This window comes from Eucalyptus grandis, chromosome 7 (genome assembly GCF_016545825.1).
Source record: "Eucalyptus grandis isolate ANBG69807.140 chromosome 7, ASM1654582v1, whole genome shotgun sequence".
NCBI classification, from domain to species: Eukaryota; Viridiplantae; Streptophyta; class Magnoliopsida; order Myrtales; family Myrtaceae; genus Eucalyptus; species Eucalyptus grandis.
Window position 1 is genome coordinate 44139671 of NC_052618.1, and position 134724 is coordinate 44274394.

Below are 134724 nucleotides of genomic sequence, written 5' to 3' on the forward strand. Positions count from 1 at the left end.
TTCTAGTGTACTTATACTTCTTAAAATTCTCTGACAAAAAAAAAAAAAATACTCCTTAAAATTCTCATTTGCGTCCGATCTACTTGATGATTCTTTTATTCAAAATAGTAGATCTTGTAAGCATTTTATTCAAAATGACATGGTTTTGGTGAGCTGTAATTTTTAAAGGTATTTATTCTCCCACCACCTTTGACCATTAGTGTCAATTAGGTAATCAAGCTGTGATTTCGTTGATGATGCACAAGAATCGTGATCCAAAAAATTTCAAAGCAAATCTGCCCACGAAAATCACATAAAAAATTGAAAAATTACAGTACTAGCAAACTTTTTTCTAGAATATGGTAGAATGCTTGCTAATCATGTTTGATAGTGAATATGTATTGATTGTCCAAGGATTACTTACACAAAACACAAGAAAATAATTGATTTCCAACTAGGTTTGCCTAGTTTGAAAAGTAAAAAGGAAATTTCACAAATGATTTCGAAATTTTGGTCTAACGTGCACTGTCATTCTTAGACTTTTAATTGATTCATTCTTGAATTATTAAAAATGTGCTATATAGTCCCCACATTATATGAAATTAATGCCATTCTTTCATAATTACAAGCCAACGGAATCTATCGACGTGGCTTTCAATATGTTAATTTAATCGGTGCACAAAAAAAGAAGAAGAGTTAGATGTGAATTATCTAAGTAAGATATCATTTCAAAATCTGAATATAGTAGATGGATACATTCACACCCTAATTTCCTTTTCCCATTTCAAAAGTAGATGGATAAAAAGATGGACATGTTGACTTATCACAAATTCTCTCCATGTCTCTCTAAATACTTCATCTTTTTCAGCCTAGTAGGATCCTTTAAAAAATGCAGCTCTATTAAATTAAAAATATTATTATCCTAACATCTTTGAATGTCTCTATGTTGTGATCCAAATTTTCAGATAGTTTGCAGCTAAAAGGTAGTCTCTTATTCTTACCTTTACCATAGTCTCTAAAGGCTTGAAATTAAAATAAAAAATGTTATTATCCTAACATCTTTGAATGTCTCTATGTTTTGATCCAAATTTTTAGATAGTTTGCAACTAAAAGACAATCTCTTAAAGGCTTGAACAGAGAGGTTAATCTATTATGAGACAGCATACCTATTACAACTGACTTGATCTTATGTGATCTAAGCAAAAAAAAAAAAAAACATAAGAGTAATTCATATCATTAAATAATGTCTAATCTATCATTTAACTGAATGGGAGGACTATATTGAACATTTCTTAATAGTTTAGAGATTATATCAAACAAATAAAAAAATACGTAGGGGGCACTGCGCATGGGCAAAATGCTGAGGTAATCATCTCCGTTTGGCTACCGTCAACAAGATCCTCCAAAAATAAAGCCATTTATTGGGGACCAAAATAGAAAATCATCGAATTCCAAGGACTAGGATGAAATTTCCGAAGAAAAAAGTATTGGTTTTTTTCATTTTCCTCCCTCTCCTTCTATCTTCTTCTTCCAATTTTTGGCACTTCTCTCTTTCTCTCTGCTCAGAGCTCGCCCTAAACCGGAGCAAAAACCCCGACGGATCCATCGATCGATTCCGCCATCTCCGGCGAGAGAAGCATGAGGAAGGAGCCGTCCGCCGGCCGCCGCAGCCTCCTCGCGGCGATCGCCGCCCTCGCGATCGCCTCCCTCGCGATCGGCGCCAGATCCGACGCCTCCGACCACCGCTACAAGGACGGCGAGGTCGTCCCCCTATACGCCAACAAGGTCGGCCCTTTCCACAACCCTAGGTAAACTCCCGTGCCCCTTCCTCCCTCCCCCCGCCTCGCTTGTCGATCGATTCGGCTTTCGCTTTCGGTTTCGAGCTTCGCGTCGGATCTTCGTTTCGGATCTGTCGTTGTTGTGGTGGTGGTGGTGTTGGCGCGCTTCCTTCTGGCGCCGTCGGATGAGGCGCTGGACGCGGCCGTGTAGCTCGGTTTTTTTACTGCGATGTTTCGTTTCTTTCCGCCTAAGCCGATGCTGAGCTAATCTGCTCGTTTTGTTTAATTTGCAGCGAAACCTACCGCTTCTTTGATCTGCCGTTCTGCTCTCCAGGTGCGCTTCGCGTCTCCTCTTTATTCCCCGTGGAGGCGGTTTTAGGTTCTAGCTTGACCGAACACTGGTAGTAAGATGAATGTTTTATGAGTGATGCGATGCTGTCGTTGACGAATGAAGAAAGTGCTAATTTTCCTTTGTCTGATCCTCCCTTACCACTGCGCTGAATGAAGGTGGCGGTACCGAACGTGTTTTTCCTGTTTAATTCGTGCTGTGCAAGTTACTGCCGTGTGGAGTCACTTAGCTGTTACTTTTGATATAGCTTTGTTACTATGTGAGCTTTTTCGGATCCTCTTTTCTAAGGGGGTCATGTGGAAAAGGGAGTTTGTGCCGAAGAAAGCACTTCCACTAGAAATTCTGCGAAATGCATCTTCTGGAAATTAACACAAATGAATCATTCACGATGTTCATCTCAAACTTTTAGGCTTTAAGGGTGGTGCTTATAGTGAAATTCGTTATCACCCTTAAATATCAGAGGGTTTAACTATATGGATGCTTGGCAGTTCATTTTAGGAAGAAGGAAGTCAAGAAAATGCCCGAATCATAAAAATCTTATTGGTGAAAAAAAGGGGGATGTCACAAGTTCGGCTAATGAGAGGCTAGAAAATGGAAACTGTGATTGAACTGTCCTAATTTAAGGTCTCCGATCCATTAAAGCCACAACAACAAGATTACTGCCATTAGGCTTCATTCTATTGCGGCCAAATGCTGTGTTAGTCAAGTCCAAGGGTTATATGGTCTTATAGTGCGTTCCATCGCTATTTTGGATGGATATTTAAGACCTTGACATTCTGAAGTTAATGCAGTCTAAAAGTAAACTGCATTTGTGTAATAGAGAAGAAGGGAGTAGTTACCGTGTGCAAAATTGTGCGTGGCGAGAGTTTTTATGGTTTTGCTTCCTTTACCTCTTATTCGCTTTTTCCCTTTGGTGTTTCTTTTGGGGGGATGATTTTAGGGAAAAGAATCTGGCAGGAGGGAGGTGGGGGTGTTGGGGTTGGGGAGAGAGGCTTTTTCTCTCCCTAATATTGATCAGCTTAAGATATTTTTTTGTGAGAATAATTCACTTGTGCTAACATCGCTATTGGTTGTCAGATAATGTGAAAGACAAACCAGAAGCTCTTGGTGAGGTGCTCAATGGAGATCGGCTTGTCAGTGCTCCCTATAAACTTAACTTTAAGGAGGAGCATGACTCCAAAGTTCTTTGTTCAAAGAAGCTATCAAAGGAGGAAGTTGCCAGGTTCAGAGCTGCTGTGAAAAAGGACTACTACTTCCAGATGTACTATGATGACTTGCCAATATGGGGATTCATAGGGAAGGTTGATAAGGAAGGGAAAGGTGACCCGAGCGAGTATAAATACTTCCTCTACAAACATATACAATTCGATATTCTCTATAACAAGGATCGTGTGATTGAAATTAGCGCTAGGATGGACCCACATTCTGTGGTGGACCTCACAGAGGACAAGGATGTTGATGTGGAGTTTATGTACACTGTAAAATGGAAGGAAACAGAGACTCCCTTTGAGAAAAGAATGGATAAGTACTCACATTCTTCATCATTGCCACATCATTTGGAAATCCATTGGTTCTCAATTATCAATTCATGTGTAACGGTTCTCCTCTTGACTGGTTTCCTTGCAACAATTCTCATGCGAGTCCTCAAAAATGACTTTGTCAAGTAAGTTTTCCTTTTGACTACATTGTAAGGATTCATTTTGAGTTTGTTATTTTTATTTGTTTCAGGATCATTTCAATTTCACTTTGTTTCTTTTATGCAGGTATGCCCAGGATGAGGAAGCAGCTGATGACCAAGAGGAGACTGGATGGAAGTACATTCATGGTGATGTATTTCGTTATCCAAAGCACAAATCTTTATTTGCTGCAGCCCTTGGTTCTGGCACTCAGCTGTTTACACTGTAAGGACCTTTTTATATGTGGACTTGTGAATCATCGGTTTTTCTTTTATACAGAATTCTTTTAACTTCTATCCAATTCTCTTAATGCTCAGAACGGTGTTCATATTCATGCTTGCCCTGGTTGGTGTATTTTATCCTTATAACCGGGGGGCACTGTTCACCGCACTGGTGGTCATCTATGCACTCACCTCAGGGATTGCAGGATATACAGCTACCTCTTTCTATTGCCAGCTTGAGGGACCAAACTGGGTATGATAGCATTTTGCTTGTGTGATGTTAGCTTTTACGTCAAAAGTTTTCTTGTATGGGCTGATGATGTGGGCTGATCTTACTCCCAACTGGGCTTTGTAGGTGAGGAATCTGTTGCTGACAGGTTGCCTTTTCTGTGGTCCACTCTTCCTTACTTTCTGCTTCCTTAACACTGTTGCTATTGCCTACAATTCTACGGCAGCATTGCCTTTTGGTACTATTGTGGTCATATTCCTCATATGGACACTGGTCACAGCACCCTTGCTTGTATTGGGTGGCATTGCTGGCAAAAATAGCAAGGCTGAGTTTCAAGCTCCTTGTCGCACCACAAAGTATCCTAGGGAGATTCCCCCACTGCCTTGGTATCGGAGTACAGTTCCTCAAATGGCGATGGCAGGCTTCCTTCCTTTCAGTGCTATTTATATTGAGCTTTACTATATATTTGCCAGTGTCTGGGGTCACAGGATTTATACGATATACAGCATCCTGTTTATCGTATTCATTATCCTTCTGATTGTGACTGCTTTCATCACTGTTGCCCTGACGTACTTCCAGCTTGCTGCAGAAGATCATGAATGGTGGTGGAGGTATGATTCGTTTTGGGTCGCTTTGCTTTTGGCATTGCCATATTTTCCTGATTACTCATTGATTTTCTTATATTTGTTATTTTTATTGTTAAATGATTTGCTGACATCCTAAATGCTAATCTAGTGGTTTAGGGTCTGATATCGTCAGAGGTAGTGTTTTTCAAAGTCACGTATTGAAAGTTTGTTATGCTGCCTAAAAAGCAAAAAGTACAGTAAATTTATTGATTGACTATGCAAAGATGATATACATGGAGAATATGCTCAACTTGTTCTTATTTTCAGGTCATTCCTTTGCGGTGGATCAACTGGGCTGTTTATCTATGGATACTGCTTGTATTACTACTATGCCCGTTCGGACATGTCTGGTTTTATGCAAACTTCTTTCTTCTTTGGGTACATGGCCTGCATCTGCTATGGCTTCTTTCTTATGCTCGGGATGGTGGGATTCCGTGCATCTTTGCTCTTCGTTCGTCACATTTACAAGTCGATCAAGTGTGAATAGTGGATTGGCTAGTCCTAATTCCACTAATTTCTGCCATGGAGAGAGGTCGTTAGTTTCTCATACAAGGCGATAGGCATTCTGGATAGTCGATGAAGTGGGCTAAATGTAAAATCCATGTGCTGCCAGGGGAGTATCTTTGATTGCACATTTAGTTAGGCCTCAAGATGCTGCTGGCGGCACCAATCTTTTTGTTGATAATGTGTTGGTATGTGACTCGTGTCAACATTTATGTGCCGAGAAGGATTGGTTTTTATGTATGCCTCAACTTTCCTTACTGAAAACTTCTATATCTTCTTAAGTGTAAGCAGCCTTAGTGCGAAGCAGCCTTTTCTCTGCATGTTTGCTCTCATTTTTGTGGAGGTTGAAATTCCAAATGTTAGGCACGTTGTTTATTTTGGCGTAGTTCTTAGTCTCATTTATGGTTGGAAAAAGACCCATCTACTTTGAATCACGCATATGTTTAGGTTGCAGATCAAAGATACTGTAGGTATCCAAATGTCTCTAGGATGTTTCTAAGGATCCCTGAGGATGATTGTCAGCGGAAGCCATTCCTTCACCGCTGCATCCCCACGAACACAAACAAACCCTTGCCACGAACATGGAAGATGGTGACAACCCCTCTGACAGAACCTGCCAATGCCGCTGCTACTGCAGGGGTGACGGTTGCCGTGGCGAGGGTTGTGGCTCTCGCCAGGGTTTGTGGCGATGGCTCTCTCTCTTTCTGGGCGCCAGTGGTCGTGTGCATGTGTGTGTGTCCACCTAGGACCAACAACGTTGGCGGTCACAGCATGGTGGCAGCTACAGCTTTGTCTAGGATGGACGAGGGACGCCTAGACCTTCGTCGGTGGCTGAGTTACGCCGCCACAGTTTCCGTTCCCACTTCCGTGTGTGTGGGCATCTTTGAATGGGTTGTCCTTCCCCACCAATATATGACTCCACGTCACCCGAATAAGTCTAGTCAGTGCTGATGCAATTAGACGTAAGGTTCCACGTCATTGATTCCGTCGTTTTTTAGTAAACAAAAAGAATGGCTCGGATAAAGAAATACGTAGTTTGAGGACTCAACTGATTACATAAGAAAGTTAGGTATCCAATTAAGAAAAGTTAAGAGGCTATTGTTCATTTGGTCTTCAATATTTTCATGAGCTTTAAACCAAAAAAATAAAGGAACAAAAGCAGTCTCCGTCGATTAAAAAACATCTAAGGAATTTGGAAAAGTGAGAAGCAGAAAAAGGGTACGTGCATTTTCTTTTTATTTTCTTGGTATATTCAGTCAATGTTCATTAGGTCATGGATCCTCTTAGCTTTGGCCGGTAGGCTTGCCATCCAGTTTTCTTTTCTTGTTCTTGAATATATAATTCTTCTGTTTCCATACAATCATGTAATATTTTCCACATCTTTCCTTTAGTTTGAGTCTCAAAAAAGAAAAAAAAAAAAAAAGAAGTCCCTTGATGCTTGAAGATATTGGATAATATCCTACCTAATATCTTCAATTAATGATCTCAATTGATGCTTGTTCATCCTAGGCTAATTATCGCTGGTTGGAACACGTCCATTCAGCCTCATAATTAGCACCTCTCTCGAGCCCTCCTCAAGAAATAGTTGAATTGACGAGAATCCTCTGCCCTCAGTAGGTGTATGCTTTCATGTCTAAATCGTCCCAATCACCGACTGACGTAAAGCATGGTCTGTTTTGAAATTTTTTTACTGATTGTATCGGACGATCAATGCTATCGGATAGATCGATATGAGTGGACATAGTATTGGCTCGAATGCTTCTGAGTGTCCGTGGTATTCGAGTGAACGGGCATTGATTATATGTCATGATTGGTGTTATGGTCAGCCGTTGAGAATGAGACGTGAGAATAGAAGCAAAGCCTGTCCGAAAACTAAAAGCAGGGATGTAATGATTCGTCTTCCCTATATAGTCATGGAGGGTGGGGCATGTTGGAGATCCACCATGAGAGCTTCACGCTGAAAAATCATAAGCCTCTCCCCCACCCACCATTGCAGCTTCCGGTGGTTTTAGCTAATCCAATATTTTCCTAGAAAACAAAAAGACTAATTAATTACATTTTGCCATAATAAACAGGATCAGTTTGCTGTTTCGATTAATTTTTTTTCTTAAAGGGGCTTTCCAAAACCAAATTCAACTTGATCATCACAAAAACAACAAAACTAAATGAGTAGAGTTAGTTTTTCAATCTAACGCATTATGTTAATTATATTAATCCAAAATTAAGATCTTTCTCAGAAGATTTGAAGTTTCAAAACATGCTCTTTTCACACAGGGTGCGACTCCATCCATTGCAATCATTTAACAGGTCCATACAGTGAAAGTATTCGAACCATATTTTTCTCCCAACCAAGGTGACTACAACAGAAAGGGCAATGATCAAGTACTACCAGTCAATCAAAGGCATGCACGCCAGGAGGGGGAATCATCCTTTCATTTCATTCAAAAAAGGCTCTCAAATGCCATGATTTCGTGTGCCGAGAGAGAGAGAGAGAGAATGGGATTGAAGAGACAAAAGGGTTTTCTTTCTTTATGATCCATTTGCACACTGCAAAAAGATGACTCTTTCTCGAGGTCATAACCAATCATTTGGCACAAGATAGAATAATATCGTTAGGGTTAGTGTGAGATGGGGTGCTGGAAGACCCCCCCTTCCTTTGGCGTGCTCAAGAAGACATTTTGTCCATGCCTCTTCTCTATTGCTGGCTAGCTTAAAACCTAGCTAGCTGCCTCAAAAGTCACCCTCCTCCTCTTTCTTTTTCTTTATATAAAAAATTATAATAATTCCCGCAATCATCATGCTTGGGTGGTAGAATGCAAACTAGTGACTTATCTTATCCAGTTATCATGTGTAATTGCTGGTGAGTAAAATAAGGAGTATGATTACCATTTTCGGAGAAGTCTTACTTTCGGTCAAGAGAGAAAAACAATGAAAGATTTTTTTTTTTTTTAAATACTCATTGGAAGAGACTTTTTACCCATTAACCCTTTTATGAAGCTGTGGTGACAGACTAGCTAATCTAGGACTTCCGGCTTGCGGGTGTAATGACCAGGATTTTAGATAATAGTTATTGAGTTGTGGGTATAACAATTAATGTTTTGAATAATGTGGGCTATGGGAAGAATATGAGAATGGATTCCATATATTGGGTTTGAATGTCTCTGATTTAATGATCTTGATTAAGATTGCTGCTGAAATTGTTTTTGGGAATGTTGAATTAAAGTAGATTATTCAATGTTTATGGAAGTAAGATTTAAGATGAAAGTTAAGTTTTGCTAGAAAATAATAGGATGGGCTATTTTATAGATTTAAATTGCACTTGGATTGTTATATTGGAGATTTTTGGATATTTACTAATTGGATGGTTATATTGAAGATTTATTAGATGTTTATGGCACGAGGAAAGAAAAAAGATCATTTGTAATTTCTTTTGAATTTGAAGGATTGGTGTTTAAGAAGACAAATCTAATTAGACAGGAAATTGAATATCTGAAGATGTCGAGATTATTAATGGAAAGAAGGATGTTATTGGATGACTCTAGGAGTTTTAATTGTGGAGATAGAGCACTAGAAGTCTATTTGTCATGGAGTTAACATCACGAAAATTCTAAAGTAGTACAACCGTGATAAATTTACTCTAAATTAATTTTAAGGTCGTCAAAAACCATAAACTGGTACGTTTATGACAAATTTATCCCAAATCAATTTTTGGGTTACTAAAAAATCAAATCAATATACTTGTGACATATTTACTTTTAATTAGTTTCAGTCAATTTTTACCGTAAAATCGTTGAGTTGAATAGCATATGACAATAATTCAATTGACATGGTAAGTGCACATGGAGATCCATATCGATTTAGGGTAAATTGGTTATAGATGCATCAAGAGATTTTTGTTAGAGGTTTATTAGTTTGTAGTTTGTTGTGATATTAACCCTTTGTTCTATGTGTTTGCTTGGTTTTCAAGGAATTATGTAAATGGCTCTCTATCAAATCTATGTTTTCCATTATTTACAAGGTGATTTTTTTTTATTGGAGGAATTACTATTATTGAAAAAAAAATTATTTGAATTATTGTATTTTTGAATTTTTCCTCATGATTGAGCAATTTCATAATTACACACTATGAAAATTGAAATTGAAATTCATAAGTGTACACAGATTGACTTTTTTTTTTCTCTAGTTTAATAGCCGATATGATTTTTGGAGTTTAATCACAACCAATATGACTACTTGACTTCATCAGAGCTGATGTGATTTTCAGGAGTTAACCGTGTCCAATTCAATCCTTTTTCATTAGAACATAGGTTCAAATCTGTACTTGTTCAAAATTTAAATACAGTTCATAAGGTTGTTGAACCATTCAAATCAGTGTTCAATTCATTGGATTGATTAGTTGATCCATTATGTAATTTATTTATTTTTTAATTACATATCCTCACTTTCATAAGTCCGCTTTGTCGCTCTTCTGCCTAGGCAAAGAACCCGGTGGTCGCACTGGTAGATATTTGGGTTAGCTTGTCTTAGTCTTAGCAAGGGACTCATCACTTAAATCAGCAAATTCCGAAACCTTTCTTATCTTAAAAGAAGAAGGGTCCATGCAAGTATAGTAGGTTTACCAAGCAAGCCATAAATCCATCGGAGGCAAATGTATCTCCAAAAGAAAGCGTCCGTTCTATCTCAAATAAAAATGCACCAGTACATCTCCAAATGAAGAAAAATGCAAAGCCTTCTATTTCGTGTTCTCACTATGTATGAAACTTTTAAAGTCTCAAACATATTCCGAATTTCAAACCCTTAAAAGCAAAAAGTACATATCTATAGTTGAAAAAATAAATTCACCCTGTAAAATTCTTGATATGTTACAGAAATTTACTTAAATTGCAATGTAATGATAAACTTTGTCAAAAAGAGGGGCTTGCGTTGACCGACCGGGTGTCAAAAAAAATCCTTAGCCGGATCGAATTTCATCAAACTTTGACCGAAGTAGGGCCAAGACAATGATGAGAAGTGAAATAAGAGATGCATGCGCTAAAAGACTTTTGTGTATAGATAAATGTCCATTTAGTTTTCATAATTAGGCCTCGGTTAGAAATCACGCGGGTCTAATCTAGTAGATATCACTTTTGTATTACCCTGTTAATGTCATTGAAATTTGCAGATTAGCTAAGGACACAGTTCTGTTCTTTTTTGCCCATTTCTTTTTTCTAAGTTAGGAGATTATTTTGCCAAAAAGTGTCGGCAAAATACCTTTCAAATATGAATTGACAAAGGTGTTGAAAGAGTCCTTTATTAACTCTTGGACAGAAAAGATAAACAGCGAGAAAATTAAAGAAATTGAGACTGGAAATAATTGTTGCTAGTCATCTAAAGGTATTGAGATGTAAATAAAAGATGGAAGTAAATTTGAGCGATTGATGTTCTTTAGTCAGAACAAAGAAACCTACCCAAAATAGAATTGACCTTGGAACTTAGAATTGGACCAAATAGGGTCCCTTCCCATTTGGTTCCCAATAATCCTAGGAACCGGACCGGGTTCTAAGATTGGTCCCGAAACCAGTAATTCTTTTTTCCTTTTTCTCCTGTTTTTAGTTTCTTCTAAACCTACATATTGAACTCCATAAATTTAGTGTAGCCTTTTGCTTGCATTTGCTGATGTTGCTTCCACCATCTATTGGAGCAATTGTACCTACAAAATGTTCCAATGAATTCAAATGGCTTTACCTTCCATTTTGTTCTTCTCCGCATCAAAATAATTTGCATTTCATTTCTTGGACATAGTGTGTCCAAGTTGAAGATCATTCATCGTGCGAATTGGCTTTCAAAGGAGACGTTTTTTGTCCTCTTCCATTTCAATTTCAAGGTCTAGATCCAAACCCTAATTTACCTTCCAAGTCTCGAGACTTGAAATAGACGGTCTGTTTCCCAACTATTACAAAATGGACTACAAAGTCGACCTAACCCGATACGTGATACCTTAAAAGAAAAATCCACAAACTAGATATCGCGAGATGGAATGTTACACCAATTGCAAGGCAAGACTATTTAGTGTTAGCATCCATAAACAATGTTCTAAACCCACTAAGGACTACGAACCCACTAAGCTCTAATTAGACCCACCTTAGTCAAGAAAAATCCTCAAGTGGGGATAAAATATCCAAAAGATAAACACAGCAAAAGCTCTGAAGGGTAAAAATGATAAAAAAAAAAAAAAATGGAAAAAGCAGCCTAGTCCATTTAAGGTCACAAAGAATCATTAAAGAAACAGGGGCCCAGGAATGTCATGATGACATTTATCATAAGATTGTGGGGGCCTTTCTGTTTTCCTCTCTCTATATTTCTCAGAAAAAGAATAAAAAATTGCTATGCGCACTTCAACTAAATCCAGACGAAGCACTTTAATTCTAGTGGGCAAAAAATCAAAAGCAACGCGGTAGTCGAAGTGAATCGTCCAATTCCCCCCAAAAATATTTCAAGACATTATTGGCCCACGGAATTTGGACGAGATCTTCCACTGTAATCTTGCCTTTGAAAATCTCCTCCATGCTTATCATGTTCTTTATACTATTCTTTTCTCGGAGAATCAGATACGACACGAGCCACTATTTCATGTGCAACCAATCGACGACGACAATTCTTAGATCCCTCGAAACTTAACGGTTTATATGTAGCTGATTCACATTAGACAGGGATTGATATTTGCGAATGCGCTACAATGGAGGTGCTCTGCACTCTTTATGTTGCCAAATTTTGTTACGTGCAGTATCATAATCTCCATAAAATGTCTTGTTATTCATGAAAAGCGGATAGTTATGCTAAATGGTATATTTTACACATTCTTTAAAAATGTAAGTTAGATAGAGATAAATCTTTTGCACAAGCATTGGCTATCTCATTTTACATAAATGATATTAAAAATTGTAATCATTTCCACACGTGTTATGATGTAAACAGCTGTAAAATGGTAGAAATTTTTTTTCCAACTATCAATTACACATTATAATCTACTCGTTTAGAAAAGATGTGCAGTACTTACATCAAATCTAGTGACTTACATATTTGCTATCGAATGTTCAGTAAAACAGCACAATTTGGACATGAAAATGGTTTTATCTTGCAGTGGCCTTTGCCCATTCACGTGTGAATGGTCCTAATAAAGCATACCCAGAACTGGCCAAACGAAACAAAAGGGAAGGAAAAGGAAAAAAGGAAAGCCTCTCCAAAATCCAAGTACTTCTTTTGAAAGGCAAAAAGCACAGATTCTCAGCTAGAACTTGTCTCTTTTGACTCAAAGTCAACTCAAATCTTTTTTACTAAATTCTCTCTCTCTCTCTCCCCCCCTCCCTCTCCCTGTCCCTCCGCCAGAGCATCTGCATTTGATTGCTCCGATCCCCAAATCCGTTCTTTTTCTTATTCCTTGGCACGTCTTGTTATTCTTTATTCACATGAAACATTTAAAGGGAAAGGCGGTTCTTTTCCTAAAGCTCCCCCCCTCTTGCCCTGCACTGGCAAAACTTCCTCTCTCTCTCTCTCTCTCTCTCTCTCTCTCTGTGAGCATTCATTCAACTTTTGTGCTACACATATTCAGTGAATTAATGTGAATGCTCAGTCCGCTGCTAAAAGTCCATTCCCTCGATGGAGAGGAGCAACCCCGTTCAGCCACTACACCCTCTGTCCACTCTTCTCTTCATCATAAGCATCCTCCTATCAGCTTCAGTGGCTGTGCAGGCGGCCTCGTCGAGCAAGACCGATGCTGAAGCGCTCATTGCGTTTAAGAACATGATCCAGAAGGACCCGAATGGAGCCTTATCGAGTTGGCAGCTGAACAAGGACCCGTGCACATGGTACGGCGTCACATGCTCTTCTAGTCCTCCTGGAAGACCGACTCAGCTCGATCTCAGTGGGAGCAACCTCGTTGGCTCTGTCTCTTTGGAACCTTTTCGGTCTATGGACACGTTGTCTGTCCTGAAATTGTCGTCAAACTCCTTCATAGTCAACTCAACTTCATTGCTGCAACTTCCATATGGCCTCAGCCAGCTTGACCTATCCTTGGCAGCTATCATAGGCTCTGTCCCTGAGGGGCTCTTCTCTGTGTGTCCCAACCTCGTGGATGTGAACCTCGCTTTCAACAACATGACAGGTTCATTGCCTGAGAATTTCTTCTTCGGTGCTGATAAGCTTCGGAATCTCGATCTCTCGTATAATAATCTATCTGGGTCAGCCTCAAATTTGAGGATTGAGAGGCATTCATGTAGCTCTTTGCTTCAGCTTGATCTGTCTGGAAACCGTCTCACAAGTTCGATTCCCTCTTCCTTATCAAATTGCACTAATCTCCAAATTTTGAACTTGGGATCCAATCTGTTCACCGGCGAAATTCCGAAATCCTTTGGCCAACTTGGGAACTTGCAAAGGATGGATCTTTCTCACAACAACCTCACCGGCTGGATTCCTTTCGAGTTGGGGAGTGCTTGCAAGTCTCTCCTGGAGCTTACGCTTTCTTACAATAATATCTCTGGCCCAATCCCGGCCTCATTTTCGTCGTGCACATGGCTGCAGACTCTCGATTTGTCTAACAACATCATCTCAGGACCTTTTCCAGAGTCAATTCTTCAGAACCTGACGGCCCTGGAGAGCCTCCTGTTGAGTAAAAATGTCATCTCGGGACCGTTTCCCGTTACGATCTCATACTGCAAGAACCTAAGGGTGATCGATTTGAGCTCCAACAAGTTCTCTGGCAACATCCCGCCGGATTTATGTCCTGCAGCTGCATCACTTGAAGAGTTGAGAGTTCCAGATAATCTCATCAGTGGGAAAATCCCACCCGAACTTTCGAAATGTTCTCAGCTCAAGAAGATCGACTTCAGCCTGAACAATTTGGTCGGCCCAATTCCAGCAGAACTCGGTAGGCTTCAGAATTTGGAACAGCTCCTTGCTTGGTTTAATGGCCTCGATGGGACAATTCCACCGGAGCTTGGGAACTGCAAGAATCTGAAGAATCTGATCCTCAATAACAACCGCCTTACTGGCAGTATCCCTGTCGATTTATTCAAGTGCAGTAATTTGGAATGGGTATCGCTCACGAGCAACGAACTCACTGGCGAAATCCCCCGAGAGTTTGGCCTTTTGTCGAGGTTGGCTGTCCTGCAGCTTGGACACAACCGTTTCAGTGGCGAGATACCTTCTGAATTATCGAATTGTACCAGCATGGTTTGGTTAGACTTGAACAGCAACAAGCTCACTGGACAGATTCCGCCTAGGCTTGGCAGGCAGATCGGGGCCAAATCATTGAATGGAATTCTCTCAGGAAATACTATAGTCTTTGTAAGGAACGTTGGTAAGTGCAGCGGCATCGGCGGTTTGCTAGAATTCGCTGGGATAAGGCCCGAAAGGCTATTGCAGGTCCCAACATTGAAGACTTGTGATTTCACGAGAATGTATTCCGGTCCAATCCTCAGTTTCTTCACAAAGTACCAGACGCTGGAGTATCTAGACGTCTCTTACAACGAGCTGCACGGGAAACTTCCCGATGAAATGGGTGAAATGATAGCACTACAGGTCCTTGATATATCCCATAATCAGCTCTCGGGTGAGATTCCCTCGTCGCTGGGGAACCTCAAGAACCTAGGCGTGTTTGACGCCTCGCACAACAGATTGCAGGGTCAGATTCCCGATTCCTTCTCGAACTTGTCTTTCCTGGTGCAGATAGATCTTTCCAACAATGACTTGACGGGGCAGATTCCGCAGAGAGGGCAGCTTAGTACGCTTCCTGCAAGTCAGTATGCGAACAATCCAGGACTTTGTGGGGTTCCATTGCCTGAATGCAAGAACTACCAACCGGCGATCAATCCGAATTCGGATGATACCGGAGGAAGACAAAAGCATGAAGCCGTGGCGTGGGCTAACAACGTGGTCCTTGGGATATTAGTCTCCATTGCCTTCGCATGCATTTTGATCGTGTGGGCCGTGGTAATGCGCATAAGGCAAAGAGAGGCCGAGGGGATCAAGATGCTCAGCGCCCTGCAAGCATCGCATGCCGCCACGACCTGGAAAATCGAGAGGGAAAAAGACCCACTCAGCATCAATGTCGCCACATTCCAGAGGCAACTGAGGAAGCTCAAGTTCTCCCAACTGATAGAGGCCACCGACCACTTCTCTTCCTCGACCCTGATCGGCTCGGGTGGGTTCGGTGAAGTCTTCAAGGCGACACTCAAGGACGGGTCCCACGTCGCAATCAAGAAGCTCGTGAGGCTCAGCCACCAGGGTGACCGCGAGTTCATGGCTGAGATGGAGACTCTAGGGAAGATCAAGCACCGGAACCTCGTGCCACTGCTGGGCTATTGCAAGGTTGGCGAGGAGAGGCTCTTGGTCTACGAGTTTATGGAGTTCGGGAGCCTTGAGGAGGTGCTCCACGGGAGGACTCGAGATCATCAGGACCGGCAGAAACTAACTTGGGCTGAAAGGAAGAAGATCGCCAGGGGCGCGGCGAAGGGGCTCTGCTTTCTGCACCATAACTGCATTCCCCACATAATCCACCGTGACCTGAAGTCGAGTAACGTGCTATTGGACCGCGACATGGAGGCTCGGATCTCGGACTTTGGGATGGCAAGGCTCATAAGTGCGCTCGACACGCACCTAAGCGTCAGCACGCTGGCGGGCACGCCGGCTACGTGCCACCTGAGTACTACCAGAGCTTCCGGTGCACTGCCAAGGGGGATGTGTACTCACTCGGGGTTGTGCTCCTAGAGCTCCTGACGGGGAGGCGGCCCACAGACAAGGACGACTTCGGGGACACCAACCTGGTGGGGTGGGTAAGGATGAAGGTGAGGGAGGGGAAGCAGAACGAGGTGATCGACACCGAGCTGATGGCGGCCGCGAGGGGGAGCGGCGACGAGGCGGCGGAAGCGGACGAGGTGAAGGAGATGGTGAGGTACATGGAGATATCTTTGCAGTGCGTGGAGGAGTTCCCTTCCAGGAGGCTAACCATGTTGCAGGTTGTGGCCATGCTCAGAGAGCTCAGCCCCGGATCTGCTGCTGGAAGCAGCAGCAGCAGTTGATGTCAGCCACACTCATCTGAGCATGATAAACGTAAGATGAGGAGGAAGAAGAAGAACAGACAGAACAAAGAACTGGTGAATTTGTATTGATTTGATGGATTAGTGATCCTTGTATGTAGCTACTTGGAAAATTTTTGTCCTAGTTAACTTTTGGGTCAACAAAGGGTGCATAGTGTTCTTTTTTCTGTGTTCTTAGCCTGAAATTCCTAGTGTCCAGCCTAACTGTAAGTAAAAAAGTATTGCTCTCTCTCTATATGTTTTCTGCTATGAAAGCTCTGCTCTTCTCGTTGGCATAGAACAACGACAAATTCCAGGAGTTCGATTTTCTGTAAACTTGCTTTCTAGGGTCTTGTTGAATGGATCAGATGATAAATTAGCTTGATATCCTTAGCTTCAGCAATTTGAATATTGCACACTAATCGATTTGCTCACTGTTCCAGGATCTCCCAGATGAATTCTATTCTAAAAGCATCGTGAGGGTTCTTCGGAGTTATGTTTGCGCTGGTGGTGAGGACCAACGCGATTCGTTTGCACGACCTCGACCACGGCACAGACTAAAGCGCGCCATATAGAGCGAAAACTTGAGACGACACTACACAACATCGAATTGGCACTCAATGCTTCATAGCTCATCTTATTGGCTTGTTCAAAATGAAAATTATGGTGTCTTCAATTGATGTAAACATGAAATCACAAACACAAACACGGCACACTAACACCACCGATCAACCTATTAGTCACTTCTCAACGTAGCAAAGTTGATTGTTAAATTACTACGTAGCAGGCTGCTACCGCGGACAACGTTTTGCCTACACCACTAGATGAGAATTACAAATAGGGACAGCTCAATCCTAACTAATCTATTCGAGGCCATCCGTGTCTCTCTTGTCTCAAATTCAGTCCGATTCCCAACTTCTAGGATTTCCACCCGAGAGATGCGATAAGTCAACCGCCTGCAGTTGGAAGTAATCGCACACAATGACTTCTTTCCAATAGATCAAGATTACATAGTGATTTCATCAATGGTTAAAGTCAACGCACTCCCAACCAATTCGAACTGCTTTGGATTCCTGAGAATTTCGTGACAGTAGTTGTTGGGCCCTGCGTGAGAACGATGCTTGAGGTTCATTTGCCTCGGGGGAAAAAGCCCATGCACAAAGTCAATGAAGAGCCCCAATCTTGCCTGATTAAAAACCGATCCAAATTCGATTCGGCCCGAAAAGACATACGCTTTGTTACTGGAATTCAGCCAGATAGAGCTTTTTCTTCCCATTGTTTATGTGCTGAAGAAGGTCGATGTTCATGGAAAGTGCTTGATGTATTCCAAAACCAGACCCGACTTGGATCCATCCTTGAGATCGACTCGCGTTCGAGTTCATGTCAAGGTCAAGCTTTGATTCGAGAACACGCAAAGTACAACCCCATGACAACTAAGGTCAAGACCCTGATTGAGTTGCTGCCCAACTTCTGGCACAAATTGCTACGTGATTATCATTTCAATCATAGTATTAACTATATAGTAGTAGAATACTTCAATATAGTTAGAAATATATTATTAGCGCCAAATCATAGCATTAAAACTATATTATATTGTTGATAATATATGAAATTTAATTTCTCGATATTTATGGGGTATTACACTCACAATTGGCTAAAAAAGTGATTATTGTAATAAAATATCTACATTACAATATTCACAAGTTATTTGCTTAATTTTTAATTTTAATCATGAATATAATTAAAACACAAACTCAGGAATTAAGATCGACTGTTGATGAAACAGACATTTGTTAAATCTATCTAGTTCTAGTGATATGGGTACTTTGAGAAAATTATAATTGTTAATCCCTCTTCATTAGATATGCTAAATCATAAACCCGAACACATCACTTAAACTAAAGAGCATACTAGTCATTACACCTCTGTTATACTATTATATTATAATCTTATTTTATTACGGCAACCAAGGTTATTATATTTACAGTTCATCGCATCTTTGGGCCAAAAGTTTTACCCTCTTATCACGAGGATGCACGTGAAAGGATGCTAATTTTTTCCCCTAAAGTACGTAAATCCAAGCAATTCACAGCTTTTCAATTCCACTATGGACACCTACAAAGATTGATCACAATGCTTCATACAGATTCACCTCACCGGGCTTTAATGAGGCTTGAAGTAAAGTATCGAATCCACTTTCTTGTTTGGGCAGTCCGTGGCTTTTACTTTTGGGACGGCGAGATGGGCCTTTTCCCATGTCTTTTCCTTTCCACTCCCAGAATAGCTTTCAATTTTAAATCGTTTACAACCTAAACTTTTTAGCGCAATTGATGTTTGTCGTTTAGAGGATTGGGCATGCAACTAGAAGTGATTTTATATTAGAGGATGGGGCATGCAACTAGAAGTGATTTTATATGGTCTACAGCACTTTACGTTAGTAATAATAGGGCAATCTCATCTATTAATTATGCCCAGAAATGGTATTGTGCTGACTGATATTTCCCTTTTATGGAATTCAATTTTTGTGCGTTTCTTGGTTCCATTTAAGCCTAACACGGGTCGATGTGTTTATGCTTGTTTAATATATAAGAATCATAGATAGATAATCAAGCAAACAAGCGTATTTAAAAAAAAAAAAAGAAGAAGAAGGGAGACGGAACCAATCCGAGCCGTAGGATGACGAGACTTGGCCTAACTTCTAAATGCGAAAAAAACGCAAATGAGAATGCAAAACTATGCAGTGTGGATGTTTTTGTTCAAGGATTAAATTCTGACAATACCGACAGATTTCATCCCTTTCCAAAATGCTAAAGATGATTTTCAAGGTGAAATTTTTTGTGTCGATAAGAGGAAAAAGGGAGTTCATAACTTGTTTCTCAGATTTCAAGTGGCTATGGTTATAGATTATTCTACTCCTTCCCGTTGGGTTGGGATCCACAGGTGGTGGCCAAATTGCGTGACAAATTGTACGACATCATGACAAAAATGATATGTCATGGCATGTGGGGATCAAACCGTCCACATGGCCAATGGGCGCTTGGTTTTCTACGTAACGACAGCACCATTTTCATCTCTAGCGGGATGAAGGTTTAGTGAGGTCCCGTCAATTAATCGCTCGTCGGGCAAGATCGGCTCACTTCGTCATGCTAGCTAAGAGCCTTAACACCGAAGATTTGAGTCGTTTCTGGAGCGAGCAACAGAGAAACCAAACCCTCATCAGGTCGTAGGTGGGTGGCTTAAATCTTCGGATTTTTGTGCCGACGACGCTTCGATCGAAGTTTGTGGCCGAACGACACGAACCCTCGAATCTTTTGCTTTTAATGTCTCTGTAGCTTGTCGATTAAACCGACACCTCCTTTATCAACCCGCATAGTCGGGACAATGTTCACAGTGAAATACATCAGATACGTCCGTGCATTCCTCAGCTTGACCTCCCCAAAAGGACAAAGGAAAAGAGGGAAAAGCAGGGACTGCATCGAAAAGGTAAGTAAAACAAAGCTAAAAAAAGGTTAAAAAAGAGAGAAGGAAAAGAAAGGAGAGGAAAAAGGGAAAGCCAATGGCCGAGCGCACGTGGTCAGGAAATTAATCGGAAAGCCAGAAATAACACCAGTCGAAACTGATGTTGCACCGGAGCCATTTTTGGGTGCACCTTCCTGTGGGAGCCCTCGCCTTTTTCGCCTTTGTTTTGAACCGTGCGAGGAATGGTAAAAAAAGAAGAAGAGAAAACCGACACGAGGAGAGGAGAAAACGATGGAGCAGCGACCACAGCAAAAGAAACGAAAGACCACTCAATTAATTCACTGAAAAATGTTAAATGGGTCTTTGTTTGTTTGCTGTTGGAGCGATCTGCATGACCCTCTCCGTCTCATTAAATGCTAAAGGTTTTTACAATATTTTTCTTTTGGCTCAGCCCTCCTCTCTCTCTCTTTCTGCAACCTGTCGCTGCTGCTGCAGATAAAGTGAGAGAAGAGTAATGCAGATGTGTTCATATGTGTTTGTGCGTGACTGTGAAGAGAGAGAGAGGGATGGGACTGAGTTACGGAGGTTTGGGCTGGGGCTGAGAGGGACGAGAGAGGGGAAGGACTGTGGGCACAGCTATACAACTGTGGCACTGAAAAACATGGCGCGCCTGGCTTTATTTTTGCACTCGCCTCAGTCTCGGCGTTCAAATAAAAAGTGAACGACATCAAATGCAGGAAAACGACCATTCCGTGTCTCCTTTCCAGAGACTCTTTCTCTCTCTCTCTCTCTCTCTCTCTCACTGAATTTCATTTGGGGTTGAAAGATAGGTCACCAGTCCCACTTTGCTCTTGGATACTGATTGAATTTTTTACCCTCCAAGCATTAATTCCTGCGAAATATGGTCCCCTCACGTCCGAACTTAATCCCATGCCATTTTAAAGGGTAGGGAGTACATGCATTTCAACCTGTTTTGATGCGTTTGGGCAACGCATTCTGCATGAAAAATTTCAATGACTCGGCATTCTATGTTCCGTCCCAATTTCACGAAATGAGTATATGATATCCAAATGCTAGATAAAAATCTGTCACGTTATTCTTTCATTATTGATTATCAAAAGTAATGGATATTTTTTTTTTTGGGATGGAAGGTAATGTTTGATGTGTTCTTACTGGTAATGAAAAAACAATGGACATTAGTTGTCCTTTTCATTCCATCTTCTGTGAGCACATTTCTTAGACGAATAAGTTTTCCGGGGCCATCATTTTTAAAGCATTGATTGGGGATGCCCTTTCTTTCAGACACTCATAATTAAGGATATCATTGCGCAAAATTTAATGAGACACCAGCCTCAATACCATGTCCCCAGGAAGCGAATGCAGATATTCAGAGGCAGAAGAGATGAATGCGAAACTAAAATATGATGCACAAGATTACTTATAAGATCGATAAATTAGGTGACACGATAATTGGTGATCACGGTTCGAAGTTAATCCCAATATATTTGATATCCGAACCATAATTGAATTGTAGTCCATATTAGAAGAGTCCAAGTTGGACTATTGGCAACAGGATCATGGGTAATGCAAAGAGGGACATTGATTTCCCCCAAAACTTTCTTTAATTTATTGAAGTGGATGTCCAAGTTGACGTCTTAGAACAAAGCAAAGTTTTTCGCATACAAAAATTCCGCTATTGACTTTGGTCCAAGTACCCAGTGAGCGTACTTAGCATGTGAAAAACATTCGAGAGACACGAAGACCATTGGGGAGTTGTCATATAACAGAATTTAGAGTATGTGAAAATTCTTCTTCTTTTTTTTAAAAAAAAAAATTGATTTTTATAGGTTTGGATCTTGAAAATAGGATTGCAAAACACTTATGAATGAGTATAATTAAGCAAGTTAATCTAATCTTTGCCAATTATAGTGAAACCATCTCGTCAATATTTCCCTATGGAGTGGGCACACTGCCAAACTATGTAAATCCATTGTGCTCATATTTTTTTTTTTTTTTTTTTTTTTTGCAACACAAGACATTTCATTGGTTCATGAAATAAATTGGTATTAGAGCCTAAGGTTATTGTTGATTGATTGTTCTTGGAATGTTTCTAGCTAACAATTGTTGCTATAGCTTCTATGAAGATTGAGTTGGAGAAATTTAATGGCAGAAATAATTTTAATTTGTGGTGTATTAAAATTCAGGTGTATTTAGAGATGCGGGCTTTGGATTTAACATTGGCGTACGATGATAAGTTTCCCCAAATTAAAAAAGCGCAAGAAAATGTTGATATATTACAAAAGGCTAGGTAGTAAAATTACACCGAATCAAGGAGGTGGTGATTTTGTTGAAGTGGCCAATAAGATGAGTACAATTATAGTTTGGTCAATACTCGAAGCACTACATATGTGGAAATCACTCTTGAAGAAACTTTCCCTTATCCAATGTTTCTTCCATTCAAGATGGTGGAGGGAATGTCAACCCAAGATCACCTTAATGAGTTTAATGACTTGAAGAATGGGTATGAGAGAATGTCTTATCAATGACAAGCTATGATGTTGCTTTATTCCTTGCCCAGTTCTTAGGAGCACTTTCATGATTTTCTTATGAGAGGGGGTGAGAGACTATAATTGTGGAGATTCTAAAAAAAATGCTAAAAGAAGTTGCAGGACATGGTCATAGAAGTGGCGCCAAGGGTTTGATGGTTGAAAGTAAGAACTTAGAGATAGGTTTTAATAATAGACACACATCTAGAACAAAGTCTAAAGTGAGGAGAAAGCTATTAAAATGTTATAGCTGTCAAATTGAAAGGCACATCACAAGGAACTGCCCAAACACAAAGATGTTGGGAGTGCGTAGTAGAAGTCTAATACATTCACATAGGGAGATCGCCAAGAGAGAGCGTAAATATGATCCCATCTATATATTTAATTGGACTCACATTCACTCAAAAGCTTAATATAATGAGTTATGGTCCAACTATGATATATTAACTGCATTACAAGATATCAATTCTCCAACGTGAGATTTCTCTAACACAACCCACTCTAACGTGCATCCTAACAATCTTTTCCTCACGTGTGAGCTCAATTTTAGTTTCACTCCTCCTTAATTTAGGCATCATTCTGCATCAACTTCCTAAGGGCTCACAATGCTACACTAGGGTGCTGCAACCATGGGCTCCTATATCATTTGTTGGGAGTGTGCGGTAGAAGTCTGATGCCTATACCTAAGGAGATCGCTAAGAGAGAGCCCAAATCCGAGCTCATTGATTTATTTAGTTGTACCCACTTTCATTCAATGTGTTATGAGCCAACTATGATATTAACTGTTTTATACCACATCAATTCTTCAATGTAGGATTTCTTTAACACAAATCACTCACACATGCATTCTAACAAAAGAAAGCAGAAAGATCAGAGAACAATGTTGAACGAGCCAGTGGCTAGGAGTCCAAATAGGTTCTATGTGTATCTACCAGTTCAACTAGAGATGATAGGATCATTGATTTTGGATGCTCCTATTACATGACATGACATAGGGACTGGACTTTGGACTTCTATTCTATTAAGGGTAGTATAGTGTTTATGGGCAAAACATAGAGTGCAAGGTCATTGGCACTAGGTTAGTATAGATGGGATGCACTAAGGGATCATCAAAATATTGTGAGATTTCAACATGCTCTTGAGTTGAGGAAGAATCTAATTTTCTCTAGGCATGTAGGACTTTCAAGGTTGTCACTCATGATCAAGAAGGGAAAGCAAACATATGATCTCTACTACCTTTAGTGACCAATAGTTATAGGCTTAAATGTAGCAAGTTCATCCACTTTGTCAGAGCCAAATTAGATGAGCTTATAACACATGCCAGATGCCACTTGGGCTCATGTTTGAGAGAGCTATGAATATTCCAAAGTAGAATCTTTTGTGTGGACAAAAAATTGAGAAAATGGATTTTTTTGTGGACATTATGTGATGGACAAATAGTAAAAAGTGCAACTCAACAAGATGGTTCATAGGACTTCATCTATTCATATTTGTGAGCCTTCTTAATTGACAGGAAATGCTATATATATACTAGATTTACTAATGATTTTGGCTAGAAAGTCTGAGTTTTACATTCTAAAGCACAAGAATGAGGTTTTTGGTTGTTTTAAGAAGTTTAAGCTCTTGATAGCAAATTAAACAAGCAAGAAAATAGACTTAAAACAGAAAATAAGTTAGAGTTATGTTATTAAGGTTTTTTCTTTTTTGGTCGAAGTTCTTAAGAGTTTAATGAGTTTTATAGAGAATACAAAATTGACAGACATTGAATTGTATATAAAACAACATAGCAAAGTGGAGTTGCAGAATGGATGAACATAATTTTGCTTGAGAGAAGCCAATGTTTGCTTTTGAACACTAACTTGTCATGAGATTTATAGGCTGAGACTATGAACATGGAGCATCACTTGATTGATGTTGGAAAACATTCTTATGAGATTTTGTTGATCATCAAACTATTCTCATTACCAAGAGTTACAATGATGAAAGTAGATAGAGAAAAAAGCTATCGGTATCAATGATCTTACATATCACCAATGACGAGATACTACTCTCTTACTTTTATGAGAGTAGTTACTAGTAATGGTAGCTTAGAAAGACCAATCGAGATAGTAATCTCGGAAGTCCTTAAACTAATGATCATCGATCCTAATATCACGCACCGGTGATAGTGTGCAATAGATTGTGGTAGTGATGGATTGGGTCTAATGAAAGATAATAAAAGAAGAACATTGATGGCTCATTATATAGCTGCTAGAGTTTTGGATTCTATAGCTGAAAAACCAATCGAGGTAGTAGAAAATCAACTAACAATTTCGGAGACGAGACAACAATCAATAACCATTTTGGGTCATCCACTTTGGACAATGAAGCAACTACAAGAGCAATGCCGATGACTACCAAAGTCTCTCAAAAGGTTGGTTGTCTTTGAAAGTCTCCAAAGAAACTATTGAAATTATATATATATTGTGAAGAGAGTGATAAGACTGGATATACTTGAAATACTGATATTTTCATGAGCTAGAAATTGTAACTAATTTTGATTTGTGAACCTCACTATATTGATTTAGCACTATAATAGCTTATAGTGAAGTGTACAAGAGTAAGTGCAGTGTTCTTGTATGTCGATAGTGTGTCAAGTGAAAGAAACTATACTAATCAATTGTAACTTGCGTTACTGATTACTAGTGAAATCCAGCCATTGTTGAGGCTATTATTCTAAGAGTAGATGTAAGCTTAGCCAAAAGCCGAACCACTATATGTCATTGTGTGATATGTCTATTCTACTTTGTTTACTTATTAGTATCACACATATTGGTTTGTTCACAACATCATCTTAAGTGTTGATTGATTGATATTCTAGAAAAGTTTTACTACATTACCACTGGATCTATTCAACCCCCCCTTCTAGGTTGCAACATTAGTCCTAACAATTACTAGATCTCCAACATATGTTGTTGAGTTTGGATAAGGAAGTGTGGATTGGTCAACCTACTAACTATTGAAGCCTACGAATGTTTGGATGCCTTACATATGGTCATGTTATCGAGCGTGAAAACGTGTATACTTCTTGGTTATGCACAATAGGTGTAAGGTTGTAGGTTTTGGTGTTTAGATTCTAAACCACTCAAATTTATCACGAGCAAAGATGTGACTTTTAGTGAATTAGCGATGCCATAGAGTAGCAATGAGATTCGAGCACTACAAATGGACCATCATGCTAAGAGACAAGGGGAGCTTCAGGTTGAGGCTCATCAAATAACATGCACCAATGATGAGGATAAAAGTCCCGAGCCAATTGCGGTTGAGGAAATGATCCAAAGTAGAGAATAATATTGGTGGTGAATTAGAGCTCACAAAAACACCATACTTCATAGTGATAGGCAGAGGTATGTTTATGTCAATTGCGTTACTTCCAATAATGTTGCTTATGCCTTGTCTACTACAAGGGCAACTAAGGACTTATCGGGAGGCAATGTTAGGAGTGAAGGCTCAATAGTGGGTTGGTGCTATGAGAGAAAAGATGGGGTCTCTTCAGGGGAATCAACACATGGCACTTGGTGGTACCTCTAAAGGAGTAGAAGATAGTGAGGTGTAAGTGGGTCTTCATAAGTAAGCATGACAGTTTTGGTTTAAAGGTGATCGGTTACAAACCATGCTTGGTAGCGAAAGGGGTTCACGCAGCATAAAAGTATCAATTACAGTGCAGTATTCCCATCTACAATGAGATATAGCTTGATTAGGGTGCTATTGTGTTTGGTTGCGCATGACAACTTAGAGTTGGATTGGTTGGATATTAGGATAGCATTTCTATATGGCAAGTTAGAGGAGCAAATAGATATGCAATAGTTGGAGAGATTTGTTATCTTAGGCCACGAAGAAAACATATGTTTATATAACCTATATGGCCTTTAGCAATCTCCCAGGTAGTCCACACGGTATGATTTCTTTATGACTAGTTAGCTATATAGTAGGAGGCTAGAGGGTGGTGGATATATTTATTTGTTGTTGTATGTTAATGATATGTTAATTGCAGCTAATAACATATATGATCTAAATGAGCTAAAATGATAATTGGATGATTAGGTAGTGGAAAAGGTACTTTGTATAGAGATTTAGAGGGATAAGATTGCAAGGATAGTTTGGCTATCACCGAGAAACTACATTCAAGTGTTGAGGCAATTTTGTTTGCAAAATGCCAAATTGGTGAGTACCTACTAGCTGTGCACTTCAAACTTTTAGTTGACCTTGCACCATAGTCATGGGAATAGAGGTAATACATGTCACGTGTTCTCTATGCTAGTGTTGGTAAAATTATGTATGATATGGTTTGCACAAGGCAATATATTTTGCATATTGTTAATGTTGTGTGCAAGTATATGAGTAATCTTGGAAAGAAACACTAGGAAGCCGTGAGATGGGTTATGATGTTTTTAAGAGGGACAACAAACGTTGGTTTGACTTCTATGAAGATATAGGCGCAAAGGGGTATAACAAGTTATATAGATTCAGTTTTTGGTGGTGACTTAGATGAGATAAGATGAGGTCATTAATGAGTTATAAATTCAGTTTTGCTAGTTATGCCGTCAATCAAAAACAAAACCAAGGCAATCAAGGAAACAAAGGAAGTTTTTTTAGAATTGCGCAGTGATCTTAGGTTGCAATAGGAGAAGATTCTTGTTTACTGCGATGATCATAGTGCACTACATTTCAAAACAAAATCATATTTATCGCAAGTAGATAAAACACATATATTAAGTAACATTTTATACGTGATATTGTATCACAAGGAACCACATATATCAAGAAAGTGCACATGTGTAGATAATTCAGCAAACACGTTAGCGAAGCCTATCCCATTGACCAAGTTCTAGTATTGTTCAGACTTGGTCAGCATCTCCAATGGTTGAGGAATCCAAAGGGTCTTAGTCAAACCATGATCAATGAGGATGGAGTTAGGGTGTATTTGGTAACCGGCCAAATAGTGCTAATTTCTGTTATTTTATTCTCGGGAGTAGATTTGGAACAAAATCGCGTTTCGTAAAATTTTTGTTTCTGGGAACAGATTTGGAGTAAAAAAAAAAAAGTTGATTCTTGTTCCTGGAAACAATTCTAGAATCAAGTACCTATTTTCTCTTTTTCTTTTCTTTTCTCTTGTTCTTCTTCCCTTTTTCTTTTTCATATGCTGTCACCGCCACAGTTGCCGTCCGCCACCATCCACCGGCCACCACTGCCCTTAGACTCCTCCTCAAGGTAAAGTATGTTGATTATGGCTGGAAGCTAAAATCAATTGATTTGGATTTCAATCCATAATTTAATTGAAAGAAAACAAAGGCCATGCTAGGAAAGTCCCAATTGGGCTCTTATCAATTAGTAGTGGATGATGCAAATAGGGAAATTACTTTTCCCCAAGACTTATTTTTCTTATTGAAGTTGAGGTCCATGTCGATGTCCGAAGGACTCATAGTCTCTTGCAAATAAATATTCCTTTATTGAGTTTGGTCTTGGTTGCATAATGAGTGTGCTTAATATGCGTGAAAACTCGTGAGAGACATAGAGAGAATTAAGAGCCGTCGTCAAGGAGAGTTGAGACTGAGAAAACTCTTTTTTAAAAATGGATCCTTGTGGGTCCATGGTTAATTTTGAATCGGAAGAAACTTATATGGAAGTGTGATTGAGCGGCTATAATATTAAATTTGCCAATTATGTTGGAATCAACTGGTTGATCTCGATCTCTCCCCATGAAGTACATACACTGCTGAACCATGTCGCTTCGACTTTACTCGTAGCAATAAATATTTACAAAGCATTGAATATCGCCCACCGTATCAAAGTACGCACGATCAGTCCAGGCCAATTAGGACATCAAATTTGTACATTAGTCTGTATCTCGCATAACTCCAAGAAGAAAACCACCAAAAGCAACAAAGACACACTCCAACATTGGTCAGACACTGTTTCTGAGCAAATTAATTGAGGACGAACAATGAATTAGTTGGGGAAGAGGAAAGAGAAGGCACAAATAAGGAGGGACTTCTCAACCAGAGTAGAACTTAATAAAAACCATTCTAATTTAGAGCTCAAAGAAAAAAAAATATAAAATTATTGTTCAACCTATTCAACACAATAATTACTCTCCCTCTCCTTCCGTGGTAGCTGAAGACACGTAGCTTATGGCGAGAGAGGTCTCGTCGCATGCTGCCGCACCGACAGACGTTGTCTGGAACTGTCGTTTGCAGGCCGGGCAAGTGATCTGCATGATGGTGGAGCTGATCTTCTTGGTGGCTTGTTCTCTCAGCAGTTGAGCTCGTTCGAGCTCGGCCTGAGCTTGCAGTCTCATCTTCTTGGCGTTGGCCAGCTCGAGCTCCGCTATCTCGACCTGTCTCTTCGCCTGCTGCCTCGCCTCCTCGGCGAACGCCTTCTCGGCTACAGCCAGCTTTATTTGCTCGCTCGCAAACTCCCTCATGCTCGCGGCCTCCGACATCTCGGGTTCGCGCCCGTAATAATGATCCCACATTGTAGAAGATCTCTTGGTGAAGGCTAATTCGTCCCTGTTCACATCGGTGGACAATGTGCCGATCGAAAGCTTCAGGTTGTCCGCGAAATTTTCCTTCAAGTTCCGCGTCCCACACAGGCTCGACGACGGCAGTAGCTGAAGCTCAAGGTTGTGGTGGGTAGAAGGGGTTGAGGGATTGTACATGTCTGAGTTGAGGAAGAGGATCTCCGCTGGTTTTGGCATTCGGAACCCCGGAAAAGATGAGAGCGGAACGCCGAAATTGGCTTCGCTTGAAGGGCTAGTGCTCGAAGCAGTTTGGGACGAGCAGGCTGGCTGAGCCGCCTGCATCTCTGGTGGCTGAGCCCGGCGGACGGTGCACGAGTCTTGGTGTTCTATGAAACTCTCTACCCTGAAAGGACCACAACAGAAAGAAAGATCATAAGACTGTACCAAGATACGGCTTTGGCTTTGTTTGGATGTCTGTAGCGAGCCATGTCAAGAAACAACAATCAAGACCTGTTCATGCAGGGTTAACGAGAGACAAGCAAATAAAAAAATGGGCAGATGACTAGGTTTGCAACATTAATTAGAGGAATAAACAACAGAAACAAGACGGGAGCGTCTTTGTTAATGACTGATCTGGACTTGGGGATTTTGGCTTATTGGTTTTTTCAACCAAAAAAAAAAAAACAATTATAAAGAGCAGACTGTGTCGTCAAGACCAAAAAGAAATGCCATTGGGAAAAGTGATGTAATGCTCATTATGAGTCAAATGGCTGGCTAAGAATTGTTATAAAAATGAAACAGAAAAAGTAGGGACAAGAGGCTGGCCTGGCAAATGTACCTGGGAAATCATTCTTGGATTCGGAATAACTAATAATAAACTCTCGCTGTCTAAACAAAAAGAAAAGCAATGTACAATGATGATAAATTTCAGAAGCCAACCCAGCAAGTTCAAATATTTTTATAAGCTTGTAGGGAAGAAAAAACAAAACGAAACGAAGGGTTATCCAAATTGCTTCCAACATGCTCGCCTCCTCTTCATGAACATAACCCTAGGGTTTTATGACCCAAGACGAACCCCACAAATCATCATGCAAAATTGCTCGGAGCGCAGCCTTTTTTATCTTAAAGCTTAAGCTGTTACAAATCGTCGAAAAAGTACATTTCGTGTATTGATTACAAGCACAGCTCCTGAAGCCAGGAAACAAAACAAGAAGAACGACAAAAATTCAAATCAAGAATAAATCGGAGATCAATTATACCTGGAGAAGACGCGGCCGCAGTCGCAGGAATGTCCTCGCGTGCCGCAGGTTTTGAGGTGGGCCTTGTAGTCGGACTGCACGGCATAGCCCTTGGAGCACCGCTCGCAGACCCACTGCTTGTGGCTGCTGTGCTTCCGGCGGAAGTGCTTCTTGATCCCCACGAGGTCCCCGAGCGCGTGGCACGGATCATGGTGGAGGCAGCTCGGCTCGGGGCACACGTACACCCGCTTCCTCCGCGCCTGCTCCTGATCGGCCGCCCCGCGGTCCCGCTTCAGCAGCTTCCACGGCACCTTGTGCCGCCTCCGGTGCATCTGCAGGTTCTGATCCCTCTGGAACCCTTGATTGCAGATCTCGCACACGTACCTGCAAAAATCTTGATCCATCATACACAGGCGGCGGACACCCGGGTATACATAGATAACCCGCGAGCCTAAGCCAGCGGCGGGGGGATATAATCTAGCTTCCGAACCTGTCGGACTCGAGGAGGGTCTTCGGCGACAGCGAAACCACTTCTGCATCCGGATCTGTTGGAAAAAAGAAAAGGGGAAGTACTTGATTAGGTCCAGATCATTGCTCGAGCGGGTATTTTAATCTGATTTGGAATTGTGTCGTGAGAGAAAAAGAGAGAGCTTTGGTGGGTGAATCCGGGTCCATCTTTTTCTGCCGTTGCTTGTCTTCTCCTATTACCTGGAGTGCCTGCGGGCCTTCTCCGCCTTTTGCTGTTGGAGAAGGCATTGATCTCTGGGGGGTTGACGGCAGAACAAGCAGCGTTGGAAGGAGGAGAGTTGGGAGGAGGAGAGTTATGGAACATATGGGAGGGTCTCGGGCTAATATTTATGTTGTGTGTATCTGGATTGGTGCTGGTGTGAGAGAGAAAATCTTATGCCCACACACACACACACACCTGCACAGAGCTCTTGTGGTCGTGGTGGAGCTATGTTGAATAGTGGGTTCAACTCAGCTTTACTGAAACACAAAGCCTGATAATGGGCAGAGAGAGAGAGAGAGAGAGAGAGAGAGAGAGAGGGGGACGTGAAGGGAAAAGCTCTTTGCTTTCTGAAACCAGCTTTCTTTTGAGCCCTTTTCCTTTCTGTGAGAGCTTTCTTGGCTTTGTGGCCTTTTTTATTTTATTTTTCTCCTCTCCTCTCCTCTCCTCTCCTCCTTCCCTTTTCAATTGACCCCCACCCCCCACCCACAGTAGGTCAGCAGGAGAGGTTGAGCCAAACACTTGCTTATCAAGCTCCTGTTCAGATGAGAGAGAAGCTAGAGAGAGATAACTGCCTCTGACCCAATCACGTTGCTTCAAACTTCGAGCCACGCAAACCCAACACAAGCGTTTGGACAGAAACATGAAAACATCCCCCTCCCATACCATTAGAAACAAACAGTCACCGTTCATCATCATGGCGCTGTAATACGTTTTGCATGAATAAATGCAGGCCCGGGGCCTCCGCCGCACGTGAGCTCGCGCCCCCTCCTCACGTGACGTCTCCCTTCAACCCCCTTCCCTCCTTTGTTTTGTTATTTTCCACTTTTGTCTTTGTTCATCTCGTCCTTGATCTAATCGCTCTTAAAAAAGCAGAGGAAGGTCGGATAGGAAACTTAATGATGTTGTCTTTCGTTGACTGACGCTAAAGGAGCTGTTGGAGTTCGGCGATGCCACTGGCTAAACTTTTCATTAATGTTTGGGAAGCCGCTTTTCCAAAAGATGGATCAAAATATCAAAAGTCATTTTCATTTATGAAAAGTATCATAAATTGTTTCATTTTTTTCTTGTATTTTTACAAAGGTATCTGAATATTTCGGCTCAAATAATCTGTAAAGATGTGAATAAATAATTATTCTATCCTCATTTGTCTCGTGAAACTTTAGACTAGCATGATGCATATTGCTTCCAAGGTTACTCTAAGTTGAAGATGCCTTGACGAACACGGGAATTCTTAAGTCCTTTTTATGCTGAATAATTGTGGTAATATTGAGGCAGTGCACGACATGAAACGATAGGGAATGGGCCACTCTCCTTTCATTTGTGCCCTCTCCTTTCTCAATCGCTAGTCCCAAACCTCTTTTAATGCCACATGACGGTGTCGACATCACCACAAGTGATATTCTTGATTATGTGCTAGTTCATTGAAACAGGCATGCCAAAAACCAACTCTACCTAGATGTGCTATTCAATGTAGAGCAAATTCTCAAGCTGCACGTATTGCACTTTTCGATCTAAGATAGCCCCAAGAGAGTTGCTAGGCCTATGAATGAGTCCATTCTCGCATGTGGCCAATATTATAGCGACTATTCTCGTATGTGGCCAATATTACATAGCGACAAGTGTCACGGAAGAGTGGAAATACCCTTTAGACAATTCATTTGGAGCTTACACTTTGAATCGCATGGGAACAAAGATAGTAAAAGTGTGATAATTTTCGTATGACGCTTATTTCAATGCTAAAACTTTTCAAGCAATCAATTCAATACCAAATTGGAAGAAAAACAATTGTTTTGGTGCTTGCGGCGACAAATTCTGACCATTGGTCTTATGGAGCATTTTAAATTAAATTATAAATCTGAAGTAGCTTTTTTATACAAAAACAAATTTGAGGTCCAACATAGAAAATTCTTCATCCAACGTTGCAAAGCGAACAAAACGACATTAAAGTTGGGGGAAACTCTCTCTCAAAAGAAACAAATCTTCTCCATGTTGTTCGCAGCATTCAACTATGATGTAAGAAGAATCGATATATTGCCGTAAATAAAATGAAAGAAGCCGAAAAATCACGACTTTAGGATAGAAAACTGGAAGAAGAGCTTGGTTAGGCGTGGATCTGAGAAAGTCAAAAGAAATTGGAAGGTGAGTTTGGTCTGGTTACGGAAGAGGAGAAGAATTACGTGTGCGGGGGTTTCTTTGTGTTTCCACGAGTGATGACCAAAAGGGCAAAGAAAATAATTACGGTAAAATATAAAATAAAATAAAAAAATCTCCATGTTCTGCTTGCTGTGTACGCGTGCATGGAGAAGCCATAGAGCGAAAGAGAGAGAGAGAGAGAGAGAGAGAGAGAGCTGAAGGAGCAAAGCTCCGTTCTCTCAGGAAAGAGTAATCTCGTCCGCCTACATGATGCTCCAGTTCTCGTTCAGATAGCTTGTGACGACGAAACCAAAGAATGGCCGAAGAAGGAACCTGCTCTTCGGGCAAATACATCAATTTCCAAATAATACAAATATAATAACTCCTGTTCGACCTAATTCATATCCGACTTATATCCGACCTAATTCATATTGTTAAAAATACTTATTAAGAAAACATATGCCTACATTGAGATGAGAGTGCAGAGTGGCGTTCACAAAATCGAATGAGGGCAATAGAAAATGAAGAGAGCGAGTTGTAGAGGTAAATTGGATCTAACTAAATTATAAGGCCATTTAATATCCATATTATGTTGAGTTCTACCATTCTAAACTCATTTATGATGAATTTATTGAATATAAATAATATTATTAGCCCATCATACATGAGTTGAGAAATAGACTTATAATCCATTTTGATAGGTCTAGTGATTTTGTCTCAATTTAAAAATATTGGGGGTGGGGATTCTTCAAGATCATAATCAATTTTGCCCTGATTTTTTTTATTTAAGATTCATGATGACACTATGAGAGAGATAGAAAGAGATAGAGATATGATTCCATTTGCTGGTGAGTTGGAAAGAATGGATGGATTAATGGATTATTAAGACGTGGTTTCTGTGGCACGTGAAGGTGGCATCACCTGCCATCATCTTCCCCGGGTGTTTAGGATTCCAAATCTCGATAAATTATTATTATATTTGTTTAGGTCCCCATTTGCTCTTCTATAATGCTTGACTTTGGGATAAAGTCTAGCTATCTTCAACCTTTTTAAACATCGAAAAAATCAATCTTCTGGTATTCCACGTGGATAAAGAGACAACTGATACTCTTGCTTCTTCCAAGTCCTATCCACATGGTCTCAGCTTTAAAAATAGGAAGACTTTCGCTCCGTGGTCTTCCCATTTCTATAATCCCCAACCCTCAAATATCGAATATCGTTAGAAAGTCCTAACTTCAAAACTTGAACTATAGAATATAAAAACTCAATTGTCATGAGCGATGTGCAATTTTTTCAACACCCCTCTCACATGCAAGTCAGATCATAAATGTCACATAAAATTACTCTAACAAGACTTGATGCACACTCGAAATAGAACGAATCTAACTCTAATATCATATTATAGAGTCAAAACAAAAAACTTTAATCAATAAGTGTAGGAAATCACATAGAAATTTTATTATTAAGTAAAGTGGAGAAGTAGATATGGAGGATTTGAATCCCCATATTTTTAAGGGATATTAAAGTGAAGATAATTAGTTTCAAGTAGGAATTTGGAGTTTCACATTTTGTGAAAGAGCAAGATAAGATGTTTTCAACAAATATTGTCGGTGATTTCGGACCACAATGGAGCGAGGTACCGTTGTGCAAATAAGCCATGAAATGCCAATGAAGCTGCGTCATCCATGGAGCTTGATGATGCCTTGTGTCGAGTGGAGGCCCGACCAGAAGGACTCTTCAAAGCTAAGCCCCTACTGTTAAACGACAGGACTTCTCCTTGGGCATCTCCCCATACCGAATATTGAGAACTAGAGAAGTACATAATTACCCGTTCCGGGGCAATTTGCTAGACGAAAAGCCACTGACCAAGGCACGGACCATGATGTCATAAATGTGACATGACATGTGTGGCTTCGAGGCAAGTCCTTTCTAGGCTTTTATGAAAAAATTTCTTATAGAATGGGGCTGTTTTAGTCAATTTGACTAGCTGCATTAGATCCTAACCCTTTTACTCTCCTATTAATTAATGGAGACACTCCTTTCCGTTGAAAGTCTCAACTTAAAAAGTCATAGATGGGAGTTTCAGAAGTTGATGAAAGCATCTAAGATCTTTACGTTGACTTTAAGAAAATCAAATGTTTGAGCATTGCACATGGTGCAAATTTGTTGGTTTCTCTTAAATGGCATGAGGGTATAGGTACTTTGATTCATCTAAGGAGAAGTGGTGAAACAATTTCTCAAAGTTTGGTTTTGGTATGAACTCCCTTTGAACAGCTGTGAGAGATTGCTAAGTTGGTACTACACTACACTTATAGAGAGTGTGGATTACGAGTGTGAATTGATAACCCCCTAGAGGCCGTCACGGGGGCATGTCATGATATTTATGGGTGGATAGGAGGATGTGATCGGTGAAATTAGCCCGACTCTTCAAAAGGATATAGAAAACAAGAGTAGCCAAATTGGGGTACGAGTTTTACTGACCTTTGCCTCATCCAAACAAATCACCGAGCTATTGTCCAATCCTTTTTGTTCGTGTTTTCATGGAAAAATTATATCCTATATTACTCTACCATCCTATGTAATTGACAATTGAGGAAATTTATGATATTTATAATATAAATCGTGTTTTTCTTTGGGCAGGACACGTAAATACTTTGTTAGAATATGATTGACTCTACACTGCTTAGATAGTATGATAGTTAGGTTCGATACTTCCTCGTTGGAACGAAGCAGGTACTATCAGCTTGGGAGACGTGTCCAAATGGTGAATTTTATGATGAACCTCTCCATTATTCCATGGTGGGCAGAGCCAAATCAATGGCCCCTGCGGGTTGCACTCCTGCACTGGCAAGCTGGTGAGCTACATCTTGGCCGCTTCATCCGAGTAAACAACATCGACCATCATCTCCCAAAAGTAGGACCCAGAATCCCATGCAAAGACGCGACCCAATCTCTTGCACTCGCTTTTTGGGGCATTTTTAACATTAAACTTTGTCCGCTTGTCTGCTTGATTAGATCACTCGTTTGTTTCTTTCATTCCCCTCCTTTCATGGAACTTTCATTTTTTCTCGTTTTCCTGAAGGAATTTGTTTGTGGGGTTGAGCCAGAGAGAGAGAGAGGGAGGGGCTAGGTCGAACTGACAAAATTTGTTTGGTGGATACTGTCAGAGGTTTCTGAAAAGCAAAACGTGCACTGCCAATCGCCTCATAATGCAAGGTTTGAACGAAATAGGGAGCATCGAAAAAAATTGAAAAATTGGAGAGTGAAAGATATTATAGACAAGGACGAAATGATGAGAAAAGAAAAAAATTGGGAGGAATGGTCCAGAACGGTGCCAGAAATTAGAAGGATAATTGGGTGTTAGGACAGGTACAAGGGGAGGATTTGGGCAAATACGGTGTATTTTGGGCTTTGTCAGAGACAAATATGCCCCGATTGTAAGACCTGTCCAATGTACGAGCGTCTCAGCACCGAATACGGCCTGATGTCATAGAGCGAGTGGGCCTGGTGGAGGAGAGATGTGACTCTAGCTTTAGGACACTTTCTTTACCAAGGTTGCTACTAGTACTGGCAGTGCAGCTACAGTCATGGCGAATGCGATTAGACTATCCTTACATTAGAGGTGAGCATTCCACGGGACCAGGTCGGACCGGACTAGGTCGGGCCCAGGCCCAAATTGGGCAGGCGGAGCTTTCTCATGTGAGGATGTTGCCAAGCTCACTCATATTCCTTCTGGGCCAAGGTGGGCCGCCAGTCTGTCGATCACCTCGGTTCGCGTTGCATATCTGGGGCCATTCATGTTGATGGGTACATGGATGTTATTTCTCCAAACTTCAAGGGCATATCTTTCCTCTTTCTGGGGGAGCCGAAATGTGGTCTGCTAACCAATCAAATCACGAAAAGAAAATTTTCCTATTCCAAACTATGCGGCCCCTTTATGTTCTTCAATTATTAAACACCACTATTAAAACATGGTGATGAGCTTCTAAACATTAAAAAAAAAAAAAAAAATCCCATTGGGGCTTGGGGATTTAGACAACCAATTAGAAGGAATGGCATAATTATGTTGAGCTTTGGCAATCTAATTAGCCAAGCCTATCGTGAATAGTGAGTCACTTGAATGAAATTGAAGTGGGCCAAGCTTCTTCTACAGTCCTCAACCGTGGCTCAGACATTCCAAGGACTCTGATAAGCTCCCAAAACGTATTGACAAATATTAAATAATTAATCAATCATGCTTCTCATATCAAAAGTGAGTTTCCAAGCACGAAAGAGTTTCTATTAGGGTTCATGCTTCAATGCAAACTGCAAAGGATGCTCTCATTGATTTTGGAAACCCTGCAATGAGACAACCGGTTGAATCTCGGCAAGCACCTGTAATTGCCCCTTCCAAAGCTCGATTGAGTATCAATCCATCTTCTCCTATGGAGTGTCCTGGTTTCACCAATTTTCACCCAACTTCTCCTTTCTCGCCTTATTTGTTGTTGCTATCATTCATAGAGGATTTGTGTTATTTTGTAATTGATTTTGGAAATGCGTGAATATGAGTAATTGATCAGCCCCTTCTTCTGTGCGTCCTATTTCGTCGAGCGGTTGAACTAGAAAGTTCGAAAAGAAATGAAAGAGAATGCTTTGCTTTGGATGTTACTTGGCAAATTGCAAATGGACGTCCATGATGGCCGCTTAGAGTACATTGATTCTTATATGTGCTAATAAACGTCTAGTTAATGAGGAATATACTATTTGTTGTACACGTTAATACTTAATATATTTTTTTTTTATCCAAAGTGGTTCATGGATAATATCACTGTGGTTAAACCTACACTAAAAAAAAAAAAAAAAAAAAAAATAAACCAAGATTCAAATCAATTACAGAAGATATACTTCCGTTGGTGGGTGACATGAGCTTTCGTTCATCTCCAACATCATTGGCCAAGAAGAGGGCTCATGTGAGTACAATCTCATCTCTACTCTCCCTCTTTTTGGATAAATGAATTGGCCAGCCAAGTAACTTTCTCGTATACAGATATGAAGAGGTTTTTCCAAAAGTAAGAGAGACTCAACTTCTGGGCCCATTATTGCCTGGTAAAGCCCAATTCAGGATCTTCTTGCCACAAAAGGTTCTTTTTTTCTCGTCTTGCCTTGGCAAAATTTCACTATTGATCCCTGAGTTAGTAAAACTTTTATCTGATCCTTAAAATTTTAGTTTATCTAATCAAGTTCTTCAACTTACATAACTTTTTTAGTCTCTCTCCACAAGTCCAGTCAATTAGAGCAACGTGGAGTCGACAAGATCACGTGAAAAAATATTTTGGCACGAGGGACTATCGTCTAATGCGTGAGACTAAAATACTTGAAGATGAAGCCCATACCCAAGCTCTTAAATTATGAGATTTCTCAACACGAAGAGCACATTTGAGCTTTCCATCAGATTCTTGCTAGATCCAATTAACTTGATTTCAAGGCAGAAGTAATTGATCATGAAAGTTACACAAAGAACTCGATTTACTAAATTAATAGTTCAACGACTTGATCAGAATAATTGCGCGATGCTAAACAACTTTTATTACTAATTTACATCAAGGTGTCATCTCAAAGTTTAAGCATGTTCTAAAGATAAAGTACACAATTATTTAATCTCGTAAAATAAGTAAATTAGATGACTCAATTGTACAGATAAAAATTTGTAGGTAAACAGTGATTCAACAGGGATTTATATAGTCAAGTTCATGGAAAGAGGGTTGGGCTCTGTCATGTAATAATTCGCCTGTCACATGAGTGGGAAGCATAATGACCGCTTGAATAGTTTGGAACCAGGAGAGAGTTGCTGCCTGGATGCTCCACAAGCCGATAATTAGAGCATATGACGAAGAACAGAGGAGTGGTCTGCTTGATTGATTCTCAAACCAATTTAAGGTTCTGATTGTACGATATGAAAAAGATTTTCCTAACTTCAATAGTTAGTTATCGTTTATAAAAATGTTTTAATGAAACATACTTTTGCTATTAACAACATCATGCTTAAATATTTTTGTGGATTCCAAGAATTTTTTCGACTCCCTCATTAAGAGATATAAATGATCAAAATTAGAAAAATAATTTGTAAATCATTGACTTTCCGTGAAACAAAATAGCTTGAGAAGGCAAAGTTGATATAAATGCACATCTGTCTTCTTCCTATAGGTTCCCACCAGCTCCCTCCTCGGTTGGTCATTTGATAGTGTGATAAGGAAATAAGAAATGGATCGTGCAATTATTTTTGGGATTGGTGGGTACTTACATTGAAAGAGAAGCTTGCAAACTTTTCTCGGTTCTATTAGTTCCTTCTCTTGATTTGTCCAATCGAGTCCTCTTAATTCTTTTGATATGAAACCAAGTTATTTTGTGACCTATTATTACCATCACCTATAATTGTTCACATGGTATCATTAAATAGAACAAAACCTCCATATATGATGTTGATATGGTGCCTTAGTTAATACCAAAGAGAGTTTGATTATTTGGGATTGATCAAATAAGTGTTGGTAAGCCGTTCCAATAAGAGTCGGCAACCTTAAAATAGTTGTAACTTTGTCAGCAAAAAAATGAAGTTGATAAGTAACTCAAAAAAATTTGCATGCCACACGAAAAGTTGGCAACTTACCAAAAAAAAAAAAAAAGTAAATAGTTGAAATAATTGGTAATTCCAAAAAGACTTAATAAGCATTGCCAAGCGGCTCAACTAGACTATTTAACCTAAAAAATGGTTTTGTGACTTTATCCGAAATAAAATTGGTAATTTCATATGAGAGTGAAAAACTTCAACAAAATTGGTTAAGTTATTACAAGACTTAATAATCTGACATCGATTGAATAAATGTTGGTCCGCGACTCACATATAATCGCTAACTTAAAACTAATTGGTAACATCATCAGAGAAAAGTTGATAACTCATTCGAAGTAAGGTCGGTTATTTCTTTAAAGGTTGGTAACTTTAACACGCAAGTAAATTATGATGATATCAGTTGGTAATTTAATGGAATTGTTGATAATTTATATATAATGAAATAAAGATTGCTGATGTAATATAAGATATGTTAATTCATGGCTCCGTTCGTTTCAAGAGAACATTTTTGAGGAAAACATTTTTCTCATTGTCAACGTTTGAATCGCTTAGAAAAACGATTCAAGGTAAAATATTTTTCTAGTCAACGGAAAATATTTTTCTGCTTAAATTCGAGGAAAATAATTTCCTCTTTAGAAGACTAGAAATCATTTTTCAAAATATGATTAAATATCTATGCTTAGACTAAAAACTTTGAGCTTGAGCTCGGAAGTCCCAACACTCATTTCGGAATCTCTAGCGTCTAGGATCAAGTCCTTGGCATCCGAGTGCCATTCCATTGAGGTTGGGCCCAAGGCTCCAATGCTTGGGTACATAGAGACAAGACTCTAGTCCATTAAGGCTGAACTCGAGACCCCAATGCCTATGCCTAAATCCCTTGCACTTGAGCTAGGTCCAATGAGCCCAAGACCTCAATGCCTGTGCCTAGGTCTCCAATGCCCGAGCCTAGACCCATCGAGGCTAAGCTTGGGCCCACCAAGGTTGGGCTCAACACCCTAGTGCTCATGCTTGGATCCCTTGCACCCAAGCTTGGTCCATTGAGGTCACAATTCTAGACCCTACTGCTTTAGGGATTTGAGCATGGGAATTAGGGTCTCAAGCTCGGGCATCGGCAATCCAAGCATGAGCAATGGAGTCCCCAACGTGAAATCAATGGACCTTGTCGTCAAGCACCTAGGCATGGGCACTAGCGTCTTGAGCCCGAGCACCAAGTTCTTAGTGGGTCTCTGTGGACCTAAGCCCAAGCTTGTGCACTAGGGTTCTACACTTGGCTTTTGTGGACCAAGGCTCAAGTGTCAATAATTCAGGCATGAGAATTAGGGTCTCGGGCTTGGCCTCAATGGACCTCGGATTGGTGCCTATGCTCTTGGGACCCAAGTTCCCAGTGCTCAAGTCTAGGTCTATCAAGGCCAGCCCAAAATCCTAGTGCCCGTGCTTGGTTCTTCGCTATTTGTGCACAAGTTACTAACACCTAAATAGTGTGTATATTTAGAAAATCAAATTAGATTTTCATTTTCAAAAATCGAAAATATTTTTCAATTCTTTTAAGGTTTTAGTAAAATACTGAAAAAAAAATATTGTCATTTTCCACGAAAATGAGGAGAAAGTCCAAGTTCCTTCTCTCCCGTAGCTCTTTTGGTTCAAGTCAAAAGTATGTGAAAGGAAAAAAAAAGAGTCTAAATTCATTTTCATAACTCTGTGGTTCATGTTAAATTTTCATGAAGTGCTAAGAGAGTCAAAACACAATTTTCTTTTTGGAATTACAAAGTTAAATAATCATTTTTCTCACTTTTATTAGAGTTGGCATACATTGGTTGATTTACCTTGTCAACATTGCTGTAGCCCATTCACATTTCCTATCATAATCGAACTCGTGGCTCTAGAGTGTTACAATGAACTCCTTTTCTATGATTTCTAAATTGTACGATGATTAAGAATCAATTGATGGAGGTTATCTCTATTCATGCATTTGTGATTTCTTTAGAATATGAATCATGAGAAATTCTTATCATCTTCGTTTGTTAATTTCTAATTCATTTACATCATATGTCATTCATACAAAATAACAGATAAGATATATCAAAATTCCTACATTTCATATCATATCTTATTAAGTCCTATATGGCTATAAATTTAGACGATTAAACACAACTTAACTGCAATTAGGAATTAACAGGTGCGGCAACACCTAGAGATTACATTATAATTATAGGTGTTAAATGGGTTGTGCAACCCATTTATGAACCCATTTATGATTAAATGGGTCATTAATGGGTCGAGATTTATTTCATAAAGCATCCATAATAGGTTTTAATGGGTCAAGATTAAGATATATGGGTTTTAAATTGGTCAGCTCTCTAACTCGTTTATGACTCATTTATCAACCCATTAAAAATGAACCAATTTATTTTCACTCAAAACCTCACTATCTCTCTCTCTTCTCTTTAACTTTACAAATTTTGTTTTTATAAAGACCGAAATTATAATTATTTTTCTTTTTTCTTTTTTTCTTTTTTTTTCTTTCTTCTTCCTCCGGTGCCGCCGATGCGGCAATGGCCGCGGCGCGGGCGAGCCTTGTCGACGTTCGGTGAGGCTCGAGCCTCACCAATGGCTGGCAAGCCTCGAGCTTGCCGACATCGGGCGGGCCTCGAGCTCACCGAATCTGGCGAGGCGGAGGCCTCGCCGACGTCCGCTAAGGCCTGAGCCTCGCCGATCAGGCGAAACTCGAACTTGCCGGAGTCGGGCGAGGGGCAAGCTCGAGCTCGCCGGTGGCCGGTGGCCGATCGTCATCGTGGCCGGCGGCCGGCCAAAGAAGAGGAAGAAGAAAAAGAAAAAAAGAAAAAGGAAAAGAGAAAAGAGAAAAATAAAATTAAAAATAATAAAAAAATTAATTTTTAAAAAATAAAAAATAAATATTTTAAATTATAAAAATTATCCATTAAATTTGTATTGTATAAAATCATGTTATCAATACCATTTTAAAATATATATAAGTTTTTTTAGGTTTCGTTAAATGGGTCGGGTATAGGTTTGGTATGAGTCGGGTCGGGTCGAGTATGGGTTAAAAAATTTGCATTACAATAAATGGGTCATAAACGGGTTAAATGGATCGATTTGGGTCGGACTATTTATGACCCGATCGAAACCCGACCTGATCCACCCATTTAACGAGTCTAATTATAATGATCAGCAAAGCGTAGATTTAAATATATAATAAAGTATGCTGTACATAAGGTTTTGGAATCACTAATCTGCGTATGAAAGTGGGGGAAAGAATGAAACAGGGGAGGTGGGCTCCTCTGGGCAACAAGAGGATAAGGTTGAAATCCTTGAGATGGTCACATGGGCATCCGCCCTACAGTGTAGATATGCCTTAGATTTTTGCTAACTCTTTCTTTTTCTTCTCTCTCTCTCTCTCACTTTAAATTTAAGAATAGAAATAAATATTGTTTTCTTGATGGATACGTACGCCAATTTTAGGTTCTCCCTTTCTCTCTCAATTGTTAGGGCTTTCTCTCTCCTGCCTTCTCTCTCCTGCCTTCTCTCTCTCTCTCTTTCTCTTTCTCTATCTCTTTCTCTTTCTCTTTCTCTGTCTCTCTCTCTCTCATTGGTTTCTCTCTCCTCTCTCCTCTCTCCTCTCTCTCTCTCTCTCCAGAAGCGCAAACCCTAAAGAGCCGTTTACACCCACCCAAGTAAGTTTTCTCTCTCCTCTCTCCTCTTTCTCTTTCTCCCTCTGTCTCTGTCTCCCTCACTACTCTCTCTCCATAATTTTCAATAGATGGGTCCTTGTACTGTTGTTCCTCCTTTGTATCTCCATGCACGACGCCCCGTTTGAGCTTAAATGGGCACCTGGGTTTGCTAATTCCGTCATCGGGATTTGCAGATCTGGCGTCAAAATCCCTAATTTCTGAATCTCTGAATTTGCCCCCTTTTAGCTATTAGTTCTTTGATCTGTAACGAGATCGCGAGGAAGAAATGTAGGAGACGGGATCGGATGGGGATTTTGAATTCCTCAGAATCCCCCTGCTGTTGTGTTGGATCGAAGCATGTTTAGCTTCGTTGTTCTGTCGGGAGAGATTGGGAAGCGTTTGGTTGGTTGATCTGTTTGATCTCGAGACGTGTAGCGCATTTTAGATTTGCTGTTGGATATCTGGTTTTCCCTTTGTGTTTAATTCGATGGGTAACAAGAAATTGGAGCATCTTTTTGTCCTAAGACCAGTTCTAGCTTTTATGTATATAATTTCTTGGGACTTCCGAGGATGCTGCTTATATTCGTGTGTTTCCTTTTGGGGTCTTGTTAAATCTAGTGGATTTCTACGTGTTCTCCTGTTACATTCGTTGCTTGAGCGCTGGCCGGTTTGAGCTTTTGCCCTGAAAATGCATTGAAAATGAAACTTTTCTTTGTTTTTCTCTGAACTGTATAGTTATCATGGACGACGATGCGCTGAACATGCGTAATTGGGGTTATTATGAACCATCCTGCAAAGGACACCTCAATCTACAGCTCATGTCAACCATGGCCGAGCGAGATACAAAACCTTTCCTGCCCGGGCGTGATCCAACCATTCTGGTAGCTCCCAATGGAGCTTATCATCCTAGGGATTCTGTTGTTCCGGACACGCCTCTCCAATACAATTATGCGAGGGACAGTTGGATGAACCAAAGAGAGAAGTTTTTCAACATGTTGCCTCCAAATCATAATTATGCCATGCTTCCAGAAAGTTCTGGAGCCCACAATATGCAAATGTTACAGATGCCTGAATCGTTGAGGGATGATAGGATTGGCAGGATTGAAGAGCCAAGCCCAGGGGTTAAAAAGGAAAATCCACAACCGAAGAAGAGGCAGAGCAATGGTATTCCTAAGACCCCCAAAGCCAAAAAGAGCAAGAAGCCGAAGGACAATACAAACCCTCCAATTCAGCGTGCAAAGCCACCAAAGAAGAGCATGGATGTTGTTATCAATGGCATTGACATGGATATATCCGGTATTCCGATACCAGTCTGCTCGTGCACTGGTGCTCCTCAGCAATGTTACCGCTGGGGCTGTGGTGGTTGGCAATCGGCGTGTTGTACCACGCAGGTATCAATGTATCCATTGCCGATGAGCACCAAGCGACGAGGTGCAAGAATAGCTGGACGGAAAATGAGCCAAGGTGCATTTAAGAAGGTACTGGAGAAACTTGCAGCTGAAGGCTACAATTTTGCTAACCCAATTGACCTGAGGACCCATTGGGCCAAACATGGTACCAACAAGTTTGTGACTATCAGGTAGATTTACACTGTTGGTGCTGCTTGAGCAAGTTCTGATGCATATGGTCTGTCTTACCTGTATTTATGCCAAAAGGCCATTTGTAGAGAGGTTATGTACTTTGTAGTTTATGAATTTTTGTGACAATGCATGTTTTGAAATTGAGACATCCAGAATTTTTTGACATTGCTAATTTTGCTATCCTGCTTGTCTTACGAGTGGAACCAGTAGACTCTGGTTGCCACTGTTTCAATGTTAATGAGTTTGGTATCTATTGTAATTTCAAGTAAATTTTTGCAACAATTCTTCCTGAAATGTTGATCAGACATTAGAGATTGATCTATCTTATATTTATCTTATGCTGTCCAGCCTTACGGTTGATAGTTGATGAACTATCACATTCTGTTTTTATCCATTTTCTCTTGCAATTTCGATGATCGATCAATTCATTTCTGGATTGTCTCTTGTATTGCTGCAAATTATCTGTACTCGAAGCATGGGGTCTTCCTGTCAGGAGGGTGATAGATTTGTTCTCCATATTCTATGCTTATGTGTGGAACCATTTCCCCTTTCACGTGAATCTGTGCTTGAATGGAGTGTGCCCCTCACATGTTGATGCCTGGGGAGTCTTTTGTACACAGTTCTTGCCTTGTTGGCAACCACGTTCAATTGTTATGTAATTTCAATGTGAATGAGTGTGGTATCTATTGTGATTAAAGTAAATTTTTGCAGCAATTGTTCCTGAAATCTTGATCAGACATTACAAATTGATTAATTCATTTCTGGATTCTGTCTCTAGTGTTGCTGCAAATCATCTGTATTCGAAGCATAGGGTCTACCTGTCAGGAGGGTGACAGATTTGTTCTCCATATTCTATGCTTATGTGTGGAACCGGTTCCCCTTTCATGTGAATCTTGTGCTTGAATGGAGTGTGCCCTGTACATATTGATGCCTGCAGAGTCTTTTGTACACAGTTTATGCTTTGTTGGCAATCACATTCAATGCTTATGTAATTTTAATGTGAATGAGTGTGGTATCTATTGTAATTTAAGTAAATTTTTGCAGCAATTGTTCCCAAAATCTTGATCAGACGGTAGAAGTCAATCTATCCCATATTCATCTTATGCTGACCAGCCTTTCAATTGATAGTTGATGAACTATCGCATTCTGTCGTTATCCATTTGCTCTTGCAATTTCGATGATCCATTAATTCATTTCTGGGTCCTGTCTCTTTAGTGCTGCTGCAAATCAGTATTAGAGGGATAGGGTCTACCTGTCAGGAGGGTGACAGATTTGTTCTCCATATTCGATGTTTGTCTGGAAGCATTCCTCTTTCATGTGAATCTGTGCTTGAATGGAGTGTACCCCGTACATATTGATGCCTGCGGAGTCTTTTGTATGCAGTCATGCTCTGTTTGCTATCAGTTAGTGGACAATTCCATTACGAATGTCACCGTGCTCATTTGCCAGGAGACTACGAATATGGATTTCAGTAATACACTTCCGTTAGTGTACTTCTAGGTAAAGCTGATTATACCTTACTACTAGCGTGATCTAGAGATCGACTCGGGTTCAGTGCTCCAGTCCATTTGGCTTTTTGAGCATGACACTAGGCCAGCGGGATGCATCTCCTCATGGTTTGACAAATCTGTTACTTTCTGTTTGCATTCTTGAGGATAGCGCGAATGTGAACAATTGCCTTACGCAAGGGGATTGAGTCGCGTTAACGGTGGAAAAGGGGATGGGAGATTTTTGGAAGGTCGAGTTCTGTTTTTCAAAAGTTTCTGTTGTCTTTCAGTCTCTTAAACTGTTGTTTGTAGGTTTAGTTGGGGACTGCATTTGCAACTGTTAATGTATTGCTGTTGGCTGATAGCGGGAGAGTTTCTTATGAGTATGGAAAAAGTTGCTGTAGATAAAAGGAATGATTTCGGAGATCGAATTCAAAGAGATAAACGAATGGCTGCAGCAGCACCACTGAGTTTGCTTCTCGAGATTTTTAGCTGCTGTTTCCTAAGCAGATGAACTTGATATGCTCTCATTGAACTAATCAAGTCATCGCTTGACTAAAACGAGCGTCACCTTAATGACTAATACAAGCATCACCTTCGATTTGCGATTCGTCTTTAATCCCCCGGTTGAATTCCGTAGGAGGAAGAGGGATATTTCACTATGTAGAAATCTCCTGGTTATCCTGGGCAATAGCAATAGCCGGTTATGTTCATATCTTCGTATTACGCCGAAAGATGAGATGTAACGGAGACCCTACGCATATTGACGAAACCAACCCAAAGAGAAGTCGACATTGGACAATGTGTGTGATAAATCTTATAGGAAAATGTGGTTACCATTTACATACACTACCAGTACAAGGAAATATCTCAAAGAGAAATTAACAATGCAATATAATGTTTTCCCTCTCTTCCCCCGCTAACGTATGCAGGCATAATTATCGTCAAGACTATTGTGAAGTCAATAAGATGCAGAAGGTGTTATATAAAGCCATAAGACAAGTGAAATGTAGTTATGTGACACATAGAAACTAGCTGAAAGAGAAATTAACTACGTAGAATCTTTCTCTCTCTCTTCTTTTTGTGTGCGCACAAGCGCTGGTGTGGTTTTCCTAGAGAGTAAATTTAATAATTTGTAAGCCTCAGTTAAGCCCACAATATTAAAGAGAATCTGTAACCAATTGTGGACTCAGTCGCTGCAAATGAAAATTAACTAACCAAAGACAAAGTACAATGACTCCTAATTAGACCATAAGTCAAATATTTGTAAGAGATTTGATACGTTTCTAGTCTTTCCTCCAACTCGTGCCTCGGGAGGGATAGGGAAAAGAAGACAAAATAGAGCTATTATTAAGGCTGACCGAAATTAATACTAGTGAGGATTGAGTATTTAATGCCAGGGATTTTGGTGTGCTTTGGTCTTGATATGATTAGCATCAAGTCAGAATTGCATATTGTAAGTACAATTTGTGCAGTCTGATATACTGATTTTGTTATGGTAATTCAAATTGTTCCGGTAATTATTACCGGCCCTAATTTGCTGTCGACCGTTCATATAATATATCGAGTGACGTTAATATTGTTATACAAATTCACTTGACCGTTAGTCGTTAACGTAGTATAGATTCGATTAGTTAGTTATTAAGCGGTACAAATTGTGAGAGGTTTCCTAACATTATAAACTTTTGGAGAAATAAGAAATATATATATTTGGGTCAGAGGAGGAACAAGATTTGTCTAAAACGATGTCAGAATATAGATCATGGGGTTGTAAATCATGGCACTTTCTTCGAGTTTTATCTCCTGCTTGTTGTTCATGTTGTTTGACCTTTCTTGTTCCAAGATCATCTCGTTGATGTGATTATGAAAGAGATCAACTTACTCTGAGTGTTATCACGAATATTTAACAAGGTATTGGAATATAAATCATGGGTTATAAATCATGGCACTTTCTCTGAATTTTATCTCCTGCCTGTTGTTCATGTTGTCCTACCCGTTTTCTTGTTCCCCGATCATCTAGTTGACGTGACTATTGAAGGGATCGACTTACTTGCGGGGGGACCAAATAACTAATATGTCTTAAGTACAACGACACGTTCTTTACCAGTTTAGACTTTTGGGGAGGAGCGATTGTGTAACAAAGTTGTTGATATTGCACATTGATAAGTTGGAATCGATTTGTGCACATTCATATACATTTGATTAAAGGGAAAGCTAAAGATTCTTTATTTGCCTGGATGGAAACGAGAACACTAAAGGAAAAGGTGAGCAGGAACATCAGGAAATGGAAAATTACGATAAACTGAGGCTTGACACACCAACATGCATCGACTCTTATCTTACAAGACAACATGCAAAAAGCCTCAGACCCTACTGGGCGTCACCGACGCCTTCGACCCTGTAGACTTCAGATCCCGTCCCTCGTCGAGGAACTGTTTTTCTTAGAACTAGAACCACGGCCATAATGCTTCTTGTTATTATACAGCCAAGTCGTGAACACGACCTTGGTGATGCCCATGCTGGCGCAGAACACCATAATCTCAGGCACGCGGCTCCGGTCCCTCGTCGACCACCCTAAGTTCTCAGCGAAAGCTCGCATCTGCTCGACTTGCTCCTTGGTAAATCTGGATTTCGGCCTCTTCTTCTTTTCATGCTGGGCAGGATCCACCAGTTGGTTCAACCTCTCATCCTCTCCACCAGTGCCGATCATCGGCGGCACTGCCTCATGGTCAAAACTCTCTTCTTTTGGGGTGATTAAGTTGTGATCGCCAGGGCTGTGATTGCCACTGGCTTCAGTATTGTCAGGGTCGAAAATGGTTACTTTCCTGTGATAGTTTCGGTGGCAGCCACAAGCAGCGCAAAGGAGATCAGCGCTAATAATCTTTGGGCTGTACTCATGGCATCCATCCACCATGTATCTACCCAGATTGGCAGCATGGTTGTGGAGGCACTCATTGTATGCCACTCTCTGCATCTCTCTCTCTCTCTCTCTCTCTCTCTCTCTCTCTCTCTCGCTCTTGCTCTCTCTGTGATCCTAGAGACTATGGAGAAGCGAGCGAGACACGAGCGGTATTTAAAGCCAAAGGAAAGTGAAATGTCATAAATTTTTAAGGTCAGTTACAGCATGAACTATTAAATAATGCTGCTAATATAAGGAAACAAAATCAGAGAAGCTAATAATGTAAATATCTCTTTATAATCAATGTTTTTCTGCATGCAAAAATGGATAGACAGAGAGAAAACTTTTTTTTTCCTTTTTATGAAAGGTCTTGAGATTCAAAATCATCCCACCTCCCTCTTTATAATATCTTGCCTAGTAATAAGAGAAGGAAAAGAGGACAAAAATATGAGGTTATCATCATTAATTAGGTTGCCTTTGAAACAATTATAAGAGAGGATTCAAAGTATCCGTTGTAAGAGTTTGCATTGATGTTTTTTTGTTTTACACCATATTTTCCATGTTTCAACAATATTTTATATAAGTCTGTTGGTGAATGATAGAATGTTGAACTCTCAATATTTTAATGTAACTATTTTGATAATTATAATGAAAAAAAAGAACATTATTTACACTTAACAATTGAAAATTGTATTGCCTTTTGTTTTGCTTAGGTTTGATTATTTAAAAACAAAAAAAAAAGAAGAAAAATGTGCAACTAAAGTAAAATTTTGTTCTTTCAGAGAACAACTGGAATGTGATTATACTTGAGATGTGATGAAGAACATGTTGCTCAATCAAACAATAATTAACCTACACCTGACTTGATTCTCAAAATGTATAATTGTACTATTAATCTAGTAACTAATAACGAATTCAACGGCTAATAGGGCACACCTGAATTGTGCTAATGACTAACGGATCAAGTGAAATTCTACCGATAATAACGGTAACCTTCTTGATAAAAAGACAAATGATAAACAGGTAGCGACCGTTAGTAACCGTCTTAATGAAATGCCCAATGATTAAAGAAAGAGCGGGCACTAAGGATGATTCGCCGCAACAAGATAATTACATTTTTAGCCTCGCCAAGTTTGAAGGATGTGTACATCAGTCTAATTCGGCTTCATGATAATAGTTTTTAGATTTTAAAGAGTAAAGATCCTACTTCTAAGGGAATAAGATATGCTTAAACTTTGGGGATTAATTCAACCTTTTTTTAGATAGATTTCGGGCTCTAAGTATAGTTTCTGAACTACATAAACCCTAAATGGACGGTTCTTGGTGAAGATATGATTAAACTTTGGGGATTAATTCAACCTTTTTTAAGATAGATTTCGGGCTCCAAGTATAGTTTCTGAACTATTTAAACCCTAAATGGGCGGTTCTTGGTGCTCTACTCCAGGTATGTCTGGCTGAACAATGGTCGACCCTAATAATAATTAGCCAAGTCCTTTTGATCAAAGAGATTTAGAGCTGATAACATACTTAAGAGAGTCTCCGTTGTATCCGATTCTGTAGTTAATGAACATCGGATCCTCACTGCAACTTCCTCTAACGTCTATCAAAATAACTTTTGGAAAATCCCACAGCCCTCGTATCCGGTATGGTTTCTTGATACTGTTTCTTTTACTCCCCGTTGCACAAGACGTTTCGGCATCATACATTGTTCTGTCAGAGAGCTTAGCTCATGCAAGGCAGTGCTTTATTTGTAGCACACGGTTTACGCGATAGCATGTGAACCCGCCTTCGTATCGCGATTAAGTGAAGAACTTGGACATATTCGGCAGCTTGTCCCTAACTGATCGCTGGGAATAACGAATGATAAGCCATGTTTGTATCGAACCTATTTAAAAACCAGGTTAGATACGTGAGGATCGATCAGCGTCGTTGGAACTAGCCGAAAGCCGGTCATGTGAGGGTAAAACTCCGATGTGGTTGGGTATCGGTGTGTGTAGGACAGTTTCCTGTCAGCAGTGCTCCTTGCCGGAGAACTGAGGTTCCTCTGGCGAGGCGCCATCAACCCCATGAGGAAATTTCGTTTCCGATTGAGTTACGGTTCTAGAGTCTCCGACTTTACACGTTTTCGGCCGAACAGCTAGGGAGAAACAGCCTCGCAAGTTAGAGCTGCGCCCCAGGGACACCAGCCAGCGATCAGCCCAATTCGGGCGCAATTTAGTCAGACATTCGTTAATCATTCTGCTTCAAATTTGTGTTCACTTTGTTGCTCGTTGAACAAGCTTTCTAACCGTATATAGATCACTCGAAACGGACCCGGCACGGCAGAGCTATGGCCCTGCGCGCCGGGTTCGCTGGACAGCGCGTGGGCCACCGTCACCTCATTTTGGTCTGATTTTCGGCAACCCAGGAATCTTCCGTTAAAGTTTTCATGATTTGCGGATGTGAAAATGTATATACTGAAAAGCTAGGATTAATTCGCGTGATGCCAAGGTCCTGCTTTGACCTTTAGTTTGTACTACTATGAATAAATCAGTTTTTTAGACTGGCTTTGTGAATATAAGATGTACTAATGGTTTTATATAACATGATGTCTATGGGGACGTTCGAGTTTAAGTCACCAAATTAAGGAAAACTTAATTTTCCGAGCGGGCAGTGACGTTGCTGATTGCATGAAATTAGAATAATTAAGAATTGTTATTTAAGGTTATTAGAGAGTCATTAGAGGATTTAAGTCGGTTTCCACTCGAGGACGTTTTGGGCATGTTTTGTCGTCTTAACAACAATTAGAGGGAATAATTAATTATTTGCGTGATTATTTGAAATATCAGGTGGTTTTCTTTACCTCTGTTTGTAGTTTTGGAAAAAAAAATGCAAATGCACCATCTGAAAAAAATCATGAAATTACCATTCACTAATCGTAATTATCAAAACTTCATTATTTTATCATCCTTGGCCATGTATCTATGAAACGACGTTGCAGTACATAAAATGATGAATTTGTCATTGTGAGGTTGTGAATTATTTACATTTCCTTGAATATGGAAATTATTATCCTATATGGTTTGAGTCTTTGAGATTAGTACCCTTATTTTAAGATAAATAACCACATCCCTCCTAAAGGGACATACTATTGGAAAATGTGAGGCGCTACTACCCTAAGTTCGTGAAATGTTATGAGCTATTATGCTTCAGTATTTATGTGATTATTTTGTATATGATGCAAATGAACTGATTCTGTCGATTTTGAATTACACGTACATAAGTATGAAATTGAAACTGCATGTCTGATCTCTCCTGGAGCAAGACGCTACTTACCGGGCTAGTCGACTTATTCCGTCGTGATCTTCGTTTTTCAGCACAGCTGATCGATGGAATTCGTCAAATCACCAGAGTTAGCCGTCCTCGGATCATGTGGTGTTTGCTCTGCCCTCGCACCGTCACGGGCTTAACTTCCGGCGGCACAGCATTTCCACGCTTCAGATATGGTTTAAGAACTTAGTAGTCGATAGTATTACTTAGATCGACCAAACAAACCGTCTCAAGACGGCATTTGAAATGCATTCGGAGCACTTCGCACTGACGCAATCTCCTGGAACATTCCTCGTCCATCTTTATGATTGTCTTACGGATGATGACTTACATGGATCTTGTCCGTATATTAAGACGGCATTTGAAATGCATTCGGAGCACTTCGCACTGACGCAATCTCCTGGAACATTCCTCGTCCATCTTTATGATTTTGTCTTACGGATGATGACTTACATGGATCTTGTCCGTATATTGGCACATTGTTCCCGTATGTAAGCGAAACAATGGATGGATCGATTGGTTAGCAAATTTTGCCCTGAACACTAGGCTTTGAACGTGCTCTTGGTTCCATGCAACATGGGTCGGTGGCATGTCAAAGAATGAATCATAGTCTTGTTTAAAGATGAGGTATTTCCACCGATAGCACGCATTCCCCACGTCGAATTTGCAGCAATAGATGCAACCATTGTGCTTAAGTGCAAGTGCGAATTCGACCATTTGGTTCATATCTCACTTCTCGGAACACTGGACAGGGGAGTAAGGTCTTATACTCGAAAATATAGGTGGTCATGTCATCGATAACTATATTTTCAGACGAGAAAACCTTCTCCGCCATGCTTTTATACCCTACATCGCCACCATTATCAGCCGCATAATGCCACCGTTACTCACTGGCATCGCATAATGAACCCTAACATGTAACTTGTGCTCGATGCTATGACCTGGCGTCTGAGTATGTTGCAAAATGTGTTTCTTTGTTCATCATGCCACCTGATATGACTGTCACCATTGGAAGGCAGTGCAACTAAACCTACTCACGAATCATCTTAATGAAAACAGAACAAATAGAGAGCCTTTGGGACGTGAATGGTCTACCGATTGAGATCTACGAATATATGTGCTTCAGAATAGTCATGTTTCTTCGGCGAACTTCCACAAAACACAGATATAAGTCTTATTAATGCACAAAACAGAACAAGAGTGCTCTCCATCCTGACTCTCATTTTCTCTTTCAAGATGCACATATTGTAAAACTATAGAGAAAATTCGCAGAAAAAAGGACAATCCTGATGCCAACAGTACGCGTATGGGTTACAATTACAGAGGAAGAATAATCATTCTACTAAGGAAATAAACAAGGCCACGCCCATACCCATTACTAGCGAAGTTAACTGAACTAATGTACTCTTCAACGTTACATGCCCGCTGTTATTCATTTCTGCGAGTACTCCAGCTACTGCAATGTATATAAAACCACCAGCCGTGAACCCCTGGAAAGACAGACAAGCTTCAGACAAATGAGACAAACATGAATTCCACAAACATTAATAAATTCGGCCATCATAAACTTTTTCTACCTCAATCAATGATGACTGCCCCGGCTCTTGTCCCAAAAGCAAAGCCTACAGCAACAGCAGCAAATGGTTTGATGTATAACTCGAGCACATTAAGAACAGGTTCTTAGCAATGTTAAAGTTTATTTACTTACCAGTGTAGTTCCTCCTAAAGCAACCAGGGCAGAGAGAAAATTGAAAAAGAGGGCTTTGGATACACTAAAACCCGATCTTACTAAAATTCCAAAATCACCAACCTGCACAGGAGCAAAACCAATGGGCAAGCCTATTTCAGTGAGTTGATCTCCAAAACAATCAAAGTACTTGCATTATCTCCGCAATGCTATATTACATGCTATGAGAGTAAGCTAAAAAAATACTCTCTGAGAAAGAAGCAGATTCTTCCCACTTGGAATTTTGATCTTAAATATTATTGAGCATAACAGAAACAGCAGTAGGTGCACTTATTACTAGGTCCGAGTATCATCTTATATCAACAGCAGTGCATGGTCTACTTAGGCAAAACTAAAAGCATGAAGCTGTACGATTTTAGCATCAGAGTTGGTTGCCTCTGTTATTATAAACAGAATAAAAACATTAAAGTGCAATGATCATATTCTTTTTATGCCTCATCATGTGTTGCCTACAAGGACACAGTCCCATCAGTAGACTCAAGGGAAAACATTTAGTTTGTGTCTCCAAAGAACAAACAAGGACATTAATGCAAGAATCACATGCTCAGTCATTATGAAGAAAACACCGCATCTTAATGTGAGCTTCAAATCAGCACAATGAGTCCTTGCATCGGTTGAAGGAAATACAAACCTCTTGAGGAAGCTCATGAGCAAGCAAAAACAGAGTTCTGGACCATCCACCAACAGAACCGTAGAGAAGGAACGCACTTCCTAAAGCCATCCCATCAGTGAAATTGTGCTGCAAAAGTCAATCTTGATCAGATCAAGCTAATTTATCCTGCACATGAAGCTATAAGTCTTATTGAAGATAGAAACTTTCTTTAAATTAATATATGTACTTACAACACCATCAGAGAAGAGGTTAAGATAACCAAAGACAAGATTCGAAGGTGACTGAACCAAGTCTTTTTCCTTCGACAATATTTGAGCATTGGATAACTCATCAACCGCATTTTCATCCGGTTTACCATCTGCTTCAGAAACTATAGCTTTTCTCTGCAAAGCCAAAAATGACAGTGAAATAAATAACGATCTCCTTATTCTTTTTCTTTCTTTACCATAACACAACGTGTTACATTTCTCAATAGGATTCCCATTCCAGAAATACTATGCCATATACCATGAAGTAGAGATTTCGCAGTCATCATATTGCATAAGAGAACAGGCTTTCAACAAACAGATAGATGCACAGTAAGTTATCCATGGTAATACCAGACATGCACTATCAACCTGTCACCTCTATATCCTGATGGATCGAGTTAAGTAGTGCATTTAATACTTCACAACACATGATGATATTTGAGATTAGCTTACCTTCCGAAGAGATTTATGTTGACCCATATTATCTCCATCCAAAGAATCATCAGAAACCTTCTCATCCTTTTTTGCTTCACTTTTTCCATCTGACAACTGTGAGTGCAACTCGTCATCTGAATCTTTCTTATCATTCAGCTTCTTACTACTCTTATGATGACGGTGATGATGACCGTGATTGAATACATTTGTCCCCCGAGACTTCTCCTCAACATACCTTACAAGCTTCTCTACAAGAAGAAAAAGCACAATTCCACCTGCGAGTACATAGTGGTCATGATGTGAGAAGGTACCTCATGTTCCACTTCAAATAAAGAAGGACAAGAGGGGATTCATCAAAGCAATGAGAATGAAACACATAAACAATGCAAAAGACAGTGATCAAGCTCTATGAAAGGCGAGAATGCAAGAGTAGCAATTTCAAATAATGAACAATCAAGTATGTTTAAAACAAACTTGGTAAGGAAAAGAGAGACTCCTTGTCAATACTAATACAGCTGACGAGAAAGGAGGAAGACGAATCTGCTCTTTGCTCAGTATTTATCCTGCTTGTTAATCAGTCAAGGAATACAAGGTAGAGACTCGAGCGTCAGCCTCTTAGGAAGTGCTGATGAAGCCCTAATCCAGGAGTTCTACATTGGGAAACTTCCTTTCGAGTCTTCTAGTCTTTTTTCTTTTTCTTTTTTTTCCTGGGTGTTGGTTCATGCAACATCTTCAAGTCACCTTAGATGGTACCAGAAGAATATAGCATTCGATCACACATCACGGATGTGTTTGTTTTGGGGAAAACTTCATAATAAAGGAAAATACTTCCCGAATTCCTTTTCCAGGAAAAAATTTTCTTGTTTCTATTTAGGAAATTCATTTTCCTAACTTTAAGCATGCATATTCTCTTGGATTGTAATGATTTTTGGTTGACTAATCATTTTTAACAAACCAAATGCATGAAAGTTCAACAAAGTAATTCACGGAAAATTCTTTCACTCAAATAAACACACCCCACATTTGCTTATGGAAAGCTTAGTGATGTTTCTTTAAAACCAATCGATACAACAAATCCCTTTCTAATGAATCAAATTTATATAAAATAGACATCAGACCACTGAGAGAAGTGAGAACATGTTGCCTCCGCTCAGTGTTGATGATGTCAAGGGTTCATGGGGGAAGTAGCATGTGCGGAAGCAGACGATGAAGTCATATCAGGAAAAAATGTGCACGAATGTACACAAGCATGCACAGAGAGAGAGAGAGAGAGAAGCAGGAGGAGGAGGAGGATTACCCAGAATGGACATTCCCACAGAAAGATCCTTCAAACTGTGATGATGTTCATGTTCAGAATGGGGAAGATGAGAAGGGTCTACACTGTGATCATCTGAATGTGAGTGTCCACCCCCTGCATGCATAACCTACATAATGTTTCATCTATCTCAAAAAGAGCAAGATTTTACGTATTTGAATCAACAGTATATAAAGCTTTCACCATCAGAATATAAAATTTTTCCTTAAAATTTGCAAATACATAATGGCAACCTGAACAATAGCAGCAGCAACAGAAACCCAAGTTTTCTCCTGCCATAGTGAACCCAAACTCCCCAACAAAATTTCATTGCCACAAGAAAGCTATAGAATTCACTTATGAAGCATCCAATGCAGATATTAAAATTGGCATCGATTTTCACAAATACGAATCAAATGCAAGATCCTATATTCGCATAGAGGCAAATAGATCAGAAAACCAATGAACGATGGCACATATTCAGCTTCTTTGTGAGCATTTCAGTGGAAACAACTAAAGCAACAGATTTGAAATTACACGATGTGCAACAAGCACAAGGTATCCAATATTAAAAGCAACTACTCAATCATATGCTCATTCAACAGAACTATAATTTTCGACTGAGTTGAAGCTCTAGTTAAGTGAGCAACAAAAGCCTTTAAAAAAGCATCTAATAAGTATCAAATATACCAAAAGCATGTGGAAGCTGGTGCAGAAAAGCATCTCCTAACATTGCACCTGCCTGAAAACATAATGAATTAGAACGAACACAACTTCAGAATTCATGGGAAACAAGAGGGATTTCAGCTAGTGCATATATGAAAAAGCACCTCAATACAATCGGCATATCTTTGATCATCAATATAGCAACTTACACAATTTGACAACTTTTTTCTCAGATAATGCTGGTAAATATGACTGTAGAAGAAAAAAATTTCTTGCAACTTTATCAACTTGATACAAGTCGTACAGTGATGTATTCAAACACTGCCAGTCAATTTAATATCTCTACTGTATGTAAACTGTAAATTTCTAAAATCGCTCGTCAAAACTTGTATATGCAAATTTGTACAGAATGTGTACATTCTAGCCAAAATTTAACAATTAAAACAATCTAAAAAGAGAGGATTGTAGCACATAATAGGATTAGCAATTCATTGAATAGCAACAGGGGAGCTCTTGTGAAAACCTTTACGATCTCTCACACTCAAGTAACAGCAATGATGAAAAGTTTGATACGCAGTCTGTATTTTAGAGTTCATACCTTATATAAACAGTTACACATGCACTGGCTGGAAATCAATTACTAGAAAGCGATTATAAGGAAAACTTGACACGTGCATCATTATCATGTGGTGAAGAACAAAAACACCTTGAACAAATATGATGAAGATGATAATCAGAAATGAAAATCAAACAAGGGGCCCCTAGTAATTAGAACGCACTGAGTTTTAGTACTTAATGCACATATTGTACCATCCAAGAGTCTAAATCCAGTTGTGATGAAGTGGACTCGGATATCTAAATTCTTACCCCAAATAATGCCAATGAATCAACAATTGCCTTAGACGGTTTCCCTTGCACTGCAATTGCATAGAATATTCAATCTTCAATTAGCACTAACCTTTTTGTAGAAATTTTTCTTTAGAGTAAAATGTTGAAGTAAACACTAAGGCAGTTTGAAATCAGGACACAATCAACGTATTGAGAAAGTGAAAGGCACTAGGCTAGGTGCAACTACGATTGAGCAACTTACCAAACATTACAGGCAATATGATCAAACAAATGAGTGAAGCCATGCTAACCAACAATGAGCAGCCCAAGGCATGAACCCATAGACCTACAAAACAAGAAATTTACACCAATTGTTAGATCACATGGATGGTTCCAATATTAATGACCTATACAGACATGCTGTCAATTTCCACACTGCAAAGAGTTCATATCATGCTTTTCAATTCCAGGACAGTCCTAACCATAGAATTACATCAACACAGCATTCATTCTACACACAGGATCCAGAATGCACAAGGCTCAATGAGACCATGGACAGCAATAAAATCAATATCTCCAACCAATACCTAAATCCTCAGTTACCGTCGCATTCCAACAACGGACAGCACAATCTACAACAATCAAAGTATTCACGACCCTATGCTGCATCAACTTTCACCATTTGGCAACTACAATCCAATCTGGTTAATGCATAACAGCCGACGCAACAAAAATGAGCAATCAAACAAAGGGCAAGAAAAATGACCGTCCAAGAAGGCGACAGCGTCCAACAAATTACCTAGACCAGAGAGATCCGATTCACCAGACCGCCCATCCACGTGATGATGGTGATGGTGGTGGTCGTGGTCCTGACCGTGCTGGAAACCAAATCCATACAGCTTCAGATCCTCTTCCTCAGCCAACTCCTCGGGCAGCTTTCCACCTTTCTCCTCATGGTGATGGCCATGATCACTGTGGTGGTGATGACCCCCGTCGTGGTCGTGGTCGTGGGCGTGGTCACCGCAGCTGTGCACCTGCGGCGCAGGGGAAGAAAACCCAGAATGGGGACAGCTCCCCCCGTGCCCCAAACACAGATCCAAGCACAGGACGCAGACGACCGCGAACAAACCGCTCATCCCACCCATTCCCAGGCTCGGATTCGAACGGAACCGAACTGGGTTTTGACTTTCCCGAAGAGGGTTTTCGGGTTTCGAGCCGAAAGGGACTGGTGGGTCGAAAAATGCGGCCTCCTATCGCGGGTGGTCTTTATGTGGAGCGGCGCTTGCAGGTGCCCTCGATGGTGATGAAGCAGACGATGGCGAAGAAGAGGACGATGATAGCGATTATAACGCCGAATGTAACCACCCCCATCGCGGTTCCCTCGGTGCTGTAATAATAAATGCGGGATCTTTCATGAGCTTCGATTCTTCGGGCGCAGATTCGTCCTCGGAATCATACACAAAATTGAATCTTTCCAGACGAAAAATGCTCCTTTCGTGAGGGACAATGTTGGGTATGGTTCAGTTTCAGTGGGAGTTCTATTCTTCCTCTTCTCGTTTCATCGATAAATCAGTTCAGTAGTACTTTTTTTTTTTTTTTTTTTTTTGGTCGACAGTTCAGTAGTACTTCAGTGGGAGTCGTTAGAGCAGCTTTTTGGAACTCTACATCGCTTTTTCACCGGAGCTCACCGGTTCAAGGTGGTGGAAATTTACCATTTTGGAATTGGTTCTTGATGTTTGAATTCGGAATTGGACTGATTTCTTTCCACGGCAATCGATTCGAATTCATGAATCGGACCTCATCTAAGTAATATAATTTTTTTAAAGAACTATGGAGAGCTGTACCCTTTTTAATAAACGGAATCTTAATATTGGTAGTATGGCTTCTTCTTTTTTTAAGATCATTCAAAGGGATCCCAATTTTGTTTCGTGGGGTTCAAAGTAAAAAAATGAAAAAAATGACCATGTCACTATCTTTTCTTTTTATCTGATCTCCAATTTCGGATTCCTTTCGTGTCTCTCATCTTTTCTTTTTATCTTCGGCTTGAGCTCTTTATCCTTTCTCTCCTTCCTTTTTCCTTTTGTTCACTTTCCTTGCTTGAACATCCCCTGCCTGACTTGCCGCCCTATCTAATCGCATCGGAGACCGGTTAAATGAAATGTCAAGACAAAGTTACTCCCGGTGATGAGCATGGATAGCAGAAGAGAATCGCGCCATTGAGAGAAAGAGAGAGAGTTGTGTGAGTATAATCTCTTGCACGTTTAGGATTTGACCTCTCTTGATTATTCTAATTAGGTCATGAATTTAAATGTGAAACGCAGAGCAATGCTGTAAAATGCAGTGAATTTTTTTGTTTCTTAGGAAGTCAAATTCCCATCATCATAATCCATCCCTAACAAAAAAAAAAAAAAAAAGTGCCAGGAAGACATTTGGGATAGAAATTTAGATAAAAGTTCTATCTGAGTTGTGCATTCCATATACAATTTCTAAACAATCTTCCAGCGAAGGACTAAGAGAAAAAGAATACAATGACGGCCGTGAAACCAAAATCTATTGTTCGGCGAAAATGAAAGTTAGAGGGAGTTCCTACCGCGCCTATACAAAAAAGGAGAAGAACGCTGAGCAAAGCATTTAGGACGGCGTGTGGCGAGATCTCCTCCACCACCCTACCCTCTCCATTTGCTACAGGCTCACCTACGCCATTGAAACCCACTTCGTCTAACAAGCCTCTAGCATTTACATCATACCACTCTATAGCCCTCACATTTTCAAGAAGGCCAACATCACAATCAATTTCGTGAATACAATGTTTGTCCTCATCACCACCTTCCTCCTTGACCGGATCGAATGGCAACCACTACTACTAAGCAGTATCAGCGGGATGATATTTTCGTTCACCTCCCTCAAACTATGTCTCAACATTGTTGACCCCAATCACACAAAGCTCATATGGGTAATAGCCATGTGCATTACCCGTGTTTCCCTACATGGTCTTCTTGCTGATCATGTCAATGTACAGCTCCAAAATCTTCCTATTGAGGCTACGTGCGCAGGGATATGTAATGGTCATTGCCGTGAAAAAGGCGGTGGAGTGCAGTGATATCAATGACATACTTATTAATGTACGAGGCATCCTCGGAGATCTTCCTATTGAGGCGTGCTTTTTGGGTGGATTTGGGGCTACAACAGTGACTATTCTTCTTGCATTGTCATGCATAAACCTAGTACCACAGGATGAACATAAGAGCAAATAACTTACTAATATTTATCAATGTTAGGTTGATGTCTTCAAAATTATAATTAGGCATGGATTGTTATGAACTATAGAGGTGATCGGTTTCCTGATTTAATCCGATTCCTAAATTTTGGGACTGGAGACCGAACTGGATGGTCTTAGGACTAGGAATCGAACTGGATTAGACCGGACCAATCGGGTCTGATCCAATTCTATTTAACCAATCAGTTAGCAAAAAAAAAGAAGAAAAAATTCAATAAAATACTAGAATTGTTGCTATTTTTAGACTGGACCAACAATCACTGATTCTCTCTAGAAACTAAATCAAATTGGCCAATTCAAGTAGTCCAACATGCCCATCCCTAATGAACCGTGCATTATGAAAGCTCAAGCTCATGACCGCGAATTGAAATTTCAAAACCTTTCCCACGAACTGTTTCGTCAAAAATCAAAATGTACAGAATGTACAGAATAATGTGCTAATAATGCAATCAAAATTCTTCAAAAAGGGGGAAGAAGAAGAAAATAATATCCAAAGTTCAAGAAAAGGAAAAAGAGAGGGAGAGACAGAGAAGCCGAAGCAGAAGGTCGCGGGGAGGCAACAGCAGGATTCATTCCCTCCCTCCATAACGGGGCAAAGTCCTCCTTCCCGTTTTCTTGATCGGAGTCCCGTCACCTCGGTCCCCCATTCCCGACCCAGATCCCACCGCTCCGGCACGACCTCGGCAATGGCGGCGCGGGTGATGACGGTCGCGCAGGACGGCACGGGGGACTTCCGCACGGTGCAGGAGGCGGTGGACGCGGTCCCGCTCGGCAACGCCTGCCGCACCGTCGTCCGGGTCGCGCCCGGGGTCTACCGGCAGCCCGTGTACGTGCCCAAGACCAAGAACTTCATCACCCTCGCGGGGCTCCGGCCCGAGGACACCGTCCTCACCTGGCACAACACCGCCGCCAAGATCGACCACCACCAGGTGATACCCCCCGCCTTCCCTTTCTCTGCCTGTGTGAATTTTCGAGCTTGCCGTGGAGTCCCTTGATTGCGGCATTGTCTTTCTTCAGGCGTCTCGTTTGATCGGGACGGGGACGTTCGGGTGCGGGAGCACGATCGTGGAAGGGGAAGATTTCATTGCTGAGAACATCACTTTCGAGAACTCGGCTCCTGAGGTAATGAGGTGAACGTTGGAGGTATTTTTCTCGTTCTTTTTACGACTGCTGATGTGGTGGACCAACAAATGTTTGATAGAATGTCCGAGAGTAGAGAGAGAAAAAAGGGAAGAGAAGAAAAGGAGAGAATAGTAAAAGAGATGGTAATTTCATTTATTTCTTGGATTCCTAATTTTTTTTTCTTTTTTTGGTTTTCTTGGAGACACTTGGATTCTTAAACTTGATGAGTAGAGTTTGTGAAAAAATTCTCTTTGTCACAGAGTTCTTGGTCGGATAACTGTTAGTCACGGACAGGACGTCTTGTAACTGAAAAATGAGTCACTCGCTTGACAACTTAGCTACTAAGCATATCCAGGTGGGCTCAGCTTCTCCTTAAGATGGTGGACAGCAACATCCCCGACCTGGGCAAACCTGGAATGTTGGTCGTTGGTTAGGATTAGAGGCGGCAGTAAGGGTAGTGGAAAGGTTGATGGAAGCTCCTGCTTCTAAGCATGGATTGTGAAGGTAACCTGGAATTTGGGTAGTGGAAAGGTTGATGGAAGTTCCTGCTTCTAGGCATGGATTTGAAAGTAAACTTGGAATTTGGCTTGTGAACTACTCAGCAGCCCATAAATGAAGGTGGAAATGAAGTTGGTTTCAGGCGAGCCACGACTTTCTTAGAGCATCATTACCTCAATTCCTCGGACTTCTCTAGATGCCCATCCATACCCCTTTCAGTTGAACCTTTTTAAAATCTTTTACATCATCTACCAACCCCCATCCCCAAATCTCTATCAAATCTCCCTCACAAACTCCTTCCCTGACACTCCTTCACAACTAAAGCTTCCTTAAGCATCACACTGATGGTTTCTTAAGCATCACATTTAAGGGAAGAATTACATCACGTAATTCCAAGGCAAATACTCACAAAAATCAATATTTCATTAACTTTATTGAAAAGAAAGTACAACTATATTGATAGACTCTCTAAAAGTTCTACTCCTGTTTGAAATAGGAAGGACAAAGGCACTAGAATTCCTCAAATTTTCCAAATTGTTCAATCAGGTGAATTGTTCCTTTTAGTACAATTGGGTCCCTAAAATATTTGTGTTCTTGTTCAAGTTGGTCCTTCTGTCAAAATTACGGACAGAAATTCTGATGTGACCATTAAGCTGCTGTTAAATGCCGACATGACGTCCTACGTGGCATAAAATAAAAGATAATTCAGAAATAAAGAATATTCAAAACAAAATAAACATTAAAAAATTAAGAGAAAAGTTTCTTTTTTAAAAAAAAAAAAAAAAAAAAGATGGACGCAGAATAGGTGCTGCTGACATCACGCCACCCCTGGTCACTGGTCACCTAGGGTCGCCCGACACCAATGGCTGCTGGCTGGTGGTTATGCAACCCTAGCGAGCAATGACAACAATCATGCAACCCTAGCAAGGCCTGATCTCGGGTTGTGCAATCTGAACTGGGTCTACTGGGTCTAGGCAACCCCTGCCTAGTGTTGCCTGCTTTGCCTGGTTGCATGACCCTCAGCCAGATTTAGCCTTGGCCAGGCTCGGCTGCCCTCTGATGCCTGTGTGGCATCACCACCCCTATAGCCTCCCCCCCGCTTCTCTATTTATCTCTCTTAGCTTCTTCTTTTTTTCTATAATTCTCTAATATTTTATCCAGTAAACAAATTAGGAAATTACACGTAACATCTTGTGCAGTTAGTGCTGATGTGGTGCTGATGAGTCAGTCCACATCAGGATTCGCATTTTTATTTGAATGGAAGAATCAACTTGAACAAAAAAGTACATACTGTAAGGACCTAATTGCCCAAAAAAAAGTTCAAGACAACGTTGTGTTCCCTGCCTCTATATATTTTACCACTCTGTGTTTGTGTGTCACTTAATAAAATCACAAATAAACCCCATACTCTATACTAGGAAATAACATACTACGGTAGAATTAATAAATAACACAGAGAAATAAAGTCTCAAAGACAACTTTATATTCGCCACCAAGCTTAGGCATAGATGTCTATTGTGCCCAGCTTGTTAGATTACTTGATGGACAGAACAGCTTTGACAAGTCCCTTACAGATCCTTTGATTTAACATGATCTTTGCCGACTTCTTTCCTCATCACTAAATCTTATTCCAATGCAAATAATCTTCACTGTGTTTTCATCACTGTTGACCATTTAGTGCTAAAATGTGGTTGGTCAAGTTGGCTTTGCCAGTGGTGGGTGTTTATTTGTTTAGCGGAGAGACTACGCAAGAAGAGCTTGTTGGGTTATATGCACTAACAAAGAAAAGAGAAAGAGGATTCAGTTGATCGCTCTGGTGACTTCTTGGCTGATTTGAAGGGAAAGAAGCAGGAGATTTCTTAATAACATAGATAGTCATTTTGTAAACATTAGGGACTCTTGGCTTTCTACTTTGAATTTTTGGTATGCACAGAGACAGATCTTAGTGTAAATGCCATTCTATACCTACTGAACTCCATCTCCTCTGACAAGCAATATTAGCCATCACCCATTGTGCCACCACATTTGCCTTTCACTTTTACATGTAATCAAATCCCTTCCAACATAAGTGCAATAACCAAGATAGACGTCCGATTACATGATGGCCATCTCAATTTATGTTGGAAAACCCAATTGGGTCAAGGGAATTGGAAGGTTCACGTCAACCTTTTGTAGAGCCCTTTTAGATAACATAAAACTCAACAGACACTTTCTCAGCATTACGTAGGTCTCTCCATAAATTGACCGAGAACTCCAAGTGCACACTTATAACAGTTCATGCCACTTTGAAGTTTATCCACTCCCCTCCTATGCCAGGACACCATTATATATTTGAAGTTTGACACTAAGATTTATAGGAAGATCTACAGGTTTTGCTCCCAAAAGTGTCATTTACTCCAAAAGCTTAGTGACACACTTTCCTTTGAGAAAGATCGATCCCTTGTTTAGGTCTTGCTATTTTAATACTGATGAAGTACCTTAACAACCCAAATTCCTTCGTTTGAAAGTGATTGCTGAGTTGGCACTTTATCGATGAATGCTATTTCTGTCAGTGTCATTAGTATTGTATCATCTAAATAGACAGCTAGGAATGTAACCATTACAAAGTAAGTGTGCAAACTAGAGTTATGGGACAAAGTTGTCTGCCATCAGTTTGCATTCTGGACGTCCTCAACATGCCATCACCATGACAGCCAGATCTCACAAATCACTGCCAGTAGGCATGCAGTGGTCCATCATATCAATCCCATTTCAACAGTACTGCTAATGCTAGTGTTGTCCTACCATGTCATATTGACTGCCAATTGGTGCATTGCCTTGTCAGCATCCTAGTCATTATCCCATTGTTGGGCACATGGAGTTACGTCATCAGTGTCACCATTCTTCACTTTCCACAGATTAGAGTGTGAACTATTTATCTTCTCTAATCCATTGAAACCTAGTGGAATAGGTTGGTCAACCTATAGTGCCTGGCTGGGTCCAATACTAACAGAACCCATTCTTGACCAATTTGTCTTTGCTTCCTTTTAGTGATATGTAATGACATAATCAAATCTATTGTTAAAAGGCTCGCTTGAGCTTAAAGCATGTTAAAAGGGAAAAATGAAACAAAAGATGGCGGAATTGCGAGAGTGGTTGCAGCATTGAGGCGGTGTGGGACAGGGCGTGGTTGGCATTCTATCTTCTGCAATTTCAAGATTTTTTTACCTAATTTGTGGCTTTGAGGTGCGGACATTTGTATTGCTTTCAAATTATGATGTGGGTAATCAGATTTCTTTTTATCAGGGTTCAGGCCAAGCTGTGGCGATTAGGGTGACGGCAGACAGGTGTGCCTTCTACAACTGCAGGTTTCTTGGTTGGCAGGTAAAGTCACCATTTCATCTTGGAGTTTTTTGGTTGCCAAGTCATTGGAATCTGTTGAGACCTTAGTCCTAAGCTTCCTGAGAAAAAAAAAAGTGGATGGAAGCTGATGTAGGGAAACTTTTAAAGGAGCAAGAAAGGAGTTAAGATTAAGGAGAAATCGATGGAGAAATCTTTGCATATCCAAGCATCATAACTAGCAATGTTTGGGTGAAATTACGTATGCATTCATCATCACTAGCTTATGGGATTACCCTGTGTGCCCTGGTAGAGTCTGTGCAGTAGAACTACTTCAGCATCTTGGTTTTTCAATTTACATCATGGTTAACGTCCGGGTTATTAAACCATGTCTTGGTTGGTCACTTCTTTTTCTCAAGGAAGAATGAAGGAAACTGAGCTTAAATGAAACAATAACCCTCCCAAACAACTTCCTTGGGGGATGAATCAGATCGCGAAACTCAAAATTTTAGGGATTGCTCCTTTGTCTCATTTGACGGTTCTATCCACGATAGCTTTGGTCCTGCTACAAATTGGATAGCTTTTGCAAGCAGATGTAAGGAGGCACAAACCTCTTCCTTGCTTCCAACTTATATTTTCAACCGTAACACACGAAGCACGAGCTGATCTAGACTACCTTATGGTAGTCACACTTAGGCAATAAGATCAATTCTACCAGCAATGGTCCTAAACACTTTGTCTTGATCACTAGTGATGAGGAAGCACATGTTATTGTGATCATGAAATTTGGAACACCTATAGTCATCTGAGGATGTGTTAAGAGTGAAAAAAAGGGCAGCATGGTTAATCAATCTAATGATAAGCAAATTTTATTCTTCCTTCATGATCCTGGTAAATACTTACATGATATCCGTGGAGACATGACCCCTAGCATGTGTAGGGAGTTGACAAAGGTTAAAGTTAACTTCTCTTTGATTTTTTGATAGACATGTTGCCGCGAGGCAAAAGTGTGAATGTAATTATTTATCCCTGTCCAATAGAAAATTTGCTTCATTCTTCGATAAGTGCACAGTATACAAGAATGTGCTCCTAAAGTAGATGCTACTTAGCTACTGCCTACTACGTTGTACCCTGTCTGCATCATAATATGTATAGAGTGAGAGAATCAGGTCTTCTTTGTGGATCAGATATCACTATAATTAATTTAGTGTCGTTACTGGCCTAAAAGGATCACACAAAAGAATCATTGGCCTTGGAGTCATTCTTTTGACTGCTGCAAACCTCCTGTTTCCAACTAAGAACAAGCATAGAAGTTATACAATGAATTGTTTGATCTTCAATCTTGTGACTCTCTGGTCTATTGTTTGCTGTAGATGGAGTAAAAGTGGCTGGTGGACTAGTCACTGTGGAATGGGAACTTGTTAACAGGTTCACTGGTTTTTCTGTTAATGATGCAGGATACATTGTACTTGCATTACGGGAAACAGTATTTAAGAGATTGCTACATTGAGGGAAGTGTAGACTTCATCTTTGGCAATAGTACGGCTCTTTTGGAGCACTGTCATATCCATTGCAAGTCAGCAGGTTTCATAACAGCACAAAGCAGGAAGTCTTCTCAGGAATTGACTGGTTATATATTCTTAAGGTTCTAAGCCAATCTTGCTTATTTTTTGCAAGGAGAATCGCATTTATCTGTTGATTCTTTTTATGCGTTCAACATAGACTACACTTGGCACACTTGATTGCTGCTATCAGACATGAATTAGTGTTTTCTGCTAACTAATTGCATTTCATGCTGATGTCTAGACCATTCTAGCAGTGAGTGGAGCCTGTGCGCACGCAACCAGAGCACTTGTATGACAAGATAGATTGTCATCTTTTGCTGGGAAAAAAAATTTACACCGTTTATTCCACAAACTGTATATATATTGATGGGATAAGTGCACTAGAAGTCTTGAAACTTGCTAATGCAATCAATTTCAAATCCTGTCCAAGTAGTGCAATCAAGAACTTTCATTAACTCCGTCCAATTTGAATACGGAAAATGTTGATGTTGTATTTTTTAATATTTTTTAGAATATAAGGCTCTGATGTGTGGTCAAATGAGTGCCACATCAAGATAAAGGAAAAGAATTTAAAAAAAAAAAGAACTTGGGGAGAGAGAGAGAGAGAGAGAGAGAGAGAGAGGGGGGGGAGGGATATTGCATGACCAGAGGAAGTTTGAAGGCTAGCAGTGCCTTTGCTGTGGTCTGTCAACCCTGTTTGATTCCACTCTACAATTAGCGTTTCTTGTTTGGTTGACAGTTCAATTACATGCCAGAATTGATTGTTGAAGCTTGCAATCTAGTGAATTGAGGCTTCCATCGTTGAAAGATTAAGTTTTTGTATATTTAAGGCTCTGAATTTTTGTGAGAAACCAGGCTTGTTTTTTTTTTTTTTTTTTTGTGAATTAGTCCAAGGATTTCCATGGTATTTTTGGGTATAGTCAAAGAGAGGAGATTGAATTGTTTGGTTGTCCAGTAATGGTGTTGGCCAATGATTAGAGTAAATCCTGTTTTGATAAAGGCATGTCACCATTGTCATTGTGATTCAAACATGCCCCTACAATATGGCATTAGGAAAGCTGCAAAGACATTGAATATTGCTGGCAAGGTTCCAATTGGAAGAAGAAAGCTAATAAAGATATTGAATTGATTGCTCAATTTAGTAGTTCTGAGAAAAACAGTAAGTTTTTGGATCAATGTACTGGAAAGAAGACTGCTCTTGTTGTGGTTAGTGATGAAGGAGAGTTTCTCCATTAAAGTCTTGGTACAAAACATCTGGGAGTGTTCACTTACAAATTGCCTGTGGCAGGCCGAGGTCGCTGGGGTGGATGGACCTTGTCAGTCAAGGTGCCGCCGCCCCTTCAAAGTCTCCTTAGTCATGCGATCTCTCTCTCTCTCTCTCTCTCTCTCTCTCCCTCTCTCTCTTTCCCTCTCCATCTTCCCATGTTTTTATATTATATATTTTCGGCCTTGAAAAACATGAAAAAAATGTCACAAATGCATTTTTTGTCACTAGAATCAGATGGAGCTACAGAAGTTCTTGATTGCACTGATTGAAGAATTTTAGGGCGCAATTACCTTCTTTGAGAGTTTTAGGATTTGATTACACTATCACGGCAAGTTTTAAAACTCCTACTGTACTTACCCCATATTAATTGTAAAGGAGAACAATAATGTCCAAGTGGGAGGACAAAACATCAAATTTAAAATGTGTTAATGGATATGAGCACTGATGGCTGCATTTTTTACCAATGAAATTCTGCAATGCTGATGCAGATGTGTCATCACTGGCAATGGAGGAACTTCATATACGCATCTGGGACGACCATGGGGACCTTTTGGAAGGGTGGTATATGCATACACATACATGGATGCTTGTATCAAGCAAGTGGGCTGGAATAATTGGGGAAAAACTGAGAATGAAAGAACCGCTTGCTTTTATGAATACAGGTACGTTTTCTTTGGACTCTAGGGAATTTCACATTGAGTGCATTCCATATCTAGGAGAGGCATGAGCACTGCTAAATGGCAAATTCGAATTTGCTTTTGTGATATAATCTGGCTGTGGCTTGAGATTTTTGTGGAAAACCTGCATGTTTTGAGCATTCCCAAGCATCTTGGTTTGCCTACTCTGCTAACTTCGTGAACTTCTACACTAGAACCACTAAAATATCAATGAACTTAAAGAACGAAAAAAGGTGTTGGTTTCTTTGATTTGAGTCATAGCGTTATTTTTCTGCTAAAGGTAGGTTCCTTGGATTTGGTTATAGCATTTTTTATGGGTAAGTGGAGGTGTTGCGGTACTTCTGTTTTAATTGAGGACAAAGAACAATGAAATGTGGCAGGATGCATACAAAAAGAATTGACGCCTATGGCTCTTTTTACATCTGAGGCGAAAAAACAGATATACAAGCAAATAAAGTAATATGCATTCTGGATCCATTGAATATTTGTCTAGTATAAACTAAGTGAACACTTGGTATATGCTTATTCATGGGGTATGGCAACAACCTACTTTTTTAGCTAACTATTCTAGTTGAGAGTGCAAGTAAATGCTAGGTTGGATGATTATATTCTATCTTCTTGGATGTCTTCTCTGCGCATGTGACTATAGCCATGACTCAATACGTTCCTGATCAAACGCAGGTGCTTTGGGCCAGGCAGTTGTCCCTCAAAACGTGTGACATGGGCCAGAGAACTGGTTGATGAAGAAGCAGAACAGTTCCTAATGCATAACTTCATCGACCCTAACCCCGAGAATCCTTGGCTTGCTCAGAGAATGGCCGTTAGGATACCATATTCTGCCTAGATGGTTTCAAGGTGTCACACTTTTCAATAAATTTGGATTCTGTATTTTAAGCCAAGAATGTACGAGGGGAAATCAACTTGATGTCTGGACGTGGGGATAAGGGATTATGTGGCTGAGGAAGGATCATAATTATGTGGCTATTTAACGTGTGATGCTTTACTTGGTGCAGTTATTGTCTTTACGTTGCGAGCAAAATAAGCACTCCTTTGATGCCATTTTTATCGTATTAGTAGAGATGACAGACGGGTGGGTTGAATGTGGTAGCCCTGAGTGACCCAAAAGTTATATATATGAATTGCTTAAAACCCAATCCAACCTGTAGAACTATTATCATTACGACTCAATTAACTTGGTTAAAACAGGAGTTCCATGTTTTTGAGTCTCTAATGTATCCATATGGCTGATGTGGATCCTTTATAGTTCTTGAGCCTTGCAAGACTAAATTTAAGGGAAAAGTACCAAAATAGTCCTAAACCTTTTGTATTGGTACTAATTCAGTCCTAAACTTTTCAATTTGATCAATTTAGTCCTAAATCTTTTCACATTGGTACCAATTCAGTCCATCCGCCTAATTTAAGCTGGAAATTGCTTATTTGGCCGCCGGCCGTCTTACGTGGCGCCACGTGGAATTTTTTTAATGATTTTTTTATAATTTTTTCAGATTTTTTTAATTTTTTTTTTTTTCTCCTTACCCTTGGCTAGTGAGGTCGCCGGCCGACCGTCGCCGGCCACAGCTGGTCGGGCCAGGGCCCCCGCCCGTCGGCCACCGGCGAGGGCCGCCGCGCCCGCCGACCATAGGCGAGCGGCCGGCCCCGCCCAAATCCGGGCGAGGCGCGGCAGCCCTCGCGTGGCGGGGGAGGGCACGGCAGCCCTTGCCCAGAATCCGAGTGAGGGCATGTACGCACTCAGCACTTCTCCTCGCAAGATCTCTCTTCGTCACTCGCCGCTAGCGCTTCTCCTCGCAAAGCATCTCTTTCCGTTGCTTGTCGCCGAAGACTCCGCCCCCGACAAGGACCCTCACTTGGATCCGGGCGAGGGCTGCCGTGCCCTCGCCGCCACAAGCGAGGGTTGCCGCGCCTCCTCGGGATCCGGGCGGGGGCCAACGCCCTCGCCCGTGTGGCGGCGAAGGCGTGGCGGCCCTCGCCGGGCCGGCGAGGGAGCTGGGCCCTCGCCCCACCAGCCCGTGGCCGGCGATGGTCGGCTGGCGACCTCACCGGCCAAGGGTAAGGAGAAAATAATTTTTTTAGAAAAAAAAAAAAAAAATTAAAAAAAAAAAATTAAAAATTTTGAAAAGAATTAAAAAAAAATCATAAAATTTGTCTACGTGGCGCCACGTAAGATCGCCGGTAGCCACATCAACAATTTCCAGCTTAAATTAGCTGGATGGACTAAATTGGTACTAATGTGAAAAGGTTTAGGATTAAATTGGTCCAATTGAAAAATTTAGGACTAAATTGGTACCAACACAAAAGGTTTAAGACTATTTTGGTACTTTTCCCCTAAATTTAACTGGAAGCTTTTTAATTGATGAATCTAGCTTTTATTTCTACTCTATGCGGCTTAGGAGGTAACACTCCCTCAATTCCTCCATGTTCTGTAGAAACTGGAGTACAATCTCACCTTTGCTAATTTTCATGGAAACAATTCCTCGACTTTAAAACCTTTCCAACTTACACTACTCGAATCTCACTAATAAGTATGATCTGGGTTTTGCTTAACTTGACGAGTTGCAATAAATATCGAAATCGTACTCGATTTAATTGCACCTGTCTGGTGCTGACCTTTCGAAAGCCAAGGATCGATCAACTTCCATCAACATGCTTCCTTCTCTGCAATCTTGGCAACAACTAAAACATATTCTCATTCTCTCCATGTCAGTTTTCCTTCTCTAAGTCTTGCATTCCTTGATATCGCAGAGACCATTGGTAGCGACATGCAGCTTAGCTTTCCGGATAATCCATTAATAAGCTCAGAAGGTGAATAGAAAAACTTTTAGCAATCTTCAGTAAATTGCCGGCCAGTAACATTGAGAGCAGGCAACTTTAAAGAAAATATTTCTGGCATCCAAGAGAGAACTTCACTTCGTTACATCTATTCTCTTGGGAAATCAGGTATCTAACACAATTATCCGGATCCTGGGGCATCATTATGAGACCCACGCGATTAATGATTCGGATAAAAACTTGATCTACAGAATCTATAGAACAACAATATTTTTCTTTATAGTTTGTCATCGTGTATATCTACTTAGTTTGCCAATATCAATGTTACTGTGGTAAGATCCATCTCCCTGTAAAAATAAGCAAATACATTTGCATTTCCACTAATGGACCCAATCATTAATGGTTGCATTTCATGCGTTAACCCAATTTGAGGGAAAAGTGCTAACAAAGTTCTAAACCTTTTGCATTTGTACAAATTTAGTTCTAAACCTTTTTTTGGTGCCAATTAAGTCCTAAACCTTTTTACGCTGTGCTAATTTAGTCATTTCCGGCCAATTTTTGCCTAATTTTGCTGATTGAATGCTAGCTGACTAACGTGGCCGGGTCGACGCTGACCAAAGGCGACAACCGGCGAGGTCGAGGTCAACCTCGTTAGCCACCTCGCCAGTGGCCGCAAGGGTGGCCTTGCCCATGGCCAACGAGGCTCAACCTTGCTCGCCCGACGTGAGGCTGCCCTCGAGGCCTAGGCGGCAAGGCTCACCCTCGCCGGATCTGGCAAGGCTCGCTGCGCGAGGAGGCGGCCTCGCCGGCCATGAGTGAGGCTCAACCCTTGCCAAATCCGCCGAGGGCAAGCATTGCCGCCCAACGCAAGGCCGCCCTCGTGGCCACCGGCAAGGTGGCCGGCGAGGTCAACCTCGACCTCGCTAGCGGTTGCCTCGGCCACCGCCGAGGTCCGGCGACCGGCTAGAGAAAGAAGAGGAGAAGAAAAAAATATTAAAATATTATTAAAAATTATCCACGTCAGCTAATTAGCGTCCAGTCAACAAAATCCAACCAAAATTGGCTGGAAAGAACTGAATTGGCACAACGTAGAAAGGTTTATGACTTAATTGGCATTAAAAAAAGGTTTATGACTAAATTGGCATAAATACAAAAGGTTTAAGACTTTTTTAGCACTTTTCCCTTCGAAGGAAACGGCCTTGGAGGATCTCCTGCTTTGGGGCGGTGGATAGGATCATCGAGATTACCATGCTTTGGTTCAAGAGAGCTTTTTTATTTCGAAGACACAAGGAGCTAATTTATTAAGGATTCCATCTCTCTCTCTCTCTCTCTCTCTCTCTGATTTCTTTTTCCTGTTACTTATGACAAACACTTCGTGCTCTCTTCTTACCAAAAAAAAAAAAAAAAACACTTCGTGCTCTCAATCATTCAATGCATACACGAGAATGAATGTTGGCCGTAAGTGGGAAATCAAAACAGATTCCTGCATTTTCTGTTTGATAGGTCCAAGTCTTTCTAGCATTGAAGCATGGTTGCAGATTGTAAGATGAACTGATCCAACCTCAGAGACGTCATGCCAACCCAGCACTTCCCTTTTCTTCATGATGGGGGGAGATTGCTACAGAAGCTTCGAGTTGTATTCACTGCTATTCAAATATGTTCTTTTCTCTTTCTATCGTCCTTCAAGATGAAATACACGTGTAAGGGAGAACGATGAATGCTCTGTTATTGCCGAAATTCCAGTCAGACCGACGCAGAGGACATGTCATCACTGCATAGTTGCGAAGTTATATTTAAGTTGTCAGTACCGTATCGAGATATCAATGCGTCAGCTCATCCTTTTTAACCCGAGCCATGCCACAAAATTTGATGAAACTCAACATCCTATGCTTTGTTGCGGACGATTCCATCATTTCTTGCAGTGAAGCATGTACAGATTGTGACTAGTAACTTTAAAGCAGTGCTAGTAATTTGTCTCGTAATTACCAGAGTATTTAGCGAATTAACCGTCACTAAGCTACCAGCTAATGTCAAAGCTTACCAATTTTGTGTTTAGTAAATTACCAATCTTTGTTTGAAAACAGGCTCAACAGGCTCGTCGGTACAGCCCCTTATATTGTAACCGCCTGGTGTACCACTCGTCACGCGACATTGAGCCCTCGATAATTTGCAAAATGCCAAGATTGCGTTAGCTGATAAATTAAGGGGCCTTCTATGATCGCTCAACGTAGCATTGATTTAAACAGGATTGCCTTAATTAATTGAATTTTACCTTCTCGGGAGTGTGTTTGGCCAAATTCGTGCTTTAAACTGATAACTTAGATTTTGCCGTTCGAGATTCAAGTTCGACTCAAATTCAAGACCGGATGTGCCTTTTAGCCTTGAACCACATTTTTAATAAATTTGTGATCATGTAGTCCAGCAGACACAGTAATTGACTACGGTGACTCAGATTTTAGTAAAATAAAAGGATATCTTAAAAGCTACTGCAGTAAACTATGCAATCCAACAACTTTTTCCAGCACTGCCAAATTTTTCCTTGTACAATCATAAAAGGATTTCCATCAATGAGGAAAAAGAAGAGGAGAGAACCATCCAAGTAGCTTAAGAACATAAGCAGAGCATGCAGCAGACAATAACAAAAGCAAAGATCAACCACACTTACGATGAATATATGTACATTCAACACTCCCGAATAACAAAAAATCCCGCAAAATAAATTGTAACTTTCACTACTTCACGTGCCATATATTCCTACAATCTATGAAACAATAACTTGCAGTCACCAAAAGAAAGCCACATCATATCCACAGAACCGCTAACTCATTCTAGAATCTCAAGAAAAAAACACCTGATTCACATCCTCAACTGTCAGCTAACCCACTCAATCACTTTTGAGAAAGTACAATGGTAAGCTACTGTGTACAGTTCCTTCGCTATTCACAAGGTCGCTGCTGAATCTCCAGCACAAGTATCTTTTCCTGGAAATAGAAAAGATGTTTCGTGGACTGTAAGTCTAGATCCTCAGAGGGGATTAGCGTATAAGAAACAATTATAACGCGACGAATCAACTCTCTCCAAGACATAATTAGCATCAATGGTGATGAAGTTGTCATCAGATTGCCATAGCTGATGAATATACAAGAGAATGGAAACATAGATGATATTGACTTGAAAGGACAATCATATCCAACCTCCTGTGCTGTGATGAAATTAATGCTGTTCTTTTAAAAGAGGAACACAGAACACACGCGCGCACTGCCCATATTTCATTCTTTACTTTTAGATTTTCTAAAATATGGATAAGCCAGTAGGCTAGTTAAATTCCAGAGCTCGTATGCTACTTAGTTTAAATGAGTTTGCACTAAAGGATGACAATAAGTAGAGAGCATTAACAAAAGATAAAGAAAGGGTGTCTTTAACAAAGAGAATGCATAGACAAGATAGAAAAGAGGTGCCTCGATTTTATAACTTATTTTCTAACTTACTTGCAGTATAACTATTCACTAGGGAAGCCTTACCAAAAAAAAACTATTCACTAGGGAAGGAAAATACATGCAGAATTTTGAATTGCATATTTTGGGACAGATGATGTACCATCGCAGGTTTTCAGAGATGTGGAGGAGACCCCAGTTCGGAACCGCAAACAGACGTATACGTTGACATCGAGTCCTCTTTAGATATGGCCACAAAGTTCAGTGGAGCAGTGGATAGCCTTCTCATTGCTTTGAAATGTCCATTTTGACGTCCAGAATATGATCTTGGTGTGAGGAGCTCGGGAGTTACACCTCCCATTGAACTACGGCGTGGTGTTGGAGTCATGGATCCGTTCCCATTAGCAGAATAGCCATTTTGCTTCCTGAAGCTGTTGCTTTTTCTCGGACTAGGCTTAGACCCATACATGGCTTCCTTCTCTGTTAGAAGCAAATCTTGAAGCTTCTTTTGGCCCTGTAAAAGTAATATGTTCAGAAACTTTTCACTCTAAACTTCTTTCCCGATGCAGTTTAGGGATATTTAAATTCTTCAAGAAAATTTTGTTATTGTCGAATCAGAGAAAACTTTTCTTATCAATATGAGCTTCACTCAGATATTACACGTGACACATTACCTTGCATCTCCTCTTCTCCTCTTCTTTCTGTTTTCTGGTCAATTTGTAATCGTCGAGTATGGATACCAGTCGTCCCTTTAAAGACATCATCATCAGAAAATTAACAGAAAGAACCAGAATGTGAGTTAAAGTATTATTGCAAAAGTACTCACTCCATCGTAAAGGAATAAAGCCCTTTTCTCATCTTCCCATGCCAGTGTTCTGTTTATTAGATTGTCAACCATTGCTGCATGGAACAGCTCTTTAGCCACGGGAACAAGTCGTTCACCAAACTGGGGTAAAAAAATTATATGATGAGACAAACACCTGGAATTTTGCTAACAGCCACTCGAGCTCGTTCGGCTCGTTTTAGGTTAATATGAGCTCCTCTTCCGGCATTGTATCGGTTCTCGTCCTAAAAGCAAGCACATAACAAGTAGGAAAAGGTTGGTAAATGATACGTTTAAGTGAAATACCAACTTCTGCTATATTCATCCGGTAATGATAATTAGACACTATAAGTACTTGGCTTGGGATTGCATTTCTAGGACCAAAAGCTTACTTGGTTATACTCTTCAAGCCAGTTTTCCTCCTCGCAGGCAGCAAGCCATCGGTCAATTCTATCCATTATTTCTTTTCTACTCTGGGCTTCATCTTTTACTTTAACTATCTGTGCTTCAATATTTGCCAAAAGCTCCGAAGGATCTACTAAACCTGAGACGTGCAGAATTTGTGACTTAAGGTTCTCATGTTAAACACGCTACATGGAAGAAAGGGAATCACTAAGGCAAGGATTGAGAGAGAATACCAGAATCTATCAGTGCATTGGATTTCTCAGCAGATGTACTAGTGTCAGGTACAATATGAGCAAGTTGGCAAAAATCTTCCAATTCTGACCTTCTTTTCATGACAAGTTCCTTCATTCTACTTGCTTTCAAAGTAGTGAGCCTATCCACTTCTGCCGATGCCTGGCCGCAAGGTTTCCTTTTATTATTAGAGACATAGCATCAAAGAAAAGGACACACCAACAAACAGGGCACATTCCGAACCTGTTCAATTATCTCCATTGACAGAACACCTGGTTCTGTAATATCACTTTCCGAAGACCTGAGGATGGATGTGATCCTTGAAAAATTACTCCGCTCCTCATTTGAGGAATCCATCAAATTCCATAATTCAAATAATGATGCAACAATATCTTTGACCTGTAAATTAACAATACAGATTGAAACATGTGAGAACCAAGATTAACGACTGATCTGAAACGATAAGGATTCAGCTTACTTTCTGGATTCGAGCCTTGCGTTCTGCTTTCAGCTTCAGAATGGCATGTTCCAGACCTTCCAAGGTATAATCGCTAATGTTTGTTGATTGTTCAATAGCTGTACCTTGCAGACTTGGATGCACCTCACTGACAGTCTTTCCAAAATCCAATCCAAGCACACCACAGAGAGAATGTACCTCGTTTATGTACTCTAGAACTTTCTGAAGGCGTTCAGACTGCAAAGAGACAAGTATAACCAAACTATTAGTCGAGAATGGTAAGAAATCAAGCGATACGCAGAACACTGCACAAGATTGACAAATTGTGCATATATGCATCTATGTTCATACTACATGTAGTGCGAAAAATATGCTGAATTACAGTTTTAGTCCGTATTAGTGCATTTGATTCCGTTAATTATTTATCGTTCTTTAAAGAACCTATATTAAGGTGCTCCTTCACATGCTCTCGACAGAAGCTGAAAGTGAAAATGAAATTTCTAGACATTGTTTCTTCCCCGATTATTCTCTTCTTAAATCTACTCCCCCCATTTCATGTCACCAGCCGGCTTATTCATTAAAATTCTTCATCTTAGCATAGGGTTGACAAAGCTATTCTTTGTGCTCAAAGATATTGGTTTGACGTGTTCAGAAGAGGTCCATTTTTCCCTCAATCTCCAGAGGACTACAAAAAGTACTCATGCATTCTAGCTTAAGTATTTCATCTTACGCCTCAAAAAAGCCAGGGAAAAATCAAAAGAATAGAGGAGTATTGAGCATTAGCGAAAATTGTCAAGAAAAATATACCTTCTCCTTCTGAAGAGTGCGAAGGCGTGTTTGATATTCAGAAAGCTTTCTAAGGGACAAGTCTTCTTCATCCAGACTCAGGCTACTGCTTGCACCATTGCTTGCATGACCATACTCCGATATCTCTCCACTGATCCTCTCAATCTGAGCCCGTATGTCAGCCAACTGTTTTATCCTTTCCTCTTTCTTCTTCCTCAGATCTTCCACCACAGGAGTCACAGAAGCAAGTTTCTGTTTCAATGATGCTGACCTCTTCTCAGCTTGAATCTGTAACATTTTGTATTAACAGCTCCATAAGCAACTGAAAAGTGCCTAGAGAAATCTAAAGATATCTGCCAGTCTTGTTCAGACTAAGCTAAAAAACTGTGGCATTTCTAATATTATTTCGCTGATCAACGCAAGAAAGTTCTCTTTGGATTGGTTTAATTGGCTATAAGTCACGGTCTGTGTGGATTCATATACTTATGAGAATTATATTTATATCCATCTTACATGCTGCCGCATACTTGTCAACGAAATTAGGTGATGATGGACCATGCAATCAAGCAGCCTAATATCCAGCCACCACACCATACTACATATATTTCAGTTAGTTCAAGAAAGTGTTTGGGAACATTAATTTCTTCATATTGCTTTGTACATGACAGTGCTTTTTCTGACCTGTCAATCTTCTACTAAAGATTTCTGCAGTAGCAGCATTCTCTTGTACAATAGAAAAGTGTAAATTCAGATCATCTAAATGGCCCAGTTGACGTCCAGCATAAGATTTCTGTTTTACAATCTGATCTTTCCTCAGACAACTGAGGATCAACTGCCATCCACATTTCAACAAAGCAACCCAAATTCGTAAACAGGATGCCCTTGACAGAGTGTGCCATATTTCATATCAGTAACATACCTAAAAATGTGGGCTTTGGACATTTCTTTTATGGTGTTGATTACCTTCTCAATGTTAATGATATGGTGACAACACAACATGCCAGAGAACACATAAAAGAGGAGGAAAAATAATTGATGGCAGGAAAAAGGTTTTTACTGAAATTGCATTGTGGAACAAAATCACATGTTACAGGTAATTTCCTCTTACAGGCGAATGAATATTAAGTTCTCCGAGAGCAGCTGTAAGTGTTGCAAGCTCAGCTTCCTTGGCTGCAACAGACTGATGTAGACGAGCCTTGGCATTGGCAGCCTCCTCAACCTTTCTTCTATAAACTTGTAAGCATTCCGCCTCCAACTCTGTAATCATGCGATCTTTATCCGCTTCACTTTCTCCAATGTCATTCCATAATTGCTGGTCCAAGAAAGAACAGGTTCACTATCGTTAAAGGTGATGTATTTGCTACTCGCACACTCTTTCTATAGAAACTACTAATTGCTTGAATATTGACTCAAACAGAATTTCCCATTCGGTTCAACAGAAATTTGACAGCTTTCCCCTCAGTTTAAAGGATAATTAAAAACAGTCCAGGAACTATAGGACTAATATGTTGATTGTAGTTTCTTGCCCTTTACAATGATGCAGTCAAGAATTACTGTGTTGTCGGCCTTATTAAGAACGATGTTAGCCAAAAGCACCTCCCTTGAAACTTGAGGTCAACCCGTACTCTATGACCCACCCAAAATTCCTTTTCACATCTATCCCGGTAAGAAGGGGAATTCCCCAAGAGTCCAATCGATTCCAAAACAGATAACACGAAGAAACTGGAAAGCAATTTCATTAAAGGAAAAGAAATTTAAATTCGCCAAGAAGCTAATTCACAATTCGGAAATCCAAACAGCTATATCGATTTGCAGTCACGGTCACAGCACGTGAAATGAAGAAAACCTAACCCAAAATAACCCCCCAAAAAAAAAAAAAAAAAGATACAGTGCCAAACTTCTAGAATTCATTACACTAAAGAATATTTCAAGTCACTGACATTTACTTAACGAAACTTGAAAGTAAATGTATGGAGTATATAAACCAAAAAAGAAGTTAGAAATCCTCATGAACAGAGAGAACACTACAGGAAGAATTACTTGACTAGCAGGAAGTAGATAGACGACTCTTCTTCTAGCCTAGGGATTAAAGAAACGAGGATCCTAATAACACGGCTCGAATTAGACCAACAAAACAATGATTTCATCAAAAAGCAAATCAGTGCTTTCTTCTTTTAGCGGAGTTAAAAACAGCGTAAAGCGATGGAAAAAACTACCCATCATTTAAAAGTGATTTTCCACTAAAAAGAGCACAGATTTTCCTTTTCCTCAGCAAAGAGCAGCCTTCCCAAAGACTCTTGAAAAAACCCAAAGACAGTAAAAACCACGAAGGAGAAGAGAACACCGGGAAAGAAAAGTAAAGAGGAGAGTAAGAAGAAAGACCTGAAGTTCCCCGAGCATAGTGTTGCAGCTGGAGCTTGAAAACAAGCCGCCCGAAGGGCTGCCAATCGCCAGCATTTCTCGCACCAATTCTTCCCTCTCTATCTCTCTCTCTCTACAGAGAAGCGTAAAATAGGAAACCCCCCACCAGGGTTTTCGCTCCACCGCCCCCACAAAGAACCAACAAAGAACAGAGTATCGAAAAGCTCCAAAATTTTGCAGCTTCCAAGAAACCAAAATCGGCCCTCACTTCTTTCGACTTCAAGCGAGCGTCACGCCACGAGAAGCTAAGACAGCACCCGTCCCTATCTCCATTGCTCGAAACAAACCCCTCTTCCCCAGATCTGGAGCTCGAAACCACACACACGCACACGCACACCCACAAGCACAACCTTGCTCTGCTCCGCTTCCCTCAGCGCCAAGCAAGAATCTTTAAAAGGGAACCCCACCAGACGGCTCGAACCCAGAACGGGTAAGCCACGGCAGAAGCCCAAGAACCGACCTTTGATCCGTGTAAGCGAAGACAGTAGCGAGAAAAGGCCCTTCAGGTAAAGCTATCTTCTAGAGAGAGACAGGGACAGAGACAGAGAGAGAATGCAGAGCTAACAAGCATCCGAACTCCAACCGACAGGAGAGAGAAAAGAGGGGGAAAGGAAGGGAGGAGAGAGGAGGGGGAGTGAGTCTTTTTCAGGGTCTGGAGGTTAGGCTAAAATGCGCCGGGCCCGTAGCCTGTAAAGAGGGTGCGCAGGTTAGCCATTGTAGGGTTCTCCTTCTCCTCCTTCTTCTTCTTCTTTCCTCTCTCTCTCTCTCTCTGTTTCTTGCTCAGTGACGATCTGGTTCAGGACTAGAGCAGAAAGTGGAGGTCGCTTTGAGTATTATTATTATTATTATTATTATTGTTATCTAAAAAAATTTATGGGAAAATGTGGGGTTCGGGAAACCTTTCCCCACGCGCGTCTCCGGCGCGTCGACGCAACGGCGCCAACTGGCGGCGCGCGTCCCGGCCACGCGCTATCGGAGGCGCGTGAGGCTCGTGTATTGACTCGAGTAGCTGTCGATGTTGACGTACGAAAGCATGCACAGGACGGTGAATTTTTTTTTTTTGTTATTTTTCCTCCTTTTTTTTTGCCTGCTGATTTTTTTTTACCTCTTTCCTTTTAATTATTTATAATTCCTTAATTTAAGGAAAAAGGGGGGAAAATCATCGAAGTGCATATTCTCCTTTCGTGGAAAGGTGGGGAGTTTGGTGAGTTGAGCATGTGACTCGGAATTATACGTCGCCCACCTAATTAATTTTCCGAATTTTCATAAATGACGCATGATACGGGGGGAAAAGGGTAATTGGACCTTGCTGAATTTCACGTTCTTTTATTCCGTTCATGAATTTCACATGCGGACGGGATCGACATGTAGGCCAAAAACAGTTGACTAAATCGGTAGTTTGACTTGGAGAGTTGAAAAGAAGAAGAAGGGTATCCGGCTTTTCTTTGACCCTTTTTAAGGGAAGAAAGGCGGAGGGGTCACCGGCGCGTTTAACTCCTCCGAAATTATCATAGAGGGCTCGTAACTATTGAAATAGTATCACAGTCCTGACGGCGACTTTCGTGATTCGGTGTGGAGAAAGAAATTAGGGATGAAGGTGAGCATAAGAGATTTGAGTTGAGAAATGCTGGTTGAATTTGAAAAGAAAAAGCCAAAATACCCAGCTCACATGTGAAATGAGAGATAATTGATTTGCATGTGTTAATTTTGTTAGAAGAAGTCCCAAGTCAAAGAATCGGACTAGTTGGGAGGAGTTAATAAGTTCAATTGGGGTATAACCCATTAACTTATACCTTTTAAGTGAAAGTAGCTATAACTAAATACGTTAACAACTTTGATTTGCACTCCGTCTTGACAAACTCCTATCTCGAAGGTATCAGACTTCAGTTGTGTTGTTTCAACGTTAGTATCATTTATTAGCATTCGAAATGCAAATCCAATATCTCCAAGAAGATAATCAAGATAGAGCTTAAATTTGGCCTATTAATGCATCCCATTTCACTCACATTTACTCAAACTGACAGATAAAGAGGGAAATTTAAAATATTCCTTCATCATTCATTATTTCCTTTTTCTCTCTAGCTTTCCAATAGAAACAAATTCACAATCAGTCGTACATGTACTATAAGATACCGATCGAGTCCCCATCCTTTTAATTAAACCTATATAATCCTAAACATTCTATAGAAAATGCAATAGTCCTCTAATGCCTAATCCTACCTAAGTTACCGGACATGCTAATGCAATCGTCATCATTGATTGTCATACATGTAATGGTAGCAACATAATGTAGATTATTTTCGACAAAATGACACCATTTTTACATTCAAATAAATGTCTCATCCCTTTAATAAGATATCGTGCATTGTGACTTTGATGTCAATGTTCTGTTTGCATCGTACGGATGACGAATTTTACAAATGCATTCTTTTTTTTAACATGTCGTTATCCTTACACTTTGCACCCCCAATTTCTCTTGCATTTTTTTCTTCCTTGAAAAAGGGAATGCCCTCTTGTTATTTTATGTCCGGATGATCCCGAGGTCCGAACAAGGTCAAGATGAAGGTTTTTAGGGACTTATTTAGGTTCAATTCCATACTACCCTTCGGTGATGTAATTTAGTATCATTTTAGTAACCATCCGTGATAATCTATTTCTCAAAACATGCTGGTGACCCATGCACGATGGACCCAAAAAAAAAAAAAAAAAGAAGAGGGAATTAACCAGATGATGGTAAAGTCCCGACAAGGGGGAAAAGGGAAGGAAAGATAGAAAAGTTGGGTGCTCTTCTTTTGAAATGGTAATAATTATATCTATGACTGAAAGTCGATTGAACTGGCTGATGCGAAGAAGACACGACAAGTAACTACCCACACACGAACACTTACACGCACGTATATATGGAATCTTCATTTATATTTATGCGTAAAGACATATTATTATTTATGAACCTCGAAGGTACACGAGTTAAAGATTATTCTCAGCATCAGTTAGGACAGAATAAATTTAATAAAGCTGGACAAGATAAGATTTATGTAATCTAATGCGCGAATGCAAAGGCCCCACAGAGCTGGCGATCATTAAAGGGATTGAGTTTGGTGGGCTTCTGGTACTAAGGAAAGAATTTTGCAGCACTCATCTGAAAAAGCAAAAACAATAATAATAATAAATAAAGCACCAAAATAAAAAATAAAAAAGAGAGAGCACACTTTCTTATCTGTCAGTTTGGAAGCTGTTGGAGTTCTTCTTTTCAAATGGGATTCTTGCATGCAGGTGAGACAAGAAAATGATGTTCGATTCTGTGTGTTTCTCTTCAGATACCACATAACTATATTTTTATTTTTTTATTTGCGATGGACCAGTCGAAGCCCGCAAAGGCTGACTATATTTGTGGATGCAGGAACTGGTTTAATTTCCTGGCATTAAATTGGTTATCTCTCGAGCTTTTATTAGTTGCAATTGGATAATCATCAAGTTCGTTTGTCTTGTCAAATGAAAATTAGGTGCTTTTCAATTATGAGCTGGCTCAAGATTCAATTATTCTTTCTATAATGATCTATTATGTACATTCATCATCATCATGTGGTAGTTTATGGCGATTATTGATATGTATGCAATGCAAGATTCATATATAATTTGATTCTAAAGACCAAAAATAATTGCCTAAGATCCTGTCCCTAATATTTTAATCACATCAATGTCACGATCAAAGGCATAAAAAACCCGTTGTCATCTTTCATTTTGAAAAATTACGTTTAGGAATTGTTGGATTCTATAAAATATTATACCCATCTATAAAGCACTATCAAAATTAACTCTTTCAGAGAAATATGTAACATGAAGGCTATGGTATCTTGTGAGAGTGACATTCCTTTAATTTTGCTATCCAATGGATTGTTATCGCATTGATATTATGATTTTTAAGACGATAAGTTACACACGTTTGTGACCACAAAAATAAAATAAAAATGACAAGATGCAAACTCTTAATAAAATTGGGGATGTTGTCCTTGCAACTTTTGAGTCTTGTGGTGATATTTCATAATGCGATATATGTTTACCAAATTTACTAAAAGAATATCAAAACATCGATATAGCTCTCCCCCTAGAGACTGAATGACTAAAGCAAAAGGATATTAACTAAGTAGAAGCTTTTTCTGATAAAGAAAATGAGACAATCTGATAGTGCATTAGCTACCACATTCTAAGAGATGTGGTAGAATTTTGTTGGAAATTGAGTATAACCCACTTGTTAAAAATTGAGTTATGGTCTTTACGGGTAATTAGTTCTCGAGCAAGGCGATTCCCACTGAAATCAAGAACCGCCCTTTAATTCTCGAACTCACCGAAGACCCAACACACCGGCTCTCGAGTGGGTTTAGGAACCAGCTGCCTGTGAGATTTTCTCTAGGTGTATCTTCCTCTGCTTGTTGTTTCAAAATGGTCTCACCCTTTGTTTCTTTATTACGCAATTCATCGAACACCTTCTGCTTAAAGGACAAGTCACATTCATCAGCCAGGAGACTCTGGTCAAGTTCGACAATCGTGGTGGCTAAACAATGAATGACGATACCTTAGGAGATATGCGATGCGATGGGAAGTTGAACCATAACGAGCAACAGGGAGTGCAAAATAACACTAGTTGAAGCTCTTCATCCCGTCACAATGGCAAGGCAAGCGACATCTTCAAACCAATAACAACGTTTTTTGTGCTTTTCAGTCGGTATTGGAAGCAACAATTATCAAAGAGTTCAATCTTAATGAATTGCTACTTGCTAGTGGTGTTTTAGTCACAGTTGTAGTGAATTATCAGTTAGAAATATTAGTCGAGAACTTCACTCCTTTTTGGTTTCATACAGAGAGATAGATTCTTCTCTTCCACTTCATCATTTAATTAGGATTTTCAAATATAATAATCAACATATATATAATTAGAAAATAGACCGATTTCCATAGAAACCATCAAGAATTGGCCGATTTCATCCGATTTAGATGGTTCTCAACCTAGTCTGATCCTTTTACTTACCACTAATGATCTTGACGTTGCTTGGAATATTAATATATGGATCACTTCTATTATATTAAGCATTTTTCTCAATACCTTAATCTATATAGTACCCTCTCTTTCTCTCTCTAGCACATAAGATAGATAAGATAGACATCATTATTGTCTCTTACAGATCTTTTGTTGTCTCGATTTCATCTTCCCTGGTATAATAAATGGAAAATAAGAGGACAAAGGACATGATGGGTCGGTCAGTCAGTTCAAAGTAGGCTTGTAGCTTGCCTTAGTGTTTTTTGTTTTTTATTGACGGGTCAAAACTTCCAAGACTTTCGTTTCTTATTAGTCATACGTGATGTGTCCTTACAAACCATAGCAAGATTCCTGCATATTGATTTTCTTTTTCCAAACGTAAAGGTCACCTTAATTAAGTCCATTGGCCTTATTTGAAAATGTCTTCTGATCTCACTCTTCTGTTTCCATCCGTAAAATTGACAGAAATTAAGACTTATTGCGAAATTTGTACCTCTTGATCTGCGCGACATGGTATTCAGCAATTGTCTCCAAATGCTTATTATTATTATAGTTGTTGTTGTTAATTATTATTATTACAGAGGAGAAGAGAGAAGGACAAAGGTGTTGGTGGCTCTTAAGTCACAAACGCCACCCAGGCGTTATAAAATTTGTATAGTGCTTACAATGCCCACTACGCTAAGTTTCAAAAGAGCCTACCTTAGGAATCACGAAACCAAGGTTGTTGGAGATATGTCGCATAAATATGGTACCTTCACTTGGAAATATGATCGAGAGGAAGTTCAAATCCAAACTCGTAAATATATTTAGTGAGTTGTAAACTAATCGGAATATATTAACGACTTTACATTACGCATTATATCCAAGCAAGATTTCTTTTGCCTAACGCCCTCATTGCTGCATCTAACAATTATCTTCCTTATGTGCGAGTCTTTTGTATTAGATCCAGTCTCCCTTAATCTTGGTATCCTCTCACTTCAACATTATTTCAACTCCAAGCTCCACATATGTTGGACCAAGTCTTATTAAACAATTGGATTAAATACCACTTATAGGAAACACATGGCAAATACTCAATTTTTTACCTAGAGGATCGCCAATGCAGTAGGGGTAATGGATTTCAAGGTTGGTAGGCTCATGATTTGGAACTTAGAACCTATAATGTTAGAGATAACTTTTAATTTTTGGAACCTGAAATCTATCATATTTGCACTGGAGTTGGTTTCAGAACTTACTGTGTTTTCCAGTTTGATTCCAAGATTTACTTGAGAACTTACTTTTCTTTTTCTTTCTTTTTGTTATTATTTTTTACAGCAAAATAATATGAATAATAAAACGATTCAAAGTAAAAATGAACAACATAAATCCTTATATGCTAAAAACAATCATTCATAAGATGAACATAGTCACGTACAATTATTAATAATAAAAAGTTCAAATATGTAACATAAAACATAAATTATAACAATCCATCCTTCATTCATCCATAAAATTATCGCTTTAAATTCTATCTAAATTTGCAATAAATTTATATAAAACCTTAGCATAAAGAAACTAGGGTTTTTACTTCTTCTTTTTTAGCCTTATGAAAATGGTTCCAAAATCAATCCAACTCTCGAATGGTTCTTTACTCAAAATTTGGAACTGAACTTATTTTTAGGATGGTCCAGTCCAATTCCAGACTAGAATAGGTATTCATATAAAAGCTAAAGTCAATGAACTAAGTGCTCACCGGTATTATATTACATCACATTCTTGATGCGAGATTTGTTTCATCTAATACTTTCACGCATGCACCTTAATAAGGATTAGAAACAACTTAATTCGTACATAGATGCTCGTGCTCGAAGGGAGACTTCATCATCTCACCTCAACTATCACACCCGTGTATATCCTCTCAAGTGTTTCGCCCGACAGAAATGGGCTTTTCAAAGGATGTAAACCGAGTCAACATTACTCTCAAAATTTCAGCAAACCGATCGCTTTTCTCACAATTATTTCGCATGCGAATTCAACCATGCCTCCCCACGGGTTAGCAGCAAAGGCTTCTCTTCGGATCACCATCTAAAAAAATAACTTTTCACGAGTCGCGTATCCATAATTGCTATAGATATCATTACAACTCCAAAGGTAGGCCGATGATACCCTTCTTTATCTAGTAATCTTTCATCTCATGATTCATTCCTCGTATAGTATATCGCTGTCTGTATTGCATAAATATTCGTGAGACAGGCGCTTAAATGGTCGAACTCCAGCTCACGGACAACGATTCATCAAGAGCCAAGAGTCAATGACTCAACTGCACCCTAGATGTTTGCGATTTTAATTCGACGTGCATTTACTAATGCAAGGAATATATGTTGGGTACGTAGCAAAAAAACCCTAATTTCGTGGTCCACCATAGGATGTATTTGTAGACCAAGGCAACCCTAAAAAGCCATGCAACCACAATTTGGCTCTACGTATATCCTGTTGTTGACATTTTTTTGGATGCATCCGGCATTAATACCGTCTTATCTCAACCCTCCATTTCCATAAAATTTATTCCATATGGTGGTTAGTTTGGTAGATTAGGTGCACGCTACATCATCAGTATCCTCATCATATAAATATTCCTACCAAATAGTCACGTAGTCAGTATAATTGCAATAATCATTGTGGAGAGAGGGAGAGAGAGGGAAATGTTGTTGCGCTACAACCCATGATTGCATATTGAAAAATATATAGCAACAAACGCAGAGCAAGACAAGGACAAGGGAACTGTGGCTGGACCAGTAGTATAAGCTATGATATGGACCCGCTTTGATATGAATATGAACCACACCAATGATTTTTCACTAGAAAAAATCCATCCGATGGTCCCCATGTAGCACTGCATTGCGGTTGTTCCAATAGAAAATCAAACAGTGACCAATCAAAGATTAATTGGCCCATCAAATCCAAATCCCCAAATGTCAACAGTCTCTTTCTATTTAGTAGGTGGAGAAACGTAATCGCTTTTGGAAACAACACAGTAATTAAAAGGGACTTTTCAATAGTAAGCATTGATAAGCCGGTGAGAATAGTAGGATTGATAACGAGACATTAATTGTATGAACTCAATGAAGTGTATTTAGCACCTCTAGTTCTGAGGATACTGATGTAGCTGACGAGCACGTATTGAGCTTGTGCTGGAATTCTCGGTTCGATTGAGATATTTTATGGTCCCTCCTCCAATTAATTGGTAAGGAATATAGTGATATACCTAACTTGCCATTGCCCAATTCAAAGGGCATTATCTTGGGTTTTGACTTGTAAAACCTGTTCATTGATTCATTGCCTTTTCTGTGATTGAAGGGTAGCTTTCCTAATGATGCTAGGACAGCAATAATTTCCCGGAGGATGACAACAATTATACTGATGCAATTTTTGACAGCAGAAAAGCTCTCATCATTAGAAATTTGTCTAAAGCTTCAAACGTTAATTCACATCATTACCCTTTACCAAAGCGATCCCCTTTTTTAAAATTTCCAAATTAAGCTATGTTATAGCGGACTTGAATCAAGTGACGAGAATGAAGTGAGTGACTTAGATCATTGTGGATGGGAAGAAAATCATAAGCTGCTTTAATATCTGTAGCGAGGTACGGGAGAGCACGTACGGGAGGGCCACTGCCAGAGACCAACCTCTCTTACAACGTGCATGCTTGTTTGTTAAGTTTATTTTTCGAAGATAATTTAGAGTATGGTTTAGTATGTAAAATTTGCATGTTTAGAAAACGTGGTGTTAATCTAAGCTATGTAATCCATGCTTCGAATTTATTTAGCCATTTATGTTCTTCTTATTGGAGCACACAACAAAAGCCTCTATGTTCACTCGAGGAGGTCACCAAAATAAAGTTCAAATTCGAGCTGGTCAACATATTTAATTAAACCCATATTTACTTTAAAACTTAAGTCAATGAGTTAATAGCATGTAAGATGTATTGATAATATCATGCAATATTAATTCTTTGATGCAAGACTGTTAATATAATTTACATATATACTTTCTAACACAACTCGACACTTTTCACTTGTCATTTAAAAAAAAAAAAAAAAGTTCCCCTTTCCTATTAGGACATGCAATAGATATTTGATTTTTTCACTCGAAAAGATCATAATGAGAGTTGCCAAATTCAAACTTGTCAACATATATAGTTGAACTTGTCTTTACTCAAAATGTTCATATAATGAGTTATGAGCTAATTAAAAGCCTTGATTTTTCTGCATCAAAACAATTCCCTATGCAGTACTATTTTGACACAACTTAAACTAAATCTCAACATTTCCCTCTTGTACTTCTCACTCGCAATCTCTTCTTTTCACTAAAAGATAGTCCGGAAAAAAGTTGCGACCATCAAAGTGCTCAACATCTTTTATGGTCACAAAACGAGGTAGCGACACCAATAATTATTAGGATCGGTATTAGAATAAACATAATCCAAGTGAGTCCACTCAATTTGGGCATGTAAATTAGATGAGATCCACGTGGACTCCACTCAATGGATGGTCGATCATGACTTTATGACTATACTTTTGGAGTAAAATGAAATTAAGTTAATCTCGGTATTCTAATAGATTCGAACTTACTCTTTCCCAAATCTGTACTTGATAAGGTATCAGCTTATTGTTGTACGGCCTTACAAAATATCGCTCTTGTCATTCATCTATATACACAGGCACTTTGTGAAAGCACCCATAATCATTTTCTTGATTGCAACTTGAGCGAGAAACAGACATAATAAGCACGGCAGTGCTTGTCCAGACTATACATGTGGATTCCATTTCAAGACAGCATCGGTGAACTCATTTACCTTAACGATGAAAGCGTGACATCTTACCAAACAAACTGACATTTTCACTGTCAATTGATTGCTCACATCCATCCAACTTCTGATTAGAAAGCTCGACCGCGTCTATCACGTACCTGAAAAATCATCCTTTCATTCCTCTCGAGGAAGTTGTTTCTCACGTGATCCGCTCTCATCATATTGCCCTTGTCCTTCCTTTTTTTTTCTTCTTTTTTTTATGACGGTAGGAATCTGGTAGCAGTAGAATTTGGTACAATGGAAACTGATAAATGATCGAAGCACGATCCCGTCCTTTTTCCTCCCCACGTACCATTGAAAGCTGGGGGAAAAACAAGGGAAAAATTGGAAGGTCCTCCGCCATATACAAAGGGAAAAAAGTACCATATTATCAATGATGAGGTCCACACATATCTTTGTTCAGTCGTTTCAGAAGTGCAAGTTGTGATTGACCCGCTAGAAGTTCTCCAAATAGTAATCCAAAGTAGCATTTAAGAATAGGTATCAATTTTTTTTTAAAAATATATCTATGAAAACATTATGATGGTGTACCAAACAAAAAACTCTTGAATATTTATGACAAACATGTTACGCAACGATTGATCATCCAATCCACTCACTCGCGCATTATATAAATATTGATTTGAATGAAAGAAGAGGCATTAGTATACTAATGATTATGGCATGAACTTCCAAGTACTAAGTCGAGGGTTCAACTCCAACTCGGATGCCTCGGTTGTTTTACTTTTACGTCGAGTGTCATTTTTTAAAAGTTCGTCTCTATTTTTTTATTGCCAAACAAACATAAGATTTTATATAGCTTAGTTTTCTCTTCTCTTTTTTTTATTGTCAAACAAACAAAAGTTCGTCTCTATTTACTGTTTCAATCTAATAAATGAATATTTTCTTTATTTTCAACTTATTTTTTAAACATAAAAGCACACTTTAATTTCCTCTTTGTTTTGGTCAAATCAACCAATAAATGTACCAATTATGAGTCAATTGTATGAAAAACAAATTTAGGACGAGAAACTTGCGCATTATGATATTATTGTCAAATAGTATGATTGATCCTAACTTTGATGATATATGATTTGATTGAACAAAAATATTTTTTTCTTAACAAGAAAGTGATGATTTTAAAATAATTTGTCAGGGTGAGTTTTATCCGTTGTTTTATTTTTAAGTCTACAGCCATCTGGGTCTTTTTTTTTTTTTTTTTTTTTGTGCATAGTGTTAACACCCAAAAATATCTAAGTGGGGATAAAAGCTTTTGGTGCATCGTCGACAGAGAGCTGCATTGTTATCAATAAATCACACTCGGCAAAAGTCAAAATTTAATACAAAGGAAAGGCACCAGCCGATCACAAAATCGAGGAAGAGCGAAGGGATACAGACGAAGCCGAGCAGTAACTACTCACAAATAAGACTCGCAGTACTAAAAGATCAAGTTGAGGCCTAGAATCTCGGAGGTAAATAGAATTTGGAATTTGAATGATAGCCGCTCCTCACCTGTTAATCTTTTAGTTTCCATAGTCTCTTAGTTTCATAGTTTCTTAGTCCGTAGAGTAGCCATAACCATTGTTCTTGTCCAAATTGTCATCAAACCCCATTAATTTAGAAAGCTGTAGATCTTACCATTGGTGAAAAATCTTTCGTCGATGATTAAGCCCGACGAAACACATCATGATGAAGGCCAGCGTTAAGCCCTCGTGACCTCGAATCGAGGCCAAGGTCGATTTGATGGTGTCCTCATATTGTCCTTCATCCTAGGTTGGTCACAACGTATGCGCATGGAACTAGAACCAGAAAGGAGGTTGCAGTCAAGTATAGCGGTGGGAGGAGGAGAGCGGAGGAGATTTTTTTAGGCTGTAAAATGGCACAAATCCGAGCATTAACTGTTTGAATACTGTAGCTAGATACAACATGTCGCGACCGTATTCCTCGCTCAATTTTTGACTTGCTTTTCGTTCACTAATTTTATGTAGCATTGAATAAATTAAGTTGTAGCATTTATTGGAGTTATCATTGTTAACAATCTAAATGCACGTCAAGAAGAAGAGGAGAAAACACAAGAATTAATGGGATTTGATAATGTGCCTACATCCTCAAGTAAGCGTTCCCAATCGTCTATTTATTGTTCTTTTTCTCCCTTAATTATCAAGTATGTACAGGCTCATATGTACACAATTAGAAGGACTTCTTCTACAAGTCAAGCCTCTATAGATTGGGAAAATAGAATCCTCTAAAAATCAGATGGAAAATAAAATCCCATACGAATTAGGGGCTATAAAATAAAATCCCCTACAAATTAGAGGATTTCAGCTCACGCCAACAACCATTTACCATATGAGTATTTTCGTTTTTAAATTCACATTGCCAAAGTATCAAGAGATTTTGGTTTGGTATCATTTGTGCAACAGGACCACTACTAATTATAAAAGCGTAAACTTTAAAAAAAATGGGTGGTTTAATATTCAAATATTATAATAAGGTCTAATATATTCAAAGAGTACGAATAGCATGCATGTTGTCTAATGTCCAAGCTAGCAATATTACTCTCCGGATAATTATGTCATTCCAAACATTTTTCTCTTAGCTAGATCGATTGCTTAGTGGCCACTTAGGTTATCGATGAATAATTATGCTGCTATCACACAGACATTGGAGCTCATGAATACCAAATGTTAAAATGCTAATCGGTTCAAAAGGATTGAAATAAAGTTGGATTTATGTAAGTTGCAAATTTTTAGAAGAAAATGAATTTGATTCCGAAGCCGATTTAGAGATATTTTGTTTGGAAGAGTCAATTGCAGCAATGATTGGTGTCTCTTGTTGACTTGCAGACTTGCAGTACACTTTGGACTGATGTGATAAATTACCACGGATACGGGCTTGTTTATTTGTGCACCCATAGATGTTTGATTTATTTTATGAATGGCGCTATCTTCGAGTTGCAGAAAATAGCTCGTTTTATAGCACAGGCTGTTTATTCAGGCGGCAGAGAGACGTCGGGCACGTCGGCCATCCGGCCACGAGCATCGGCGCTGCCGCCGCCGCCGCCGCCGCCGCACCCACAGCTGGTGGCGAGCGCATGAGGCCGAAAGGAGGCCTGACCCACCCGTGTCTTCTGTCTCTTCATCGAACCAATCGCACGCACGCTCCCGAAAGTTAATTTATTTGGAAGTCTTCGACTTATCGAGATAAATGTTTGTCGCTTTTAGAGGTGGGCTGGCCGACCGTACTTGATGAACTGCGCATTGACAGCCAGGATCAAAGCAAACATGAATCCAGCTGGTAAAAGGGGGAAAGCTTAAGAAAAAACATAAAAATGGTCCAGGAAAAGACAAAGAATTTGTCGTCATCTTTCGATTCCTCATTTCCAGCCCAAAAACAAAAAACAATTCCACGTCGGCAGGAGAAAAATAGGATCGTCGGTTGGTGGTTGCAAGGTGTATCCTAAGGGGAGCCGAAACTTTCACAAGGATTTCCGTGCTTGATATACAAAAATGGTAGTCTTCACGGATGCATTCTTTATGCCTGCATATCTCGCACCTCCATTAGAACAATATTTTGTTATTGCCCTATAAGCAGCATTATCTTTTTGTTGTTTTACATCCAAGTGATTCCGAAATTCCAACAAGAAATTTTTTAAGAATTTGTTTAGATTTGTAATAAACTTTCATAATGACCATTGCGTTTTTAGTTTTGGTTCTATGTGAAATGAACTTTAGACTTGAGAGGCAATAATATCTTCTATTATATAGTAGATTATGTTTTAGTGATTAGCTGACATTTGAATCATTATAAATTCTTGTAAAATATATGAAATGCGATGTCAAATTTGATAATGGGTCTCTCAAGTTTTGTCTTTTCACATTACTCAATCAAGTTCTTATGTTGATTACTTGTTATAAACATCACTAAATCAAGGATATCAATGTTGTGTTTGTTAAGAGTTAAATATTACAAAAGAGAAGGAGAGAGAGAGAGAGAGAGAGAGAGAGAGTACACGGTTGGGAGGAAGCAACAATAGCTCGATCACCAAAATGAGGGTCCTACGACCCCCTTGCCTAGCAACAGCGAGGTCGAGCCCCCACTAGGTATAGATGGAATCCAACAACTCACTCCATGCTCAAGTGAGGTCGCCAAACCTCGCATAAAGAGAGAGGGGCAAAATAGGGAGTTGGTGTGCTACAAGAGGCATCCTTGCCTTCTACAACCCTCATTGGGGGTGGCAACACCTTAGCAAGGGTTAAGAGGCAATGATAGGGCGATCAATCGGGCTAATGTTTAAGGGGACTAATTTGGTTCTCGATTTTGAAAATCGAGAATCAATCTTAATTGTTTGATTCCTAGCTTTATACTTTGAATCGGTCAATTCTACTTTGCACTTGGAATCGGCAAAGGATACCGATTACTCATAATTCTAAGTAAGTTTTTTCACTTTTTTTTTTTTTAAATAGAAATTATTTGCGGTAATTGAATATGTTTGGTATGTTATGGGTAAATAGAAAGAATTGCATTCATGTTCATATCTGAAATGTGCATATTATATAGCTAATAAAATTAAACAGAAAAAGGCCCAGACTAATTCATGGTCAACTGGGTCAATATCCGGTTCCAAATTCTAAGAACTGCCCTTGACAGGGTGTGTAGATTCCGGCTACCTTTCTTGAGTTGATCATCCCTCGACGGTCATGCCCTCTTCTCCCTCCCCCAAAAAAAAAAAAAAAAACATTGTAATATAATTTCCATATTGAGAGTGCACTTATAAATCGTGGAAAAACAAGCGACCAATTTAGAATCAATTACAACTCCACTATAAATTGAAGTATGCGCATGCAAAAGTCTAAAAAAAAAAAATCATCCTAAATTGATCTCTAAATAAATCCAAGTTTTTACAAACCAAAAAAAAAAAAAATTCAAGTTCCCGATCAAATGGATATTAGCTGAATACCAAGACACAATAGGTTCAACAGCATCAAGGTCTAGCCCAATGTGCATGTGCATGTGCATGGTTCCTATAATGCTCGTAGAGTCATCCATGATCCTAATGAGGTCTAATTAAAGTCAAATGAACTTCATTTATGAAGCGCTGGATAACACCCGCCATTTATTGCAAGAAGACCCCATATAAAATTGTACAAATGCATCTCTCTCTTTCTCTCTCTCTCTCATTCGCGGTGATGATTGAGTTGCCTTAGGTCAGTGTGAACTGTGAACTCTTACCTCAGTGACGCATTTGCTGACTGCATCTCTAATGGAGCTAAAGAACAAACCCTACTCTCTCTCTCTCTATATATACATGGACCACTAAGGTCAGGTGAGCCAACAGTTAGGTGCTCCTACACCCACCAACATAACATATAGAGTTAACCCCACGGAGACCGGGTTGCTCGAATAGTAAGTGTATCGTCCTCTTCCTCGCTCAAGACTTGAATTCGAATCATCATGCATGTGCATTCCTTCCAAGACCTTCCCCAAAAGTACAGGCCTGCGTATTTTTGATAATTAGTTGGTGTGTGTGAGATGAAGGGATTGCTATGGTGAGAGAGGACTCATCGGAAGTCAAACAAGAGATTTAAGTGCAATTGATATTGACAATCAGAGTGCTCATGCTTTGATTGCGTGGCAAATTATGTATAGTTAATGTCGTGCACACGGACGGTGATCCAAAATTATAAGTGATTTGGTGAATGTTCTTTAAAGATGTAAAAAGCAGTTGACTTTTCGCTTGTCTCGAAAACATAAAGGTCTATTATATTTCGATGATGCTAATAAAGAAGGAAAATGTAGAAAAGTGCCCCTTGTTCGCTCTCGTTGATGGCTGGGAAACCCAACGTGTTGCCAAATGGGCCTGTGATGTCTTATTGCGTCTGATTATTCATGTACTCTCTTATCCTCATCACAATAATTTGAATCCAACTGTGTTCAAAATTTGTTTCGATTAAAATTAGATCATAAAATAGTTAGATCGTATCGATTTAGGGTCTATTTGGGTATCTCTTGGTAGAATTTCTGTCCTGTTCCACCCTCATTTTCCCAATTTGCTGCTCCAGAACCAGCTCGCTGTTACGCTTGTCAGACAATTTGCATATGGTCTCTGAAGAAAAGAGAAAACGCCCAACAACATATTGAGCCCAAGGTCTCTTTGGGTCTTTACACTAACCGTGCAACGCATGTACATGGCCCGATCTCGACAGGGCATAAGGCCCTCGATGAAAATAAGGCACATTATCAATGGTCCTCCAATAGGCTCAAAAGTAGAATCCGTGGCTGTTCAACGAAAAACACCATTTGATGAATTACCAGGTATGATGCACAGTCCATTGATGCAATCAACTTCTTCTTTTAGGTGTCATGAATTGACAGTGCCCCCTTGGAATTTCTTCTTCCCGTCAATATCAGTGAACGTCGTCTTGATTCCTCGACACGAGGGGGAAACCTAAGATGCGGTGTAGAGAATTTGCAATGAGGTAGAATAAGTTAGGATGGTAATGAAGCGGGCTTGAGCGAGCTTAAGTTCCGCATCATCCGGTTCCTCGTTCCCACCCTTTGAACCACGTGCAATAATCTCCCGCAAACTAGATTTTGACGCGCGGACAATTTATCATGTGCTTGTCCATACAATAATTACCCCACTAATGGCAACCTCTCCATCTGCCTTTCAGCCTCTCCCCATCTCTCTCCCTTATGCACAACCACACCCGGCCCCGCCGCCATCAGCTCCGCACCTCTGGCCACCATATGTTGAGAACGACCTCTGATTGAGCCATCACTATGTTGATCCCTGAGCTCTTGCACCGGAGAAAGCTAGTGAATCCACTGAGCTTGTCGCTCTTGAAGGAGCTCACCATGGTGGTTGAGAGAATAAAGGGAAATTGTCAATAACATGTGGTGGCGCCGGTCTGGAGACGCCACGACGATATACGAATTGGCAGGAGGAAGGGAAAGAGAGAGAGAGATGGAAGGGGGTTGATGATGGGGGAAATTGTTCGGATGTGTTGAGAGAATAAATGAAGATGACACGAGTCGCAATCTAAAGAGCAAGATAGGCAGATTGGAACATAAAGTGATGGCGGATCTTCATCCTTCACTTTTGCATTTACCGCTAGTATGTTCAGACATTAGTGCCTGTTATACTAGATCGACAAGTTGTGAGAGACAGAAATATTGTTTGAAACAAGGAGCAATGTGTCCTCGCTACCATGTCCTGTCAAGGGAACTGATGGAACTAACTAGATCAGTACTAACATTAGATGACGAGTCGTGGCCTTCAAATTAAAGGGGAGAAATAGAAGTTTTTATTGATTCTATTTAAGCTAGATTCATGTCAAGGGTCCTTAAATCTTCAAAATGAGAAAATCAAATTTGTCCTATGCCATTGTCAACTCTAGCAACTTGTATTGATATGGCCATGCCTGCAAAGCCAAAAGAAAAGGAGTGGAGATCTTGTGGCTCTAGCAGCTTGTCCTTGAGAATATGTATGTGCATCTCTTGTCCCAAACCCATCCACTTGCTCTTTTAAACCTTAAACAATTCCCCCCACCCCAGTTTCATCTCACAAACATAAAAATATATCCCTCAAAAACCAAACTCCACCAACTAACAAGAGCAGATCCAGCACTAGCAATTAGTCCACTATTCCAGCATTCACTGAGACTCTCTCTCTCTCTCTCTCTCAATGATGGGAATGGCCACAAGCAAATTAGCTAGGTGCATCATCATCCACGTCACCCTTCAAATCCTCTTTTGCCAACTTGCTGATACCTCCTCTCCATAAAATCTTCTCCACCCCAAGAACCACCTTTCACTGGGTTTTATCTCTTTTACCTACCATGTGGCCCAAATCGGTAGTCAGCAAGATCCATGGAAAGAGGTTCAGCACCAGCAACAACAACTTCGTCGCCGACTTGCCGTGCATCGACACGGAGACAGAATTGGTGCCCCGAGTTCCAAGTTTAAAGCAGTCATCGTCTTGTTATTATAGGAAAAGCCTCTTAGATCATCACGAGGAAACGCATAAGTACAAGTAAGAGTCGCTTCACTTCTATTCTATACCATAAATACAAGTATCGAGCGTTAATCTTTTCTCATCTCTGTATCAATCTTGATCTCTTCCAGGATTTTCGTTAGCACTTGGAATGTTGGTGGTGTTGCACCAGGGGATGACTTGTCGATAGAAGATTGGCTCGACGTACGCAACAATCCATGCGATATTTACGTTCTAGGGTAAGTTTCCAGTCTCCGGTGTGAGCTCATATACCAAATCGATTGCATTTACAACAATGGTCCAAACTCTGCAAGACCGCACTAAAGAAACGACACGAACCATCAGTGTTCAATAACTGTGTAAGTTTGCATTAAGTTTTGACTCCTTATCACCGGTCGAATGAGTCAACCTTGCGAATAATCTTGTTCCGGCCATATTCGGCCGTTCTTCATTAATATAGATCACACTGGGAGTTCAAAACATTTTGAACATAGATGGATGTGATGTCTTCTTTCGATCTATCCAGGTTTCAAGAAGCAGTTCCTCTGAAAGCTTCCGCCATTCTGGGGTCGGAAAACTGGACAATCCAAACGAAATGGAACGCCGCGATCGGGAAATCCTTGAACCGAACGGGACACGAGCAAGACAAGTTCCTTTGCATGGCGAGCAAGCAGATGGTCGGAATATTGGTCACGGTTTGGGTTCGCAGCGAGTTGCTCCCGCACGTAAGCCATCCAAGTGCTGCATGCGTAGGCTGTGGCATTATGGGCTGCCTCGGCAATAAGGTGGTCTCTCCTCAATTTGCCTCCACATGATATTCTTTATGGAAGTTTTCTTTTCTTAAAGAAATATTTTTTTATATTATCTTGTTATACGTTTTTATAAAAATATATAAGGTTGGTCAGCAGTCCCCAATTCTGCCTTTCAAGGAAAAGTAAGGCCATAAATAAATATTAACATGTTGCTCAATCTTATAGAAAAAGAAAAAGAAAAAGAAAATGTACGTAAGTATTATCCACCCCGTATGCTCAATTACTTCAGGAGATAATTTTCAAGGGCCATATTTTCCTTCATCTATGAACCTGATTAATGAGTTAAAAGTTACGAACGATGCCAAAGAAGTCATTTGATAATGAGAAAGCCGATTGAATCTAGCAATATCATGAAATAAATGTTAATCTTTTTCTACTTCATCTCTCCATGCTCTCTCTCTTTCTAAAAACATGGTTTTGCAGGGTTCGGTGTCAGTTCGATTCAAATTGCACGAAACGAGCTTCTGCTTTGTGTGCACTCATCTTGCTTCCGGCAATCGACAAGGAGATCGTAAGTTAAGAAACTCCAACGTGGCTGACATATTGTCAAGGACATGCTTCCCGGAGGGCCCTTCAATGAATTCGCCTAGAAAGATCCTTGATCACGAGTGAGTACCTTGTTACTCATTCGAACTAATCCTAATGAACATCATTAACATAAAATACTCCAAAGTTTTGCATCAAAGCACAAATTTATTTTTGCATTTTTCTCTAGGAGCCATGCATATGATCCGTAAACAAACAGTAAAACTTATAATCTAGTATTATTTGTGCAACCTGTGGTTGTTTAAGCAAGCCGGTGGGTTGCAAAATCTTAAGGAGCAAAAGATCAAATAACCACGTTGACGCTAAACCTTATTTTCGACCCATGACATTAAAGTTTTCACGGGCGTCCTCTGATCAAGTCGTGTTCATTGCAGTTGGGTAATCCTGCTAGGAGACTTGAATTACCGGATTTCCCTTCCGGAAGCAACGACACGGTCGCTTATCGAGCGAAATAAATGGAATAAGCTGCTAGAACACGATCAGGTAGTGAAAAAGGAAACACCAACCAGTTTTCACTTCTTCATCGAGATCTTTTTTCTACAGTAATAACCCGAAATCTGATTCGTAATTTTACATATGGGAATTGAAGTTAAAGGCGGAGCTCAGGAATGGTCGAGTACTCCAAGGTTGGCAGGAGGGGAGAATCGATTTCGTTCCTACCTATAAATATTGCCCTACTTCGGACGTCTACTACGGAAGTGGCCATGAGAATATCAAAGGAGGAAGAGGACGAGCTCCTGCATGGTATATTATCAATTCATATCGACTGATTTTTTAATTTGGAAATGTCCTCACTTCAACACCGTTTTTCTTCGAGTCATTTATAACGCGGTCACGTCGTCGTTGATGATGTATATACTGTATAGGTGCGATAGGATAATATGGTGCGGGGAAGGGCTGAAGCAGCACCTGTACACGAGAGGCGAGTCGAAGTTGTCCGACCATCGGCCAGTGAAGGCGATCTTCACCGCGCAGGTCGGTGTCTTGCCGAAGCTCGGAGGCCTTCAAAGCTTCTAGCGGATCAAGAAACGTGTCGGCAGATGAGATTTCGCAGTCTGTGGCACGTCGAGCTTTCAAACTTTTCAGTGTTGATTAATTTCGTGCGCTGACGCTTTGTACAGTGAATTGCCCAAATCAAGTCCAAGTCGACGGTACCATTTCAATAAAAATTGTTTTTTTTTAAATGCATTTGGCTCCAACTAACAATATTGTAAGATGTGGTTGCCAATTAATCGGAAAAATACCTTCTAAACTCACAAAAAAAAAGAAGAAGCTAATTTAAAAAAATGATAAGAATAATTTACATGAAAATTTCCATATTAATTAATGCAACTGGCTTCTATGGATTATCAAGTATCACCGACTTGTTTTATTGTCTACTTGCAAATTTTACCACATGATTAGAATAACAATTTGAAAGATCGGTTTTAATAAATTTTGATAAACTCGGCATTGCTCAATTGCAAACATGGGTACAGTCTTGGGTACCAACCGAAATGACTGCAAATGTATAAAAATGGGTCGGATCCGTTCAAGACCCAACTTTTAAACCTGTCGGCCCGTACCCTAGTTACCAGCAACAGGTGTTTGGGCTGAAAGTACAAAAGATAAAGAGGCTCTTGCACATTCTTAAATTGACATTTAAGGTTTGTATTTGGGCTCAAAATCATAGGATCCAAGATATCAAAGATTGGGCCCATAAAAATTCGCATTTGTAAAGTTTAGGGATCATATTAAACAAATTAAAAGTTCAAGAATAATGTTACACATTAGGTTAAAATTTAGAGATCATATTGAATAAATTAACATCATACATTATAACATGACGTTTTTCTGCTTTTCTATTTTTCTATTCTCGAGATCAAATTTTGAATAGAAGTCCATTTGGTAATACAATTTCATTATTCTATTATTGGAACAGAAATGAGAAGCAATTTTTTTTTTTTTACTTTTCTAATTTTGGAACCAAAAAAAAAAAAAAAAAAAAAATCTTGTTGCTCGCTCTCATCACTAGCTGGTTGCTCATTGCTTGCTTGAGAGGGATAAATTTACTATTGCTATCAAACGATTTCTATTATAAGAACATAAATTTTGTGTTGTTATCAAACACGTGTTTTTGCTCAAAAACTCGTTTAGGGAATATAAAAAAAAAAAATCTCATGGCGTGTTTTGTAACAATTCTATTTCGGGAAACAATTTTTTATCAAAAATAGTTTTTCTAATTTTGTTCCTAAGAACAATTTCTACAACGGTCCATATTCGATGATGAATTCACCAATAAGTATCTTCATCACATTTTGCTTCGATCTTTTGCATTAATTTCTGGATACATTGATGCCTACACGCTCCTTCACTAGCATCCTAAACTTAGCACTCTTCATCGGGGCATCAACTTAATCGGATTAAAGAAGTACTTGGACAACCATGCACTTGTTACCTTTTTATTTTAAAAATTAATGGAACAAATATGTTTCTCTTGGTAGACTTTAATCTGGAAGGATCCACTTCTCCTAACAAATGTGCCATAGATCTTTCATGGACAATTTTGCTGCGAACACTTAACTCTTACAAAAGTCTCAATGTTTCTAATAAAGTTAATAATCTTTCATGCAGCAATGAAGTTCTTCAAGATAGCTTCCTTAAATTGTTTTGCATCTTGAGATTTCATACCTACCAACAAAGTAAGAGAGGCAACGGATGGATCATAAGAAGGAAACTTACTTTTCCTTTTAAGCACAGCTCTTTGATTTTCTTCAAGCTCATCCTAGGAAGTAGCATTCTCGACATTTTTTTCATAATTAGTCTCCTCGCTAGTAGCACTAGCATCTGCTGGGCCTTCGCCCTTGTTTGGAACTTCATCAGTTACCTGTAAAGCTGCAAACTTATCTGTCAAAAAATCAATTTGTTTTTTTCTTGACTGTACAAGCTCCTTGTCGTCGTTATAACTTATAAAATTTTCAGCAGGCAACCTTCCATCGTTATCATCATTGGATTCAGCTACTTCCCAATCTAATCAAGTGATTGTGACATCACTTTGGTGAACTGTATCTGCGCCCCTCTCCTCTCCATCATGTCTATCCTGCCTTCCTTTATCCCTAACCGTAGTACTACCTTGAATACCGTCTCCCTCTTGTCCTACTTGGGCGCTCTGTCCATCATCATTTTCATCTTCACTATCAATATCGTACTTAGCGTATACTTTTACCTCTTTGCCATGAAGATAATGGTATAGAACATCCCTAAAATCATTATCATCTTCTAAGCTTCTCAAACCATCTCTTAAGCCTTTCCCAGGAACACAATACATCAACTTTTGAACTTTACAAGGTAAATAGGTCACTATATTCACAACAAATCCTATATAAGATGCATTTTTTATATCGACAAAGATGGTGCCCTCATTTCTACTCTCATACTACCACTCATCCTCCCCAATCACAAAATCTCCACCGTAGCAAACTATAATACCGACATAATCCTTGTTATAAGCCATTTCTACACCAAAAAAAATAAAAAAAATAATTACCTTTTGGGACCACATCCACAAAGAATAACAAACAATTGCACATGGAAGTCCCCCCACTCTCATGGACTTTATTAAAGAAAAGGGTAGGGGAAAGAGATGTATATATTAGGCCATTTACTAGAAAGATACCATTCATGACAAAAAGAGGTCTCTACACTAACAATATGCCCCTACATGACAGCCAAAAAGGAGGTTGCCACTTTGATTACTTACCTTCCATTCCCTTAAAATATTAACAAAAAAACAGAGGTTCCCACGATAAACACAGGTCCTCACGACACCCATTTCAACACTTCGATTAAAAAAAGTGACCAGACACCTTCATATTTATATGTCTTGGATTGTTCTTTGATTGTACGCGCTTCAACATACATAAAAAGCGAAAGAATACATTAACTACATTAGAGGTGATGTACTGGGGCATCACACCACTAGTATATCTTTTAAATGTTCTGACAAGCGTTATTGACTTTGGTGTGTTAATGTTAAATCATTCCTCTATATGCACATTTGCCATACTTGACTTTGAAGAAAGTTTTTGCAAGAGTTCCTAGTGGATCAATTTTAGTGTTTCCATTATTCAATTATGGCTTATTTTTTGCTAATAACAATATAGTTGTTCACATCGACACTCTAGTACATGTGTTTCTTTGCCCTTATGATTTGAACTTTCTTATTTTCGAAGCAGCTCTTCAGTGACATGTTTTTTTTTTTTACAGAGTTTGAGCGATGTATTGGTGAATAACACTAGTATCCAAAATCTCCTATTGAACAGTATTGATTTGGGGAATGAGTTATTCTTTGTTATAACCTAAGAAGCACGGACACTCTTCGGGACCCTTCGTGTCGTGTCCGACATTCCGACATGTGTCCGACACGCTCCGACATGTGGTCAACTGCCTTCGACAAGCTCCGACACGCGAGTCGAAAATTCCGACACGTGACTCCAACACGCACGGGGTTATTTTTATAAATTTCCAAAACTTCTAGGGTCTAAATATAAATTTATTAAAAAAAGCTAAAATAAATTTCCAATACTTATGGTTCTAAAATCTTCTCAATTGCATTGTCGCATGCACCTTCATTCTCTTCTTTCGCCATGAGTCCGTTGTCGGGGTTGCTTGGGTTGCTTCGCCGGCCTTGCAGCCCACCCCACTAGTCGTTGTAGCTCCCCATGCCTCAGCCCCACCCGTCGCCATAGCCACCTCCGACCCCGCCTTCATCTCTCGCAAGCATCGGGTCGTCGCCCGACCGAGCGACTAGCGCTTGGCCTCTCACAGGCGTTGCTGCGTTGCTTCTCTTCATCTCGCGATCACGATTTCATCTTTTTGCTCATCTCATGTTAGCAAGTTGTGTCATTCTGTTTTCTTTTTCGATTCAGCATCTTAGATTTCTTTATAATGCGATTTGAGATTTTTTGCAAACCCTAGAGTTAGTTCGAGGAAAGACACTCTTGTTTTTACTTATTATGTATCGTAGCGGAAGAGAGAGGGGGGTGGGGGTTGGAGGGGGAATTGATTCGTGGGGGAGGAGATGAGTTGTTGAGCTCAAGTTGGAGTTTTGTTTAGGTAATGAATTTCCGGTCGATGGTGCTTGTGTGTGTTTTGCGAAAGTTGGGAATTGTTTTGTGGGAATGAGACGAGTTGTTTAATTTTTTTCAGAACAGATGAGCTTATAGCGCTGTTGTAATCTAAATGCCACTAACGTTTGTTTGAGTTAAGATGGGTGTTATGGCATTTGAAAGCCACGTCGATTGTGTTGGTTTTGAGGACTGGTAGCTGCTATTGCTAGTTGTTTGCTAATGAAAAATGGTTATGGGATGGCTAGCCATGGGTTCGAGAAGGGGGAGCTGCTATGTGCATCTTAAATCTCTTATTGATGTTGATCTCTATCGATCTTTAGAGGCGTGTTGCTTGTGATTGGGAAAATCACGTTTCCTAATTCTATTCACAGGGTTTAGATAAGTGGGAAGTGGTGCCACGAATTTAAATACTTGTAAGGAACAATGATGCATTTCATTTATGCAGCCGGTTTTCTTTTATCAGTATTTGTACAACTGGTTTGTTGACTTGATTATGTCAATGGTCATGCAATAAGTAAAAATACGAGTGTCTTGTCCAATGCCCTCTTCATAATGGCTTTGGTCGTGTATGTATGATGGTCGGGAATTGATGATAGAAATTTTGTTACTGTTGCTCGCTGTTGTATTGTTGCTGTTTGCTGCTATAGTGCTGCTGTTCTCTGCCATTCGCTGCTGTTCACTGCTATTGGCTGTTGTTGGCTGCTTTATTATTACTGTTCACAGCAGCTCACTGTTATCTACTGCTGCTTATTATAATTTATTATTGTTCATTATTGTCCGTCGCTATTTTGCTGCTGTCTACTGCTGCTTACTATAATTTATTATTGTTCGTTATTGTTTGTCGCTATTTTACTGCTGTCTATTGCTTCCTGCAACGTGCTTCCGGTTGGTACCAATCTTTCTTAGTTAACTTTAATTAAGAAATCTTATAGCAATTGATAATAACATGCTTATTTATTTATTTATTTATTTATTTTGCAGAATGTCTTCAAGTTCAAACATGGCTAGTAGTACTTTAAGTATAAAGCCACATGCCTCTAGCAATGAAGTTATAAAACAACTATTATGGAGGTATGTCACTAAGTTAGTTAATCATACTGATGCGGGGGGAAATTTGTCCTGGAGATGCAACTTTTGTTAAAAAGATTTTAAGAGTTCATACATGAGAGTGAATGACCATCTAATGATGTTAAGTGGAAAAAAAAATTGGAAAGTGCACAAAAGTAGAAAAAAATAGATCTTTTAGAGATAGAAAGATTAGAGGAAGATGTCAATACTAAATTAATGAGTATTGCAACTAGAAATGTACCTTTATCTCTTTCTAGTTTGTCACTTAATAGTGGTGGTGGTGACAGAATGGATTTATCATTTAACTCCAAAAAAAGGAAAGGTGGAAGTGGGAGTGGAAAATCACTTAAAGATGCATTTAATATGATTCAATGAAAATGTCTAGATTATGAGATTACTAGGATATTTTATTCGGCGGGCTTGCCGTTTAACCTAATAAGGAATCCTTATTTTCAATCTGCTTTCACTTATGCCGCTAATTATAATATTGCGGGTTATGTATCACTTAAATATAATTTGTTGAGGACCACTTTGTTGCAAAAAAGAAAATGCAAATATTGATAGGTTGTGTGCACCTATAAAAAACATGTGGAAGAAGAATGGTGTAAGTATTATGAGTGATAAATGGAGCGACTTACAAAGAAGACCGCTTATTAATTTCATGGCGGTATTGGATGGAGAGCCAATATTTATGAAATCGGTTGATTGCTCGAGAGAAACAAGAGATATGCATTTCATTTTTAACTTGCTGAAATGAGTTATTGGCATGAGAATGTGGTCCAAGTAAGTATGAATAATGCTGCAAATTGTAAGGGCGCGGGGCAACTCATTGAGCAATAATTTCCATCCATTATGTGGATGTCTTGTGTGGTGCACACCCTTAATCTAGCTTTGAAGAAGATTTGTATTGCAAAAAATATGGAGAGCAATCAAATAGTTTATGAGAAATGTAGTTTGATTTCAAATATTGTTAAGGAAGTCATGCAAATCAAATATTTTATCATGAACCATTCTATGAGATTAACAATATATAATGAATTTGTTAGCTTGAAGTTGTTTTTTTGTAGCGTATACACGTTTTGCTTTGATGATTGTGATGTTTAGGGGATTTAAGTTAATAAAAAGTAATTTTCAAAACATGGTGATTTGTGACAAATGAAATATCTATCGAGATGATAATCAATGGAAAACTAAGTTTGTCAAGGAGAAGGTGTTTTATAATTTTTGGTGGGATTTGATTGATTATATACTTTCCTTCACGACTCGTATTTATGATATGCTTATAATTTGTGACACCGATAAGCTTTGTCTTCCCTTAGTTTATGATATGTGGGGTTTGACGATCGAAAAAATGAAGAAAGCTATACATGCACATGAAGTGAAGAGGTTAGATGAGAAGTCCACATTTTATGAGGTGGTTCATACAATTCTTGTACATCATTGGACAAAAAACAACACTCCACTTCATTGCTTGGTACATGCCTTAAATCCTAGGTAAGTTCTAAAATTGTATGAAATTATTACTTTAATAGTTATTTTTTCTTTAACATGATAATATAATATTTATCTTATTTATTGTTGTTTTATAATTTTATTTTATTTTATTAAATAACTTGATGAAGATCCTACTTGAATTTCTCCATACAAAAATAAGGAGATCAACTAAGAAAGACTTAAATGCTTCAAGAAATACTTTTCTAACTTCGATGAGCACAATAAAGTGAATTTGGAGTATGTAGATTTTGCGAGTAAAAATGGGGATTTTAGAGATTTTGATTCCATTCAAAATCGATATTTTATGGATCTTAAGACTTGGTGGGTTAATCATGGTGCATGTGCACCGATGCTTCGAAGCATAGCCTTAAAACTTATTGCACAACCTTATTCTTCATCATGTGCTGAGAGAAATTGGAATACTTATTCATTTGTGCACTCGGTAAGAAGAAATAAGATGACCCCAAATGTGCAGAAGATTTGGTTTTTATTCATAGCAATCTTCGTCTTCTATTAAGAAAAAGCCCACAATACGCAGAAGGAGAGACCAAGATGTGGGATATTGGCGAAGATGCATTTGACTCGTTTGAAGATGTTGGGGTGCTTGAAGTTGCAAATCTTTCACTTGATGAGCCGGAGATTGAGCCAATTTTTTTTTTTTCCGGAAGAAGTGGATAATGTGAATAAATGACTTTTTGTTATATTTGATGATAGAATATTGATTGTGTTTTTTCTTATTGTTAAATTGTAAATTTAATAGTGGAATGTGGATTACTTGTTTTTTCCTCCAAGTTTTATGGATTATTACAATGAAATGTAATTGAATTTGTCAAATTAAAAGAATGAATGATATTAACAAATGTAGGATTAATGTTTTTAGTATATATTAATTCTAGGCTCTTATTATTATTATTATTATTATTATTATTATTATTATTATTATTATTATTATTATTATTATTATTATTATTATTATTATTATTATTATTATTATTATTATTTAGTTATTTATGCATTTATATATATAAATATTTATTTAATATATAGTGTGTCGGAATTCTCTACATTTTAAGAAATGACGTGTCGACATGTCGTTTCGTGTTGTGTTGCATATCCGTGTCGGTACTATATAGGTTATAACTACAACATGCTTAAACCTTCCAAATAATAACAAGCTGGAGATGTCATCATACTTTTTTGTGCATGGAGCTAAGGTTATTGCAGAGTTGTTGAAGAAAAACTCAACCTAGTGAATTCTTGAACTCAACAATAATATGATTGATTATTCTGGACGCATTAACTTTATAATTTAAGATTTTTAGCTAGTTTTTATTTGTTAGCTGTTGGAGAAATCTTCTTGAAGTGTTTTGAAGCTGACAAATCGTTTCCATCAATCTAGTCCGAAGGCTTGCAGACTCTGCTGTTTAAAGTCCGAAGACCTCCTGGACAGCCCGGACTCAAGACTCAAAGTCTATCCTCATTGATGCGTCTCTAATCCGTTGAAGAAAGGTTATCCGAACTGGATGTTTCGTTAAGGATTTAATATTATCAACAGGAGAAGATCTCGTGGCTGGAAAAGACATAACGGAGTCCTTTGATTGATCGAAGATTTACTCGATAATTGAAGATCCGGTGATTGCCTAAATATTATTGGAAGGTTCTACTTATGGAAACCGAGATCCTGATTGTATGGGCAAACAGGATTGATGGGCTATTGACACGTTCCTTTAATAGCTCGAACAATCTTCCTAATTGATTCCGTCCAACGGGTAGATTGGAGGAATTCCTTTGGTAAGTGCCAACGGGTATGATGGCATAAGAGAGTATATAAGGAAGACGGTCTTAGTTGTTCAAGGTGTGCGCGATAAAAGAATTCCAAAGTCTGAAGTTCCTTTTTGTTTAAACAATTCCTTTGAGCGAATACTTGTATACAAAAGAGAGTCTATATTTGTGAGAAATCTTGAGGAGGTGTGGTAGAACATCTACACCGTGGAATCAAGACAAAGCTGTGCTGTAACTTCTCTTTGTTCATAGTGGAATCCAGCCAATAGGCTGTCGGTGAAGAAGAGTGGACGTAGGCTTGATATAAGCCGAACCACTATAAACCGCGTGTTCAATTTTCTCTTCTCTCGCCTTACTTTGATTATCGTTTGTCTCAAATCCATCAACTGTCTAGTATTGTGCAATTATCAAAGAATAATCTTTTATATACCTATTCACCCCCCTCTAGGTACTTATACTAGCAATATCAATTGGTATCAGAGCATGTGTACTTACTTTATTTGAAGTGTTTTACTTCGTAGTAAAAGATCCATGGCTAGTATGCTAGCACCGGGCTGATGGAAGGGCAAAGCAATACCAGACCACCCTACTTTGATGGAAATGATTACAACATCTGGAAGAACAAGATGAAAGCTTTCCTACGATCAAAGGATCCTCTGGAATGGGACGTTGTAGAAAAAGGAATTACTCCTACCACTGCATCAGTCTCTGAAAGAGGGAAAGAAACTGTTGAGACCAGCGGAATGACTCAGGAAGAGATAATCAAGAGACAAGCACTCGATGCAAAAGCAATTTACTCCTTATATTGTGCTTTGTCACCAACTGAAAATAATAGAATATCTTCTTGTGTTACAAAGAAAAGAAGTTTGGGACAGATTGCATATCACCTATGAAGGAACAAGATCAAGTGAAGGAAACAAGAATCAACATTATTCTCGGTCAATACGAAGCCTTCAGAATGAAACCAGGAGAATCTATAACTGACATGTTTAGTCGCTTTACAGATATCGTGAATGGTCTTGAAAATCAAGGTCAACCAATTTCTGATCCCATGAAGGTAAACAAGCTACTGCGTGTGTTGGAGAAATCTTCTTGAAGTGTTTTGAAGTTGACAAAACGTTTCCATCAGTCTAGTCTAAAGGCTTGCAGACTCTGCGGTTTAAAGTCTGAAGACCTCCGGACAGCCAGACTCAAGACTCAAAGTCTATCCTCATTGACAGTCTCTAATCCGTTGAAGAAAGGTTATCTAGAACTGGATGTTTCGTTAAGGATTTAACCCTATCAACTGGAGAAGATCTCGTGGCTGGAAAAGACATAACGGAGTCCTTTGATTGATTGAAGATTGACTCGATAATTGAAGATCCGGTGATTGCCTAAATATTATTGGAAGGTTCTACTTATGGAAACCGAAATCCTGATTGTATAGGCGAACATGATTGATGGGCTATCGACACGTTCCTTTAATAGCTCGAACAATCTTCTTAATTGATTCCGTCCAACGGGTAGATTGGAGGAATTCCTTTGGTAAGTGCCAACGGGTATGATGGCATAAAGGAGTATATAAGGAAGACGGTCTTAGTTGTTCAAGGTGTGCGCGATAGAAGAATTCCAAATTCTGAAGCTCCTTTTTGTTTAGACAATTCCTTTGAGCGAATACTTGTATACAAAAGAGAGTCTATATTTGTGAGAAATCTTGAGGAGGTGTGGTAGAACATCTACACCGTGGAATCAAGGCAAAGCTGTGCTGTAACTTCTCTTTTGTTCATAGTGGAATCCAGCCAATAGGCATCGGTGAAGAAGAGTGGACGTAGGCTTGATATAAGCCGAACCACTATAAACCGCGTGTTCAATTTTCTCTTCTCTCAGTCTTACTTTGATTATCGTTTGTTTCAAATCCATCAACTGTCTAGTATTGTGCAATTATCAAAGAAAAATCTTTTATACACCTATTCACCCCCCCTCTAGGTACTCATACTAGCAATATCAATTGGTATCAGAGCATGTGTACTTACTTTATTTGAAGTGTTTTACTTCGTAGTAAAAGATCCATGGCTAGTATGCTAGCACCGTATTGATGGAAGGGCAAAGCAATACCAGACCACCCTACTTTGATGGAAATGATTACAACATCCGGAAGAACAAGATGAAAGCTTTCCTACGATCAAAGGATCCTCCGGAATGGGACGTTGTAGAAAAAGGAATTACTCCTACCACCGCATCGCTCGAAAGAGGGAAAGAACCGATGAGACCAAATGGAATGACTTAGGAAGATATAATCAAGAGACAAGCACTCGATGCTAAAGCAATTTATTCCTTATATTGTGCTTTGTCACCAACTGAATATAATAGAATATCTTCTTGTGTTACAGCAAAAGAAGTTTGGGACAGATTGCATATCACCTATGAAGGAATAGATCGAGTGAAGGAAACAAGAATCAACATTCTTCTCGGTCAATACGAAGCCTTCGAATGAAACCAGAGAATCTATAACCGACATGTTTAGTCGTTTTACGATATTGTGAATGGTCTTGAAAATCAAGGTCAACCAATTTCTGATCCCATGAAGGTAAACAAGCTACTGCGTGGACTTTCCAAGGATTGGAATCACATAAAGACTTTAATAAGAGAGACTCAAAGAATTATGCCACTATCTGTCGACGAGCTGATTGGAACTTTTCAGTCTTATGAAGTGGAACGAATCAATGAAGATGAAGATCCTAAAGGTAAGAAATCTATTGCATTAAAATCTAATGATGATTCTGATGTAACAGATTCTCAAGACGACATGGACGATGAGGAGCTTGCTCTCATGATAAGAAGATTCGAAAACTGAATAGAAAAGGAAGAATGTTCAACTCAAAGAAACAAAGCTTTCAAAGACAGCAGACCAAGTCTCGTTGATGATGAAGAACCAAACAAAGATGTAGTTTGCTTTGAATGTAAGAAAAAGTGACACATCAGACCCAACTGTCCTCTTCTAAGGAAGAAGAAAGGAAAATCTGAAAGATTTCGAAAAGCTCTCAAAGCTGAAACCTGGAGTGATACAGAGTGTGAAGAAAGTGATAATGAATATGCAAATCTATGTCCGATGGCACAATCGACTCGGACTGGATCGACTCGACACTGAATTTGAGGCAAGTAATTTTAAAATTCCTGTCAAAGTTTCTAAATACATTGATGAACTGTGTTTTAGTCTTAAGACTTCTCTCAAAAGAATTTCTGAACTGAAAAAGAAAACTCAGCTCTAAAACAAAAGGAAAATGTTTTAGTAGAAAGAGTTAAAAGTCTAGACTTGACTGTTTCCACTCTTAAAGAAAATGAAGATAATCTTTTAAAAGAAAATGCTCTTTTAAAAACTGACTTATCAAATATTTCAAAGAAATTTTCAATAGGGTCTGAAAAACTTGAAAAAATTCTTTCAAATTTCAAAGACCTTACTTCAATAAGTCCGGTTTAGGTATGACAGCAGAAACAATTCCCTTGATTGATTTTCCTAAAGTGAAAGAAAGAATTAAGAAAAGACTCTCGAGAGAGGCTTACAAAAATCATTTCAAGAAAGTTTTTGTAAAATCAGAGTAGAAATGCTCTCGGATGTTCAAAATGCAACAATCTGGATCACTTTGAAAAAGAGTGTCCTATGGTTTGGAAACCCGTTAAGAAAATATGGGCTAATACCGCTTATGTTACTAACACCAAAGGACCCAAGAAAGTTTGGGTACCAAAGAAAGCTTGAGACTTTATTTTAAATGCAGGTCACCGTCAAGAAAAAGGTAAAGTGGTATCTTGACAAATGGATGCTCAAGACACATGACAGAGACTCAAATTGTTTTATAAAGCTTGCTCAAGTAAATGGTGGAAAAGTTTCATTTGGAGGAAACAACAAAGGAAGTATTGTGGGATTTGGAACCGTGAAAATTGGAAATCTCACAATAAGTAATGTTTCCTTAGTGGAAGGACTCAATTATAATCTTCTCAAAGATTAGTCAATTGTGTGATACTGGTTTCAAGATCTTCTTTCAAGAAGGAATATGTTCTCGAATCATAAAGACTCTACTCGATCTTTCATGGGTCGAAGACATGGAAACATCTATCTTCTGGATGTGAAACCAAATGAATCGCAATGTTTTATCTCAATTCAAGACGAAGCAAGCTTATGGCACGAAAGCTTGGTCATGTCAACATGAAGCAATTAGCCAAAATCTCATGAAAGCAAACTTGTTCGAGGACTACCCAAATTACCTTATCAAAATACTGATCCATGCACTCCATGTATTTTGGGAAAACAGGTAAGAAATTCATTTAAGCCAATAAATCATATCTCTACTAATCATCTACTACAGTTGCTGCATATAGATCTCTTCGGACCAACCAACACGTATTGGAGGTAAGAAATATTGCCTAGTAATTGTGGACGATTACTCCCGTTTTACTTGGGTATATTTCCTTGCAAGTAAGTCCGAAACCTTCTCGTATTTTGAAAAATTTGCTAAAAAGGTTCAAAATGAAAAAGGATGTGCTATCTCAAGTATAAGAACATATCATAGAGGTGAATTTGAAAATCAAGATTTTACAAAATTTTGTGATGAATCTGGCTTTAAGCATGTGTTCTCCTCTCCATATACTCCTCAAAGAAAATGGAGTTGTGGAAAGAAAGAACAGATCTCTTCAAGAAATGGCTAGAACTCTTTTAATTTAAAGTAAGATTTCTTCACGATTTTGGGCTGAAGTCAAGTTTCAACAGATGCTATATCATCAATAGAGTCTTCTTAAGACCTATTCTAGAGAAAATCCCTTATGAGTTATTCAAAGATAAGAAGCCTATTGTTTCATACTTTCATGTATTCGGTTGCAAATGTTTTATATTGAAAAATGCAAAAGATCGAGTTGGTAAGTTTGAAGAAAGATCGGATGAAGGTATCTTCCTTGGATATTCTACATCAAGCAAAGCCTTCGACTATATAACAAGAAGAGCCGACCGTGGAGGAGTCAATGAATGTCAAATTTCAAGACTCAACGCAAGATGAATCAAGTCGACTCATCAAGAAGAGTCCGAACTCGCTCCGCACCTTCCAAAGCTTACAACTCAAGAAGCATCTCAGACTTTGGAAAACCAGCATCAGGTTGTTCGTGAAGATTCAAATAAAGAGGAAGATATCAACCAATCAAAGTTTCCATTACTCGGGCCACTCTGGAACTGGTGAAGGACAGGAGAATAGATGAAAAGATCACCTACTTAAGGATGAGTGCATTCAACATCTTGCTTCACAAGATTGTGATTAATTGCCTCCGACAGAAATCAACTTCCAAGACTGATGTCTCAAGTTTAGAGGCCAAGCTGATGTATGCCATTCTCTTTGGGAAAATGTTTTCTCTCCCTTACTCTGTTATGTTTCACATGTATAGAGCAATGATGAAGGGCAGAGGTCAACTCCCTTACCCAAGCCTTGTTACGAAGTTATTCAGACATCTCGAATATTCAGCCTCCACAAATCTTTTGTGTTCGACCATGCGATCATATGGTGGTAGGACTGAAAATGGTGACCAAAATGCGTCTGAAGGAACTGAGCAAGGAGTTGGAGAAATTCAAGGAGAAGACTCCTGCCAAATCTCATCAAATCTCTTCTGCAGCTAAAAGAAAAGGGAAGGAGCCCATGGTTGCTCCATCCAAGAGAAGAAGAGCTCTCCTCGTTGAGGATGAAGATGATGAGGAAGACATCACCATCTCTGTAATGGCTTTGAAGAATTTAAGTCGTCTGTTCCACGAAAGAATCGGAACAAATGACGAAAGAAGCAGAGGAGAAGGAAGAAGAAGAAAGAGAAGCTGAAAAAGAAGCAAGAGGAGGAAAGACTCAAGAAGAAAGAAGAGAAGAAGGAGAACCCGAGGAACACTCTTCTCCACCTCAGGCATGGAAACGGGGAGATCGGGAGAAAGGAGTGAAGTCTTCATATCTTGATGCAAGTGAAGGAGTCAGTCGCTCACCTGCAGACCCAGAGGATGTTTATGCCTCTCAGTTTCCAGAGGAAGGTCATGAAGTTTCATCGCCAAACCTGCGAGATTATGCGATCTACCATCGTCCGCATTTACTCCATCGATTGAGCCGAAGCAAGTACTCGATTGATAATGCAGCAGATTTTCGCAGAATCATGGATATTCATTGGAGATGCGAGGCCAAATTTATGCCTTGAGATGCGAGGTTCAAAACTTACGAATGCGGGTCAAGTTTCTTCATGTTCATTGAATGATAAGATCCAAGCCCTCTCTGTTCAGATTCAGGCCAATGCCAAGGGTGAGGAGATTGCACAACTGAAGGAAGACTTCAAAAGGCTGGAAGGCATCGTTCAGTCTATGGAAGACTTCCAGCTTGTCCGCGTTCCCAAGCAATCTTGACTTCATCTCATCCTTTTTAATGCTGACAAAAAGGGGAGAGATGCAAGATTTGATCAAATTTTCAATCATTAAACTTTTAATCGTGTGTTTTGTTGGATTGTTTCGTTGTTTGAACTCGTTTGACTTTGTTTTGTGTCCGGATGAGAACTAAACTAGACTTGGACTTGACTGCTTCTATTAACTAGTATTGATATCTTATGGATGGCTTTATATCATATACTAGACTAACCTATTTTCTGTGGTTGCAGATTCTAGTGTTATTCATTTTGCCATTTATCTTTATAAGATATGCATATGTGTTTGAGAAATGTTTTGCAGGTCAAAATTATCCAAATTTGCAACAAAGTTTTGTCACCATCAAAAAGGGGAGATTGTTGGAGAAATCTTCTTGAAGTGTTTTGAAGTTGACAAAACATTTCCATCGCCTAGTCCGAAGGCTTGTAGACTCACGCGGTTCAAAGTCCGAAGACCTCCGGACAGCCGACTCAAGACTCAAAGTCTATCCTCATTGACAGTCTCTAATCCGTTGAAGAAAGGTTATCCCGAATCGGATGTTTTGTTAAGGATTTAACCCTATCAACTGGAGAAGATCTCGTGGCTGGAAAAGACATAACGAGTCCTTTGATTGATCGAAGATTGACTCGATAATTGAAGATCCGGTAATTGCCTAAACATTATTGGAAGGTTTTACTTATGGAAACCGAAATCCTGATTGTATGGGCGAACATGATTGATGGGCTATCGACACGTTCCTTTAATAGCTCGAACAATCTTCCTAATTGATTCCGTCCAACGGGTAGACTGGAGGAATTCCTTTGGTAAGTGCCAACGGGTATGATGGCATAAAGGAGTATATAAGGAAGACGATCTTAGTTGTTCAAGGTGTGCGTGATAGAAGAATTCCAAAGTCTGAAGTTCCTTTTTGTTTAGACAATTCCTTTGAGCGAATACTTGTATACAAAAGAGAGTCTATATTTGTGAGAAATCTTGAGGAGGTGTGGTAGAACATCTACACTTTGTGGAATCAAGGCAAAGCGGTGCTGTAACTTCTCTTTTGTTCATAGTAGAATCCAGCCAATAGGCTGTCAAAGAAGAAGAAGAGTGGATTTAGGCTTGATATAAGCCGAACCACTATAAATCGCGTGTTCAATTTTCTCTTCTCTCAGTCTTACTTTGATTATCGTTTGTTTCAAATCCATCAACTGTCTAGTATTGTGCAATTGTTGAAGAAAAATCTTTTATATACCTATTCACCCCCCTCTAGATACTCATACTAGCAATATCAGCGTGGACTCTCCAAGGATTGGAATCACATAAAGACTTCGATAAGAGAGACGCAAAGAATTATGCCACTATCTGTCGACGAGCTGATTGGAACTCTTCATCTTATGAAGTGGAGCGGATCAATGAAGATGAAGATCCAAAAGGTAAGAAATCCATTGCATTAAAATCAAATGATGATTCTGATGATACAGATTCTCAAGATGATATGGACGATGAAGAGCTTGCTCTCATGATAATAAGATTTATAAAACTGAATAGAAAATGAAGAAGGTTCAACTCAAAGAAACAAAGCTTTCAAAGACAGCAGACCAAGTCTGTTGATGATGAGGAACCAAACAAAGATGTAGTCTGCTTTGAATGTAAGAAAAAGGGACACATCAGACCCAACTGTCCTCTTCTGAAGAAGAAGAGAGGAAAAGCTGAAAAATTTCGAAAAGCTCTCAAAGCCGAAACCTGGAGTGATACAGAGTGTGAAGAAAGTGATAATGAATATGCCAATCTATGTCTCGATGGCACAATCGGACTTAGACTTTGGATCGACTCGGATCGGTGAATTTGAGGCAAGTAATTTTAAAATTCCTGTCAAAGTTTCTAAATACATTGATGAACTGTGTTTTAGTCTTAAGACTTCTCTCAAAAGAATTTCCGAACTGAAAAAAGAAAACTCAACTCTAAAACAAAAAGAAAACATTTTAAAAGAAAGAGTTAAAAGTCTAGACTTGACTGTTTCCACTCTTAAAGAAAATGAAGATAATCTTTTAAAAGAAAATGCTCTTTTAAAAACTGACTTATCAAATATTTCAAAGAAATTTTCAATAGGGTCTGAAAAACTTGAATTTTTTTTTTCAGCTCAAAGACCTTACTTCAATAAGTTCGGTCTAGGTATGACAGTAGAAACAATTCCCTTGATTGATTTTCCTAAAGTAAAAGAAAGAATTAAGAAAAGACCCTCGAGAGAGGCTTACAAAAATCATTTCAAGAAAGTTTTTGTAAAATCCGTAGGTAGAAATGCTCTCGGATGTTCAAAGTGCAACAGTCCGGATCACTTTGAAAAAGAGTGTCCTATGGTTTGGAAACCTGTTAAGAAAATATGGGCTAATACCGCTTATGTTACTAACACCAAAGGACTCAAGAAAGTTTGGGTACCAAAGAAAGCTTGAGACTTTATTTTAAATGCAGTCACCGTCAAGAAAAGGTAAAGTGGTATCTTGACAAATGGATGCTCAAGACACATGACAGAGACTCAAATTGTTTTATAAAGCTTACTCAAGTAAATGGTGGAAAAGTTTCATTTGGAGGAAACAACAAAGGAAGTATTGTGGGATTTGGAACTGTGAAAATTGGAAATCTCACAATAAGTAATGTCTCCTTAGTGGAAGGACTCAATTACAATCTTCTCGGCATTAGTCAATTGTGTGATACTGGTTTCAAGATCTTCTTTCAAGAAGGAATATGTTCGGAATCGGTAAAGACTCTACTCGCCTTTCATGGGTCGAAGACATGGAAACATCTATCTTTTGGATGTGAAACCAAATGAATCGCAATGTTTTATCTCAATTCAAGACGAAGCAAGCTTATGGCACGTAAAGCTTGGTCATGTCAACATGAAGCAATTAGCCAAAATCTCATTAAAGCAGCTTGTTCGAGGACTACCCAAATTACCTTATCAAAATACTGATCCATGCACTCCATGTATTCTGGGAAAGCAGGTAAGAAATTCATTTAAGCCAATAAATCATGTTTCTACTAATCATGTACTACAGTTGCTGCATATGGATCTCTTCGGACCAACCAGAACACGAGTATTGGAGGTAAGAAATATTGCCTAGTAATTGTGGACGATTACTCCCGTTTTACTTGGGTATATTTCCTTGCAAGTAAGTCCGAAACCTTCTCGTATTTTGAAAAATTTGCTAAAAAGGTTCAAAATGAAAAAGGATGTGTTATCTCAAGTATAAGAACAGATCATGGAGGTGAATTTGAAAATCAAGATTTTACAAAATTTTGTGATGAATCTGGCTTTAAGCACGTGTTCTCCTCTCCATATACTCAGCAAAATGGAGTTGTGGAAAGAAAGAACAGATCTCTTCAAGAAATGGCTAGAACTCTTTTAATTGAAAGTAAGATTTCTTCACGATTTTGGGTTGAAGTCAAGTTTCAACAGCATGCTATATCATCAATAGAGTCTTCTTAAGACCTATTCTAGAGAAAACCCTTTATGAATTATTCAAAGATAAGAAGCCTATTGTTTCATACTTTCATGTATTCGGTTGCAAATGTTTTATATTAAAAAATGCAAAAGATCGAGTTGGTAAGTTTGAAGAAAGATCGATGAAGGTATCTTCCTTGGATATTCTACATCAAGCAAAGCCTTCGAGTCTATAACAAGAAGAGCCGATCAGGGAGGAGTCAATGAATGTCAAATTTCAAGACTCAACGCAAGATGAATCAAGTCGACTCATCAAGAAGAGTCCGAACTCCGCTCCGCACCTTCCAAAGCTTACAACTCAAAAAGCATCTCGGACTGAAAACCAGCATCGTTGTTCGTGAAGATCGAAACAAAGAGAGAGATCATCAACCGCACAAATCAACAAGTAACTCGGAAGCATAAGTCTAGTCATCCCAAAGATCTTATTATCGGCGAAATTAATGAAGGAATTCACACCAGATCAAAAAGGGGAGAAGAATCTAGTGCTGTGGCTCTCGTTTCTGAAATTGAACCAAAGAGCATAGAAGAAGCTTTATCTGATGAAAGCTGGATTGAAGCTATGCAAGAAGAGCTCGAGACAGTTCAACATTAATGATGTCCGGGAATTGACATCTAAACCAAAAGGTAAAACTGTTATTGGAGCTAAATGGGTGTTCAGAAACAAGATGAATGAGAAAGGAAGAGTCGTACGAAACAAAGCAAGACTCGTGGCCAAGGGATATACGCAAGAAGAAAGAATAGACTATGATGAGACTTACGCACCAGTAGCAAGGTTAGAAGCTATTCGACTATTACTTGCGTTTGCTTGTTATAAGAATTTCAGATTATTCCAAATGGACGTCAAAAGCGCCTTCCTAAATGGATTTATCCATGATGAAGTTTATGTGGAACAACCACCAGGGTTTGAAGACCCAAAGAAGCTAGACTCGGTCTTGACCGAAAAGGCTTTGTATGGTTTAAAGCAAGCACCTCGAGCTTGGTACGACATATTAAGTAAGTTCTTAATACAAAATGGTTTTGTCAAAGGTAAAGTAGATACGACTTTATTTATCAAAAAGGAAAACAAAAGTTTCTTACTTGTTCAAATATATGTGGATGATATCATTTTTGGATCCTCTAATGAAAATCAGGCAAGAAATTTTCTAAGTCTATGCGGGATGAGTTTGAAATGAGTATGATGGGAGAGTTAACATTCTTTCTTAGTCTTCAAGTAAAACAATTGAAGGAAGGAACTTTTATTTATCAAGAAAAATATGTTAATGATCTTGTCAAAAGGTTTGGACTGGAAAAGTGCAAAAAGACCGACATACCGATGTCAAGTTCTTTGAAGATAGACAAAGATGAAGAAGGGAAGAAAGTTGATCAAAAGCTGTACAGGAGCATCATTGGTTCACTTCTTTATCTTACCGCTTCTAGACCTGACATTTTGTTGAGTGTTTGCATATGTGCTAGGTTTCAATCGATCCTAGAGAATCCCATCTCAAGGTCTTTGCGAAACGTATCATTAAATATGTTGCTTCATCATCAAGCATCGGTCTTTGGTATCCTAAGAAGGAGACTTTAATCTTCCGGATATTCGACGCGATCTGGCCGGTTGCGAGTTGATAGAAAGAGCACTTCGAACTTGCCGCTTGCTTGGAAGCGGGACAGTGTCTTGGTTTTCAAGGAAACAAAGCACTCGTGTCTCTTTCAACAACGAAGCGGAGTATGTAGCCCTTGGAAGCCGCTGTTCGCAAATTCTATGGATAAAACAACAGCTAAGAGACTTTGAAATTGAAGACTCATGCACGAGATTAATTGCGACAACACCAGCGCTATCAACCTCACCAAAAATCCAATTCTCCACTCAAGAGCAAAGCATATAGAGATTCGACATCACTTTATTAGAGACTATGTTCAAAATGGAGATGTTTCAATTCAATTTGTTGACTCAAAGAACCAACTCGGCGGATATATTCACAAAGCCTTTGGAGAAAAATCAATTTGAATCTATCTCGTTCCGACTCAACATTTTGAGGTATGAGGATATCAAAGTCTAAAGACTTTCGGACTCGACTTACAAGACTTTATCTCGTAAGATAGTCTTGGTACGACCGTCGACCGTAAGTCTTTCTCTCTTTAATCTCATCTTGAAAAGGTACGATCGTCAGATTGTGTTTAAATTGTTGCTATATTTTAATCGACGTAATTATTGCATCGTTTCATTTTCAAAAAGGAAGTTATTTTTGAAATGGCTATTTTTGCGGAAAAAGACAGCTTATTTTGAAAAGGCATTTTTTTATTTCCTTTGTGACGGTTCGTTTATCTCTCCTTTTAACCGATCGTGCACTTGTCGATTCCTCTTCACTTTACTCTCAAAAACCCTAGAAAGCATCGATCCTCCATTCCCGTTTGTCTTCTTTGTTTAATCTTCAAAAAGTTATCATCTTTCTTGGGAAAGTCAAGCAAGGAATCTTCCAAAACTAAGAAAGATGTCATCTTCAAGAAAATCTTCGAGAATCGCAAGCGGGGACCACGGCGAATGAGTGAGGGGCCTACGCACTTCGATCTTACTCAAGAAGAAGTGTCTCCAATAGCAACCGAGCCCACAACATTCTTAGCACGCGTCATTCTCCTCCATCTAGTCCTCAAGGCGTTGATCATCAACAACGGAAGAAATCATCGAGGATGCGGACCACTCGTAAGAGTTCAAAAGCCCGCTTATATTTACCAGCTATATCGTGCCTTAAAAGGAATTCGTACTCCTTTGAACTATGTTGATGATTTTCTTAAAGACAAAGGACATGGGAACGAATATATCTTTCTATGAAAAATGGAAAGTTTGGGAATTGCTCGTAAAGGGGTGGTCGAGGAAACCCTTGCGAATATCCCAAGTGATCCTCGTGGTCAAATCCACTCAGATGGGAATGATGATGACAAATTGTATAGTAAATTTCAACCGAAAATGGGTGTTGTGGTTGAAAATCAAGGAAAAAGGGAAATTTGTTCAGATCGAAGGAACAAAAGGATATGTACTCGAAATTGCTAAAGCGTGGGGTAATAAACCCTAGGAGTGTGGACTTTGATTTTCTGGATGCTGTGAATGTGAACTTGAGGGAAAAGTTCAGTTATCTTCAACTTGAAAAGTTCTGCTCTGACACTACAGAGGCCTATGCTGATTTAACTGTATATTTCTATTCAAATCTTAGCTTTTTGGATGCGAATAGATTCTCTTTCAGCGTTAAAGACCAAGACTATGTTGTGGATATGAATATGCTGGCAGATGTGTTAGGAGTTGAAAGAGGAAGATATCAACCAATCAAAGTTTCCATTGCTCGGGCCACACTGGAACTGGTGAAGGACAGGAGAACAGATGAAAAGATCACCTACTTAAGGATGAGTGCATTCAACATCTTGCTTCACAAGATTATGATTAATTGCCTCCGACCGAAATCAACTTCAAAGACTGATGTTTCAAGTTCAGAGGCCAAGCTGATGTATGCCATCCTCTTTGGGAAAAGGTTTTCTCTCCCTCACATTGTTATGTTTCACATGTATAGAGCAACGATGAAGGACAGATGTCAACTTCCTTACCCAAGCCTTGTTACGAAGTTATTCAGACATATGAATATTTAGCCTCCACAAATCTTTTGTGTTCGACCATGCGATCATATGGTGGTAGGACTGAAAATGGTGACCAAAATGTGTCTGAAGGAACTGAGCAAGGAGTTGGAGAAATTCAAGGAGAAGACTCCTGCCAAAACTCATCAAATCTCTTCTGCAGCTAAAAGAAAAGGGAAGGAGCCCATGGTTGCTCCATCCAAGAGAAGAAGAGCTCTCCTCGTTGAGGATGAAGATGATGAGGAAGACATCACCATCTCTCGCAATGGCTTTGAAGAATTTAAGTCGTCCCCTTCCTACGTAAAGAATCGGAACAAATGACGAAAGAAGCAGAGGAGAAGGAAGAAGAAGAAAGAGAAGCTGAAAAAGAAGTAGAGGAGGAAAGACTCAAGAAGAAAGAAGAGAAGAAGGAGAACCCGAGGAACACTCTTCTCCACCTGTAGGCATGGAAACAGGGGGACATCAGAAGAAAGGAGTGAAGTCTTCATATCTTGATGCAAGTGAAGGAGTGAGTCGCTTACCTGGCACCTAGATGATGTTTATGCCTCTCGCCCGAGGAAGGTCATGAAGTTTCATCGCCAAACCTGCGAGATTATGCTGATCTACCATCGTCCGCATTTACTCCATCGATCGAGCCGAAGCAAGTACTCGGACGATAATGCAACAGATTTTCGCGTAATCATGGATATTCTCTTGGAGATGCGAGGTCAAATTTATGCCTTGGGATGCGAGGTTCAAAACTTGCAGAATGCGGGTCAAGTTTCTTCATGTTCATTGAATGATAAGATCCAAGCCCTCTCTCTTCATTCAGGCTAATGCCAAGGGTGAGGAGATTGCACAACTGAAGGAAGACTTGAAACGGCTAGAAGGCATCGTTCAGTCTATGGAAGACTTCCAGCTTGTCCGCATTCCCAAGCAACTTCATCTCATCCTTTTTAATGCTGACAAAAAGGGGGAGAGATGCAAGATTTGAACAAATTTTCAATCATTAAACTTTTAATCGTGTGTTTGTTGGATTGTTTTGTTGTTTGAACTCGTTTGACTTTGTTTTGTGTCCGGATGAGAATTTGAACTAGACTTGGACTTGATCTTCTATTAACTAGTATTGATATCTTATGGATGGCTTTATATCGTATACTAGACTAACCTATTTTCTCGTGGTTGCGATTCTAGTGTTATTCATTTTGCCATTTATCTCTATAAGATATGCATATGTATTTGAGAAATGTTTTGCAGGTCAAAGTTATCCAAATCTGCAGGAAAGTTTTGTCACCATAAAAAATGGGGAGATTGTTGGAGAAATCTTCTTGAAGTGTTTTGAAGCTGACAAATCGTTTCCATCAGTTTAGTCTCGAAGGCTTGCGTACTCTGCTTTAAAGTCCGAAGACCTCCGGACAGCCGGACTCAAGACTCAAAGTCTATCCTCATTGACAGTCTCTAATTCGTTGAAGAAAGGTTATCCAGAACTGGATGTTTCGTTAAGGATTTAATCTTATCAACAGGAGAAGATCTCGTGGTTGGAAAAGACATAATGGAGTCCTTTGATTGATTGAAGATTTACTCGATAATTGAAGATCCGGTGATTGCCTAAATATTATTGGAAGGTTCTACTTATGGAAACCGAGATCCTGATTGTATGGGCACACATGATTGATGGGCTATCGACACATTCCTTTAATAGCTCGAACAATCTTCCTAATTGATTCCGTCCAACGGGTAGATTGGAGGAATTCCTTTGGTAAGTGCCAACGGGTATGATGGCATAAAGGAGTATATAAGGAAGACGGTCTTAGTTGTTCAAGGTGTGCGCGATAGAAGAATTCCAAAGTCTGAAGCTCCTTTTGTTTAGACAATTCCTTTGAGCGAATACTTGTATACAAAAGAGAGTCTATATTTGTGAGAAATCTTGAGGAGGTGTGGTAGAACATCTACACCGTGGAATCAAGGCAAAGCTGTGCTGTAACTTCTCTTTGTTCATAGTGGAATCCAACCAATAGGCTGTCGTGAAGAAGAGTGGACGTAGGCTTGATATAAGCCGAACCACTATAAACCGCGTGTTCAATTTTCTCTTCTCTCGGTCTTACTTTGATTATCGTTTGTCTCAAATCCATCAACTGTCTAGTATTGTGCAATTATCAAAGAAAAATCTTTTATATACCTATTCACCCCCCTCTAGGTACTTATACTAGCAATATCATTAGCAACCAAAAGTTTGCTAGATTGTTCCGTTTATCAATTGTTTATTTATTCGTTGGTGTGAGGGATTTACAAGTATTGCAGAAGCATTGCTCAAGTTTGGTTTACATGTGTGAATTTGCATTTCCATGGTTGATCATCTTTGATTGTGGGTTTGGATGTTGAGATTGGTTTTGAAGATTTATTGTACTAATGTGGCAATTTATGATATCTTTAATTATCTTGGTATAAGCCAATGAGTTGGACACAGGGGCTGTGAAAGAATCAACTATTGGGTGTGCTTGCACCTCTTGCTACAACTTGCTCATAACCTTTTAAATATTGTAAGTTTTTATGAATTTTGATGATTTGTGGAATTATTGTTGAAATATACCTTCTATTTTTATTCGTTTTTAATGGTGATGCTTAAAATGAGTTGATAGTAATTAATTATTCTTTTTCATTTGAGATAGGGGAGTTTATAGGTACTTGTTATATTTTGACTGTCCTTGTTGCTTACAATGGTTTGAAAAAATAACTCTTTCGCTAAATAATAATCTTTTCCCCAAACCATTCAAAATATCTTTAATATACTTTTCTAAATCCACCAAACTAGTATTTCCAATATCACAATGTTGAGTTTGAAGCTATCTATCTTCAGTCTTGGAGGCTCATGGGAGAGAAATCACACATGTTGCATTGTGCAAAGAAAATTATGTGTGTTCCTTTGCCCTTTGAATATCCATTAGTCAAACTCTAAGTGGTGCACCTGAGTTTAGGTCGTAACATTGGCTTAAAAGAATATGTGTTGTTTTATAGGATTATGAGAGAGTAAACTTGAGGTCGATGTCATGAGACTGGGTTAGAAGCTGGTGTTCTTAAGGTGCGATGTAAATACTGTTTTATGTCTATTACTTTTGAGATAGCTAGTACGAGTACCTAGAGGGGGTGAATAGGTATACACAAAAATTTCGATGTTTGCACGATACTTAAACAATTAGAGACTTTGCAACAGTTGAAAATTCAATCGCAAGACCGAGTAAGGGAAAGAGAGAATTGAACACTCGGTTTATAGTGGTTCGGCTTGATTCAAGCCTACGTCCACTCTTTCTCAGACCGACAGCCGATTGGCTGGATTCCACTATGATCAAAGAGTTGTTACGGTGTTGATCTTCCTTGATTTCTAGGTGTAGATGATCTACCACACTTGCTCAAGGCGTCACCAAGTATAAACACTCTCGCATACAATTTCGCTTAGTCTCAACTAACAATCAAAGGATCTTCGGACTGGAATTTTTCTATCGATCACACACTTAAAACAACTAGAACGTCTTCCTTTTATACTCCTTCATGCCATCATAGCCGTTGGCACTTACCAAAGGAATTCCTCCAATCTACCCGTTGGACGGAATCAATCAAGAAGATCATCCGAGCTATATAAGGAATCGATGATAGCCCATCAATCCTGTTCGCCCATACAATCGGGATCTCGGTTTCCAAGAATAGAATAATCCAAGATTATTTTGTCGACCATCGGATCTTCAATCGTTCTTAGATAAGATATAAAGAATCCAAATGATTATCCAACCAAAGAATCTATCCTGAGGATAGGATCAAATCCTCAATCATAAACCTCGACTTTGGATTTCCTTCAACACTGGATTAGAAAGACCTGCGTCGGTGAGAATAACTTTGAGTCTTGAGTCTTGAGTCTTGAGTCTTGAGTCTTGAGATAACAAGTCTTGAGACTATAAAATCTTGAGACTTTAACTATCGATATCCGCAGACTTAGATCGATAGAAATGTTTTGTCGGCTTCAAAATATTCGAAAGATTTCTCCAACAATCTCCCCTTTTTGATGGTGACAAAACTTTCTTGAAGATTTGAACAACTTTGACTCCGCAAAACATTTCTCAAGCAATATGGCTAACTCATAAAGATTAATAAACAACCAGACTCGCATCCACAGCAAATTGGTTAGTCTTTCATGAGTAATACCATGTAACAATACTTGATATAAATGCAACCAGTCAAGCATCAAAATCCACAACCAATTCAGTCTAACACTCAAGTTCAAGTTCTCAAGTCATACTCAAAAATAACCACAAAAGTCAAATAAAGTTTTAAAATAATGTTTGTTCAAATTGGTTCTCCCCCTTTTTGTCATCATTAAAAAGAGGGTGAGAAAGGAGTCATGTCTCGCTTGGGAATGCGCACGATCTGGAAATCCCCAATGGACTGACTACTCCTTCGAGCTTCTTCGATCTTCTCGCGATGAGCTACCTCTTCTCTCTTGGCATTGGCTTGAAGTTGTAGAGAGAGGTCTTTGTATTTTTCTTCCAGAGAGATCAAGATGCTTGTCCAAAGATGCTTCAAGACTTGGATTTCACAATCCAGAATATATATCTCGGTTACGCATTTCGAAGAATATTCATGATACTACGAAGATCTACGAATCATCCGTCCGTGTACCGCATTGGCTTTCTCAGATGGTGTGTGTGCGACGATGGCGCTTCCGAACGGTCTTGCAGATTTGGAATCGTCGTATCATCTTCTTCGTGCAATTGAGAGACCCGAGCTTCTTCGGGTCTTCCTGAGATTTTCTTTGATCTTCGGCATGAGGTGGAGACCTCTCTTGCTCGCTAACTCCCCCGTCTCTAGGACATCGAAAGGAGAAGAGTGATGATCAATCTCTTGATTTCCCTTCTCTCAGTTTATCAGCAGATGATCTTTTACTTCTTCTTTTTTCTTCCTCAACTTCTTTCTCCTTCTCTCTCGTTCTTCTTCTTCTCTCGCTCTGCTGAAGTTCCGCTCGAATAAGACACGTAACGCGTCTTGTTCTTGTCGGTGCTGGAATAGTGGGATCTTCATCATCATCATCTTCATCCTCATCCTCCGTGGATAAGAATTCTTTTCCTCTTTTTCGAAGAAGCACTAAATGCCTTCTTTCCTTTTCCTTTTGAAGCAGACTGGACTGGAGATTTCACTTTGAATTTCTCCATTGCCTTAGAAAGTTCTTGCAGACGCATCTTCATTAACATTTTCAACCCTACCACCATCTTATCACACGGTCTAACACAAAAAGTATGTGGCGCTCAATATTCGATGTCTGAAGATCTTGGTCACCCGCATCCGATAAGGCAATTGTCCTTTGTCTTTTGACACAGTTACCGTACATATGGAAAAGAATAGTGTGCGGGAGAGAGAACTTCCGTCCCGAGTTGATCGCATACATCAACTTTGCTTCGAAAGAGACACAGAAGTCTTTGAAGTAGACTTAGGTCTTAGACAATTAATCACAATCTTGTGAAGCACAATGTTGATAGCGTTCATTCGAATAGATAATTTTCTTATCTACATCCCTATCTTTGACAAGATCCGAGTAGTTCGAGCGGTGAGACTTTAATTGGGAGATAGCGTCCCCGTTCAACTCCAACTATGTCTGCCAACATATTCACATCTACCACATAGACTTTGTCTCGAACATCAATGAAATTCTATTCGCATCCAAAAGCTAAGATTTGAATAGAAATAAGCGGTCGATGATCATACCCCGTCTCAGAGTCGGAGCGAGAAAGTCTCAAGTTGAAGCAAATTCAACTTCTCTCTTAGGTTCAAGTTGATGGAATCCGGGAAGTCAAAATCGACACTTCTAGGGTTGATTACCCCTTTTCAACAGACTGTAATACACTTTTTCTTGATCCTTGGATTTAAACAAATCCATCCGATTTCCTTTCGCCTTTGCCGCCACACCCATTCTAGGTTCAAATTCAAGGAACATTTTGTCATCATCATTCGCGTCAATCAGATTTTGTCTGGCATACGAGGATCTCTTGGAATGTTCGCAAGAGCTTCCTCTCGCTTTTCCTTTTGGGGCAATTCCCCATTCCTCCATTTTCTTCAGAAAAGATACTCATTCCCATAATTTTTGTCCTTAAGGAAGTCATCTATGTAGTTCAATGGAGTACCGTGCTTTTCAATGCACAATAAAGTTTATACAAAAAGGAAGGCTTTTGAACTCTTCTGGCCGGCATCCTCGATTATCTCTTCTTCCATTATGACTTTCACTTTGTGGGGCGGGAGATGCTGAATGACGTGGAGGAGAGCGAATCGGACTTTGTCGCTGACCGGATAAGTCTTCTTCCTCGGTGAGATCGAAATGAGTCGGTCCCTTCTTCATTCTTTGTGGTCCCCCGTTTGCGATTCTTGATGATTTCCTTGAAGACGACATCTTTCTTTGTCTATTGGAGGATTCCTTCACTTGCTTTCCCAAGAAAAATGACCACTTTCTCGACGATGAACAAAGAGTAGAAACAAAAGTATAGAGAGAAGAGTGCTTTTTAGGGTTTTGAAGATTTGGGAAAAAGAAAAACTGTATATATAACTTAGTTTTTGAAAAGGGAAGTTCAATCGGTGCAATGGAAAGTGAACGATTACTTTTTTCAAAATCTATAACCGCCAAAATTATTAAACAAAAGATCGTACCTTTTCGACTAAATGACAATTAGTACCTTTTAGAAGAAATACAACTTACGCCTTTATCCACGAATGTCCGAGTCTCGGACTTAGAGTCTAAGAGATCAGAGTCTTTAGAGTTGGTGAGTCTCTAGACTTTAACTTCTTCAAGCTTCAAAATGTTGAGTCTTGAGCGGATAAAGTCAAACTGATTCTTCTCCAAAGGCTTTGTGAATATGTCTGCTAGTTGACTTTTTGAATCAACAAATTGGATCGAGATTTCTCCATTTTGAATATGATCTCTAATAAAGTGATGTCGAATCTCAATATGCTTTGCTCTTGAATGAAGGATTGGATTTTTGGTGAGATTTATAGCACCGGTGTTGTCACATCTGATTTACTCGTGCATGAGTCTTCAATGCCAAAGTCTTGTAGCTGTTGTTTTATCCATAGAATTTGCGAACAAAGCAGCTTCCAAGAGCTACATACTCGCTTGTTGTTGAAAGAGCTACAAAGTGCTTTGTTTCCTCGAAAACCAAGACACCGTTCTGTTTCCAAGTAGTTGACAAGTTCCCGAAGTGCTCTTTCTATCGATTCTGCAACCGGCCAGATCTGCATCTGAGTATCCTAGAAGATTAAAGTCTCCCTTCTTTGGATACCAAAGACCGATGCTTGAAGATGAAGCAACGTATTTGATAATTCGTTTCACGGCACTGAGATGTGATTCTCTAGGATCTGATTGAAACCTAGCACAGATACAAACACTAAACAAAATATCAGGTCTAGAAGATAAGATAAAGAAGTGAACCGATCATGCTTCATGTACAGCTTTTGATCTATTTTCTTCCCTTCTTCATCCTTGTCTATCTTCGAGAACATGACATTGGTATGTCGATCTTTTGCATTTTTCCAATCCAAACCTTTGACAAGATCATTCGCATATTTTTCTTGATGGATGAAAGTTCCTTCCTTCATTTGTTTCACTTGGAGTCCAAGAAAGAATGTTAATTCTCCCATCATACTCATTTCAAATTCATCCCGCATAGACTTAGAAAATTTCTTGCAAAGACTTTCATTAGAAGATCCAAAAATAATGTCATCAACATATATTTGAACAAGTAAAAAGTTTTTGTTTTCCTTTTTGATAAACAAAGTAGTATCTACTTTACCTTTGACAAAACCATTTTGTAATAAAAACTTACTTAATCTGTCGTACCAAGCTCGAGGTGCTTGCTTTAGACCATACGAGCCTTTTCGGTCCCAAGACCGAGTCCGGCTTTTTGGGTCTTCAAATCCAGGCGGTTGTTCCACATAAACTTCCTCATGGATAAATCCATTTAGGAAAGCACTTTTGACGTCCATTTGGAATAACCTGAAATTTTTGTAACAAGCAAACGCAAGTAATAGACGAATAGCTTCTAACCTTGCAACGGGTGCGTAAGTCTCGTCATAGTCTATTCCTTCTTCTTGCGTATACCCTTTGGCCACGAGCCTTGCTTTGTTTCGTACGACTTTTCCTTTTTTTTCGTTCATTTTGTTCCCGAATACCCATTTGGTTCCAATAACAGTTTTACCTTTTGGTTTAGATGTCAATTCCCAGACATCATTGATGTTGAACCGTCTAAGCTCTTCTTGCATAGCTTCGATCCGGCTTTCATCGATAAAGCTTCTTCTAAGCTTTTTGGTTCAATTTCGGAGATGAGAGCCACAAACACTAGATTCTTCATGCCTTTTTGATCTCGGTGCGGATTCCTTCATTAAGTTCGCCAATAATAAGATCTTTGGGATGACTGGATTTGTGTTTCCAGGTTACCGGGTTGATGATCTCTTTCTTTATTTGATTCTCCATGATCGTCTTGATGATGGACTTCCCGAAATCCGAGATGCTTCTTGAGATGTAGACATTTGAAGATCTAGAGCGGATTCGGTCTCATCGCACCGAGTCCGGCCGGATTCATCTTGCACCGAGTCTTGGAATTTGACATTCATTGATTCTTCCACGATCGGCTTTTTTTGTTGTAGACTCGTAGGCTTTGCTTGATGTAGAATATCCAAGGAAGATGCCTTCATCCGATCTTTCTTCAAACTTACCAACTCGATCATTTGCATTTTCAAAATAAAGCATTTGCAACCGAACACATGAAAGTATGAAACAATAGGCTTCTTACCTTTGAACAATTCATAGGGGTTTTATCAAGAATAGGTCTTAAAAAGACTCTATTTATAATATAGCAAGCAGTTGAAACAACTTTCAGCCCAAAATCGTGAAGAAATTTTACTTTCAATTAAAAGTGTTCTAGCCATTTCTTGAAGAGATCTATTCTTTCTTTCCACAACTCCATTTTGCTCGGAGTATACGGAGAGGAGAACATGTGATTAACACCAGATTTATCACGAGAATCTCGTAAAATCTTGATTTTCAAATTCACTTCCATGATCCGTTCTTATACTAGAAATAGCACATCCTTTTTCATTTTGAACCTTTTTAGCAAACTTTTCAAAGTACGAAAAGGTTTCTGATTTGTTTGCTAGAAAATATACCTGTGTAAAAACGAGTAATCATCTACAATTACTAGACAATATTTCTTACCTCCAATGCTCGGGTTCTTGTTGGTCCGAAGAGATCCATATGAAGCAACCGTATTACATGATTAGTAGATACATGATTTATTTGTTTAAATGAATTTTTACCTGCTTTCCCGAGAATGCATGGAGTACATAAGTCGGACTTTTGGTATGGCGGTTTAGGTAGACCTCTAACAAGCTGCTTTGAAGAGATTTTGGCTAATTGCTTCTTGTTGATATGGCCAAGCTTTCTATGCCATAGAATTGCTTCATCTTGAATTGAAATTAAGCATTGTTCTTCATTTGGCTTTACATCAAGGAGGTAGATGTTTCCATGCCTTCGACCCATGAAAGACTCGAGTCGAATCTTTGCTAATTCCAGAACAAATGCCTTCTTGAAAGAAGATCTTGTAACCAGTATCACACAATTGGCTAATGCTGAGTAGATTGTAGTTGAGTCCTTCCACTAGAGAGACATTGCTTATTGTGAGATTTCCAATTTTCGCAATTCCGAATCCCACAATACTTCCTTTGCTATTTCCTCCGAATGAAACTTTTCCACCATTCACTTTAATAAGCTTTATGAAACACTCGAGTCTCCCCGTCATGTGTCTTGAGCATCCGCTGTCAAGATACCACTTTACCTTCTTTTGACAGAGACCTGCATTCAAAAAAGTCTCAAGCTTTCTTTGGTACCCAAATTTTCTTGGGTCCTTTCATGTTAGTAGGATAAGCATTATTAGGCCATACTCTCTTCACAGGCTTCCAAACCATAGGACACTCTTTTTCAAAATGATCCCGACTCACACTTAGAACACCTTAAAGCATTTCGACCTCGGGCTTTACAAAAACTCTTTGAAATGATTTTTATAAGCCTCTTTCGATGGTCTTTTCTTAATTCTTTCTTTTACTTTCGGAAAATCAATCAAAGGGATTGTTTCTTCTGTCATACCTAGACCCGACTTATTAAAGTAAGGTCTTTGGATTGAAAGAACTTTTTCAAGTTTTTCGGACCCTATTGAAAATTTCTTTGAAATATTTGATAAATCAGTTTTTAAGAAAGCATTTTCTTTTGAAAGATTGTCTTCACTCTCTTTAAGAGTAGAAACATTCAAGTCTAAATTTTTTACCTTTTCTTCTAAAATGATTTCCTTTTTTGTTTTAAAACTGAGTTTTCCTTTTTAAGTTCGGAAATCCTTTTAAGAGAAGTCTTAAGACTAAAACATAACTCATTAATATATTTAGAGACTTTGACAGGGATTTTATAATTACTTACCTCAAATTCACCGTCTCGAGTCCGATCCAGTAGAGTTCCGAGTCCGATTGCGCCATTAGACACGGGTTGGCATATTCCTCATCACTCTCTTCTACACTCGTATCGCTCCGTGGTTTCGCTTTAAGAGCTTTTCGAAATTTCTCGCTTTTCCTCTTTCTTTTCGAAGAGGACAAAGTTGGGTCCGATGTGTCCCTTCTTTTTACATTCGAAGCAAACTACTTCTTTGTTTGGTTCCTCATCATCACCGTACTTGGTCTCGCTGTCTCCGAGAACTTTGTTTCTTTGGGATAAACCTTCGCCTTTCTATTCAGTTTTCTGAATCTTACTTATCATGAGGGCGAGCTCCTCATCATTCATATCATCTTCGAATCTGCATCATCGTAATCATCATTTGATTTCAGTGCAATAGATTTCTTACCTCTTGGATCTTCGTCTTCATTAATTCGTTCCACTTCGTAAGATCAAGAGTTCCACCGCCAGTCTACGATAATGGCATGATTCTTTGCGTCTCTCTTATTGAAGTCTTTATATGATTCCAATCCTTGAGAGTCCACGTAGAAGCTTGTTCACCTTCATGGGATCAGAAATTTTTTGTCCTTGGTTCTCAAGACCATTGAC

General features: G+C 39.4%; 9 protein-coding genes across 9 annotated transcripts; 5 read left to right on the forward strand and 4 right to left on the reverse strand.

Moving 5' to 3' along the window:
• The first annotated feature begins 1499 nt into the window (after positions 1 to 1499).
• On the forward strand, positions 1500 to 5682 carry LOC104453625 (transmembrane 9 superfamily member 3). Its single transcript, XM_010068235.3, has 7 exons — positions 1500 to 1787; positions 2051 to 2091; positions 3184 to 3769; positions 3870 to 4007; positions 4100 to 4256; positions 4359 to 4843; positions 5126 to 5682. The coding sequence occupies exons 1-7, from the start codon at positions 1618 to 1620 to the stop codon at positions 5343 to 5345; spliced, it is 1797 nt and encodes a 598-aa protein (XP_010066537.2). The 5' UTR covers positions 1500 to 1617; the 3' UTR covers positions 5346 to 5682.
• Positions 5683 to 12750: 7068 nt separating this feature from the next.
• LOC104453626 (serine/threonine-protein kinase BRI1-like 2) lies at positions 12751 to 16798 on the forward strand. Its single transcript, XM_010068236.3, is given in 2 exon segments — positions 12751 to 16022; positions 16025 to 16798. Coding segments are annotated over 2 exon segments (3417 nt in total). The 5' UTR covers positions 12751 to 12997; the 3' UTR covers positions 16417 to 16798.
• An 11445-nt stretch (positions 16799 to 28243) lies between these two features.
• On the reverse strand, positions 28244 to 31337 carry LOC104453627 (zinc finger protein SHOOT GRAVITROPISM 5). Its single transcript, XM_010068237.3, has 4 exons — positions 30864 to 31337; positions 30646 to 30700; positions 30177 to 30539; positions 28244 to 29320 (listed from the first exon to the last, which is right to left on the reverse strand). The coding sequence occupies exons 1-4, from the start codon at positions 30985 to 30987 to the stop codon at positions 28546 to 28548; spliced, it is 1317 nt and encodes a 438-aa protein (XP_010066539.2). The 5' UTR covers positions 30988 to 31337; the 3' UTR covers positions 28244 to 28545.
• An 11820-nt stretch (positions 31338 to 43157) lies between these two features.
• On the forward strand, positions 43158 to 45213 carry LOC104453628 (protein BASIC PENTACYSTEINE2). The gene is made up of 2 exons (XM_010068239.3): positions 43158 to 43314; positions 44047 to 45213. Exon 2 carries the CDS (start codon positions 44052 to 44054, stop codon positions 44892 to 44894), a length of 843 nt encoding a protein of 280 aa, XP_010066541.1. The 5' UTR covers positions 43158 to 43314; positions 44047 to 44051; the 3' UTR covers positions 44895 to 45213.
• Positions 45214 to 48785: 3572 nt separating this feature from the next.
• LOC104455619 (zinc-finger homeodomain protein 10) lies at positions 48786 to 49352 on the reverse strand. Its single transcript, XM_010070383.2, has one exon. It carries the CDS (start codon positions 49350 to 49352, stop codon positions 48786 to 48788), a length of 567 nt encoding a protein of 188 aa, XP_010068685.2.
• A 4384-nt stretch (positions 49353 to 53736) lies between these two features.
• Positions 53737 to 60009, reverse strand: LOC104453629 (IAA-alanine resistance protein 1). Its single transcript, XM_010068240.3, has 11 exons — positions 59217 to 60009; positions 58680 to 58763; positions 58457 to 58506; positions 57614 to 57665; positions 56927 to 57040; positions 55648 to 55904; positions 55177 to 55329; positions 54965 to 55072; positions 54295 to 54396; positions 54164 to 54208; positions 53737 to 54076 (listed from the first exon to the last, which is right to left on the reverse strand). Exons 1-11 carry the CDS (start codon positions 59560 to 59562, stop codon positions 53921 to 53923), a joined length of 1467 nt encoding a protein of 488 aa, XP_010066542.2. The 5' UTR covers positions 59563 to 60009; the 3' UTR covers positions 53737 to 53920.
• Positions 60010 to 62166: 2157 nt separating this feature from the next.
• On the forward strand, positions 62167 to 71153 carry LOC104453630 (pectinesterase 31). Its single transcript, XM_010068241.3, has 6 exons — positions 62167 to 62623; positions 62712 to 62816; positions 66600 to 66677; positions 68090 to 68277; positions 69953 to 70126; positions 70823 to 71153. Exons 1-6 carry the CDS (start codon positions 62381 to 62383, stop codon positions 70983 to 70985), a joined length of 951 nt encoding a protein of 316 aa, XP_010066543.1. The 5' UTR covers positions 62167 to 62380; the 3' UTR covers positions 70986 to 71153.
• Positions 71154 to 75564: 4411 nt separating this feature from the next.
• LOC104453632 (65-kDa microtubule-associated protein 6) lies at positions 75565 to 82285 on the reverse strand. The gene is made up of 12 exons (XM_010068242.3): positions 81447 to 82285; positions 80173 to 80376; positions 79086 to 79352; positions 78300 to 78515; positions 78065 to 78220; positions 77824 to 77983; positions 77578 to 77729; positions 77343 to 77430; positions 77189 to 77262; positions 77037 to 77111; positions 76526 to 76876; positions 75565 to 75909 (listed from the first exon to the last, which is right to left on the reverse strand). Exons 1-11 carry the CDS (start codon positions 81519 to 81521, stop codon positions 76538 to 76540), a joined length of 1806 nt encoding a protein of 601 aa, XP_010066544.2. The 5' UTR covers positions 81522 to 82285; the 3' UTR covers positions 75565 to 75909; positions 76526 to 76537.
• Positions 82286 to 99044: 16759 nt separating this feature from the next.
• LOC104453633 (type IV inositol polyphosphate 5-phosphatase 9) lies at positions 99045 to 101853 on the forward strand. Its single transcript, XM_010068243.3, has 7 exons — positions 99045 to 99383; positions 99476 to 99583; positions 99871 to 100129; positions 100580 to 100764; positions 101077 to 101185; positions 101292 to 101446; positions 101569 to 101853. Exons 1-7 carry the CDS (start codon positions 99190 to 99192, stop codon positions 101717 to 101719), a joined length of 1161 nt encoding a protein of 386 aa, XP_010066545.2. The 5' UTR covers positions 99045 to 99189; the 3' UTR covers positions 101720 to 101853.
• Positions 101854 to 134724: the final 32871 nt, after the last annotated feature.

Excerpts from the sequence above, each read along its gene's own strand:
- LOC104453625 (XM_010068235.3), top strand. The coding sequence starts at position 1,618 with ATGAGGAAGGAGCCGTCCGCCGGCCGCCGCAGCCTCCTCGCGGCGATC. Across the intron at positions 1,788-2,050 it reads GGCCCTTTCCACAACCCTAG|CGAAACCTACCGCTTCTTTG; the intron begins GTAAACTCCCGT and ends TTTAATTTGCAG. Across the intron at positions 3,770-3,869 it reads CTCAAAAATGACTTTGTCAA|GTATGCCCAGGATGAGGAAG; the intron begins GTAAGTTTTCCT and ends TCTTTTATGCAG.
- LOC104453627 (XM_010068237.3), bottom strand. The coding sequence starts at position 30,987 with ATGTTCCATAACTCTCCTCCTCCCAACTCTCCTCCTTCCAACGCTGCT. Across the intron at positions 30,701-30,863 it reads AAGGCCCGCAGGCACTCCAG|ATCCGGATGCAGAAGTGGTT; the intron begins GTAATAGGAGAA and ends TTTTTCCAACAG. Across the intron at positions 30,540-30,645 it reads ACCCTCCTCGAGTCCGACAG|GTACGTGTGCGAGATCTGCA; the intron begins GTTCGGAAGCTA and ends AGATTTTTGCAG.
- LOC104453628 (XM_010068239.3), top strand. The coding sequence starts at position 44,052 with ATGGACGACGATGCGCTGAACATGCGTAATTGGGGTTATTATGAACCA.
- LOC104455619 (XM_010070383.2), bottom strand. The coding sequence starts at position 49,352 with ATGCAGAGAGTGGCATACAATGAGTGCCTCCACAACCATGCTGCCAAT.
- LOC104453629 (XM_010068240.3), bottom strand. The coding sequence starts at position 59,562 with ATGGGTGGGATGAGCGGTTTGTTCGCGGTCGTCTGCGTCCTGTGCTTG. Across the intron at positions 58,507-58,679 it reads CATATTGCCTGTAATGTTTG|TGCAAGGGAAACCGTCTAAG; the intron begins GTAAGTTGCTCA and ends ATGCAATTGCAG. Across the intron at positions 57,041-57,613 it reads CCAGCTTCCACATGCTTTTG|GGGGTGGACACTCACATTCA; the intron begins GTATATTTGATA and ends TTATGCATGCAG.
- LOC104453630 (XM_010068241.3), top strand. The coding sequence starts at position 62,381 with ATGGCGGCGCGGGTGATGACGGTCGCGCAGGACGGCACGGGGGACTTC. Across the intron at positions 62,624-62,711 it reads CCAAGATCGACCACCACCAG|GCGTCTCGTTTGATCGGGAC; the intron begins GTGATACCCCCC and ends GTCTTTCTTCAG. Across the intron at positions 70,127-70,822 it reads GCTTGCTTTTATGAATACAG|GTGCTTTGGGCCAGGCAGTT; the intron begins GTACGTTTTCTT and ends GATCAAACGCAG.
- LOC104453632 (XM_010068242.3), bottom strand. The coding sequence starts at position 81,521 with ATGCTGGCGATTGGCAGCCCTTCGGGCGGCTTGTTTTCAAGCTCCAGC. Across the intron at positions 77,431-77,577 it reads GGCTTGAAGAGTATAACCAA|GACGAGAACCGATACAATGC; the intron begins GTAAGCTTTTGG and ends GCTTGCTTTTAG. Across the intron at positions 77,112-77,188 it reads CTTTATTCCTTTACGATGGA|GGACGACTGGTATCCATACT; the intron begins GTGAGTACTTTT and ends ATGTCTTTAAAG.
- LOC104453633 (XM_010068243.3), top strand. The coding sequence starts at position 99,190 with ATGTGGCCCAAATCGGTAGTCAGCAAGATCCATGGAAAGAGGTTCAGC. Across the intron at positions 99,584-99,870 it reads TGCGATATTTACGTTCTAGG|GTTTCAAGAAGCAGTTCCTC; the intron begins GTAAGTTTCCAG and ends CGATCTATCCAG. Across the intron at positions 101,186-101,291 it reads AGCTGCTAGAACACGATCAG|TTAAAGGCGGAGCTCAGGAA; the intron begins GTAGTGAAAAAG and ends TGGGAATTGAAG.